General features: G+C 43.3%; 1 non-coding gene across 1 annotated transcript; it reads left to right on the top strand.

The window, feature by feature from the left end:
* Positions 1-38,224: 38,224 nt before the first annotated feature.
* LOC130025630 (small nucleolar RNA SNORA70) lies at positions 38,225-38,359 on the top strand. The gene has a single exon (XR_008792761.1). It is a non-coding gene; the product is annotated as a small nucleolar RNA SNORA70 (small nucleolar RNA).
* The last annotated feature ends 105,820 nt before the right edge of the window (positions 38,360-144,179 follow it).

Genomic DNA, 144,179 nt, shown 5'->3' on the forward strand with positions numbered 1-144,179 from the left:
TAAAATATGCTTTTAATTCACTGCTTGTCCACTCCTGAAATTTCTTTCTGAGAGCTAGGACAAGAGTCTGAACACCTGGGTCAGGTGTAGGACTGACTTTCCTTTCCTGCAAAGAGCAAACTTGCTCCTTCCTCCAAACTGAGTCTGTGGCTCCCAGAGAAATCTCAGGTGGTGGGAATCAATTCCCAGCCCAAGACTAACAAACAGATGTCAGGTGCGGCTGACAATCATGTGGAGGTGCTCTGGCTTGTGCTGTGTGGGGGCTCATACGCAGACTTTACCAGTCCTAGCCTTCCCAGTCAGCCTTTGGGTGGCGGAGGTGGATCAGGAGAGAGTGACCATCTCTCTCCTCCCCACCTCACATAAGCCACGCATGGGGTCCCACTAACTTCAAGGTTGAGTTTTGTGAACCAACTGTAAATGAGGGCTTTTATGTGGTTTCCTTAGTTATCTGGGTTAGGGTTTGGAATATAGGCTCTGCCTCGATGTACCTAGGAAGCCTTTGGTCACAAACAACAGGACTTATGAATAACAGGGAGCCGGTAGGTCAAAAGGTGGGACTCTCCCTGTGTTTCCCACAAGAGTCAACACCAAACAGTGCCCAGTCTTCCCATCCAGCTTCCTCCTCCTCACCTTCAGCCTTCCTCCAAGAAGGGCAGGCATCACTGAATAGTGAACATGTTTTGTCCGTTTTCTTTCTCTTCTTCTTTAGTTTTTTTTGAGCCATGCTTGGCAACACTCGGGGCTTACTCCCATTCTGTGCTCAGGGGCCACTTCTGGCAGTGCTCTGGGGATCACATCTTGTTGCCAGTGATGAAACCTGGGTGAGGTAAGAGCCTTAACTCCTGTAGGGCTGGGGAGCCCTTACTTTAAGCCCCCTACATTATCTGGATAGTGATGGACCCAGCTCCTCTTGTTCCTTAAAAAGATGAAAGTCAAGCAAACAGAACTTGTAAACTAAGAGGGTCTTCAGTCTTCCACTTTGCATAGCTTTTCTTCACTCACTTGCTCTGTCTGGGAGCAGGTGGAACTGCCTAAGGTGACCAAGGAGGCTTCCTATTTAGCCCTCCCAGGAGAACACTGTATTACTTTTCTAGGTTTTGGAACTACCTGAAGTTGGTGGGTCTCCATGTGTGGCTTATTTGAGGTGGAGAGGAAAGAGATGGTCACTGTCTCCTGATTCACCTCTGCCACCCCGAGACTGGCTGGGAAGGCTAGGGCTGGTAAAGTCTGCTATGAACCCCTGTGTGGTATGGGCCAGAGCCCCCACCAGCTCTACTAGGTAGCCATCAAGCCACACCAGATGCCCACTTGACCTTCTCAGAATGAGAGTTAATCCCCACCACCATATTTCTCAAGGAACCATGGACTCAGGTTGGAGTGAGGAAGTGCTTTTTGCAGGAAAAGAAAGTCAGTCTTAGGCCTTACCCAGACCTTACAGGTCCTAGTCCTTTTTGCAGAAAAGAATTTAAGGAGTAGCCAACCAGTGAAGTAAAAGCAGATTTTATTTGGAGGTTTCTGGGTAAGAGAAGGAGGGAGAGGGAAAAGGAGGAGAGTAATGAACTCAAGAGAGAACGTGGGCTTCTCCAAAGACAGGGAGAGCCCCATTACACATCTAAAGAGAGGAGATGTGGGGAGCAGAAAAGCAAATGGACTATGTGTTAAACCGCGCCACCATGCCTGCCCGGAGGGGAAAGGGTGTTGTCCCGCTCACCCGCTTCTCTCTGCAAAGAAAGATGCGGCTGCACAGGAGCCTTGTGGACAGCAGGTTTGAGCCGGGGGCGGGGGGCGGCAGGGGCCTCATGGGAAGGGGGGCGTTCTGGGCCGTCCTTCATGCCCGACTGAGGTCACCAGCTGCCCCCCACGAGCGGCTCTCCGGCACGGCCACGACTCCAGAGCACAGAAACCAATCTCTTAACTATCTAACTTTTAATAGAAATACTTCCAGGATTAATAAGTAAAACAGCAGAAATCCAAAACCGCGCAGCCGCAATACCGTGCGACATCATTTTATTCTTAAACCAAGCTGTAGAAAGCAAATCATTTCACAACGCTGTTTCAGCATATCTGATTGGGAGGGGGGTCATAAACTCTAAACAATAATTGTGCATCTTCTATCGAAACAATGTATCTAGTCAAAGTACATAGAGTATTAACTAGAACTCATCTGCCACACAGGAATTGGGAGGGGTGGGAGGTGGGGTTCTATTGGGGTTTGTGGTAAAAAATAAGTATTGGTAAAGGGAAATGTGTTTGATACTTACATGACTGAGACCTAAACCCAAAAGCTCTGTAACTTTTCCCACAGTGATTCAATAAAGAAATAAATTATTAAAAAAAATAAATAAAGAGAGGAGATGTGGGTGACACATGTGCTCAGGCACTGCATGTGAACACAAGCAGCACATGTGTTTGGGCAGCATATACGCACTCTTCCTTTATTCAAAATGGCTTTTTAAAAAAAATTATTAGTGAGACATCATGAGGTACAGTTGTAGACTTACATAATTTGTGCTTGGGTTTCAATTATACAATGATCAAATACCCATCCACCCACTGGTGCCCATTTCCCACCACCACGGATCCCAGTATCCCTCCCACCCCACCCCCCATCACCCCATTCCCACCCTGCTTCTGCAGCAGGGCATTCCCCTTTGTTCTCTCTCTCCTTTTAGGTGTTGTGGTTTGCAAAAGAGGCATTGAGTGGGGATTTTCCGAAGCTGTTCCACATGGGGCTTCTACCTAAGTAAGAGTCAGTTACTAGGGTGGTTGCAAAGGGGGTAGAGTTGGGAGTGGTTGATGGTCTTCTTTGAAAATCCTCTCTTGGGGGTGTGATGCTGCCAGCAGGTCAACCTGTAACTGTGAGGCGAGTGCATCAGCGCCTGATGGTGCCTTCAGACTTTTAGACACCCCAAAATTTCTGCTGTGCCTTTGGCCAGACCCCAACAATTTGGGGCCAAGTTTACCAAGAAAGCAAATGGCCAAAAGTTAGGTATGTGGGAGACACACCCACAAACCACCTTTGGCTCAGCTATATAATGGGAGGCAAGGCCTCTCTGGTACCTGATCAAACTGCTTGACGGCCATGATCCCAGAGACACAGAAGTAAGTCTTGGAGCCTAGTGGCTTTTGACAGAGATGTGTCTGGTCCCAGAGTGGGTTGCTGGTGCCGGGCCACCCCAGGGGGTACAGGGTGCTGCCCCTCTGCCTGCTCCCCCTTGGTGGCTCAGTGGCAGCCATCCTCCAGAGGCCATTGGACAGTCAGTTTTGGGACTGCAGTGACAAGACACATGGGGCCTCACGGGGTGGGGGTGGAGCCGGCCCTTTTCTCCCCGCCCCAACGAGATCCCGGGTCAATGCTCATGAACTGCCTCTCTGGTCCTGATCAAGCTTAATGATCGTGATCCCAGAGACTCAGGAAAAAATCTTGGAACCTAGCAGGTTTTGGCAGAAATCCCTTCAGATTTAATTCTTAAAATTTCAGAATTCCAAAACCGTGCGACCACTACTATGGCTGCATGACATCATATGTTATTCATAACCACCAATAGAAAACAAATTGTCTACAGTTGCTTTTTTGGCAGATCTGAGTGTTGGGGTAAAATTCCAAATAATAATGGTGGGTCTGGTGTTGAAATATTAAATGTAATCAAAGCAGAGAGAGTAATGTGGAAATAATTTGCCCCACAAGTGGGGGGAGGGTGTGGGATGGAGGTATACTGGGGTTTTTGGTGGTGGAAAATAGGCACTGGTGAAGGGATGGGTGTTTCATTATTGTATGACTGAGATTTAAACCCGAAAGCTTTGTAACTGCTCTCACGGCGATTCAATAAATAAATTTATAAAAAAGAAAAAAATAGTAAGGTGGAGTTCATGCCCGATTCAATCAGCCTAATCAATGGCTGAATAATTAGCAATACTCCTACATTAAAAAATAAAAAGAAAATCCTCTCTTGACCTTCATCCTGCTGGAGCTTCTCTTGGAGGGGTGAGGGGTGGGGGTCCAGCCTTCTCTAGTGAAGTCTTATTAGGCCTTCCTTAGTTCCTATGTCTGCAAGGAGCACTCTTTGCAGCCTTGGGCTATTGGTTTTATTACTTCCCAGGAATTCCATTGCCATGGTGGGGGCGGGGGGAGGGAGGAGGGCTTCCTGTCTACCTGCCTACCTGCCTACATCACTATATAATAACTACAACTAGGGTTTATTGAATGCTTATTATGGGATAGTGAGTTCTACATCTACACTGATGTACTTTACAGATCGCATTTGCATTTAAACTGCCTTTCAGCACATAGTATGTACTTTTTAGAAACGTCCTAAATAAGTAAGTGAATGGTTTGGAGGAAGGAGAAAAGGCATAAAGAAAGCTGGAAAAAGAGAAGGGAAGGAAAAGAAAAGAAGGATTAAAAATAAAAATAAATCCAAGATGATATAAGCAGTACTTCCAGTTCTTTTGGAAGAAGACTGGAAGAAAAATATTTCCATCAAAGACGGTCCCACTACTGTAAAAATTTAGAACAGAATAAGCTTATGGGAAGTCCTGGTGCATGGAAAGATTTTCCTAGAGCCCCGGAAGTCCCAGCCAGCAATGAAGTTACTCATCCAAGTCCTGGGAGACATTCTCAGAAGAGCACATTCATTGTAAACAGGGCCGGCTATTTAAGGATCACCCTGCTACCTTCTTTTTGGCTTTTGGCATTTGGGACACACACAGTGGTGCTCAGGCTTTACTCCTGGCTCTGCGCTCAGGCATCACTTCCAGTGAGGCTCGAGGGACCATATGGGATACTGGAGATTGAATCTGGGGCTGTGCGCGAGGCAAGTGCCCTACGCACCATAAATATACTCTGGTCCCAGAGCTTCCTTCTTTGGAAGCCTTTCCTTGGGCTTGGTTGTGTGAATGGCTTCCATTCACCTCTTTTAGGCTGGAACCCAGACAGAGAGCTCTGAGGAACAAACACTTAGAAGTTTTTCTTTTCTCAGATGCTGTTGAGTGGTAGCCACCAAATGTGTGTCTTTGTGTGCTCCGTGTTTCTCTGCTGCTGTCAGCCTCAGGGGGAGACGGTTTCTGCAGGCCTGCTGGAGGAGCTCGGGATAATGCAGGCAAGCCTGGTGAGTGTTTCTACCATGGGGAGGTCTTCTTTTAGAGGATTGACAGGAACCTTGTTTTCCAAACCTCAAGTCAGGGCGCTGCTTCCCACTGAGCCCTGAGCTCTGCCTTCTGAATGGAGACATGTGAACTCTCCAAGACACATGAATGACATCATCTGTCACTCACTGTATGAGTCACTTGCAGGAAAGGTGAAGTGGCAGGCTGTGGAGACCACCTAGGGAGGAAGGACAAGTGGCCTTTGCATACCCTGGGAGCCTTTCTGGAGAACAAGATCCATGTGCTGGGACGGGACTGGAACCCCACAGAAGATGCTCACACACTGCTCAGATGGCTGTGGTTATGAGCTCACCCTTGGGCCGCCAGCCGGTCTGCTGCTTGCTAACTGCTGGCCTCTCAAGCCTGGCCGGGGCCGTGAGTCAGCCACTGCATGTCACTCGATCCAACCCATCCTGGGAGCCTCCCCAAACCCAATGCTGCAGCTGCAGTGAGGTGGACAAGTCTTCCCAGCCTGGGCCTGCAGCACCCCTGACCTGGCCCTGGTGCCTGGAAGGGAAACAGCTCCCCCTGATTAGAATTCAGGGCATCTTTGAGAGCCTCGTGTCCCACCCACAGTCATCCTGCCCAGGCCTGAGGAGGCAAACAGAACTTGGGAAGGAAAAGGGCGGCACACACAATGTTTCTTTGAAGGGCTCTAGAGATTTCACTGAATTAAACTCCTTTGTCCTGCACATAATTCCAGGGAAATTAGTCATCCTTAATGGGGAGCATCTCACTCTATTTCCCTTTCTGCCTGGAAGTACATCCACCCACTGCTTCTCCCTCCAAACTGCTGGCTTTTCAGCTCCAGGTTTGTGGCTACTGAGTGTGTGCTGTTAACCCTTGCATAGCCACGCTGGATGAGGAGAGGGGGAGGGAAGGAATGCTGCTTTATTCCATCAGACCTTCACCCTCACACATTCCATCAGACCTTCACCCTCACACAATAAGATAGGAATTATTATCCATTTTCCTTTTTTGATTTTTTGGCTATGTGGGTGAGGTTGTGGCCACACCCAGTGGTCCTCAGAACTTACACCTGACTCTATGTTCAGGGATCACTCCTGGTGCAGTTCAGGGTTAAGAAACAGCTAAATGATCCATTGCCCAACTCTGGTACATGTTTCCAAAGGAAATGCATCTCAGAGAGACAGTCCACACTCATGGGCTTTGCAGCCTTATTTACAATGGCCAAGTCGTAAGTGTCCATAGATGGACAAAGGGATTTAAAAAATATCTATATATTGGCTCTGCCCTCCTGGAGTCAAGGAGCATTTCTCCTCCATGGCATCATGTTTCAAAAAGTGGTTTATTTCATTTCTCTTGCAGACTGACAACTCTAAAACCCAGTATCTGTCACTTGAAACAACATGGGTGAACCTGGCGGGCATGATGTTAAATGAAATAAGGCAGCTACAAAAAGACAAATGCTGGGTGATCTCATTTTATCTTATTTTTATTTCATTTTGAAATGCACTTAGCATTGAATGACCCTCCCTTTGTGTAGCTGCAAGCTCCCAGGATACAGCCCCTCCCGCCCTTTTCATCTCCTCAGCAATTCTGCTAAAGAATCTGGCTTTTTCAGGATGACACTTGCTTTGGGAGTTGCCCTTCCCCAGAGCTCTGTAGGGGCCCTCGGCTCATCAGTGATGGAACTGCTCTAGCCTCATCTTTGTCAGCATTAACCCTATCTGCTCACTGACCAAGACCCCCTGTTGATCAAGATTGATAGTTAGGCAGGAGTTCTGATGTCTTTAAATGATATTGCCTCATACCCACTTCTCCAAAGTCACCAGGGTGCTACCTATCAAAGTTGATTTAGTGGTGATGCCTGTCACCTGCTTTCCCCAAATATCTTGGTGCTTTGTCGCTTGCCAATATGGCTATGGCCATGGCTCATACAACCCTTAATTCTTCAGGTTTTCCTTGATCTAAGTGGCATGTTGGCTGGAAAGGCAAAAGAACAAGGCCTCTGGGAAGTGTCTATGATCTTACGACTTAAAATTTTCCAGCTTAAACTGGACTATATTAGAGGGCATCTATCTATATCCCAAAGCCTACATACAGATAAGGATAGTGTATTCTCAGTTTACCTTTCTCCCCAAAGTTTAAGCAGGCAAGTGGATAGGGGAGGACCAATGACAATGGAATTTCTGAGAAGTAATAAACCCAATAACGCTGAAGCTGTGAGAATTAAGGCCTAGACCTGATACGATCTTCCCGGTGGCAGTGACAGGCCCTGAGGAGGCTGGACCCCATAGAGACACAAACTTTAGCAGAGATAGAGACTGAAATTAAGGACCTGAAGATTTATGACACCTGAACAATCCCCACCTCTGCCAGAGAAACTTCAGACCAAGGCAACTCTGCCTTGGCAACCACCCTACAACCAACTCTTACCTAGCTAGAAAGCTCCACGTGGGACACCTCGGAAAAAATTCTATAAAAGCCACCTTGAACAATGGAAAGGTGAGCATATGCTGCCCGAGCCCATGCGCTGCTTGTGCCCACATGGCCGAGCACATGTGTCGTATGCACTTTTCCTCTTGAGATGTATACTGAAGCTCTCTCCACCTTTGGAGAAATCCACTTTCTCCCTTCAGCAAGTTACTCTCTCACCTTCTCTCCATCCTTTTCCTTTCTAAAAACCTTCAAATAAAATCTGTTTTTACTTCACTGCTCATCTACTCCTGAAATTCCTTTCTGTGAGGAAGATAAGAGCCTATAAACCCTGGGTAAGGCCTAGGACTGACTCTCCTTTCGTGCAAAGAGCAAATCCTTGCTTCATCCTGAATCCTAGTCTTCTCAGCTGGCAGAGGTGGACTGGGGATAAAGTGACTGTCTCTCTCTCTTCTTCACCTCACATATGCCACCCATGCAGGCCCGCCAACTTCACACCTACTTGGGTTACTTTCATGGGTAAGGTGGAATGTGCCTGGCCAGAGCAATAGTACAGCAGGTAGGGCATTTGCCTTGTACATGGCAGACTCATATTTAATCCCTGGCATCCCATATGGTCTACCAAATAAGGCCAGGAATGATTCCTGAGTGTGAAGCTGGGAATAACCCCTGAGCTCCACCAGGTGTGACCCAAAAAGTAAAAAAAATAGGAATTTGCCTCAGAGGACTTATCAATAAGGAGATTTTACTGTTCATTTTGGCAGCCACTGGTCTGCAGTCTCCATCCTAGAAGTCATGCTTCTCTGTCCTCTTTTTCTATAAAACCCCCTTCTTATGACATTTAGATTAGATGATTGGAAGACATGAGTCTGCCATCTTCCAACCTGATAACTTGCTTCCAGTGAAGCTTTATCTCCATCCATAACCAGGTCTCTCATTTGATAGGCCCCTGAGCAGCCATGGAACTGCACCTTCACAGAAGTTCTGCCACCAATACATTGATAAGTTTCCACAAAAGTGAATTTTCTTGAGCTGATGGGTTCTTGAGAATTGTATGAAAGATTTGTATACAAAACTAGAAGGTTAAGAAGTTAAGAGTTGGGGTCAAAGAGATAGCACAGTGGAGAGGGCATTTGCCTTGCATGCAGCTAACCTGGGTTCCATCGCTGGCATCCCATATGGTCCCCTGAGCACCGCCAGGAGTCATTTCTGAGTGAAGAGCCATGAGTAACCCCTGAGCATCGCCAGGTGTGACCCCAAAAGCCAAAAAAAAATCATAAAAAAAGGAAGTTAAGAGTTTGTTGTACAGTTAAAAGATGTGTCTGGCTTTGGAAAGCTCTGTATCCACTGGTGGTTAAGTTTCTTCATTGGTAAAATGGCAGGTGGGGGTGGGGGGGTGTTGGCGGGGCTGGAAATACATGCTTACTCTCTCTCCTTACAGTTAATAGAGGTCTAAAACAAACAAACAAACAAACAAACAAACACTATCCTTCCATTGTTCATCGATTTGCTCGAGCGGGTCCAGTAATATCTCCATTGTGAGACTTGTTACTGTGTTTAGCATATTGAATACTCTCGGTAGCTTGCCAGGCTCTCTGAGAGGGGCGGAGGAATCGAACCTGGCTCAGCCAGGCTATCTGTGCACAGGGCAAACACCCTACCACTGTGCTATCCCTCCAGCCCTAAGTGAGGTAAATGGAGAGTTTGACCTTTGATAAAGCTGTTATAGAAATGTAACAAATGTCCAGGCTGTCTTCATCAGGGCAACTTGGAGGGGGGTGAGTTGAGGTTTGAACCGAGCCCAGTAGCCAAAAACCTCCAGAACCCAACTGCCACCCTGCTCACAGCTGTTCTCCACAGGCTCAGACAAGCTTCATCCATGAGGGAATCTGCAGAAAAGCGCAGGTATGCAGGACTCATGACTGAAATCTCCAATCTTGCTCGGAGTGGGAATGGGCCTCCCACCCCCATCTCCCAAATTTACAAGTATCTTGGCAGTTACACCCACAAGCTGCCCCCTGGCACCATATAATCTCATCAACGGCCATGATTCAGAGACTCAGAAATAAAGCTCCTGGAAGAGAGGGACGTAAACCTCACCCATAAGTGAATCTGATGGATAATCATATTCTAAATTTTAGAATACTAGAGCATGTGGCCTCATTCACGGCTGTGGGATCTCTCATGTTCTACACTACTGATATACCAAGCTTTAGGGGGCACGATTTGGGATTTGGGGTGGAAACATGGTGGTGGGAAGGTGCGATGGTGGTGGGATTGGTGTTTGAATATTAAATGTAATGAATTATTGTGAAAATGAAATAAAATTTAGGAAAAAAAAGTAATCGGTCTGGGTCCCTTACCAGTGTCCTGGCCTTTCCTTACAATGTTACAAATCACCTCTCTCTCTCTCTCTCTCTCTCTCTCATGTATGATGGCTTTGTCCCCACGTTGTTCTCTATCCAGGCTACACTGTACATTTCCATAATCCCTTCTCTGGGTCTCCTTCGAACTGTGCCCTGCCATTCTATGTCTTCCCAGCTTTCCTCAGTCTACCTCATGGCCACATGGGTGAGACTCATGTGCTTAGGACTTTGCCACTGTCTGAGCATAAGAGCACTGCCTGATTCTGCCTTCTGTCTCTGCCTCCTTTGCTAGCATCATCTCCAGATGTTTCTTGCTGGGCAGCAGATGTGAGCTTGTATAGAATGTGCACTGGAGCATTTTCAGCCTGTCAGCTGCTCCCTTCTGCCCTAGCAACTCTGAACTCTTGCTGAGAAGGCCAATTTCCTTCAGCAGTCCACTTAAGTGTCACCTCAGAGGTGACATGCTTCTCCATGACCTGCTGATGGGTAAGACCATGCTCTTGTTTCCCTGAGGGAGTCTTTCTTCCCCAATAGCTCAGCAGCTTTCCACAGTAGCAGGATCCGCCAAACTGGTGCATTTGAATTGGAACTGTGGATCAAGTAACTCCATGCTATTAACAGCAAAAGCACCGAAGTTTCCAAATGAGCTCCTTTTGTTATAAATTGGACTGGATTCAAGGTTATTCTTATAATAACATCATTTTCATTCACTCGCATGTTTTCCTGGGAAGGCGAGAAAGGGGCGGGAGTTGCAGCTAGCTTGCTGACAATTGTTCCAAATGTTAAAGAATAAGGGTTAAAATGGGACCGATTGGCCTAGTGATACACCAGCGAGCTGCGGGTCATCTGTGATTCAGGCAACAAAGCGTGTCTGCAGGGAGACTTCAGTACGTAGATGTGTATAGGTGTGAGGGGCATGGGCATGCATGGAGATTGGGGTACTCTGTATATCCAAGTTGAAAAAGAAAACTGTGTGTGTGGGGGGGGGGGGTGGGCAACAGTTATTCATACCATACATAAAGATGAGCAGTGTATAAAATACTTGGTGTAATGCTAAGAAAAAGAAGGCAGAACTTAAACTAGGTGTATGTTATATAAAAGCCAGTGCAATTCAGGAAGGCAAGCTAAGAAACAAAGAACTAAAAGTTTCTTTTTCGTGCACAGGTGCTCTGGAATAGTTTAGGCAGCATATTTACTCTGTGGACAATAGTACGTGGTCTGCAATCCCGTTGGGCATCAGCCTGTCTATTTGGTTTGAGGCTCTTAGAACTTTAGGGGAACAGATCCTCACTTAACTGCAGCTGGTAGACCTGGTATCCACTCACTTGAAAAAGGCAGTTGATACAATACCCACCGTATTGGTCATTATGGGTTTAATCAGCTAAGCACAAGTCATCTCGACTGTTGTGCTTATTAAAGCTCTATTTTTTCCATGCTATTCTAGAGCTCCTTGCCCTTGACCTAGCCTCTGACTTCTGAAGTGCTGATGACTGAGCCTTTTGGAATGGCTTATTCCACAACCACCAAAATACCCAAGAACTTCCCCTTTCGTCTTCCCACTCCCTACTCAGAAAGCAGACTGACTTGCCCTGAGATTACACACCCCACGGCCTGTTTATTCTCCACACCCACATTCTTAGCATTGGAAGGAGTTGCTTTTCAAAATGTTGTTTCCCCAACATTGGTTCTGTGACCCTTGAGGATGAAGCTGCTCAGGGGTACAGTTCTTCCTTCTCCCCCAGCTGCTACCATCTTCCCCTCACCCTTAGACCTTGCCTAGCAGAGCTGAGTGCCTACTTGACTGTGTGCCTTCATACTCCCACCTCTGCTTTTCACCTGGCTAGCTTCAGAAGCTGTGGATGTGACTCATTCGGTGTCATGGTGTCTCCACGTCTCTTCCTTCTCAGTTAAGTCCCTCCAGAGAGTTGTCTGTTTTACTGTCTTAAGATATCGCCAATGATAGTGTCTTTTCTCTCTTTGCTCTTGATCTTCAACTCATTGCTCTAGTTCAAATCAGCACTGTCATTTGCAGAGCCTGTTTGGATTCTTTCATATTTAATCTAAGTCCTCTGACTAGAATATTCTCCCAAACCCTAGCTTCTACTTACGCTTCACTTTTCAGTTCAAGCATCACATTCCTAAAAAAAATTACCTTTTCTAATCTCCTCTCTAAAGAGGTCAAAGTTCCCTTTCATAAGGTTTCAAAACACATGCATATACTTTTTCATAGCCCTAATTGCAACAAATAAATGTTCTTATTTTGATGCTGACTTTCTGTCCTAATAATACTACCTAATAATAATACCATAGGAGCAGTAATCATGTTAGATTTGTGTCAACCTTAAATCTCCTGTGCCTAATGAAGCATCCTGCTTACTTTATTTCTTTATTTTTCATAACTAATAACCACTTGCATATGTGCATTTACCTCCCTCACTAGATCGAAGTTTCATGAATACAGAGGAATTATTGTTAATATTTCCAGCATCAAAAACAGTGCCTGCCATAGGGTAATCATTCTGTATGTTTTTTTATAAATAGTAAATGTTTAATGCATATTTGATGGAGAATAAATGTACATTTTTCATAATAACAAGACAACAATCCTCCTAGCAACAGTATGTCATGCAATTAGCCTATCTTAGTTTTTACATAATGGTATGTCTGTATATGCCATAAATAAATCTGTTATATAAAGTGACAATAATATCAAATTTATGAAATCTAGCAATTATTACAGTCTGTTTATTGTTTAGAAACTTAGTTGCACATTTGTCTACCATTAAAAGAATTTACTATTCAATTTCCCCCACAAAAGAATTCAAATAATGATAAACAACTATCTGTGATTACAGTTCAGTCTTTAAGGTAGTTCCTGGGTTATTGCTTGTTTTTCTCGTCAGGCTGTGTTCTTTTTTTAGGTACTGGCTCGGTGGAGTTCAAGGGGACTTACTAACATTCATCGCTCTTGTGGAAATGAAAATGATTATTTCCCCCAACAAAGTAGGTGGGTTTTCAATGACAACCCATCAGTTTCAACGAAACTGATCTTGAAATAATAGATTGGAGGTGAAGAAAGAAGTCTGGAAGGCAAGTATGTAGAAATTAAATCCTAGGGAAGAATATTGATCGTTGTTGTTGTGTCTTTCTTGCCTTGTATCACTAATGGGAAAAGAGGCTCAGGACGTGGCTCTAATCTGTTTTGCCCAAACCTCCTCTCTGGCTTCCTCCAGGAATAGTAAAGAAATGTAGATCACTTGCGCCCCCTGCTGCCCAGATTGTTTTGCCACAGTCAATGCACTGAGATTTGTTTGTTTTAAACAAGTTCCACTCAGATCTCTCTCTCTCTCTCTATCCGTGACCTTTTTCTCCCTTTTCTCTTTACAACACATCTTCTAAATTATGAATGAACACAACTAAGTCACGGTTTGGGGCTGAGGGGGAGGGTGACTTCGAGAAAAACAGAGCTCATTGTTACCACCTATTTTTCTTATTTCTAGCATTATCCCTGCTGCTGTTTGCATTCAAAAATGCCAGCAGGCCCAAGTTGTCTTTGCGTAACAAAGATGAATTCTATGTAATTCTTATCCCCAAGGATATCATCGTTCAGTAGGTGTGGTTGTTTTCTCTCTAATAATACTAGGGTTCCATACCACAAAGGGGGCAAGAGTCTTATCTGATTTTGGTCAACCCTGAATCTCTAGCACCTAATAAAGCATATACATACCCACTTAAATTATATTTATTTTTTTGTAGCTTTATTCTTTTTTATGGTATTAATAACTGTTTGCATATTATTAAAATTCTAGTTTTAAAGAGATAATACTGGAAGAGGCTGTCCACCCGAACTCAGAGGACTTCAAAATTTTGAAATTTTATTCCTCTTTTCTTTTGTTGTTGTTTGTTACAGTGGCTGGGGGTCAGACAAGGTGGGTGTTCTGCCACTTGAGCCTCATTCCCAGGCCCCTGAGATGTCCTTTCAGTCAATAAACATGAGTAGTTGAGAATAGATGAGAGAGAGACAGAGACAGAGAGAGACAGAGACAGAGACAGAGATAGACAGACAGAGACAGACAGAGAGTATAACTTCCTTTCATTTTGCTAAACATAATTCTGAAATCTCTCCTGGCAGTGAATAAAAACCTTTCCAGTTTTTTTGAACTTATCAGCCCGCTGTTTCACTGTCTTAACAAGCAGAGTCATTCCCTCTTTAGTGGACAGTTCATATGGTCTCCAGCTTTCTGTTTTGTCTCTTGTCTTTCTAAACCTCAGACAGATGCTTCCTAGAAGAGAGTTACTCGATCAAAGAGAGGCTGCTCTTAATGAGCTTTTCTTAAGGACCTTCCAAATAATAAGGTGTCCAATCCTTACTATTTACATGTATCCTTAAATGAAGTCATCTGCTGCTAATGCCTTTGCATTTTCCTCTGTTTGATTTAATCCATGTACATGTTTTTCTCTCTAAAATAATCATCTTGACAGTCATCCTCTGTGCATGGAATAATGTGCTTTTCACAGAGACACTGCGACAACAACCCATAAGACTGCTAGCCTCTCCCCCGGTTTTACAGATGCCAACAAACTAAATTCAGGGGAGCTGGGGCTTAGCCACTGCGCTTCAGGGAGTCCGAACCAGAACTAGAACTCAAGCCTTCAAAATTCTCAGCTCTTTTCCCTCTGTTGCTAGGCAACGTTTCCCCCTTTCAATTCTAATGCCAATGCTACTTGTTGCCATGGTACTGCTGGGACAAGGAACAGTAAGTTGTAATTAAGCAGCAAGAGAGACTCTTTGCTCCCAGCAGTAAAGGGTCTTTATGCCCTTCTGTGTGGGTGGGCGTAGAGGGACAGCTGGCTGGTGCTGGCTGGCTGTCATCTGAGTTTCATGTGGGCTGGATGCTTGCCTTCACCTCTGTCCACTTAAAATCACACACGCCCGGAATTCATGGGCAGGAGTGGTGTGGGTTGGTGGGGGTGCGGGGTGGTGGAAGGGGTGGCGGTCTATCTTCACACAGTCTGGGGACAAATCGGCATCTGATTCAGGGTCTGTCTCTCCACTTAGTCTGGGAGAAACAGAGTCTTCTCTTTAACAGGAATGGTCCTGGAAGCAAATAGACCTGACTTCAAATCTCACCATTTCTCTGCAAGTCGGCTGCATTTTCTGATTCTTGGTTTTCTCATTTGAATGGAGACATTCATGTCTACCTCTCTAGGGTTCTTAAATGCAGGTCCCAGGAGGCCATGGACACCCATCCTTGAGAGAACTATTTGATATTCACAGCATTTAAGTGCTTGGTGTATGCAGTCTGTGCAAGTATTGTTATTTTTATTATTCACCCACTCAGCCCTCTTTGAAAGCTTTGCAGTCATCAAAAGGGTTTTAAAAACATCTCTAGTATTCCATCACTCTGTTCCGAGCAGAAGGGTTACGAAAGCTCGGCATGTTTTTGTTTTTAGACAAGAACACTTATAAACAGATTTTCAAAAGATTTGATGTGGTTGAGGTTCTGCACCTCAGAAATGCATTATTTGCCCGGGGAATGACTCATCTGTAGTAGGAGGAAAAGTGAAACTGTTTTTCAAAGCTGACACAATGGAACCAGCACAATTCAGATGACTGCAATTGCCTTTTCAGCTGAATCTCAGGAAACGATTTTTTTTTTCTCCTCCCTAACCCATTCACTTGACTTTTTGAACGCCTGTTATAAGTCAGACCTGGTGCAAGAGGGCAAAGAGATGACGAGAACACTGGGCCCTGGAACTAGGGGTAGCAGAGAAGGCCTGCGTTTATGATCATTACAGCAAGATAGTATGGCTGCTCTAGCGGGGCGAGTAGATAGGATTATGGGGACTTGGAGCAAGAGAGACCTCAACTCAGCTGGGGTGGAGACAGATGGGGAGGGTCTGGCCACTTCCCACAGATGGGGTGGCAGTGAGGCTCTCAGTAGAGAGGATGGGGAAGTAGGAGGGAGTACAGTGTATCAGAAGGGGAGGAGGGTGCAGGCTGCATGCAGGGAGGCCTGGATAGTGAGATCAGAGATGCAGGGTCTGTCCAGAAAGCCTCAGCGCCAGGTCTGGTTCTGCCCTGCCCAGACCCCTGCTTGCTTCCATCCCAGCAGTGCTAACAGCTTTCATTCTAACACCCTTCCCTCCTAACAGCTTTCAGACCCCAGCATGCTCTTTGCCTAGTCTCTGCTCCCACCTAACTGTATAGTCTCTGATTTCCTATAGTCCATGAGGGAATCCTCTTGCTTCTTTTCTTCCCCTGAGACAACTCATCTTTTGCCTCCCCGCCAAAGATGATCCCCTTTCCCCAGGACTCTCATCAATTCTTGCATCCATCATTCTGCATTGTCTGGTTTGGGCACAAGCCTCAGGAGACAGAGAACAGAATTCTGGGTATGCCAGGACCAGAATGTGAATCTCTCCATCCTCCCTGACCAGCAGCAAGAGGTCTTGTCCGCCTGGTGAACAGTGCCGATTCCCTTTGCAAAGCCTGTGTTCTGAGGCTCAGCCCTGCTCTGATGACTCTGAGAGAGGAAGGCCTCTTGGTTCCCAGCCTCCTGCTGTTTCTGACCCATCTTTGATGTGACAGGTAGAGGCCACCTCACACGTGGGTTCATTTTTTTTCTTTTTGCTTTTTGGGTCACACCCAGCGTTGATCAGGGGTCACTCCTGGCTCTGCGCTCAGTAATCACTCCTGGCGGTGCTCAGGGGAACATATGGGATGCTGGGCATCGAACCTGGGTTGCCACGTGCAAGGCAAACACCCTACCCGCTGTGCTATCACTCTAGCCCCCACACGTGGTTTCTGTGGAGTGTCCGTGTGCCTGTGGATGGGGAAGCTGCTTTTTGTTCTTCCACAGCTGGTCAGTGGGAGAAACCCAAAATGCCTTTCATTGACTGAATCCGTGAATCGGTCAGCTTTGTCCCTGGAGCTCTCCAAGCTGGCTTCCAGCCCTTGCTTGAAACCGAGGTAGCTGCTGCCTGGGTACAGCACCAGGAAGGACTGTGGATACCCTGCAGTCGTTGCAGTCAGCAGTCCCAGACAGTCCAGAAGCACAGGTGCTTTTGTGTGGCTGCTGGTCCCGCTGGCTCTCTGGGTGTCTCCCTGAATGAGCCCACTTCAGTAGGGCCCAGCTGGTCACTGTCTGACTCAAAAGGAACACGAGAAATGTGACTTGAGATGTCAATGTGGGATGGAAAATGCAGAACATTCCACCTCCCTCCCAAGGGTGGGTTCCCCCCTTCAGGACAAGGAGGTTCGTATGTGCGTGTGTGTGTGCGAGCGTGCATGTGAGTGTGCATGTGTGTGAGTGTGTATGAGTGTGGCAGGGGGAGGAGCATAGGGTTCCAGCAACACTTCCTCTGGATGGTACATGAGTGGGCAACAGAAGACTCAGAGGCCTCAAGATTACATTGACCAGGGACTGGAGTGATAGCACATAGGGTAGGGCATTTGTCTTGCACGTGGCCGACCTGAGTTCGATTCCCAGCATCCCATATGGTCCCTCAAACACCGCCAGGAGTAATTCCTTAGTGGAGAGCCAGAAGTAACCCCTGTGCATCGCCCAGACTCTAAGCCTCCAGGAAGTTCAGTAAACTAGGCCTTCCTCTCAAATTCTATTATGTCTTCATGAACTTACGTTGACAAGAAGTTGATTATAACCATTCTGTACTTAATACTGGCTAGAAGGATGTCACTTTTGTGGGAGTGGGAGGGCTTGGGTCCTATCCTGCACCACTCAGGAGTGACCCATGGCGGCACTCAGGGGACCACATGTGGTGTTGGGGATTCAAACCAGGGTCATGGCTGACATAGGCACCTGCAAAGCACCTGGCTTACCGTTTGTATTGCCTTTCCAGCCCAGCCCCCTGGAAGGCACATTTTGGGGGGGGTTTTGGGGGGCACACCAAGAACTGTTCAGGGCTTATTACTCGACAAGAGAGCCCAGGGATCACTCCTGAAGGGGCTTGAGGACCATATGGGGTGCCAGGGATTGAACCCAGGTCAGTGTTCAAGGCAAATGCCCTACCTGCTGTACTATCGCTCTGGCCTTGGAAGCCACATTTTTATCTATTTCCTGGGGTTTCTAGTCTCTTATATGATTTTATTAAGTTAGGAACTTCGTAACACAGAGAATTGTATTTCAGTGCCAGTAACCTACTATTAAGTTTTTCATGAGTTTATAATTGGACAGAGTTGTGAATATCCAGCTACCATTACATTAGAGTTTGAATGTCCTCCAGGAGGAAAATGTAGGTGAGGGGGTGGAGATGGTGTAGAAGGGAGAGAATCCAGTATTCTGTGGAACAAGCTAGAAGATCAGTAAAATTACTTGGTGGCTCTTTTTTCTATTCCTTGCTATAGAATTGCACATACACACACAGAACAATAGTGCTTATATTTTGTGTGTGTGTGTGTGTGTGTGTGTGTGTGTGTGTGTGTGTAGTTTGGGAACACACTTGATAGTTCTCAGGGCTTACTCCTGGCTGTGTGCTCAAGGACCACTCCTGGCTGTGCTCAGGGTACCATATGTGGTGCTGGAGATTGAACCTGGGACCCTCCTGGTCTAGAGCAAGTAACAAGTACCACACACCTTGCCTGCATGCAAGGCAAATAATTTCTTGCTTCTGAGATTTAGCAGTAAGTCTGAGAGTCAACCATGGTGTTCTCTCTCCATGTTTTTTTTTTGCAGTGAGTGGTGGTGGTGGGGACTCCCAAACTGCGGCTTGGGCACTGCTCCTAGCAATTCTCACTCAGCTCAGCCCATAGATCAGGGGAGAGCTCAAGCATGCAGGGTTATCCAGGGCAGTGCTGGGGATCCCCTGGGTCACTCCTATGCTGCTCAGGGGTCTCCAGGTTTGTACCCCATGCTCTTGGGGGACAAGGTAGTGGCAGTGATTGAACAGAGATTGGCTGTGTACAAGGCACGTGCATCAGCTATTGTTCTATCTCTCTGGTCCTCTTCTTTAAATTTTTCACTAAACATCAAATTCCTTGGAAGAAATTCCTTCCTGATGAAAATATCTGAAAAGATATTCCTGATATGTAGAAGATCTTTGACTTGAAAATTTTTATTGGCTGAACTGAGAACTTAGAAATTTGTCCTTTTCTGGTCTCACTGAATGTTCATGAAGAGGTCAGGAAGAGTAAATTTTATTTCTACCCTAATGTCTCAAAATGTTCTTTGTTCCAGGAAATAAAAACAAAAAGAACAGATCTCACTGCCAAATTCAAATTTCCCCATACTTTCTATCAACTTGAAACATCTGAATTCCTAAATTCCGGTTTGAATGATGTAAGTACCTGGGAATACCCCAGGAATTATTTTGATTTGGTAATTACCTTGTCTAACCAAAGTTAACGTAATTTCAAGTAAAAGTTTAATTTTATGCATAAAGAGATTTATAAATGTTTAGCAGTTACCTATGGAATGTAAAATCATACCTGTATTAAAGAATCAAGTTGTTTTGATTTTTTGTTGTCTGCCTGTCTTAACCAATGGGCATCTTACATAATGTTAATTGCTGTGAAAATACCATTTTGTAAACTTGTGTTGAGTGCATTGATAAAATTTCCATTTTGTTAATATAGACAATATAGACACTCTAATTGTTACATTTATTTATCTCTTAACAATGTATTCAGGCAGAGTCTAGTTATTTTGTTGGTATGCCTAATGGCTCAGTGAACATTCCTTTGTTTCAGTGAATTAATCTCTCCAGGATGAATTCTCATGAGTAGGAAGCCTAGAAGGTAACCCTCTGGAATTCACACCTCTGGAATGAATTGCTTTATTTCTTTTTCTTTTCTTTTCTTTTTATTTATTTATTGCTTTTTGGGTCAGGGTAACTCCTGGCTCATGCACTCAGGAATTACTCCTGGCGGTGCTCAGAGGACCATATGGGATGCTGGGAATTGAACTCGGGTTGGCCGCATGCAAGGCAAATGCCCTACCCACTGTGCTACGGATCCAGCCCCCTTTTCTTTTTATTTTTCGGATCATTTTGGGACCATATCCAGTGGTGCTTAGGACTTACTCTTGGTTGTCTGTTCAGGGATCACTCCTGGCAGAGCTTGGGGACCATGTAGGGTGCTGGGGATTGAACCTTGATCAGCTGCATGCAAGGCCAAGCAAGTATTATCTCGCCAGGCCCTGGAAGTGAATATCTATGGTGACTTCCCTTAACCCGCCCTCAGGTTTGGTCGATGTGTGATTGACCTGATGGAAAAGAAAGAAAAGGGCGGAATAATTGGAGGGAATTCTTCTGAAGACAAGCTGACTTAATCTTGAAAGACTTTGGGCCACTAGGTTACTGAGAAATGGTACTGAGGAATTAAGGCGAGACCAGATCAGGACTGAAAGGGGTAGTTATAGATATAGTATCTGAATGAATCAGAAAAAAATAACACGGCAGCAACTATTCCTCAATCTTTTTTGGGCGTGGGGGGGGGGCATGATCACCTGGTGGTGCTCAGGACTTACTCCTGGCTCAGGGATCGCCCCTGGCAGTGTTCAGGGGACTACATGGGGTGCCAGGGTCTTACTCATGTAGGATAAGCACCTTAACCCTGTACTATCTCTCCAACCTTCATCCTCCAACTTCCCTATAACTAATGATGGTAGCACTGTCCTCCCGTTGTTCATCGATTTGCCCAAGCGGGCCCAGTAACGCCTCCATTGTGAGACTTGTTGCTGTGTTTGGCATATGTCACAGGTAGCTTGCCAGGCTTGCCTGTGTGGGCAAGATACTCTCAGTAGCTTGCCGCGCTCTCTGAGAGGGATGGAGGAATCAAACCTGGGCTGACCTGGTCGGCCGTGTGCAAGGCAAACACCTTACCCACTGTGCTATCGCTCCAGCCTAATAAGCTATTTATTATAGAGGGACTCTGAGGGAATGCCAGTTTTCAGTCTATTTCATCTCGAGGCTTCACCCTGCAAGGATTGTTGATGTTGTCTCTTGCAGCAGGTGGGAAAGAGAAACCCCTCCTAGGAGAAATTTCAAGGGTTGTTCTATAACAGTTCCTATCACTTTTCATATTCAGCTGTGCAAAATCCAATCACAAGTTTCTGCTTAGCTGCAGGAGGCTGGGAAGTGTCGTGTAGGCATATGCCCAGGAAGGAAAGGGGCCCACGGATATTGGTGTGTACAAGAGTTTCTGCCAGAGTCCTTTTTAAAATACACCCATAAAATCTGAGAACAAGGATGTGCAGGCCACAGAGAGAAGTGGGCTCTGCTGTTCGCACTTGCTCTGCATGCAAAATAGAATGGGCAGGTCCAGCCTCAGGCAGTTTTATACAATAGTTGGAGTCCCACACAGTCCCTGGGAATTTACCCTGCATTAACACAAGAGAGCAAAAGGAATTCTTTTCTCCTCTTGATTTCAGGAGAGGAATCCTTTTTAACTCTGCATTTTAGGAGAGAGTGATTTTATCTGCTAGTCTCTACTTCTCTTCCCTTCCCCTCAAGAGTTTGGTATTTTCTTTCAGCTATTTGGGACAGGGTGGGTGTGGGGGCACAGAGGTTTGGGTGCTCTGAGATCACTCCCGCCAGTACTCAGGGTGCTGGTAATTGAACTAGCATTAGTCACGTGCAAGGCAAGTGCCTTAATCTCTCTTGGGCCCTGTCCTCAGTTTTAAGTTTCATCAACTAATCTTGGTTCCAATATTTAGTCCATTTTTCTAGTTTTCTAATCCCATATCTTCAAATTACTCCTGGCGGTGCTTGGGGAACCATACGGGATGCCAGGGACTGAACCCAGGTTTGCCGCATGCAAGGCAAACACCCTACCTGCTGTACTATCGCTCTGGTCCCTGGTATAACATTTTCAAAGCCCATTCCTGTCACAGCATATATTAGTACACCATTCCTTTTTATCAGAATCATTTGCTACTGTAAGTATACCAACATTTTATTTTTCCATTTATCAGTTGATGGACATTTGAGTTACTTCTTATTCTTGACTATAATGACTAATGCTGCTAAAAATATTGGTGAGCAACTGCTTCTGTGAACATATGTTTCCATTTCTCTTGACTATATCCTAGGAGTAGAATTACTGGGTCATATGGTTATACTGTGTTTAACATTTCCAGAAACTGCCAGACTGTTTTCCAAAGTGGCTTCACTATTTTACCGTACCACCAGTAGTGTGTGAAGATTCCAATTTTTCCACATCCTCACTAACACTTGTCATTGTCACCTTTTTAATTATAGTCATTATAGTGGGTGTGAAGTGGTATCTCACTGTGGTTTTTATTCACATTTCCTTGATGGGTAATGATGCTGAGCATCTTTTCATGAGTTTATTGGTCATTTTCTATGTCTAGTCAAGTCTTCTGCCCATCAAAAATTGGGTAATTTTTCTCTTTATTAATGAGTATGCTTATAAGTCATAAATTATAAGTTTATATATTCTATATATAAAACTCACCAGATATATAATTAGCAAATATCTTTTTCCATTCTGTGAGCATATTTTTGCTTTGTTGATGTTACCAATTGGAGTTTTAAAATATTGATGAAATACAGTTAAACTTTTAAAAAAATTGCTTGTACATTAGGTGTTAAAAACTACATTAGTCAAAGTTTATAAGAATTTACAGCAGCTTGCTCCTAAGAAGTATAGTTTTAGTTCTTAAGTGTAGGTTTTTGGTTGTTTTAAATATAATTGTATATGATTTGGGTGGAGTATATGTATACATTCTATTGGGTCCTCCAGTTGTTCATCGATTTGCTTGAGCAGGCCCAGGAACGTCTCCATTTTGAGACTTGTTGTTACTGTGTTTGTCATGTTGAATACGTCACAGGTAGCTTGCCAGGCTTCGCCATGTGGGCGAGATAATCTCGGTAGCTTGCCAGGCTCTCTGAGAGGGGCAGAGGAATTGAACCTGGCTCTTGCCAGGCTGGCTGCGTGCAAGGCAAACACCCTACCACTGTGCTATCGCTTCAGCCCATTCTATTGGGTATACGTGTAAAAGTAGAATGCTTGATACATGGAGGTTTTGTATGTTTGGCTATAATCTTGCAAAATTGTTTTTCAAGCACTGTCAAACACTGTCCTCCCGTTGTTCATTGATGTTGCTTGAGTGGGCCCAGAAATGCCTCCATTTTCAGACTTCTTGCTACTGTGTTTGGCATATTAAATATGTCACGGGTAGCTTGCCAGGCTTTGCCATAGGGGTGAGATACTCTCAGTAGCTTTCCAGGCTCTCTGAGAGGGGCGGAGGAATTGAACTCGGCTCTGGCCAGGCTGGCTGTGCGCAAGGCAAACAACGCCCTACCGCTGTGCTGTTTTTCAAAGTTGTACCAATTTGTCATGTCACACACTGTATGAGTTTCAGTTGCTCTATATCCTTGCCTACACTTCGTACTGTTAGTTTTAAAGCTTTTAGCCTTTGGGGCCAGACAGATAGAACGGATGTTTAAGTGCTTACCTTGAATCTGGCTGACTCCAGTTTGATCTGTGGCACCACATATTATTCTCCCAGCCCTGCCAGAAGTGATCCTTGAACACAGAGCTCGGAGGAGCAGGGCTCAAGCATTGCTGGGTGTGGCCCCAAACCAAACCCAAACAAAAAAGTCCTGAGCCTCTCTAAGGATGTTTACTGATACCATGCTATGGTCTTAAGATGCATTCATTTGATGATTAATAAAATTTAAAATATTTTTTTTATTGCTTACATCCCCTTTGCCACTTTTGTGCAGTGCTTGTTTAAGCATTGTTTGTTTTTACTTATTGTAGACATTCATTCTGTTTTTATTTATTTATTTGAGCGTGTATTTATTTATTTATTTATTTATTTGAGATTCACCATGCTGAGACCACTCTCCGCACACATGAAGGTACTGGCAGAGGAACAAAGCCACGTGGGTCCCGGGGCTGAGATCTCCAAGCCTACTTGGATCGGGGCTGAGCATCCTCCACCCAGATCCTCCAAATTCCAGTAGGCGGGGGTCACATCCACCAACTGGCCCCCTGGTGCCATGTAATCCCATCAACGGCCAAGACTCAGAGACTATAAAACCCAGCTCCCGGAAGCGTGTGGCTGCATTTGCGGCCGCGTGAGATCTTATCATCTCATTACTACTTTGGACAAACTGGCAGGCTACCGAATGTAGCTACACAGCAGAGTGTGGCAAACTCCCCGTGGCGTACCCAATATGCCAAATACCAGTAACAATGAAGGGTCTCATTCTTCTAACTCTGAAAGAGCCTTGAATATGGCACTTTTTAAAAAATCTCAGGGCTAGGACGAAGGAGACATTACTGGGGCCTGCTCAAGGCAATCAACGAATAACAGGATCGTTGTGATTGTTATTGATTGTTAGCTTTTGGACCACACCTGGTGATACTCAGGGCCTACTTTTGACTCTGTACCCAGGAATCACTCCTGGTGGGTTCACAGGGACCATATAAGGATGCTGGTTCATTGAACTGTTTAGTTGCATGCGAGGCAAGCACCCTACCTACTGTACTATCTCTGTGACTGGCCCCCAGGTGTTCTGTTTTAGTTACCTATTGCCATGTAACAAACTACCCCTAAACTAGTTGGTAGGTACCTGACCACCTCAGGATTCTCAGAATTTTTTCCCCTGAGGTATCCCAAGATAACATACAGACTATTTGGAGCTAAATTAAACTTGGAACCCCCTGGAGGTTGAAGGGAAGTTCTTGTCTTGTTTAGTCCTCCTTCCCCCAATATTTTGCTCTTTTACCAATTGAAGCAATCCCTATCTCCTTTTGTGATCAAGAAGAATATAGTTTTGGAGTTTGGGTATCACCCAGTATAAGTTTATCTGGAAACATGGCCTTTTCCTTTCCTTTTTTTTGGAGGGGGGGCTGGGCATATCCAGTGATGCTCAGGGGTTACTCCTGGTTCGATGCTCAGGAATTAGTTCTGATGGTGCTCAGGGTACCATATGGGATGCTGGGGATTGAACCTGGGTAAGACGCTTACATGATCAGCACCCTACCTGCTGTACTATCTCTCCAGCTCACAAACATGTCCTTTGTTTCTTTTTTTTTTCTTTTTCTTTTTGGTTCACACCAGGCAATTCACACTCCTGGCTGATGCACTCAGGAATTACTCTTGGTGGTGCTTAGGGGACCATATGGGCTGCTGGGAATTGAACCCGGGTAGGCGAGTGCAAGGAAAACGCCCTATCCACTGTGCTACGCTTCAGCTCACAAACACGTCCTTTCTATGTGAGAATCTCATCTCGGAATGCTGGATCCCCTTCCTTGTTCTGTGAAGCCTCCACTCCTCTCACCTCCATGCGTCAGACCCACTCTGACTTGGGATTTTTGTTTGTTTCCTTGCTTGCTTGTTTTTGAAGCCTGCTTGGTGGAACGTGGGGTTTACTCCTGGCTTTGTGCTCAGGGCTTACTGCTGGCAATGGTCAAGGGACCAAATTAAGTGCTAGGGATTGAGCCAGGTTGACCTCATGCATGGCACTTGTAATTACCCTCTGTACGATCTCTTAGGCCCTGACTTGGGATTTTGATTGCCTATCTCTTTGTCTGAGTTGGAATCTGCATAAACATTATAGCTTCTCCTATGCCCACTACTAAATAGATTTTTCCTTTGCTGTTTTGATATTCACATAGGCTGAGAAAAAACTCTTAGGGGTGGAGTTTTCTCTGTTGCCTGATAGTAAGTGATAACTTGTTATTGATTTATATCTGTGATAATGCAAAGACTTATTGCTTTTTTGGTTTGCTTTTTGGCCACAACCTACAGGGCTCAGGGATCACACCTGGCAGGCCTCAAGGGACCATATGGGATGCTGGAGATCAAGCCTGGGTCTTGATGCAAGGCAGATTCTCTAACCATGGCACTATCACTCCAACCCCTGATTTATCATTCTTTTTTTGGTATGGTTTTGTGAGCTGGTTGGTAGTTTCTCACCAGTTCTGCCTTAGCTATTCAGGTAAAGATATTTGTCTAGAAGGATGGTTGATTGTGAAGAAGCAGACTGTTTAAAAAGATTAATGACACTGTGCATGGGAATGCATACTGAGATGGAAGAAATTTCTGACCATTAAACAATATTCATACACATAAGCACACACATGCTTGGAGCTCCCTGGGGCCATTTATATCCTTCCTTCCTTCCTTCCTTCCTTCCTTCCTTCCTTCCTTCCTTCCTTCCCTCTTCCTTTCTTTCTTCCTTTCTCTCTTTCCTTCTTTCTTTTTATGGTCATATCCAGTGATGCTATCTTTCTTTTGAAGTGACTAATTTAACCATGCTCCAATGTTTATGGGTTAAATTTATGGATGAATAACTCATGGATAGGAAGGGCCAATTATAAGTAATACACAAATATTTAGCCTGGAGAGAGGATGTGCTCAAGGATCACACCTGGCAGGGCTCAAAAGAATGATAAATTAGGGGTTAGAGTGATAGTACTATGATGAGGGAGCTTGCCTTGCATGTAACCAACCCAGGTTGGATCCTTGGCATCCCACATGGTCCCTTGAACCCTGCCATGTCTGATCCCTAAGCACTACTGGTGCTCCTAAACCATGCTTTGTTCCCGAATCAACAGTAGGAAACCCCTGTCTGACTTGCTTTTTGTTCTCTCTAAATAGGGTAATTTTATTGACAAAAGTTACCAATTTTAAGGTAGTCCAACATATTCACCTTGTCATTTATGATTGGTGCCTTTTTGTATGTTATGTAAGGCTATAAAATAAATATTTATGTATAGCACAGCGGGTAGGGCGTTTACCTTGTATGTGGCATACCTGGTCGATCCAAGTTTGATTCCTCCGCCCCTCTCGGAGAGCTCGGCAAACTACGGAGAGTATCTTGCCCGCACGGCAAAGCCTGGCAAGCTACGCCTGGCAAGCTACCCGTGACGTATTCAATATGCCAAACACAGTAACAAGTGTCACAATGGAGACATTACTGGGCCCGCTGGAGCAAACTGATGAACAACAGTGACAGTGACAGTGACAGTATCCAAGTCATTAAAAAAATACCTGTTATCTTTTTTTTTTTAATTCAGAATGTTAGTTTTATTTTATTATCTTTTTAATTTTTTAAATCACCATGAGATGCAGTTACAAAGCTTTACTATTTGAGTTTCAGTCATACAATGATTGGTCACCCAACCTTCCACAAGTGTGCACATCTTCCACCACCAAGAACCCCAGTATCTGCCCCATCCCACCCCTCCCCCTGCCCCTATGGCAGTACTTATTATCTTCTTAAAGCTTCCTTACTCACTTTTCATATTTAGATTCAGAATCTAGTTTGTGTTTGTTGGGCTGGAGAGACAATATGCCTTGCAAGTGGCCAACCAGGGTTCAGTCCCTGGGATCCCTGAGCACTGCCATAATGACACCTGAACACAGAGCCAGGAGTTGCCCCAGAGCACTACTAGGTGTGACACCTCCCTCCGTCCCTCCTCCCCCTTCCCCCCCAATATTACCTAGTTTGGGTTTTTTAATATATGGTATGTGGTGGGGATACATATACATACTTTCTCAATTGTGATACAAGGAATGCAATTTCTTGAAAAAGCAGTCCTTTCACCTTTGCACTCTGCCACAATATTGTTGTATGTCCGACGTCCTGATGGATCCATCACATCCTCCAGAACGGCAATGGAGAAGATTATCCATGACTTCTACTCAAATCTCTTCGATAGCCATGTCCACTTGCCGACATACCAAATTCCACAGGATGGGTATGTCGTTCCCAACGTTCTCCCTTCCGAAATCCGACACGCCATTTCCTCAGTAAAGAAGCAAACAGCACCCGGCCCAGACAAGGTCAGACCTGAACACCTGAAGAACCTGCCGTCAGTACTCATCAATACACTGGCTCGGCTCTTCACTCGCTACCTGTCTGAATGCAAGGTTCCATCTCAATGGAAAACCAGCAGGACCGTACTACTGTTCAAGAAGGGAGACATCCATGACATTGGCAACTATCGCCCGATCTGCCTATTGTCTGTCATCTACAAGTTGTTCACTCGAGTCATCCTGAATAGGATTGGCAGAACACTAGATGAAGGACAACCATGTGAGCAAGCAGGGTTCCGCAAAGGATTCAGCACCATCGACCATATCCACACGATAACCAAACTCATTGAGGTTTCTCGGGAGTTCAAGATGCCACTCTGCTTAACGTTCATTGATTTAAAGAAGGCCTTTGATTCTGTTGAGACGGAAGCGGTCATTGAAGCCCTAGCCAATCAGGGCATTCAAGCCCAATACATCAGGATCCTCCGTGAGCTGTATTGCGGATTCACTACCAGGATCTCACCATTCTACAAAGAAGTGATCGTTGATGTCAAGAGAGGGGTGCGGCAGGGTGATACCATTTCACCAAAACTCTTCAGTGCCACCCTCGAGAACATCATGTGACGACTGGAATGGGAAGGAATGGGAGTGAAGATAGATGGTCGGCAACTACACCACCTCCGCTTTGCTGATGACATTGTTTTAATAACACCAAACATCAGCCAAGCGGCACAAATGCTGGCCGACTTTGACCGTGAGTGTGGAAAGGTAGGACTACAGCTGAATCTTACGAAGACAATGTTTATGAGAAACAGCCTTGTTCCTGACGCCCCATTCGCTCTCAATGGAATGACCATCTCCGAATGCAACAGCTATGTGTACCTAGGTCGAGAGGTCAACATGACAAATGACCTGGCACCCGAGCTGCGCAGGAGGAAGAGAGCGGCTTGGAACGCCTTCAAGAACGTCGAAGAAATAGCTAAGAGGACGAAGAACCTCCGGCTCCGGGCACATCTCTTTGATTCCACTGTTCTTCCTGCATTAACATATGCCTCAGAGACCTGGGCCCTACGCAAACAAGATGAGAACGCCATTCAGGTCTCCCAAAGAAGAATAGAAATAGAAAGAGCTATGCTTGGAATATCACGTTTCACTCAAATGAGAGAACGAATCCGGAGTTCTGACATCCGTCGACGATCAAGGATCAGGGACGCTGTCTCATTTGCCAAGGTGTCGAAAATCAGATGGGCTGGTCACGTAATGAGATTTAAAGACGACCGTTGGACTAGAGCTGTTACTGATTGGATTCCACGGGATGTCAAGAGACCGCGTGGCCGCCCACCTACCAGATGGTCAGACTTCTTTGTCAAGGTCATGAACGATCGGTTTGAGGCCCTCCATGTTCCCGGAGCGAAGAGATGCCATTGGGCTACACTAGCACGCGACAGGGACAAATGGAGACGTTACTGGCGCCCGCTCGAGCAAATCGACGACTAACGGGAAGTTAAGTGATTAAGTGATTAAGTGCGGGTCTATTTCTGGAGTCTCTGCTCTGTACTGGGGGTCTGTTTGTTTACCTTGTGCTGATATCACATTCAACACTGCAGCTTTACACAAAAGAGAAATCTAGGAGGATAGGTGCTGGAGTATTGTTTACCCTAAGTACACCTCACCTACCCTGGACCTCTGCATGGCCAGTTCATGAATGAAGTGTTGGAATTTCTTAGCTAACTAAGACTCACCCATCTAATCACATGAATAAAACAAAACGGAAAAGCAAAGAAAAACAAAATTGGGCACATTTTGGTTTTCTTCACAATCTGACTATGAGTCTAACTTCATTTAGACTCAAACTTAGGGAAAAGTGCTCCCATGGAATTCCCTCAGGTCTGTAAAGAATTAAAAGAAATAGGAACTTCTGACACTCAGTTCTCTGTCTAGACTGCAATGAACTCTGTGCTCTTCAGCAGGAGGTGCTGGGAATTCGTCCTCATGCTCAGATGCCCTGGAGGGGGATAAAGGCATTGGCCTGGGCTGCATGAGGAACGGGGTGTCGGGGTGTTGGGGTGTGGGATGTTGGGCATAGACCTCAGTCTTCAGTCAATTGATGAGAAACGCCTTTTGGAGGGATGCCAGTGATATTTAATAGCCATAGGTAGAAATTTGATAGCAAGCTCAGTATTTCCTCATAATATTTGTCCTTCTTTACAGATGGAGCGAATGAAAGCCTGAAATTCAATTTGTTCTGTAACAATAAGCTAGTAAAAGAATAGGGGAGAGCAATAGTGCCCTGCTCCCTGCCTGTCACATTTGCACTTTTCCCAGGGACTGAAGAGACTGGGGTTGAGCCTCCCCTCTCCTCAGGACACAGAGGGACAGTGACTTCATCCATGAAAATGCCCAGATTGGAGCGGCCTCAGGGAGCAGGTGAAGACTGAGCCTTTCCAGCCCTCCCTCATCTTGACTGGGTCTGATCTATTGAAGACAGAGGGCAGTAGATAGTGCCATACAGGCAAATTTAAGAGGGAGGGAGAAGCATGTCCCACTCAGGGACCTTGCTTGTTCTGTATCCTCAGGGTCCCAAGGGCTCACCCTCAGGATTTTTTTTTTCTTTTTGGGTCACACCTGGTGATTCTCAGAGGTTACTCCTGGCTTTGTACTCAGGAATTACTCCTGGTGGTGCTCCGGAGATGATGTGGGTTTCTGGGAATCGAACCCCAGTTGGCCGCGTGCAAGACAAACGCCCTACCTCCTGTGCTATCACTCCAGCCCCCACCCCCAGGATATTTGTGGAACCTTTAAAGTGGAACCCCAGATTCTGATAGGCTGAGACTTTGAAAAAGGAAAGCATGACAGGTGCGCCTGGATGGGCTCACACACCCCATTGCATAGGTGAGGAAACAGGTAAGAGCAGAAGAGATAGCATTAATTAATTCAGAGACACCAGGTAGGAGCAGGAGAGATAGCATAGAGTAGAAACTATATAGAGTTTTATGTTCATATAAGTATAAAATAAGGTAAGGTACTTGCACTGCCAAGAGAGATCCCTGAGCACAGAGCCAAAAGCAAGCCCTAAGCACTCTAACAGAATAAAAGAGATTCCAAAGCTATGGTCTGATATATAATGCCAGGGGTATGCTTGTCTTGGCTGTGACTGATCCGAGTTCAATCCCTAGAACCTCTAGGAGTGATCCCTGAGCACTGGGCCAGGGTAAGGCTCCCAAACAGACAAACAGACCAAAATTAAATAAAAATAAAAGAGCCCAGGAGTTGGAAAAGTGAGACATCCAGCATTTGGACCCATTCCTACATACAAAACCTAACTCTTTTTTTTGTATGTTTGTTTTTTTCTGAGTTGGGGCACACCAAGTGGTGCTTGGGGCTGCTTCTGACTGGTACTTTGGGGTCACTTTCTGTGGTGCTCAGGGGACCATGTGGTGCCAGGGGTTGAATCCCAGCCTCCTCAGCCCTTGAACTATCTCCCCAGTCCTAAACCCCAACTCACAAGTTCTTGCTAGGAAGACAGCTCATCACTCTGAATTCTCCCTGGAGCACTTCTGATTTGCTTTGAAGCCGTCATCTCCTGCTGGGTGCTTTTCCAGGATGACCTCTGTGGCCTGTGCTCCTTGGCCCTCTGGTTCCAGCTGGGCACAGTCAATGGGAGGTACAGAGAAGAGGTCAGAGGGCAAGACGAGAGGGAGGGTGGGTTGTTGATTCCCCCAAATCTCCCAGCAGACCGTGGCTTTGTTCTTCTGTCCTCCCTACAGCTGTACTCCTTGGACTCCAGGACTCCCTCTCTTCTCCCCCACTTCTCCTCAGGGGTCTCCAAGAGCCCCTTCTCTCTGTGCCCAGGGTTCTTTGTTTCAGCACACTTGTAGTTTCTCTGACCTCTTGAACAATTCTTTCTGATGCTCTCTCTCTCTCTCTCTCTCTCTCTCCCTCTCTCTCTCTCTCCCTCCCTCCCTCCCTCCCTCCCTCTCTCCACCCCCTCCTTCTCAAGTTCTATTTAGCAAACTCTTTTTTTAAACCTGTGGTGGAGAGTAAGAGTATGTTTTCAACTGGGACCCTGCAGGGTTTACCCCAGAGCCTCATTGATTTGACCCTGTCCTAGGGCTGTTTGAGCTCAGTTGTAATCAGAGGCAGAAGGGAAAGGGAGGAGTGGGCTTCGGGTACCAGCCAGAATTTACCCTATAGAAACAGCACTCGCCAACCCACAGTTCCTCAGCCCTACTACACTAGTGATGGCTCAGAAATGGGAGAATCTCTGAATCGCCGCAGTTCCTGTTTGAGTGTGTGTGTGTGTGTGTGTGTGTGTGTGTGTGTGTGTGTGTATGTGCATGTAGGGGTGGTGGTAGTAGGGGGAATGGAGATGACATAGGATCTCCTGATCCACCACATAAAGCCTATGTGGATTGCAGTTGGGGTACTCTGGGCGTTCTCCAGAAACTCTACATTTACTTCCATCACGTGGTGGAATTTTAAAGTATTATTATTTTAGGGAGGGGTGCTCAGGCCATACCTGAAAGTGCTCAGGGATCATCCTGGTGGTGCTTAGGCAGAAGGGGAACCATATGTGGTGCCGAAGGTTGAACCAGGGTAGGACACATGAAAGGCAAGCACATTAACCCTGGTAGTATCTCTCTGGCCCCTACATTTTTCATAAGTTTTGATTTTTATCTTGTTTTGTTTTGGGGACCACATACTGCAGAGCTTAAGAGCTACTTCTGGTTCATTCTTTGAGGGTTTGTCCCTGTGGTGCCTGGGGGACCTTGCGGTGCAGGGGATCAAACATGGGATTCCCTTAGGAAGGAAGTAAGCCCTCCAGCCTGAATTCAGGCAGAAAAGGGGTGGACACAGAATAATCTCCCTTGCAGTATGGAAATAACAAAGGCCACAGGCAATGCAACCTGAGAACTGGTATGCAGAACTGAACTTGGAGCAGGGTGTTTGACGGAGGGAACCGGAGACAGTGGTGGAGGGAGGCGGACATTCAGGTGGCAGCTGTGGGGTTGGAGAGTTGTGTGCATGCTATCACTGACAGCATTGCAAATCCCAGTGACTAAAATAAAATTAAAAACAGAGAAGAAAACAGGGAAAAGCACGTGCACTAGCCCTTTGAACTAGCTCTCTGGTCCCATATTTTAATTGTTTTTGCATTGATATTTTTAAAATGGTGATATGTTAGATAAATTAAATGAAAAACATCATCCCATAATAAACCCATTTTGTGCACAGCTAGAAGCTAACATTGGTCGGTGGTGAAAGGCTTGACATGACAACTGAAAATGACGAGGTGGCCCCATTAACTCAGTGGACACAGACCCACACATTTCCCTCAGCCCCACCCCAGAGGTAGGAACCTCGAGATTTCTCACAGGCAGGAGAAACCTGCCCTTCTCCTCTCCCTTCTCTCTCTTTCCTTCTCTCTCTCTTTCCTTCTCTCTCTCGTCCTCTCTTTCCTTCTCTCTCTCTTTCCTTCTCTCTCTCGTCCTCTCTTTCCTTCTCTCTCTCTTTCCTTCTCTCTCTCGTCCTCTCTCTCCCCCTCTCTCCCTCTTCCTCTCTCCCTCTCTCTCCCTCTTCCTCTCTCCCTCTCCCCCCTCTCTCCCCCTCTCTTTCCCTGTTTCTCTCTCCCCCTCTCCCCCCTCTCTCCTTCTTTCTCCCTCTGTCTCCCTCTGTCTCTCTCTCCCTTCCTCTCCCTCTTTTCCTCTCTCTCTCTCTCCTTTTCTCTCCCTCTCTCTATTTCTCTCTATCTCTCTCATTCTTCCACTGCTCTCCTTGGCAACCCAGAGGGTCCTAGAAGTGAATCACTGAGGACAAACATGGGCCCCCAGTGGCACAGGCGCACTCCACACCCACTGCACAGACAGGTGCTGAAGTGGCTTGTGGCCTCTGCTGTCACCAGGAAGGGCGGTGGTTTGCTGAGGCCAGGCTGCCTGAGGGTTCCAGTGTGGCACTAGGTAGTTCTTCCTGCATAAGTGTCCCCGGTACATTAATATTCACACTGAGAGGCTCCCTCATGGTCCCCAGAACAGACACCCGGTCTGGTGGGTAGTTCATAGGTAGTTTATCAGCTCTGTGGCCTGACCTTCCACTTGACCAAGGAAGTAGATACACGATGATAAAAGCAAACTTTTGCCCATGCCCTGGTCCTCCTGGGCCAGCCTGTCGGTGGATGTGATCAGTGTTGGGTGTGAAAGTGTGTCCCAATGGTTTTCTGAAATAAATAGGTATAGTCATCATCTGGATGTATATGATTAATAAATGATCATAGTATAAGCATGTTGGAGGCAATGTGACCTTGCAGAAACTTAGACAGACTCGCATCACAATCCAGAACTTTAACTTCCCAGCTGTGTGTCTTAGTGAAGTTCCTTAACTTCTCTGAGCACATCCTCTACTAGGAAGTAAGAATAAAAGCACTTTGCTCCATTGTATTATAGAAAATATTAAATGGTTTACACATGTAAAACCATACACTATCACCTGATATATTTAAAACTGTTCATTCGAAGAAGGTGAAACATCCGCAGTTTCACTTCAAAGCAAAATAAACCTGCTGTTACAGGCTGCATTTGCTATCGATGAACAGGAGAGGGCAGACTTTGCAAAGTTATTTATTAATATTGTCTGAAGTCATCTGGCAAGAGAACGCCAGAAATGACATTTTAAAAATGCTTTGGCTGAAAGACGCCTCTATCACTGCTTTTTTTTTTTTTTAAACAGAAACTGGGGCTTTCCTGTTTTGCAAGCACCCCAAAGGAGGATGTTGGGCAATGTTTACCCAACACCTGTCATCACCCTGTGTGCCTAGCTCTAAGTTAGGGAAGACCCTTTTGACAGTTTACTGATCCTCTTTGCCCATGAGATTTGGTGATAGGCAGGAATGAAAGGTGTCCGAGCCTCCTGACATCATTTCACAGGGCACCGGTTACCCAGTGAGGAGCGCGTGCGTCACTGGAAACAGTGCGGAATATAAGGAAGTCAGCCTGCAGTCAACAGGAGATTAGACTGCAGCTCAGCTAAGGTCTGGGCAGCAGGGGTGCAATTTACTCCGTGATGCAAGAAGCAATGGGCATTTCATAAATATTTGTGGAAATTAGAAGAGGCTCTGAAATGTCAACATTTGTTCCCATTTACATTACCACCCCTGGCTCTGGGAGAACCAGTCTCATCTCGTCGCCAAGTACAGGAAACCACAGCGTGGCTTGGGGTTTCCAATAACTCATATATAGGAACAAAGACCCGAAAATGTCTAAAACAAGCATTTATTTCTTTGGCGAATGAAAATGAATATTTTTTCCTCCGCGGGTTGGAACATTTTAAATTTATTTTCTGATGAACGTCCTGATCATTTGGGAGGGCTAATTTTCTATTTGAATCTTGATAACTTTTTTCTTAATAATTTTTGATAATTTTTTCTTAACTTCTGCAGGGGATTTATTATAAATCACTGATAGAGTCCCGGGGAAATGTGAGTGATCTAGTTCTCTTGGTCTATGATGTTTTTTTCCCCTAGTGTATCACATAATATAGTTTAGTGAACACTAAAAAATGTTTATTGAATTGTGCTCCATTTGGGGTGTGTGTATGTAGTGGGGGAGGGTTGAGGCTACTCCTCGCTCTAGGCTCAGGAGTGACCCCTGACAGTGCTCAGGGAACTATATGCTGTGCCAGGGATCGAGCTGGGTCAGTAGGATACAAGGTAAGTGTCTTAACCCCTGTACTCTCTCAGCCTCCTCTTTTTAGTTGCTAAGAATGAAAAATATTTTTTTTCAAAGAATGAAAAATATTTTATTTTCATATAAGGAAAGGGGGATAAGGCATAGGAGGTATAGGAGGTAAGATACTTGCCTTGCATGTGGCTGGTACTGGTTTGATCCCTGGTGCCACATATGGTCCCTGCACATCACCAGGAATGATGCTTGAGCACTGAGCCAGGTGTGGGCCCTGAGCACTGCAGGGTGTGGTCTAACTCCTCCCTTCTCCCAACTAAATCCCCGAGTGGGTACAGGGTCACTAGTGGTCTTTGGAGTTTGTGAACTGGTGAATCAGAGAGTTTATTCTCATCTCAATCAGGAAATTTGATTGACATTTGAATCAGAGAAATGTGAACTTGTGAATTAGAGAATTTGTGAAGAGCAGGGACTATACTAATTTTGTTTGATTGAAAATATCCATATAATTGAAGAGTCAGGAGCAAAGCAAATAATATGATGAAAACACAAAAGTGAGAAGGTAGCTCTAATTTCCAACTAGATCTGTATTTACACATTTCAATATTAGTACGTGTATAAAGTTGTATGCTTATTCTCAATAATAGTTGAATAGCAAGAAGAAAATTTCAGACCTAGAATCATTTTTTGGGGGGAACTGCTCAGTGCTCAAGGTGACTACTTCACACAAAATTTTGGTCACAGGCAGATGGTCCAATACTTAGGGGCCAAGGAGATTGAGCTGCCAACGTCCTCATGTGTTGGGAGTTCACAGGGCTAGTTGGCGGGGGGCGGGGGGTCCATGTGCTACCACGGTTAGATTATCCATTACCTGGGCCGTACCCAACAGTGTCAGGGCACCAGGGAGTGAATTCAGAGCCTCCTACATACCAAGCATACATGCTATCACTTGAGGACCCCTTAAAAGTTTTTAGTAGTTAGATGCTGTTCTAGCAAGTTATATTCTTATTGGCCTATGAAAACATGAGAGGCTGAAGGTATGAGGAGTAGTTTACCCAGAGGGATTTGCCCAGAGGGGACAAATATTGAGAAGTAGGTTGTAAACTAAGAAAGAAGATGAGGAGTTGGAATGGGAAGGGAAAGGAAGAGGGAGAGATTAAACTGGACTTTAATAAAGTATCAGTATCTAGAACAGAGCTGTCTGGCTGGGCAGTGCAGTGATGGTGCTCTACTTGGGGTAAGTAATTACGAAACCCAAGCGCGAGTTGTCACAAAGTTCTACAGACCTTTGGACATTGCTGATTGGACTTGTTCTGTTGAATAAAAAATGAAGGCAAGCTACTCACTGGTTTCTTGTGAGAAGACCAGATATTACATCCTGCAATAATCTGAAGTTCCTTTATTCATTGTAACATGAAAGTTAGAAAATGCTGAGAAACCGCAGGATTAGAAAAATGAGCTTTTAGCTATTTTACAAGATTAGTAACCATTTGGGTCATCATTTTAAACCAATGAATTGGATTACGAGACTTACTTACTTGGCTGATACTCTGATGATTTTAATTATTATAATACTTCCATGAAGAGGTAAGGCAGTGTTAACCCCTAGGCCCAATAATAGATAAGGTCTGAGTACAGAAAAAACAGAGTTTGAATCTTGAAGAATTGAGTTGCTGCAGATTTCTAGGGCACATTATCTGATATAAGAGCCATTATCAGTAAAGTGATGATATGTTACTGCACTTCTCTGGTTATCACTGAATACTTATTATATTTGACACTCTGTTTTAAAATTTTATTTCCATCAAGTAAAAACCCAAGCAAAGGCAATTCATAGATTTACCTTCTATTTCTTTAATCAAAAGATAATTTACATGTAACCTCAACTGTATGGTTTATTTTGTCATAACTGGAAACTGTTGAAAGATTGAAGTGGAATTTTGAAAATGTAGTGTAACTTGCTTAATTTTGTATTTAAAGTTCAAAACAAGTATCATTGCAATTGCTTTGTTAAATCTCCTCTTCAGGGCTAGATAGCTAAGAGGTTGAAGTGCTTGCCTTGAATGCAGTAGACCCTGATTCAATACCACATATTATACCCCCTAGAACCATCAGGGATGATCGCTAGGCATGGAGCCAGGAGTAATACCTGAGCACTATTGGGTGTGGCTCAACCCCCCAAATCTCCTTCTCCTTATAGTAAACAACAAACTTCTGGGAGACTAATTTAGTGTTACTAAAACAAAACAAAGAAATTATATATTATCCCTTTAATAATATATCACCAGCTAACTTGGATAAAGGGCTGGAGCGATAGCACAGCGGGTAGGGCGTTCGCCTTACAAGCGGCCAACATGGCCGACCCGAGTTCGATTCCTCCGCCCCTCTCGGAGAGCCCGGCAAGCTACCGAGAGTATTCGATATGCCAGACACAGTAACAACAAAGTCTCCATTGGAGACGTTACTGGGCCCGCTCGAGCAAACTTGGATAAAAAAGAGTTAAGAAATAGAAGCAAGCCCATTATTACATTAAAAATGTCAGTGTTTATATTATTGTATTGTTCAAAGTGTGAGTAAAAGTATTAAATATGAGTAATTGTACTAATAAAGTTTTGATGTTTACATTTTTACAGAAAAATATGTTCAAGTGTGTAGTGACTTTCCTGTTAGACATATGTTTGCATAATTTCAATCAATATGTGCAGTTCTTATAATTTTTTATTTCCTAAATTACAATTACAGATTATAGTTACTGAAATTTAATCTTGTTTGCTGCATCTTGTTGTAAAAGCTGGACATGTGTGCTTATTTATACATTTAAATTTGATTTTCCTGCGGTAACAGATTATAATGAATAAGCGATATAAAGTCTAGTTTTCTGCAGTCAATTCAGCCTATGTGCTTTTTCTGGTGGGAGTTGGATATATGGCAATAACTGCAAATAGTATTCTCCATGGGTATGTTTGCATCCTGTTGCTGGTTTGGGTGCTCCACAGGAACCTTGGAGATAGTCCTTTGTAATGGACGTTCAACTCTGCATTTATGCTGTTTCCTGTCTTAGGCTCCAGGCAGGCATGCAGTTCCCTGGAAAAGCCCCAGAGCCCAGAAACTAGGTCCCACATTGGCCAAGTTATCATGTCCATCTGCTCTATGCTGCACAAGGAACATTGCTGAGGCTCTGAGTTGAGCAGAGTTCTACTTCCCTGGCCACCAGAAGATGAACATCGCCAAAAAGTGGGACCATGTTTAATGTGGTTGAGTCTGAAATCGTGGTGCCTAAAATGTGGTCCATGCCAGATAGGGTCAAATATATTACTAGCTATGGGCCTCTGGGCAAATGGCAGACACTGTATTTCTCAGAGTCTTTGCACTGCCCTTCCTGAGTTCCTACCTCCCATTATCCCTCCCCAATAAATCCCGCTTCCTATAAGATCCTGGTCCTTCTCTACAATTGGGTTCAGAAACATCCACAAAACCACTCCTTTGGGTCTCTGTAGAGATTTTCACTGAGAACCTACAATAGCAGTCAACTCTGGGGAAGCAGAGTTGTGTTTATTTCTGTGTGTTCCCCTTGCTGAAAGGCCTTAATGTAGAAGCCACTCAGGTTTTATTAGGTCCCAGGTTCTAATGGTCTAGCCTTGGACTATAACTAGTATTATCTCTTCAAAGTGTTTCCAAGAAATGGAAAGTTAATTATTTTCCAAACTGAAAGACGTTTCACAAAATTTGTTGATAATAGGAGAGGCTAGAAACACAGTTCTGGGCTCTGGGTTCAAGTAGGGAGCTCTAGCGTCTAACTGTAGCTGGGGTCTCCTGCTGTTACCTCAAAAACCAGTAGATCTTGATCTCATTTCTTCTGCAGTTCACAGTCCCAATTCCCTCTTTAATATATCTGCCAAGTGTGTCAACATTTTTCAAAAAAGGTGTCATACTTTCTGTTCCCTTTGGGTCTCCACTGACCCGCCAGCTTCCCCTCCCTGCCACTCTGTTGCTACCCAGTGCTCACATCTTCTGCACACAGACACTTTCACTTGCTCTGTGGACTTTGACCTTCCTGATCACCCCCCTCTCTTTTCTTAGGATCCTCTCTTGGTTCTCCTCCCACAACTGACTCCTTGTCTTTAATCAATCCTTTCCTCCCTTCCTTTTTTCTCTCCTCACAAGGAAGGTATTTCTTAGCCTTTTCTTTCATCTCCCCTTGGGCTTCTTAATCAAACCCACCGGGGCCCATATTCATCTCTCAATTTTGCCTGCCACATAGCTGTGGCTGCATGTTTTCCAAAATTCTGATTTTTATTTAACATCTTAAATTTCGACGACTCTTTAAAAGTTGCTTATTACCCTTGAAGGGTTAGCTTACTTCATTTTTCAAGAAAGCATTCTCAAAACAGCCAGTTCTGAATGATTGTTGCTCCCTCAAGTAAAAGTTTTTCCCATGAAAAAAGCAGCTGGTTTAGTTCATTTGTTTAGCCCATGGACATCTGCTTTTCCTCAGCCCACAGCATCTTACATGACTTTTTGGAAGCTGAGAAATAACTTGCTTTCTCATTTAACCTTAACTCTTACTAGTCATTGGGTCTTTAATTACAATGAATCTTTTTCTGAATCTCAGATGTGAACACATGGCTTAGAAGAGGATTTTTATGCCAATTTTGGGTGAAGACAGGATTAAAAGTACATATATTTTTTTCTTTTTTAAAAATTTTTATTTGGTCCATGTTTGTGTGAGAATACTTAAAATTAGAACTACTTAAAAGCCCACAACATAAGCAACCAATGACACTGGTGAGTGCCAAGGGCCTGCTGGAAGGCAATGGGTACAATGGACCATGTGGGTGTCCTATTTGGGAAGAGACAAGTCCTTTCATGTCAGACCTAGTGTGGCTAATTTATGTTGACATTCCATAATGGGCTGCTTAGAACTGCTTCATCAATTCTGTCAATAGACATCAAGACACTAAGATACTTTCTCAATCAATAGTAGTAGCATTCAGACAGCCCTACCCCTCGCATATACAGGTGGTAAACATTTGTATTAGAAATGCAGGATACTTGTTAATATGCCTGATTTTGGAGGTGAATTTGATATGGTCATGAGATCACAGATACCACCTGCTGGGGAGACAATGCTTATAATTAATTCATGGTTGTTCGGCAGGTAAAAAAAAATGGGGCATTGTTGAGGGAAAGAACTGCTTATGGTCTTAAGCCTTACCCGTCTGGATGGGTTAAAACCCAAGCACTCCATGACATTTGGTCACTAATAAGAGAGAAAGCAGCAGATTACCAGATGCAAATGATAAATAGTACCATAACTTTCCTTTGTGGTTAATGCAAGAGAAATCTTAGTTCCAAACTTCCTTAAAAATATTCATGAACAAAAGGAACTTTTGTCTTTGAAACCCAGTTCTCTCACTGAAGAATTTTCCAGTTCTACCTAAGTGTGCTATGTATTTGTTCTCTCAAAGAGAACTCTTAAAATTTTCTACCCATTTACTTTTATAGCACAGCGGATAGGGTATTTGCTTTGCACATGTGACCTGGGTTTGATTCCTCCATCCCACTCGGAGAGCCAAGCAAACTACTGAGAGTATCCCACCACATGGCAGAGCCTGGCAAGCTCCCTGTGGTGTATTCAATATGCCAAAAACACTAACAAGTTTCACAATGGAGATGTTACTGGTGCCCAGTCGAGCAAATCTATGAATGACGGGAGGACAGTGCTACAGTGCTATATATATATATATATATATATATATATATAATATATTATATATGTGTGTGTGTGCTATGATGTGGGATATAGAATTACTATTATTATAATTTTTATCATATAGATAGAAATGTTGGGCTGGAGCAATAGCACAGCGGTAGGGCGTTTGCCTTGCGTGCAGCTGGCCAGCCTAGCCGGGTTCAATTACTCTGCCCCTCTCGGAGAGCCTGGCAAGCTACCAAGAGTATCTTGCCTGCACAGCAAAGCCTGGCAAGCTCCCCGTGACGTATTCAATATGCCAAACACAGTAACAACAAGTGTCACAATGGAGACATTACTGGGCCCACTTGAGCAACAATAGGAGGACTGTGACTGCGAGATAGAAATATCACCTATTTGTTGCAAATTTACCTATGTTACTTACTTGGGATAAAGGCATATTTATATGTCAACTGACTTTAGCAAGCTGTTATTGTGTGTCAGGAGTTTTGTAGATGCATTATCTGTATTAATTTGTCGTTGAAATCTTCCAAAATCCATAAAATAGGAACTCTTACTATCCCATAGATGATCATCATCATCATCATTATCTTCTTCTTCTTCTTCTTCTTCTTCCTCTTCTTCTTCCTCCTCCTCCTCCTCCTCCTCCTCCTCTTCTTCTTCTTCTTCTTCTTCTTCTTCTTCTTCTTCTTCTTCTTCTTCTTCTTCCTCTTCTTCTTCCTCCTCCTCCTCCTCCTCCTCCTCCTCCTCCTCTTCTTCTTCTTCTTCTTCTTCTTCTTCTTCTTCTTCTTCTTCTTCTTCTTCTTCTTCTTCTTCTCCTTCTCCTTCTCCTTCTTCTCTTCCTCCTCCTCCTTCTCCTCCTTCTCCTCCTCTTCCTTCTCCTTCTTCCTCTCCTTCTCCTTATTATTCCTCTTCCTCTTCTTCCTCCTATCCTCCTTCTCCTCCTCTTCTTCACCACAGATGTCAGTGCTTAGGGTTTACTGTTTACTCTTGGCTCTGTGCCATAGGATCATTCCTAGTTGAATTTGGGAGACCATATATAATGTTATGGGTTGAACCCAGGCAACCAGGAGTTTTGTAGATGCATTATCTGTATTAACTGTGTGCAGAACAAGTGCCTTACTATTATTTCCATTCTACAGAGAAAAAAAAACATGCATAGGATGATTAAAGATCTCATCCAATGGTACGTGGTACATAAATGGAGTTGAACTTTTCTGATTCCAAAACTGTGTTCTTCAACTTAAACAAAGATTTTTTTCCACTGTAGTTAAAAGAAGGAAAAATCATAGTAAGATTTTATTACCCATGACAAATTCGATATGCCAAAAACAGTAACAATAACAGGTTTCATTCCCCTGACCCTGAAAGAGCCTCCAATACAGCAGTATTGGGAAAGACGAGTAAGGAGAGGCTGCTAAAATCTCAGAGCTGGGACAAATGAAGACATTACTGGAGCCCGCTCAAGTAAATCGATGAACAACAGGATGACAGTGATACAGTGAAGATTTTATTATGTTTTCTACCAATCTTATTGTTAACGATGTGATTTTTGGACAAAGTTGTACAATCCTTTAGTTCTTAGTTTTCTTCTTCTCTACAAAAACTGAATTCATGTTTTCTTGTAATTTTGGAATAAGTTTACAATAGGTTAACTTTATGGTATTGATGTACATAATTGCTACAACCCATTATGACCCAAGCGCTCAATAATATCCACCATTGTCCTTGTGTTACTTCTTTTCCACCACTTCATTCCCCTTCTTCCTCCCACCCCCTCCCCCACTACTTGGTAATCTCAGATTTTAAATCCAAGGTTAAAGGTTCGTCATTGCTTGATATGGTCTATTTGCTTGTTTCACCTCTCACAAATGTGTGAGATTATCCAGTATTTTCCCTTCTTCTTCTGACTTATTTTACTTAACCTTAACCCTCCAGTTCCACTCATGTTGCAGTGAGATGAAAATGATTTCCTCTTTTCTTAGAAATGCATGGTATTTTGTTGCGTATATATACACCACAAATTCTTTATTCATTCATCTGTCATTGGACCTTTGAGTTGTTTCCATATTCTGGTTATGGTATACCAAGCGTTGTAATGATGTAAATGTGCACATATTTTTTCAAATTAATGCTTTGTTTTTTTTAATTTGGGGAGTAGATGCCAAGAAGTGGAATCACTAGTTTTATGAAAGTTCTATACTTACTGTTTCAAGGACTTTCTATGCTGTTTTCCACAGACGTTTAATCAGATGATAATCCCACCAGTAGTAACTGTCCTGCTTGCCTTGTGTGGTTGAGGAAGAAAAGACTGTGAGCTTTTTTTTTTTCTTTTTGGGTCACACCGGCAATGCACAGGGTTACTCCTGACTCTGCACTCAGGAATTACTCCTGGCAGTGCTCAGGGGACCATATGGGATGCTGGGAATCAAACCCGGGTCGGCTGCGTGCAAGGCAAATGCCCTATCCGCTGTGCTATTGCTCCAGCTCCAAGACTGTGAGGTCTTTACAGAAAGAACAGTAGGATTCATAAATGTAATCAGTCCAAGTGCAATACTTGAGAGAAAGTTTTTTTGAGTGTGAAGTGGATGTCCTGAGCAGTGCTCAAGGAATCTGGGGGATCACTACTTGTGGTACTCCATATGATTGTGCATGTTCTGTGTTCAAGCCCAATGGTGCTGAGAGCCATCAGAGGTACAGTCAGTGTTTATTTGGGGGTAGTGGGGGTGTATCATGCAGTATTGAGGATCAAACCTAGGGACCTTTCACTTACCAGACATGTATTTAAGTCCTCTGAATCTCCTTAGTCATCAGGAAATTTTTGCATTTCTTTTTAGGTCACACCCTTTGATGCCAGGGGGCCACACCTGAGTCTACTCAGGGACCAGGCCTGGGGGTGTGAAGGTGCTATGAACCATGATCATAGCTGCTGCATGGTAGGCAAGCACCTTAAATTTTATACTATGTCTCAGTCGCTGAAAGAAACATTTTAATTGTCACATGAATACATGGATGAGTAACTGAGTTAGTGATATGAAGAACTATAGACCATACAATTATATGGACTTTATTTTTAACTTGCCTATGAAATCCTAAATGAAACATTTCATTATATTTTTAGTAAAACATTTTATTATAAGACCATTGTAGACTCACAAGCTCATGTAGAAAATCATACAAAGATCCCTTGTAACCTTTGTCTGGTCACTCCCAATGGTAACTTAATCTTGCAATGTCAATGCCACAACTAGGATACATTGCTATCTCATGACATTGAACAAACTTTTAAGAATCCCTTCTCCACTTTCCTTCTGTCTTCATGTAACAATACTTCATACAGTAAATAATGTTTCTATTAAGATTCTTTGTTTCTGAAGGGTTATCACTTGCTTTGTTAAGCCTTATACAGTTTTGAGATTGCCTTATTTCTTCATTATAGCTTAATATAAATTCATTCAGATAGGATATATAAATAATTCCCTCCCTTTCAATTGCTGAGTAATACTCTGCAACACCATCTACTCACTGGAAGGAGTCTAGACATCACTTTTTAGTTATTACAAAGCAATCCTCCATAAACACTTTTGTGCAGGTTAATGTGTGTGTGTGTGTGTGTGTGTGTGTGTGTGTGTGTAAATGTAAGTTTCTCTCTGCGATCAAAGACCATGAAATTGCTAGGTCATATGGTAAATGGATGTTTTATTTTCGAAGTTTCCACTTCTATATTTCTGGAGTAGCTGTGCCATTTTTCATTTCTAATAATGTGTCAAAGTTCTTTGCATTCTTGTCATCATTTGATATTTCTCAGCATTTTTCCTATAAGATATATTATAAATGTTTAGTTATTATACATTAAATAGTGTGTTTCAAAATACTGGTTAAACTCCACAAGAAGAAAACGTCCAACCCCATCAGAAAATGGGGCAATGAAATGAACAGAAACTTTCTCAAAGAAGAAATCCGAATGGCAAAAAAGCACATGAGAAAATGCTCTACATCATTAATCATCAGGGAGATGCAGATCAAAACCACAATGAGATACCATCTCACACCTCAGAGACTGGCTCACATTCAAAAGAACAAAAGCAACCTATGCTGGCGCGGATGTGGTGAGAAAGGGACACTCCTTCACGGTTGGTGGGAATGTCTACTGGTTCAGCCTTTCTGGAAAACAGTATGGACAATTCTCAAAAAATTAGAAATTGAGCTCCCATTTGACCCAGCAATACCACTCCTGGGAATATATCCCAGAGAGGAAAAAATGTATAGTCGAAGTGACATCTGCACTTGTTTGTTCATTGCAGCACTCTTTACAATAGCCAGAAACTGGAAGAAACCTGAATGCCCAAGAACAGATGACTGGTTAAAGAAACTTTGGTACATCTACACAATGGAGTACTATGTAGCTGTTAGAAAGGATGAAGTCATGAAATTTACATACAAGAGGTACAACATGGAAAGTATCATGCTAAGGGAAATGAGTCAGAAAGAGAGGGATAGACATAGAAAGGTTGCATTCATCTGGGGGATATAAAGTAACAAAATATGAGATTAATACCCAAGAATAGCTAAGATCAGCACCAGGAGGATTACTCCATAGCTTAGTGGCCAGCTGGGCATTCTAGAGGAAAGGGCAGCTCAGATAGAGAAGGGAGCACCAAATAAAGGGTGTTTGGAGGATCCTCCCAGGAGGGGAGATGCATGTCGAAAGTAGACTATAGACTGAACATGTTTGCCACTCAATGCCTCTTTTGCAGACCACAACACCCAAAAGGAGAGAGAGAACACAGGGGATTGCCCTGCCACAGAGGCAAGGGGGGATGAGGGGATGGGGGTGGGGGGGATATTATCCATGGTGGTGGAAAATGAGCACTGGTGGAGGGATGGGTATCTGATCATTGTATAATCGAAACCCAAGCACAAAAATTCATGGTGTTTCATTAATAAAAAAAAATTTTAAAAAATAGTGTTTCTCCTTCAAATCAATAGAATGGAGCTTTGATTGCCCTACCCCCACCCCATATTAGGACTGTATATGGAGATATAGTTTTTTTAAAGTTTTTTTTTATTGAATCACTACGAATCATTTACAAAGCTTTTCATGATTAGGTTTCAGTTATACAGTGTTCCAACACCCATCCTCCACTAGTGTACATTTCCCAGCACCAGTGTCCCCAAGTTCCCTCCCATTACCCAGCCCCCCCCCCACTTTCTAACCCCCAGCCTGCCTCTGTGGCAGGCTCTCTCTCTCTCACTCTCATTCTGTCTCTTTCTGAAGCAGCTTTTAAGGAGAAAATGAAGATTAAGTGATTCCATAAAGGTGAGTTCTCATGGGATAGGAGCTGAGTCCTTGTAAAAAAGGAGATGAAAGAGATTGCAGACAGCTCATTCTTCCTGAACAGAGAAGAGACCAGGCAAGGACAGGAAAAAAGAAAAAAAAGGCTAGAGTTCGGAAGAGAGACCTCAGCAGAAACTCAGTATGGCATCTCTGTTATCTCAGACTTGTAACCTCCACATCGTGAGAAAATAAATTTATGTTGTCGAAGTTCCCCATTAGTGTGGTCTTTTGCTATGCAGCTATAAAAGACTATTACAATAGTGATGGCTCTTATGACTTTAATCAAAATTTCCCTCACAGACTAATAATCTTGAACCTCTTTTTTGGTGAGTGCATGTCATCTGTATATCTTCTTGAGTGAACTGTCTGTTCATATCTTTGGCTTCTTTTTACTGTTGTGTTTTGAGAGTTCTTTTTATATTATAGGTACTCCACTTTGTCAGAAATGTGGTTTGCAAATATTTTCCTCAGTTTGTGTCTTGTAATTTGGTTGTCTTCATAGAATCCTTCATAGAACAAAAGTTCTTGGTTTATTTATTTATTTATTTATTTAATTTTTACTTAGGAGTACTGCTATTTATTCAGCCACTGATTAGCTGATTGAATTGGGCATGAACTCCACCTTACATTTTTTTCATAATTTTATTTATTTATTTATTTATCTTCTTATATTTATTTATTGAATCACTGTGGGAAAAGTTACAAAGCTTCCAGGTTTAAGTCTTGGTCATACAATGATCAAACACCTTTCCCTTCACCAGTACTCATTTTTCACCACCAAGAACCCCAACATAACCCCCTCCCACCCCTCCCAATGCCTGTGAGGCAGATGATTTCCACTTAACTCTTCTCTACATTGATTACATTCATTATTTCGACAAAAGATGCACCATTATTGTTTAGAATTTCCCTCCCCCAACAATCAGAATTGCTGAAAAAGCATTGTGAAATACTTTGTTTTCTATAGCTGGTTATGAGAATCATATACTCTTGCATGGCTGCAATAGCGGCCTTGCAATTTTGGATTTCTGCAAAGAACCAGATAATTACGAGAATGGTTTCTGTGTGGCTGGTGTTATGGCTGTGCTGGAGAGCCGCTTATGGAGGGCAACTTGTGACCTCAGTAGGGCATGAAGGATGAGATGGTACCGCCCCCCCCTTCCCATGACACTGCAGTTGCCCCATCACCGCTGGCTCATACCTGGCTTTCCAATAAGCTCTGAGGTGGTGGCCACCTTACTGCCGGGCGGGAAAAAAGCGGAAGGGAGCAACACCCTTTCCCTCCTGGGGAGGCATAGCACCGTGGTTTAATGCATGGTCCATTCACTTTTCTGCCACAAGCTGCTGGGCTCTGGATTAAGTCCTTTTGCCTCTGGAGTCATGACCATGCCGGAGAGCCGCCTGTGGGGGGCAACTCGTGACCTCGGCAGGGCGTGAAGGACGAGCCGGTACCGTCTCCCTTCCCATGAGACTGCGGTTGCCCCGTCACCGCTGGCTCATACTTGGCTTTCCAATAAGCTCTGAGGTGGCGGCCCCCTTGTATGCGGTCCAGATCCATTTCTGCCAAAAGCCACTGTGTTTCGAGATTTGTTTCTGAGTCTTTGGGATCATGGCCATTAATTAGCTTGATCAGGAGCCAGAGAGACCATTTGTAGGCGGCGACTCAGGGTCTCACTGGGATGGTGAGGAAAGGGCCGGTTCCACTCCCATCTGGTGAGGCCTCGCGTGTCTCGTCATTGCAGGACCAAACCTGACTGTCCAGTGTCCTCTGGAGGATGGTGGTCACCGGTCCGCCAAGTGGAACAGACCAAGGCATGAAACCTATTCCCCCCTGGGTGGCCCAGCGCCAGTAACCTACTGCAGGAACAGGATGCATTTCTGCCAAAAGCCTTTGGATTCCAAGATTCGTTTCTGAATCTCTGGAATCATGGTTGTTAAGCAGTTTGATCAGGAACCAGAGAGGCCCTGCCTCCAATTATATAGCTGAGCTGGAGGTGGTTTGTGGGTGTGTCTCCCACATACCTAACTTTTGGTGGTTTACTTTCTTGGTAAACTTTGCCCCAAGATTTTGGGGTCTGGCCAAAGGCACAGTAGCAATTTTGGGGTGTCTAAAAGTCTGACGGTGCCATCAGGCTGCTGATGCACTCGCCTCACAGGTATAGATTGACCTGCTGGCGGCACCATACCCCCCTAAAATTCTTGGTTTAAAGTTGGTGTTATCTGCCTTTGTTTTTCATGGATCATGATTTTGGTTACCAGTCTAGGAACTCTGCCTGATCCTAGGTCCTAAAGATCTTGTCCAGTGTTTTCCTAAAAGTGTCAGAGTTTTGCATTTTGTTTTTAAATCTGTGGCTCATTTTAAGTTTGGAGTGAGATGTAAGACTTAGGTCCAAGTTCATTATGTTGTTGTTGCTTAGGGATGTCTATTTTTCCAGCATCATTTATTGAGGGTAATTTTCTTGTCTTTAATTGCTTTTGTGTCTTTGTAAAAGAAAAAAATCATGTGTTCTTGAGAAGTTATTTCTAGCTCTCCGTTCTGTTCTGTTGATCTCTGTGCCCATCCCTCTGCTAGTAAATTCTACCCAGTTTTAATTATCGTAGCCACAATGCCTTGAATGGAGTAGAGTGATTCTTCTCTCTTTGTTCTTCTACAAAATGGTTTTAGCTATTTTAATTTGTCATTTCTTACACATTTTATTTATTTTGGGGGACATTATATTTGGTGGTATTTGGGGACTATTGACAGTTCAGTCCTCAGGGGTTAATCCTGATGCTGCTTTGGGGACCACATGATGGTGGATACTAATTTCGGGGTTCTGACAGTTGATGTGCTCCACAGTGCATGTGCTCCAGTCCTTAAGATATATTCCTGTCCAGCTTACACATTTTTAAATACCCTTGTCTACAGAATATCTTATAGAAGTTTGGGAAGGAACCTCATATGAGACCTGCTTACCAGTTTGGGGAAAACTGACATTTACTATGTTCAGATTTTCTTTCATTTATTTAAGTTCATTTCTCCCTTAGGTATCAGTGATTCTATGATCATTACTCTGATTTCATCCTCCCCAGAGAAGGGTAATGTAGTGAAAAGCAACTTGTGCTGGATCTGAGTTCTCCCTTAATTCATTTAGCTTCATCTCATTGACCTATCGTGGAATAAGGGAGAGGTTGGAGAAATAATACACAAGATAAGACTTGCCTTGCATGCTGAAGACTTGGATTTGAATTTCTAACACCACAAGAGATCCTCTGAGTGCCACCAGGGGTCACTTTTGGGAACACAGTCAGGAATAGCCCATGGGCACCTCTAGGTGTGGCTCAAATCAGCCTCCTCAACCACCACCTCCAAATCAAAAAAAAAAAAATAGATATGAGGATTTAACCTTGGCAAAGATGATTGTAGAAATTAAATGACATGATGTGTATGATTAGTAAACCATTTGCAAGTACTTTCAACTGTTGGTAATTATTAATACTTTGGGACTATAAGGAGTCCAACTCATTTATTTGTGGGTTCTTCTCCCACAAAGATTTTAGCCTCTGTTCTAGGAAAAAGAGCACTTACAGTGTCACTTAAGACCCATTACTCAGTTTTACCTAAGAATAAAATGAAATTGTTATTTTGCACTAATATGTAATTATTAGTTGAAAAGATTAATTGTGCAGGCCTTTCTTCCACTAAATGGTACCTCTGTGACTCTCCAAAGTTTATGTGCTTCATACTCTGGTGTAGTCCAAGAGGAAACAATTGACCTTTCTCTTTTTGAGGTGTGTTATACAACTGTCTGCTAAGTGGGACTTAGTCATTGAAAATTAGCTGAGTTTGCAATGAAGCTAACAGGCTTTTTAGCAGTGTGTCTCATTCTTCTAAACAGGGATCTAAAAAGAATTTGGTTCAAATCAACTCAACTTGGTTCAAAACACTGAGTATTAACTATCTGCTGGAAATTATGCCATGTGCAAGGAACATGGAAATGGTAAAGACAGTCTGGGTCTTCCTGTAACTCACAGCTCCTGAAGGGAGACAAACTATTGTGGGAGGAGATAGCACGATGAACTACTGGAGAAGAAAATACAGGGTTTCTTCTTCAGCGGCACGTGTTCAGTTCAGGATAGAGAAGTCTATCTTTTTGTGGGTTTTGAAGGCACATTCTTAGTGGGGACCATATGTGGTGCTTTGATCAAACCTGGGTTAGTCATCAATCACGATCACGACCATCCTGTTGTTCGTCGATTGCCTCGAGCAGGTCCCAGTAACGTCTCCTTCGTCCTAGCCCTGAGATTTTTTTTTAAAGTGCTGTATTCAAGGTTCTTTCAGGGTTAGGAGAATGAGACCCATCATTGTTACTGGTATTTGGCATATTGGGTATACCACGGGGAGTTTACCAGACTCTGCCGTGTGGGCAGGTTACATTCGGTAGCCTGCCAGTTTGTCCAAAGTAGGAATGAGATGATAAGATGATAAGCTTCCGGGAGCTGAGTGTGATAATCTCTGGATCCTGGACATTGTTGGAGTTACACGGCAGTTGGTGGGTGTAACTGTCTAGCTACTGGCAGGTCCAGTCCCAAGCCGTGTAGGCTTGGAGATCTCAGCCCCGGGTCCCATACACCTGGGTTCCTCTGCCAGTTCTTTTATGCGTGAGGCTCATCCAAGTGTGTGGAGAGTGGTCCCAGCATGGCCTTGGCTGGGATCCGGAGGTCTTCAGCCGTTGGGCCCTGGTGGAGACAGTCAGGCACAGGGTAGAAGACTCTGCCTTGTTCTTTCCCGGGAGCTGAGTGTGATAATCGCTGGATCCTGGCCGTTGTTGGGGTTACACAGCAGTTGGTGGGTGTAACTGTCTAGCTACTGGCAGGTCCAGTTCCAAGCCGTGTAGGCTTGGAGATCTCAGCCCCGGGTCCCACACACCTGGGTTTCTCTGCCAGTTCTTTTATGCGTGAGGCTCATCCAAGTGTGTGGAGAGTGGTCCCAGCATGGCCTTGGCTGGGGCCCGGAGGTCTTCAGCTGTTGGGCCCTGGTGGAGACAGTCAGGCATATGACAGGGTTAGTCATATGCAAGGCAAATGCTCTACCCATTGTACTATTACTATACTATCACACTGGTCCAAATGCCTACACTTTTTTTAATGAATATTTTTGTTCCTTCAAATTGAGGGGCTTGTCTGATTTTAAAAACATTTACATTTTTAACAGTTTCATAAGTGGAACACAGTTTGTTCGCATGGTTGTCCTTCATCTAGTGTTCTGCCAATCCTATTCAGGATGACTCGCGTGAACAGCTTGTAAACAATGGACAACAGGTAGATTGGGTGATAGTTGCCAATGTCGTGGATGTCTCCCTTCTTGTACAGTAGAATGGTCCTGCTGGTTTTCCACTGGAACAGAATCTTGCATTCAGACAGGTAGCATGTGAAGAGCTGAGCCAGTGTGTTGATGAGTACTGACAGCAGATTCTTCAGGTGTTCTGGTCTGATCTTGTCTGGGCTGGGTGCTGTTTGCTTCTTTGCCGTTAAAGTGGTGTGTTGGATTTTGAAATGGAGAACATTGGGAACGACATACCCATCCTGTGGAATTTGGTATGTGGGCAGGTGGACGTGGCTATCAAAGAGGTTTGAGTAGAAGTCATGAATAATCTTCTCCATTGCCCTTCTGTGGAAGATGTGATAGATCCATCAGGACGTTGGAGGGCAGTCATCTTGGTCTTGTAGTTGGCGAAGGACAGATGGGCGTTGCGAATGCTTTTTCTGGCTTCTACTGCATCTGCCAGCACTGCTGCTCTTCTCCCTTTGAGGTCTCCCTTTATCGCTTCTCTACATTGCTCGGATGTTAGCTTGTGGTTGCCTGAGGCTCGTGCCAAGCCACGTTGGCGAATGAGCTCAAGAGTTTCCGAAGACAGTCATCTATTTGTGGCTTTCTCTCTCTTGGCATTTCTCGCACAATCATGGAGGTGCTGAACCAGTCGATTGTATTCCTCATTGATGTCATCAATGACGGCATCTTCCCACGTTGCCACAATAGTGCCAAAGAGCACTCAGTTGGTGATCAGTCTGGGAGTTCTCTTCTTAAACTTTGCAGCCCTTTATCCCTGCTCTATGAAGTAGAATTTTGCATGAAGGATATGGTGATCCAATCCCGTTTGGAATTTTGGGACAACAGCAACATCGATCAGGCAAAACCTTCGATTGAATATGATGTGGTCAATTTCACTGTGGAACGGTCTACCCAGAGATTCCCATGTCCAACATTTAAATTCAGCCTTCTGGAACTGTGAGTTACCATGGATGGTCTTGATCGACATGATGAACTCAGACAGTCTCTCACCCTGTTCATTCCATTCTAGTCCATGGGTACTGATGTGGAGTTCTTTGTCTAATATTCTTGTCCTATCTTGGCATTAAAATCACTGACAATGATCTTGTAGAAGATGTGGTCTTCTTTATAGAACTTCTCCAGCTCCATGTAGAACTTCTCAATGTCTCTTTCTTTCTTTCTTTCTTTCTTTCTTTCTTTCTTCTTTTTTTTTATGTGTGTGTTTTGGGTCACACCCGGCGAAGCTCAGGGGTTACTCCTGACTTTGCACTCAGGAATCACTCCTTGCAGTGCTCAGAGGACCATATGGGATGCTGCGAATCAAACCCAGGTCAGCCGTGTGCAAGGCAAATGCCCTACCTGCTGTGCTACCGCTCTAGCCCTCAATTTCTTTTTCATCATAGCTGGATGTTGGTGCACAGATTACGAAAATACAAATTGCCGGCAATCAGCCACATCTATTCAAGTGTAAGTGTCTGATTCAGGATGGTAGGCATTTGAATGAATCAGTGCTCACGGCCAAGTTCGCATTGACGAGGACACTAATACCACCAACGCCTCTATTGTAGGATGTTCTGAGGAACAGTTCTTTCCCAGTGTCAAAAGTGGCATGGTGTGATTGATGGTGTGATTGCTGCCTTCTCATCTTGGTCGTACTTGATCTTCTGTGCTTGCACCATCAGGTCCTCAATGGATGCTTCTGATGCCAGCATACATGCATTGAAAAGGATTCAGCATGATTGACCATATCCACATGGTAACCAAGCTCATTGAGGTTTCTCAGGAGTTCAAGATGCTGCTCTGTTTCACGTTCATTGATTTAAAGAAAGCCTTTGATTCTGTTGAGACTAAACGGTTATCGAAGCCCTAGCCAAACAGGGTGTTCAAACTCAATATATCAGGATCCTCCATGAGCTGTATTATGAATTCACTACCAGGATCTCACCATTCTACAATGAAGTGATCATCAATGTTAATTCTCAGTGCCATCCTCGAGAATGTCATGTGACGACTGGAATGGGTAGGTATGGGAGTGAATATAGACAGTCAGCAACTACACCACCCCACTTCACTGATGACATCATTCTAATAACACCAAACATTGGCCAAGTGGCACAAGGCTGACTTCATCTGTGAGTGTGTAAAGGTTGGACTGCAGCTGAATCTCACGAAGACAACTTTAATAAAAAAACGAGCTTGTTCCTGATGTTCCATTTGCTTTCAATGGAATGAACATCTCCGAATGAAACAATTATGTGTACCTAGGTTGAGAGCTCAACATGACGAACGACCTGGCACCTGAGCTGCACAGGAGGAAGAGAGCGGGGTGGAACGCCTTCAAGAGTGTTGAAGAAATTGCTAAGAGGACGAAAAACCTCCAGCTCTGGGCACATCTTTTCAACTCCACCATTCTCCCCACACTAACATACACCTCAGAGATCTGGGCCCTACAAAAACAGGATGAGAACGCTACTCAGGTCATCCAAAGTTGAATTGGAAGAGCTACGCTTGGAGTATCACGCTTCTCTCAAGTGAAAGAAGGAATCCAGAATTCTGACCTCCACTGACGATCGAGAATCAGGGATGCCATCTCATTCGCTGAGGCAGATGGGCTGGACAGGTAATGCGATTTGAAGATGACTACTGGACTAGAGCCGTTACCGACTGTATTCCACGGGATGCCAAAAGAACAAGTGGCCACCCATCTATGAGATGGTCAGACTTCTTCATCAAGACCCTGAATGAATGAGTTGAGGCTCTTCATGTTCCTGGAGAGAGCAGATGCCATTGGGCTACACTAGCACGCAACAGGGACAAATTAAGATGTTACTGGCACCTGCTTGAGCAAAACGATGAGTAACAGGATGTCAAGTGATCAAGTGATCATAAGTGGAGCATTTTGAATTTGCTAACAATTTCCTTCTTTGAGAAGTAGAAGAAAATAAGATATACTTATTCCAGATTTATTTCTTAAGAAAAACTATTGAAATGATTTGTTACATAAAAAAAGAAACCCAAGCAACCAAAAGATTATTGGTGTTAAATCTGGTAAACCATTTTGGGGGGAGGAGTACACCCAATATTATTTAGTGGTGCTCCTGACTCAGTGCTTAGGGGTAACTCCTGATGGTTCTGTGGGGACAAATCATGCTATGGATTGAGTCTGAGTCCCCAGCATGCAAAGCTTGCATTCCAATCTTCTAGATATTTTCTGGCATGAATCTAGCGCATCTTTTGGGTAATCTTTTGGCCAATTTACTAATTTTTCAGTTGTAGAAAAGTTATTGTCAATAATTGTCTTTAAAATATAAATGAATTACGTGAATAGAATTATACCTGTCTGAAAGTTAATTTCAATAATATTTCCTATGTACATGTGATTCTTTGAATTCCCATGGAATCACATAAAATCGCACTTGGACCACTCAATAAATGAGTTAAACAAAGCCTTTAAGGTGTATTCATTTGGGGGTGAGGGGGTTGTGGACCACACCTGCGCTCAGAAGTTTCTCCTGATGATCTTCAAGGGATTATATGTGTTGTTGGATGGCTGAACGCGGGTCAGCCAGTATGAGGCAAACACTTTCAAAAATTTTTAATTAAGACTTACCTTTAAAAAGAAAACCTTCTGTACTTCTTATCTAAGAAAGAGCTGGCTAGTGATTTGTCAGGAGTGGAAGGGAAGGAAGCAAGACATGTGAGAGCTCTGTGGAGTATGAACTCAATCAACTTAATCAATGGCTGAATAAATAGCAGTACTCCTACATTTTTTTTTAAAAAAAGAAGTGTTAGAGCTCAGTACTTGGGGATCACCGCAGTGGTTCTTGGGGCACTCTCTGGTGCTGGGGATTGAACCTGGGCATCCTACATGCAAAGCATGTGCTCCAGCCCTTTGAGCTATCTCCTTGCTCTGGCTCACTGTCTAATAAGGATTAGCTAATAATGGCTAATAGTAACTAATAGTTAGCTAATCCTCACTGCTAATAAGGATTCTTGGTATGGTGACAGGCCTTGAAACAGCTTGAATTGAGTTCCTTCAAAATTGCTAAGATGATAAAATTTTAGTCTTTAGTAGCTTGGAATGTGTCCTTACTTGGAGTATAGTTTTTATAGTGGAAATTCAGCTAAATGAGGTCATTAGAGTAGGCACTAATCCAGTATGATTGATGTCTTTATATAAAGGAGAAATTTGGAGACAGACAATCACAAAGAGAGAGCACAATATGAATGTGAAGACAGAGCCAGGGGTGCTACATTTACAGGAATTACAAGGTGCCAAAGACTGCCAGCTAACATCACAGACTACTGGAGAGGCCCAGAACAGATTGTCTCTCAATCTCAGAAGGACCCAACCCAACCTACTAAAAACTTGATCTTAGACTTTTAGTTTTCAATATAGAGACATCATAATTAGTTCTTTTAATGTCACCCTGTTTATGGTTACTCTGTTACAATAGCCTGACAAATCAGTACAAGCTATTTTAATATATAAAAAAATATATAACATATTATAGCACTGACCTCCCATTGTTCATCGATTTGCTCGAACAGGCACCAGTAACATCTCCATTGTGAGACTTATTGTTACTGTTCTGGGCATATTGAATACACCATGGGGAGTTTGCCAGGCTCTTCCATGTGGGTGGGATACTCTCAGCAGTTTGCTGGGCTCTCCGAGAGGGATGGAGGAATAGAGCCCAGGTCGGCTGTGTACAAGGCAAACGCCCTACCTGTTGTGCTATCGCTCCAGCCCAAGAACACAGACATTCTCAAGCATTCTGTATAAAAACAGGAGACAAAGGTGAAACCCAAGATATATACATATATATATATATACACACACACACACACATATATATATATATATATATAATATGTTTTTACATTGAATCATTTACAGTTAATTATATTTCAGGGACCATCCAGTTCAGTGTGACCCACTTCTTAGTCAAACCCCAGTGTTAGCTCACAGTGACATTGGTTGATTCAACAGTCTGGGTATCCCACAGACATGGGACGAAAGGGTCAGCAGGTAGTGGGTGGCAGCATGCACCAGAAGGAAAGCCCCAGACAGCAGGCACACATCACCTTCCTCTCTCCAGATCCAGGCAATAGGAAAACTAGCCCCATCTCTTAGCTATCAGGAACTTTAATGAAACAGGATATTCCCGGCTGGTTGTAAATTCAGTTCATTTATTTAATCAGAGTGAAATGGGTTAACGTTTACCCCTGGGACTTTCTTTCCTGACCAAATGCTCCCAGAGAAAGGAGTTGGGATTTTATTTTAGGAGTTGCCTAGAATAAAATGAGGACTGTGGATTGGAGGAGTCCTTGAGTGGAGTTCCTTGAGTTTGCTTTTGTTTCTTAAGGGCCACGCTGGCTGCTAAGCAGAGAATGGAGTGTGGAGTGTGGAGAATGGTGAGTGCGAGCAGAGTGTGGCAGTGGGCAAATCATACTGGAGGCTGGTGGTTGAGACTGAGTCAGTCAAGGTTCTGATTATATCTGGAGGCTACAGAGGAAGGACTAAGAAATGAGTGGACTTGGGATATTTGGAAGGAGAAGGGGTAAGTTTGGTCTGAAACCTTGATATATGTCAAGGAAGGAAGAGAATGATCAAAGACAGGATGCCCTATCTTCTCTTTAAAAAATGAATGGAGAGTGAATTAATTTTTATGCCGATCAGAGGAAAAAATGTTAGGAAATGTGCCATAGATTTTAGGAAAGCCAATTCCACGCAGTTCATAGACAACAAAGTCCCCCCACCCCTCCTTTCACAGCGTTGATTCTGAGAAGGTACTGTGTTAATTAGTGAGAAGGTACTGTGGAGGCATTCATGGGGTTCCAGTGTCCTAGATAATGACATGGGGCTGGAAAGAGAAGGGAGTGGGCATGCTGAGGAAAGAGGAGGACTCCTGCTGGGGAGCCTTTTCCCTGGTTTGAGTAGGAGGGAGTCACAAGTACGGGCAACTTCATAGAAAGCTTTCCTGATAGTGGGAACAATTGGGGTGAGGATAGTTACACTTGGTCAGGAATCTTCAGGCTTAGCAAGCTGAGAACTGGGGACTTATTCTGCTATAGAAAATCTAGGACTCAACTCTATCTTCTTGGTGTGTGTGTGTGTGTGTGTGTGTGTGTGTGTGTGTGTGTGTGTTGGGGCAATACCCAGTGATGCTCAGGGCTTACTCTTGGCTCTGCATTCAGTGATCACTCCTGGCGGTGCTCAGGGAACCATATGGGATCGAATCTGAGTTGGCCATGTGCCAGGGCTAGTGCCCTCCCCACTGTACTACCACTTCAGCCTACCCTGCCTCACCACCACTGCATTTCTTTAGCCCCCCGCACCACTCTACATTTGGATCTGCAAGTCTCATGTTCTACCCCCAGGATCTATACAAGGCCTCAAACAAGGAGATATTCCATAAGCTTTTTTGATTAAATGAAGACTGTATGATACAGAGGTAATTACTTTTATTTCTAATCAAGTTAAGAGTTGGTCAAAAAAGTGCATACCATACAAACAGTAAATAGTGATTTTAAAAACTCAAATTTAGGCCTCTCCTAATATTGTGAGATTTTATTTTAGGAAAATCTAGAAATACGTATTAGTTGTGTGATATACTTAAAAGTTTTTAATTCCAATTGTACTTATTGTACAGAAAGGAGCCTGATATTTGGATTAACCCATGAAAGGTATCAAATGATCTCCATAGACTCTGCATAAACCCCTGCTCTGCACAAACTTAGAGATGATTAGAACGAGCATGCAGAAAGTTAAGAATCTTTATGCTTGCGGCAATTTTAAAATTAAGAAAGCTATTAAATGCCATAGAGTGGGGAATTAAGTTTCAAAACTTATCTAAATGAATTTCAATCCTGTATCACACCAATAAGAGTATATATTTCATTTCATTTTTCATTTCATCATCCTGTTATTCGTTGATTACCTCGAGCAGGCCCCAGTAACGTTTCTTTCATCCTAAACCTGAGACTATATTCAAGGCTCTTTAGGAGAATGAGACCCATCATTGTTACTGGTATTTGGCATATTTGGTACGCCACGGGGAGTTTGCCAGACTCTGCCCTGTGGGCAGGCTAAATTCGATAGCCTGCAAGTTTGTCTAAAGTGGGAATGAGATGATAAGATGTCATAAAAGATGTCCTGATAAGATGTCGCGCGGCTGCATTTGCGGCCGCGCGGTTCCGGTAGCTGGATTTTATAGTCTCTGAGTCTTGGCCATTGATGGAATTACACAGCGCCAGGGGGCCAGGTGGTGGGTGTGACCCCCGCCTACTGGAATTTGGAGGATCTGGGTGGAGGATGCTCGACTCCAATCCAAGTAGGCTGGGAGATCTCGGCCCTGGAACCCGCGTGGATATGTCCCTCTGCCAGTACCTTCAGGTGTGCGGAGAGTGGTCTCAGCATGGTGGTGGCTGGTCCTGGAGGTCTTCGGCTTTCCTCCCCGCCCCGACCAGGGCTCCGGCAGCCAAAGACCTCCAGGACCAGCCACCACCATGCCAGGGGCCGAGATCTCCCAGCCTACTCGGATTGGAGTTGAGCATCCTCCACCCAGATCCTCCAAATTCCAGTAGGCGGGGGTCACACCCACCACCTGGCCCCCTGGCGCCTGGCTGTTCCTCGCCAGGGCCCGTTGGAGGGGAGCGGGTTGAGCTTTCCTCCCCGCCCTGACCAGGGCTCCGGCAGCCGAAGACCTCCAGGACCAGCCACCACCATGCTGAGACCACTCTCCGCACACCTGAAGGTACTGGCAGAGGGACATATCCACGCGGGTTCCAGGGCCGAGATCTCCCAGCCTACTTGGATTGGAGTCGAGCATCCTCCACCCAGATCCTCCAAATTCCAGTAGGCGGGGGTCACACCCACCACCTGGCCCCCTGGCGCTGTGTAATCCCATCAACGGCCAAGACTCAGAGACTATAAGAGTATATATAATAAAAATAAATAAATTTTTTGTGTGTTTCTTCTTTGGGTCATACTAGATGGTACTTACTCCTGACACTGTGTTCAGGGATCACTCTTGGTAGTTTTTGGAGGATCATATGACCATATGCTGGGGATTGTACTAAATTAACCATGTACAAAGTAAGTGCCCTACCCATCATACTTTCTCTCCAGCCCTCAAATCACTTTTTAATGCAACAAGTATATGAATTGAGCAAAAAGGAATTGGGTTTTATTTAGCAATTTATGCATTAAGGACTTTTGACCTTGACTAAATACAAATTCAACATAAGCTCAACGAACTAAACAGGCTGTATTGGAATCTCTTATTATAAAGTGCCAATGATAGAATGAATAGAATATAGAGTAATAGACTACTCTCATCAGTTCTGGGCAATTATTGAGGTTTGTTAATCCTATTTTCACCCTTTGGACTATTAGAGGAATATATGCTCACACCATAAAATTTCAAAAATATGAAAAATTATTCATAATTCCATGGTCTCAGGATAATTTAGGATTTATTTCTTTTTAGTTCCCCCATGTAGGTTTGCACTGCTGAGATTGTATCATCTATGTAATTTCATATTTTACCATGTGTTTCTTTATATGGCATTATATCAAACAATTTATTATAAGTTATTTGGTACTTTGACTCTGGAATCAGATCAGTCAAAATTTGAATTGTGGTTCTACCACTTAACTAATTCCACCCACAATCAATCCCAACCTTAGATTCTATATCAGAAATGTGGGCCTAATAATAGCACCCTTTCAGAGAGCTCACCATTCATTATTACTCTCATCATTACCACCATCATTGGCTCTTTTTATTTGAAATTAGAATTATTTTTTTTCCCAAACTGATTTCTAGTTGAGTGGCAAGAGGCAAATTTAGTTCAAAACAACTCCATGCTTTTGGAAAACAATATGGGCATTCCTTCAAAAACTAGAAATTGAGCTTCCATATAACCCCACAATACCACTTCTGGGAATATATCCCAAGGTAGCAAAAAAGCACAGTAGAAATGACATTTGCACTTGTATGTTCGTTGTAGCACTGTTCACAACAGCCAGAAGAATCTGGAAACAACCCAAGTGCTCAAGAACATATGACTGATTAAAGAAACTTTGGTATGTCTACATAATGGAATACTATGCAGCTGTTAGAAAAGATGAAGTCATGAAATTTGCTTATAAGTGGATGGTCATGGACAGTATCAGGCTAAGTGAAATGGGTCAGACAGACATAGAATGACTGCACTCATTTGTGTAATATAAAATAAAATTGACATGCAAGGACAGTAGACACAAGGGCCAGGAATATTGCTCCATAGTTGGAAGTCTGTCTCATGAGCTGAGGCAGCTGGAATAGAGAAGGGATCACTAAGTCAATGACGGTTGGAGGAATCATTCAGGATCAAAGATGTGTGCTGAAAGTAGATAAAGGACCAAATGTGATAGCTTCTCAGCATCTGTATTGCAAACCATATGCCCAAAAGTAGAGAGAGACTATGAGGGAAATTATCTGTCAGGGGGAGGGTTAGAAAGGGGGAGATTCTGAGGACATTGGTGGTGGAAAATGTGCACTGGTGGAAGGAATGGGTGTTCGAACATTGTATGACTGAAACTCAAACATGAAAGATTTGTTAACTCTCACGGTGATTCAATTAAAAAAATAAATGAAACAACCCCATCCCCCAAAAAGTTCTTTCTAAAATAAACCTTTTTGAGTGTTCATAAAAATTTCTTGTTTAGTATTCTCTATGACAGATTCTAACTTCACATATATTGATTTGGATATGATCTTCATCACTTTATAGTAGTGCATGTATTCAAAAGACTTCACTTCCTGAAAATCCTCAGAGAAGACATGGTGTTGGCAGAGAACAAGCTTCCAAGAACTAACCAGACATCGCTGCTCTTTTCACCAGAATTTGGTAAGGGTGCCACTGGCATTTGTTATACCTACATGGTCAGCATCTCAGGAAAAGATACCCCAGGTTGGTGTCCTAGAAGTATAAGAAGTAGAAACTGTCACCAATCTCCTTTTCCCTTAAAAGCTCCAAGAACTATGCAGACAGAAATATGTGAGGACATTTCTTTACATTTTTGGTGCTTGATTCTTCTTTGTTTTTTCTCCAATCTGCCAGCTCCCACTTTAAAAGCCTGTGGTCCTCCCAGTGGAAGTTTTTGGTCCAGCAAGGGAGGGGGTGGGGTATAGGGTGGAGCCTGCAGAATGGTAGCCCACAGTATGCCTTCTACCTGGATGCTCACTGCTGATCACCTCCAACATCTTGTACTTGCTCTATTGGTATAGAATACATTTTTCTTAACACTCAATAAAAACAAATGACTTCTAGGAAGCCAAACACTTTTCCTTCCTCCCTTTCCTTTCCTTCTGTTGATTTTGGTGCTATGACAAGGGTTGCACACACACTTGGTTGTGGTGCTTGTACATTTGGCTGTGGTGCTCATTGGGAGTCACAGATTAGGTTCAGGGCTCACACACTTGGCAGTGTTACATGCCAGGGGTTGCACTCCTTTAGCTGTGATGCTCACATTGGAGATCACAAACAACAGAGCTGCCAGGATCACAGTACACAGGACGGCTCCAGTAATCAAACTTATGACCTCAAGAATACCGTAATGGCTCTTTATCCACTGAAGTATCTTCTAGCCCCAAATCTAACACTTCGTCTGTTGTCAGAACAAAGTTCTCTCAATGATCTTTAAATCAACTGTTTCCAGTCTTATTTTGCCTTGTTTTTATTTGGGGATCACATCTGGTGATGCTCAGGGATTTCTCTTGGCTTTGCATTCAGGAATCACTCCTGGTAGTGTTTGGAAGACCATATGGGATGCCAGGTATAGAACCTGGGTCAGCCGCATGCAAGGCAATCACCATACTTGCTGCACTATTGATCCATCCAGATCTTTTCTCAATCTTAACCTTCTTTTAGTAAATGGAAGCTTTAATTTTAAAATTGGGTAAATATTTGCTGATATTTTCATATCATTGTGGAAACAAGGTTAGAAGTCTAGAGTGCACTCCTGCTTCAGAGAGTGGCCGAATGAAAGTTCAGGCAGCTTGTTCCTGCAGAAGCCTGTCAACACTCAAATTTTCAACTGTGACCAGACTTCCTTATTGCCTCTTCGATCTGGCAAGACTCCAGATACCCATAGCCAGTGTTTTGCTACCCTAGTTTGTGGTAAACCAGAGTGAACCTCAATACCTTCTATCATTCTGTGGCACATTGGTTCAGAGCACGGGTGTTGGGGTACATATTTTCTGCTCCCTGACTCTCCACGTTCACCTTTAAAAAGCCTTTCATGGGGCTGGAAAGTTAGTACAGGATTTACGGTACATTGGGGTGCATGCATGGCATACATCTGACTCAGGTTGGATCCCCAGCACCTCATGGTTCCCCAAACATCACTGGGTGTAGCACTTCACTTTTCCAGGGTGACCAGGTAATCCCTGGCACCATAGAGCCCAAGCTACATTGTGTTCTTGGGCCCTTGTGTTGAACCACTGGTGCGGTTAGTTCACAGGGAGGGGCCCCTGGGCCTCATGAACTTGTTTGAGAAACCACAAAAAGTTGCATCTCAGAGCCACGCTGTCTTCTCTGGGGGCGGGTGAGGTTCTCCCCCTTTCTTTCCTTCCTTTTAAAAAATCGAGGTATCATAGTTTACATAGAAACTTCTTCCATTTCTATCAGATTTTTTTCAGCAGACATAAAAATCCAGCTTCCACCAGGGCCCAGAAAAATAAACACCTGAAAGGACAGCCCCATGCTGCTGGGTAGAAGCTGTGTTAGTCACAGGGAGGTTATGAAAGCTAGCTTGTCTGCTCTGGAAGAAGAAAGCTGGAAGACCCGCTGCACCCATTCCCTGGGATTAATAGTTGTGAGCTCTTGCCACTTTCTTGAACCCCTTCTGGGAAAGGGTGCACTGTTTATCTTTGGAGCCAGCGGCATGGAGTGGTGGTGAATGCTAAGGGCATGCTCCCTGCCCTTTTTTGCATCACTCTGGTTCAAGGTGAAGCCTCAGGTCAAGAAGCGTCAGATTCCTGCCTGCAGAGCCAGAGAGGGCTGCTGGACAAGAAGCAATGGCTCCTTTCATGTGGTGAGAGCAGGCTTCTACCCAGCAGAGGTAAATTTTCAACCCTTTGAGGCTTGGTTCATTAGTCTTTACAGGGGAGCCAAATGGCAGTGCCAAGGGGGAAGGCCTTACCCTCTGGTTTATGGATACTCTTGTCAGTCAAGGCCAAAGAGACTTTAGCTTTGGGGGCTTTGGGGAAAGGCTTTTTTCACTTCTGGTGTTCCCATTCTGAGTAAGCTCCAGGTTGACAAGGGATGGCTTCTTTTCTAGTTGGAGATAAAAAAAACTCACCTCACTCTCAGGCAATAGACATGAGGATGGGGATGGAGATGAGAGTGAAAAGAGGAGAAAATTACCGAGGAATGTATTCTATCAGAAACAGCATATTCATCCAGGGACACTTTCATGGAATTTCCTCTTTACACTCATAAAAATGTGAGTAACTGAACAAAGAAGGAAGAAAGGAAAATCAAGGAAAACGGTACTTTTGGCAATTCTCTTCGGGAAGTTAGCACACACTAGAAATCTATCTACACTGTTCTGAGACAATGGGCTGAAGATAAGCCAAGCAATTAGGGAGGTGTGTGTGTGTGTGTGTGTGTGTGTGTGTGTGTGTGTGTGTGTGTAAAATGAATGTGTTCCAAAGAGCCGATAAGCTTTGTTTTGCCATTTAGGTAAAGAGGAAATGCGCCAAACTAATTAAAAATGCGTCATCTGTTCCTGAATGCAATTTCAGAACCAGACAAGAATGAATTCAAATGCCTCTTAGGGAATTTGGCAGTTTCATGACTGGCTAATTCACATAATCTACTTGAGGATCAGGTAAGAATTCCTCACCTGTAAAATCAGAAGCACAAGTCTGATTTCCAGTTGGTGCTGAAGATTAGATGAGATAGTATATATATAAAAGTGCCCGAGTTCAGTGAGAGACCGATGGAGGTGAGGCTGAAGAAGGAGCAGGGACTGAGCCTGTTCCCTTTAAGTCATAGATAGGATTTTGTCTTTATCATGACAGCAATGAACAATCAAAGGAAGTTTGAAACTTTCTTTCTTGACCAATGGTGGCAGCAAGGAGAGGCATGGTCAGGAATAGAAGGGCAAGAGCAGAGTCGGGAAACCAGATGGCAGTGACTACAGTCTAATGACTTCAGCCATTTTCTGAGATTCTGCCCTTTATCTTCTGGGGTCTGACTCTCCTGCCTTGTGTTTTTGGCTCTAATTATATGGAATTGCTTTTGACTCACAGAGTTCTAGTAGGATTCAATATTGTTATGAAGTTCATTATCTGGATCAAAGACAGCTTTAGTTTTACATTACTAAATCAACATTTCTTAGCTCTCTGTCATGTGCTAAGAACTCTATTGGCGGACTAGAATTTAATACAGAGATGGCCAAGACAATAATGTTTAGAAGTATTAGCTCTGGATGGCAGATAGGTGCTGAAAGTGAGGTAAAGGGCCGACATGATGGTATCTGTATTGCAAATTATAATATCCAAATGGGGGGAGGGACGGAGGGGGAGAGAGAGAGAGTGAGAGAGAGGGGGAATGCTCGGGGTGGGGGTGTGGAGGAAACTGGGAACATTGGTGGTGAGAAATGTACACTGGTTAAGGGATGGGTGTTGGAACATTGTATGACTAAAACTGGATCATGAAAACTTTGTAACTGTGTATCCCACGGTAATTCAATTCAAACAAACAAACAAATAAACAAAAACCAGAGATGGACAATAAGCTTCAAATTATGGTAGAATCTGGTTAAAAGAATTTTAGGGCCTCCCAAAGACACTCAAGGCTAAATGGTGCCTCTGCTGTGGGTGAGCACAGCTGTCTGGCTCCACGGCTCCCAGCTCTTTTGTTACACCCTGGGTTGGTTCTGCCTCCACTTAAACTATATTATCTTCAGCAATTCCCTTTACTGTGGACATAGAAATGGATATTTGTAGTTGTCCCCTTTCCAGAAACTTATTGGAGAAGAAGCATTCTCTTACCATTGGGACTGTTCTCCTTGCAATATTAGCTGCCAGGAACCTTCACATGGAGAGCTCACACAGCCATGTATTCAGAAGTAGTGGAGTTGAGTAATAAAGATTTATACAGGAGGGATAGAAGGAGGCCCTGGGATCTAGTCATGTGATAAACTCTCATCTCAACAACACATGTGAATGTGGACCACAAATGTGGCAAGTTAGTGCAGCCTCAAACTGGACCCAGGGAGTGACCAAAATAGAGTCAAAAGGTAGTCAGAGCAAGGGGGCTGAATTAACAGCTGATAGCTGAAAGAGGCTTCTGGTTATATGGATGTTTCTCAGCTGGCTTTTAGAAAAAGTTGGAGAAGGGGGTCCCCCGAATTTTCTCTCACACAAGATGAATATTTGTATTGTTTCTGGGGATCTGAAAGAGGTAGTTGGATTTGCAGTTCTGGTTTGAAGTAGCTAACAGTGGATGTGTTTTCCCTTGCTCACTTTTTCTCATCCACTGGGCTGTGTAAGATAACATTAGTTTGTCCTTTCTCTCTTGCCGTAGGGAGCTTAGGCTTATTAGGTTACACCCATCACAGTGCTCCTGAGGCACTCCCATTCCTCTGTGTTTATCTTTAACCTCTCCTCTGTGCTCTGATTCCCCTATCTGTTAATCACCTATATCCTCAAATCAGACCCTGTGTCTTGTAAGGGCAGATCCTTCTAAGGACTCTGGACTTTGTATTTGTAAATGAAATATTGCTTTTCTCTTTCCCTGATGTTCTTTGCATAGTTTACTTTAGAGCAATGTCCTCTAGGCAGGATCTCCATGCTCCTGTGCAATGCTTAGAAGACCAAAACCAAAAAATGTTTTTGAAATATCAGAAATAAAACCCTATCCACCATATGTGTATGAATATATGTGTGTATATGTGCATATATGTGTGTATGCATGAAACCATATATATATGTGTGTGTGTATATATATATATATATATATATATATATGTACTATGTGAGAGGGATTCTGTAGATTTGCCATTTTCTTGTGGTAGAGTTTCCTGTGGTTTCCAGAACATTTGTTATTTTTCATAATCAAAAAAGAGTCACAAAATAACACCCAAAAATATGATACGAGAGTGCTTGCCAATGGATTGAAGTTGCTTTTGGACTTTTCAAAGGTGAGGCTGCTCTTCCTGAGATGAGTTCAGGTGAGTTGTATGGAGGCTTCTAAAGTAGTGCTGATCTGAACATATGAACACACAATAGGAACAGCCTCAGAACTGCTATTGAAAACCTAAGCAGGTAATTAAGGCAATAATTGGGTGAGTGGTTTCTGTGAAGTGGAGGGAATTTCAAAATTTCAACCGCATTAACCTATAGTCTCTTCTGTAGAAAGACAGAATGAAGGAGAGAAAATACTGGGGTGGTATGGGAAGGGTGAACAGCAGGAGGAGGAAAAAAAGACTAGAAAGAGGAGTTGAAGGTAGCAAAACCTGAGGGAGGAAAACATGCTACCAGTGTCAAGAAGAGAGGGCAGCAAAAATTTGGCATGAATGATAGGTAGTGGGCCACAGGTAGAAGATGCCTGAATAATTGTGGGAGACTGAGAATTCTTTAAAAGTATTAGAAAACTAAGAAAATGATGGCCTGAGGAACCAGTCAGGATGGGAGATGTGTGCTGAAAGTAGATAATGAACCAAACATGATAAACTCTCAGTATCTGCATTGCAAACCATAATGCCCAAAAGTAGAGAGAAAGTATGGGGAATATTGTCTGTCATGGAGGCTGGGGGAGGGTGGGAAAGTGGGGTATACCGGGGATATTGGTGGTAGGGAATGTGCACTGGTGGAGAGATGGGTGTTTGATCATTGTGTGATTGCAACCCAAACATGGAAGCTTGTAACTATCTCACAGTGATTCAATAAAATTTTTTAAAAAAATGTATTAGAGAAGCCTGATATCTAGAAATATCATTCTTTTTTAAAACTCCCTGATTAGGATTAGCAGATAATAATACCAAGTCATGATAACACTCAAATATGGTCAAAATTGAAATATTTCCCTTATTTTCCAGGTATGTAATGGGGGGAAAAGTTTGATGGAGGAAAAAAATTAGGTGTATGTCTTCTTCATAATTAGCATACCTCCCACCGCAGAGTGGACTGTAAGAGTGAGACACATGAAGGCAAAAACTTCCTGCCCACCTCTTTCCTTCATTCATTTACTTATTCATCCAGTTAAAAATCAGCTGGAATGCACTAGGCTTCGGAGACATAGAGATGAGTCAGTCCTGTTTCCAGTGAGCTCGTGCTGAACAGGGAAGGGAACTACGCAAATATACCAAAATGTGCATGTAGTCTTGGTGGAAGGAGAGTGAAAAGACGACACCCTCCGTGGGGCCATATATTCAGGCAAAGAAGGTGATAAATTTCATGCTCATCTCCAAGCCAATGATTTTGGGGCCACATCCACCAGTGCCCAGGGCTTACTCTCAGCTCTGTGCAGAGGGCTCATTCGTGTTGTCAGCAACCCTGTGTAGTACAGGGGATGGAAGCCGGGTTGGCCGCGAGCAGGCCTAGTTCCTTACTCACTGTCCTATATACTCACTGTCTGATCTCAATCTTACTTTCCTGAAGGTAAAATAACTTTCCTTAAAAGTAAAAGTAAAAATAATGTGAAAGATAGGAGTGTTTTCTATTTTTCGAACACTTAGACTTTTAAAATTTGCTTTTACAAAAAAAATTATTGTTCAAGTGAAATATTCAATTTCGTTTGGTAGTAGAAAAGGTAAATAATCAACAAAAAGGTGAATAATCAACAAAAATGTAAGCTAAAACAATGTATGATACTAAATTAGGGTATGTGAAATGGAATGGAAGTCAAAATTAAGAAGAGAACTACAGGGCTGGAGTGATAGTACAATGGATAAGATGTTTGCCTTGCATGCGGCTGATTCTGTTCAATTCTTGGTACCACTTATGGTCCCTTGAGCACACCACCAAGAGTAAGCCCTCAACACCACTGGGTGTGGTTCCCAAACACTCCTCTTTGCCCCCCCCAACTCACAAGGTTAATTAAGACATCCAGAAAGATTTATGTAGATGGTGGGAGGTTGGAGGGAATTAAGATTTATGATATTTGTATCCCATTGGATAGATTAAAAATAAGCATGTGCCAGCTTCTTTTAAAATATTAATATTTACAGTCATAAACTTCATTGTCGCGTTACTTAAGAAATAGAGAAATCCTTAAAAATACCAACTTGAAAGCGTGCAAATAGGTATTGAGCTGTCCAAAATTTGTTTAGGATGTCAGACAGTAAAAATAAAAAGTGAAAGAGACCTATCTAGGGGAAGCTCTCCAGAGTTTCTCATGACTCTACCTGTTTCCTCCCATCCCGGATGCCCAACTCCCCCTTCTCCACCACCAGGGGAGCTGAGTCTGGGTGGAAACCCGGAATACCAAAGACCCCTGGAAGCATTGACCTGGGGCTGAGGACCAGTGTGAAGAGACAGACCAGACTACAAAAGGAAGAGCGCCGGGGAGCCCGTGGTTGTCTGGAGCGTTCATGCCAACGGTCCCCTCTGTCAGGCTAATCCAGACTTGACAAAAAATGAAAAGTGTGGGCACGTCCTGCTGGGACGCGTCACCCACATCACTCCACCATTCACACACGACTGACTTTAAAACCATTTACAACCTTCACGTACAAGCGGGGACATGCTGGTTTGTGTATTAATTGCTATTTGGAGAAGTGGAGGGTTTATGAACAGAGGCAAAGGATGGAGAAAGTGAGAAATGGCCCTCCTCGCCTGGTTCTCCCCCTCTCCCCCTTTCCTCACTGGGCTGCCCAGCTGATCTGCACACTTCGGGACGCATCTGGTTCTTGGCAACCAGCAGATTTGAAAACGCGGGAGGTTTCACTCACCTCCCAGCGCTCTGGAGTGGTCTCCCAGCGACTTCTGGCCTCCCATTGTCCAACTGACCATGGTGCTTTAGAAAGCCCAGGGAGAGCCTGCCCTCTTCAAGTCTTTGTGAGGGAGCCAAAGCCTGCAGGCTGCTCCCCCAGATGGCGGCGCCTTGGCAACGCCCTGGTTTGAACACGATTTTAATAGCGACTAATTCCCTCAGCTGTGGCACTGCTGCAAGTGGCTCATCGTTTTACAGGCAAGTTTCGACAGTCATGAAACCAGATGAGAATATTTTCCCAAACAATAGCATTGTGGCAGAAAAAAAAAAAACAGCCAAGGCCTGTCAAGGGGTACAACTGTGAGGCAGGTTGTGAGTGGAAGGTGTGGTGAAGGATCTGTTTTGGGGTGGTGACTACGAACGTCAACCTTAAGTAGCTTCTGAAAGGCAAGGGGACCATTGGCACGGATTTGTTGATTATGTTTAGTTTGTCAGCAATGTCGAAGGAGGGATGGGATGGGGGGTGGGTGAGTCTGTGTTCCGCAACCAGGGCGTCCAGTGAAGAGGGTGTAGTTGGTTAGAAGATTTCTTACGCAATCTCAGCCTGCTCTTGGAGAGAGGGAAAGGAAAACCCCAGAAGTGCCCTGAACCTCGCAGGCCTGAAGCAGAAAAACCAACTTTATTTCTGCTGTGCAAGAAAAAGCCACTTCCTGTCTTTCCAACACCCCTACTCCCTGATGTGTATGTGGAAAACCCCTCTCCTGCCTTAAGCACTCTGGGGTCCATGTGTCCAGCGTTTTCTTCCTTGATGGGGATGGGTGAAGAGAGGATGTGGTACTCTTTACACCTGACACTGGAATATTCCATCTTTGAGTCATTCACTTCAGGCTAATCGTATGGTATAACTCAAACAACTCCTATTTGTCTTATAAACTAATTCACCAACTCCCTAAAACCCATTTGGACTCCATTGGAGCGTGGACCCAGGCTGCCTCTGGTAGGATGAAAGCAAAGATGACATGCGCAGGACTCACAAAAGCTCAGCCTCTTTCACATGCATTTCCAGACACTGATGAGGATCTGCGGAAATCTGCCTTGTGTCAGGTTCTTTAAGACTGTCTGGCTGTGAATCTGGAAAAAACCTGAGTGCCCGAGAACAGATGACTGGTTGAAGAAACTTTGGTACATCTACACAATGGAGCACTATGTAGCTGTTAGAAAAGATGAAGTCATGAAATTTACATACAAGTGGTACTACATGGAAAGTATCATGCTAAGTGAAATGAGTCAGAAAGAGAGGGACAGACATAGAAAGATTGCATTCATCTGGGGAACATAAAGTAACAAAATAGGAGACTAACACCCAAGAGTGGCCAAGATTAGTACTAGGAATTTTGCTCCATGGCTTGGAGGCCAAACACACATGCTAGGGGAAAAGGGAGCTCAGATAAAGAAGGGAGCACCAAATGAAGGGTGTTGGGAGGATCCTCCCAGGATGGGAGAAGCATGCTGAAAGTAGACTATAGACCGAACATGATTGCCACTCAATGTCTCTTTTGCAAACCACAGCACCCAAAAGGAGAGAGAGAACAAAAGGAAATGCCCTGCCAAAGAGGCAGGGTGGGATCAGGGAGCATGGGGGGGCAGGATACTGGGATCCATGGTGGTGGAAAATGGGCACTGGTGGAAGGATGGGTACTTGATCATTGTATAATTGAAATTCAAACACAAAAAAATGTAAGTCTACAACTGTGCCTCATGGTGTTTCACTACTAAAAATTAAAAAAACAAACACTGTCTGTCTGAAGCAAATAGTCTTAGCTTTGGCAAGCAAATAGTCTTTCCATGTCCAGATGAAGAAGATGAAGCTTGCAGGGAAGACTGAATTTTCTTCAAGAGTGGTTTAAAAACCAAAATCATTTCTTGGTTGGGGGAGGGTGGCACTCTATTTCAGCTGCTCTTTCACGTTTTCCTTAAATTTCAATGATCAGTCTGGCACCAGGTCAATGCACTTTTGGAAGAGAATTTTGTGTATAAAAATAAGAAGTCTTTTTTTTTTTTAAATTTGACTTCCAAATTCCAAACTTTGGTGGGAATGAACCTTAAATATTATCTATCCCAGCAGTGCTCAAACTTAATTATCAGAATCACTTGGAAGGTAAGTGCCTTCATTATCTATTGTGTAACAAATAATCCCCAAACTTAAAACAACAAACATTTATTATCTACATAGTTGCTGAAGGTCAGAAATCTAGGAGTGGCTTCAAAGGATGGTTCAGCTCAGGGTCTTAAGTGACACTTAAGACCATCATGATCTCTATTAGGACTACAGTCACCTGAAGGTGGACTGGGACAGAGAGATATGCTTCAAAAGGGATAACTTGTGAGTCTGTGGGTGAGGTCCCTTTTTCTCCATAAAAATTTCTGAATGTCCTTGAGACCTGGTGGTTGGCCTTCCCCAAGCCAACAATCCCAGAAAAATCAAGAAACTAACCAAGATGGAAGCAGCAATCCATTTCAGAATAGAATGTGGAAAGACAGGTACTACTACTTCTGATGTGTTTTGCTCAGCAGACAGAAAAATTCTTATCCAAGGTGAGATATAAAGGTTCAGGGGTATGAATTCCAGGGAGTGGAAACTACTGGGACTATCTTGGAGTTGGGATATCACAGCTGGTTGGAATATGGATTTCTGGAGTCCTTTCCTGGAGTTTCTGGTTTAATGGTTTGTAGAGGAGTCCAAGAGTTTTGTAATAAGTACCCAGCTGATAATGATGCTATTCATTTAATATATACACTTGGAAAATCACCAATCTGTGCCTTATTCTAATTTTATAGATGATAAAATTGAGTTTCACAAAGGTAGAAAAATACAGAGAGCAGAGAGCATACTAATAATTAATTATTGAATACTTATTATATGTAAGGAACTAGGCAGGAGTTATTGTAAGGATCAAAAGAAGTGATAGCTGCAAAGGTCTTTGCAAATTGCTATGAACCTTACATATAGAATATTCTATTGTTATTATTGCATTTGTTCATTCAGCAATTTCTTTCCTTTATACCCTGACTGCAGATCACAAATGGAGGATTTTCTCATAGGAGGCCTCACTGATTGCTGGGCAGACACCTCAATGTCACTGGGTCATCTTCCAGGACACCAATGTCTGCATATTTCCATGTTTTTGGTCTTTAACTCCTATTTTATTCTATTTTTACTTGGTTTGAGAACCACAGCCAGCGATATTCAGGGGCTACTCTTGACTCTGTGCTCAGGGGTTATTCTGTGCTCAGGGTGCCAGAGATGGAGCAGGGTGGGCTGTGTGCAAGTCAAGCGCCTTAACCCATGTACTATCTCTCTGGCCCTTATCTCCTATTCTTAAGAATAAGACCTTGGACTTTATCAAAATCCTCGAGTTATCACTTGAGATAATTATTTGATCACATATATAGCAGGTATTTCCCCTGGCATAATCAACTGTAGGGAAAGTCTTTTAAGAAAGAAAGTGGAATAACTTAAAGGGTTGGAACATGCAAAAGACCCAGATTTGATCCCCTGTACTACACGGTCTCCTGAACAACACCAGGAGTGACCCCTGAGCAAAACCTGGTATGGCTCCCAATCCAAAAAAAAAAAAACATTTGACAAACTAAGTTAAAGCTTAACAAATGTTACCTTAAGTTCTCTACATAGGTTTAATAAAAACCATATCACAAAGATAGAATGGGGAAACTATTTGTTATAGAACTCATAATTACAGGTTTTTAAAGCACAAATCTTATCATGAAATGGTAGTTCGTGGTTTTTCATTGATAAAAGTATTCTATTGGGTAAATACACCATAATTTGTTATTCATTCCATGCTGATGGACTTCATTGTTTGTCATTATTGGCTACTTTGATATGCCCATCTTATTTTTTAAGATATTTTAATTTTTATTTGAATTTGATTAACAATACTGCTAATGGTAGGGCTTCGTGCATATAAAGTTCCAACACCACACCACCACCAGAGTGTTTCCTGCCACCAATGTCCCAGGATCCCTCCTTCCATCCTCTTCCCAGATGTCTCCAGTTATTTTGTTTTAACCATTTGTTACTCTCTTACTATTTTTCTTTAAATCCCCCAGGTTATGGAAATCATTCTGTTTTTGGCTGAGTCAGTCAGCTTGATACTCTCTGATTGAATTCACATACTGGCAAGTTGCTTGATTTCCTTTTTTTTCTTGTATTAGGATATTATTCCATTGTGGATCCATTGTCAGTTGGAATGTAGACTGGTTTAACCTCTTTGGAAAACAATATGTGCACTTCTCAATAAAACTGAGACACCCAAAAAGAAAAAATAAAATAAATAAAAATAAATAAATAAATGAGACTTGAGCTTCCATAAGACTCAGCAATTCCATTTCTCAGCATCTACCCCAGTGGTCCAAAAACACTATTTCAGAAAGACACTTACACATCTACATTTATTGCAGTGCTATTTACCGTAGCTTAGGTTGGGAAACAATTTAAGTATCTAAGAATAGGTGATTTAGTAAAGAAACTGTGGTAGATTACTGGTTTTAAACTCTTGTTAACTGCTTGTCTTAGATCTATGATTTACTTTAAGTAATTTTTAATGCAGATACCTAAAGTACAAAAGAATTATATCTACTATGTGTGGTTTCACAGACAGAAATCAGTACTTTGTATATTTCCTAGAATGTAACAGGTGCCATCAAATGTCTAAAGACTAATGGATAATTGGCCAACTCCTTAGAACCAATTAGAAAGATCTTAGAAAACAATTAGAAAGATCAATGAAACCAAGAGCTGGTTCTTTGATAAAATAAATAAGATTGATAAACCACTAGAAGGCTCACAAAGAAAGAGAGAGAACCCTAATAAACCGAATCAGCAATTATTGTAAATTCCCTTTTTCTTGACAAAAAGAAAATGTGCCCCTCCCTTGGGAACTTAGAATGGTGGGTGCCCTGGGGGCTCTGCTCAGATCTTCTGGACTCCCTTTGCCACTCCTTGCATTTGACTCCCATTTGAACAAACTCTGAGGAATAATTTATCTTCCAGGGCTTTCTTTCATGATGCTTGAGGAGTAGGTGGCGACTTGTATTGTCCTAGGTTTGCCTCTTCCTCTCCTTTCTCCTATTGTTCTCTAATTTGTTTCTTTCAGGAGTACTTCCTTAAAATGCCACTTAGACATGGGTCCTCCTCTGGGGGTGTACTTCTAAACAACCTGAGAATATATTTGATAAAGAATGATGGATATGCTCATTTTTAAAAGCTCATTTGGTCCAAAGAGTTTGGAAACAGACCAATTTAGCCATCTCACTGTAACTATCTCTCTTTCAAAATCCTACAAGCAGCACAGTACTGACTATCTAGTCAGGGTCACTGTTTTAACCTGGGGGAGCTGACCCTCGAGACAATTCTGGGAACTACTGGTGAGCTTGCTTATGGAGAAAAAAAAAGAAGCTGAAGCAAGATGGGCAAAGAAAATGGCACTATAGAAATTCACCTCCAAGTGGAGGTCACCAACTGTCTATACTATAAGACTCAAATCAGGGAACAAATGCAGACTCCAGGATTGATTTTGAAGGGAAATAACTCAGAGGACACTGGAAATAGAATCACATTTCACCGAGTCTAGATCATGATGGTAGCTGGGGATCAGTTGTTTCATCCAAAGCAAGTTTATCCAGGCTAGTTAGACATAAAAGTCAGAACTAGGGGAATGTAGGAACTTGATGGACTAGAAGCACCTGACTCAACAAAAGTACCCCTGCTTGACTTGCTAATAAAGGGACATGCAAACTTTTCACATGAGTGGAGCAGAGATTTCTAGCTGACTCCTTTCTCTGATTAGGTTTGGGTAAAGGGAGGAGAACAGGCAGAACAATATCTATAAGAATGAATAGGTGCCTGGCCTTATGTTTGGTCCTTTTCATATTTCATTTTTAATCTTCACAGAAGCTCTATGAAGACAGAATTATTAACCTCATTTTTCACATTAGAAAATGAGGCTCAAAGAACTTAAATTAAGTGCCCTTCAGTCACTGGTTAGGGCAGAATTCACACACATCAAACAATAACTAATTGAACAATGCCCTCTATGCTTAGTGCCAGGGGAGTGGTGTAAATGATAATTGCCACAGGGGTGTAAACAGAACAGGTAGAGGTGCCAAACCAGCTTTGTGCTAAATTAAAAAAAATCAATCACCTCATGTATTGCCCCTTAATGCGTGCTTATTGAGAAACCGAGTCCTGCTTCTCTTGAAGCATGCTCCTGATGGTCTTGTATACAGAAACCTTAATTATTCACATAAACTCCTCAGTTGACTTGGGGCAGGGGAGGAAAAAGCATAATGTTTTAGGGTTTTTTAAATCTATTTTACATTACTTAATTTTCTCAATACTGGTGAGGGAGAAATTACTCATAATTTTTTTTTGAGGGAGGATAGTTAGGGCTACACTTGGCAATGCTCAGGGTTTACTCCTACTTCTGTGTTCAGGAATCACTCCTGGACCATGCAATGCCAGGTATCACACGTGCAAAGCAAGTGTCTTAAATCCTAGACTGCAAATATACATTTTTTTATTTAAAGAAGGGACTGGCAAGTCAGAGAACTTGAACTTCCTCAACTCTTACAACCTGCATCACTGTATCACTGTCATTCCGTTGTTTCTTGAGTTCCTCGAGCAGGCACCAGTAACGTCTCTATTCATCCTAGTCCTGAGATTTTAGTAAGTGCCACATTGGCGGCTCTTTCAGGGTCAGGGGAATGAGACCCATCATTGTTACTGGGCTTTGGCATATTGAATACACCACGGGGAGCTTGCCATACTCTGCTGTGCGAGCAGGATATTCTTGGTAGCCTGCCGGGTTCTCCAAGAGCAAGAACTAGACAATAAGAGGTCTTGCAGCCGGGAATGCGGCCCCAAGCTTCCAGTAGCTTGGTTTTATAGTCTCTGGGTCTTGGCCGTTGATGGGATTACATGGCAGCCAGGGGCAGTTGGTGGGTGTAATGCCTAGCTACTGGAAGATGGGGGATCTGGGTGGAGGAGGACCAGTCCTGATCCAAGCAGCCTTAGAGATCTCAGCCCCGGCTCCTGCACACCTGGGTTCCTCTGCCAGTTCCTTCATGCGCGAGGCTCATCCGAACATGTGGAGAGTGGTCTTAAGCATGGCTGTGGATGTTTCCAGAGATCTTCAGCTGCCGGGGCTCTGCTCGGGGCGGGGAGGGAAACTCAACCTATATATAATCCAATTATCTCTGATCCTCAGTCAATGGTGGGTTTTTTTTTTTTTATCCACGCTCTAACCAACTGAGCTAACCGGCCCGAGAGTATTCGATATGCCAGACACAGTAACAACAAAGTCTCCAATGGAGACGTTACTGGGCCCGCTCGAGCAAATCGACGATCAACGGGAGGGCCTTTACCTTTACCTTTACCTTTTTTTTATCAACCTGTGCCTCCCTCTCTGGGACATTCTTGAAATTACTGTGAAATTTATCTCTATGCAGTGTCATTGGTTGGTCAGTCTCCATAACTGCTTGTTTGCTGATTTTAAGGGATCTATTTCTTGTTCTGGACTCGAGAACAACTAACCCTTGCTGTGAGTTTCCTACTCAGACCATAGAACAGTGGCTCCTTGGTCATGTGGGTCTTTGATCAAACAAGAAATGTAAACACCAAGGAATCTGCTTCTATGCTGGTGGAAACACAAGAAAGAGTCACCAGACAACATAGTTAACTTAATTGTACCCTTTAAATATAACACACTAAAAGAGGGAAGCAACTAAAGGAAGAATGGAAACGTCTGGGGATAAGATATAGGAATAAAAGGAGAGCTCAGATCAGGCAACCTTTTCACTGCCCCCCACCCTCATGTCATTTTGTTTTTCTTTTTTTGGTCACATCTGGCGATACACAAGCGTTATTCCTGGCTCTACACTCAGGAATTACTCCTGGCGGTGGTCAGGGTACCATATGAAGTGCTGGGAATCAAACCCAGGTCGGCCGCATGCAAGGCAAATCAATGCCGCTATACTATTGCTCCAGCACCCCACCCCACCCCCACCTCCATGTCAAGACAGACAGAGGTTCTCACCCAGACATGTGACTGGAGAAATAAGACACCCAAGGGGACAATGTGCTGTTGATCTATGGTCTTAGAGCGATCCAGTGACAAATTAAAAAAGTCAGTCCCAGGAAAGGGCCAAGGGGTATCGGGCTCCTGCTGCAGACCTCAAGACCCGGAACACGTACACTGGACAAGACCAAGATGTTCTAATCTGGACCAGGCTTCAAGAGACAGGATGACTGACAATGTTCACCTAGAAAGAGAGTAACTTGGACCTTGTACAGGTACCTACCCGCTACTTAAACTACACAATTGCCTAGATTCATAAGCTTCTGGGGGTTTGTATGTATATCTTTCATACGATATTCAAGAGCCCAGAAACTCAGAAATAAATTCACTTTTGTGGTAACACTGATTTGAGGATATTCTGGTAGACGGTTTCTACTTGGAAAATACAGGCTTTGCTAATTCCCCTTTTGTAGATATGCATTACTTTCCTTATCCAGTCCCCTTTTCTTCTTTATTTGATAAGTATTGACCACCCCCTTTAGTCCTCTTTTTGTTCACTAAAGACAGTTTTAGGGAGACACTGATATATTCTAATCTCAGCCTTAACAGTTATTCCAGGGACTGGGCATATGGCAAATCACTGAAAAATATGCCAAATCATTCCCTAACTTTATGTTTTGTTTCTGCTTTTGCACCGCACCTGGAGATGCTCAGAGATTTCACCTGGTTCTGTACTTAAAAATTACTCCTGTCAGTGGTCAGGGGACCATATGGGATCCCAGGGATCGAAACATTGTCAGATACATGCAAAGCAAGCACCTTACCACTATACTCGCTCTGGCCCACGTTCCCAGATTTTTTAAAACCTGTATCTGAGTGGAAGTTTTTCTCAGCTAATAATGTATAAAAGATAAGTTTGCAAATTTTGAGAACACAGGTCAATTCTTTTTAAAAAAATCTGTAACAGGGGATGATTTTGCCACATAGAAAGATGTAGAAGTCAGAGAGCAAGAAAGAATATTTCAGTGATGGAGCTTTGAAGTAATCTATGTCCCAGTTCTCAAATTCTAGATCCCAGACTGCCTGCTGGTTCAATGAGCCCCCAAATATCCCCTGGTTTCCCAGCTAGTCTGAGTGGTATTTCTGTCACTTAGAATCAAATCTGATATAATATACTTCATTCATACACACACACACACACACACACACACACACACACACACACGGGTTACTCTCAGTGTAAGCCAAAGCATTTCATGGCTCTGAAATAATGGATTTTGAGTTACCCTAGGCCTATGGGATTTCTGTAAAAGTGTAAACTTGAAAGTGGCACCACTTAAGGCTAGTATGTTCTGTGGTTTTCTCAGAATAGCCCTGGTCTGCTGTCCAAAAGTGATTATCAAGAATGTCCCTGTCAGTTACTTAAAGGCCCAACATGGATGGTAAATCACAGCATTTTCTTATTTAAGGTTCATCTTGGTCATCTTCTTTTTGAGACCTTTTCTGAGTCTCCCATTCTTGAACCATTTTCCTTTTAACTAAATGATGCTTTAAGTTGCTCCTTACACACTGCACAAACTATGGCTGCATTGAATATTTATGTCTTAACATAACTATTAAATAGACTTACTTAAAAGAAATCAATTTTGTCTCTCTGTACTAATCATCACCTATTATTTCTAGTCCTTCAAGCTGAGAAGGAAACTCACATTTATGAAACCTATAATTATTACTGTGGAAACGTTGAAAATATGCTTTCATTTCATTATCTAAGGTAAGTCTGTGCTCTTTGCAGGTTAAAAAACTCATATTTTAAAAAATGAGGCATATGTCCCCCAAAGTCTGCACCCCACGTCACTGAAATTGGACTTTGCATGCGTTAGTTCACTCTTCCTGAGTACCATTTTGTACTACAGAGGCTGAAAGCCAAACACCAGCCTCCTGCGCAGTTTTATAGTTAGGGTTCTGGGTGAGATTTAGTAACAGAGAGTTCAATACCTACTCGTTGCTGTTGTCAACTGACTGGGAAGATCATGGTTACTATCCATTCCTATGAGCTGGAATCAAATGGACTCAGCACACACATGACCCTACTGCTTTATTATTGCAACCAGGAGAAAATCATCTGGAATTTTCCTTACACTAATATAGTTATTAGGAAGCTGTTTTTCCTTTTTTTCAAGTAAGGGCCAAAGATAGAAGTATTTCAGTTATTTCTTTGGGATGACTCTGACGTAATTTTTCTTAGTGTAATCAGTTTGCTTCCACATTCTTACAACTGAACATTTTCATTTCCTTTAGGGGGAGGCAAGTTGGAATCATAGAGAAAAATTAATCATTTGGTGTGGTTTTATTGATTAAAGGAATTATAAATGGCTATTTGAAAAACTCAAGGAAGGCTCATTCTTGGGTGAATATCAGATAAACTTATGTCTATAATTCATTTTGACAGAGCAACTGGCTATTCTTCAAAAGTCCAAGCACAGTAAATAAAGAAAAAGTAGAATAATCACAGCAATTATGAAAATATTTGGGAGCAGGCAGCTATTTGAGCAAGAAGGACTCTTTTTTTAAAATTTTTATTAGTGAAACACCATGAGGTACAGTTGTAAAGTAAAGTAAAGTAAAGGCCCTCCCGTTGATCATCGATTTGCTCGAGCGGGCCCAGTAACGTCTCCATTGGAGACTTTGTTGTTACTGTGTCTGGCATATCAAATACTCTCGGTAGCTTGCCGGGCTCTCCCAGAGGGGCGGAGGAATCGAACTCGGGTCAGCCATGTTGGCTGCGTGCAAGGCAAATACCTTACCCGCTGTGCTATCGCTCCAGCCGGGTGTGGTCGCGCGCGCCTGTAGTCCCAGCTACTCAGGAGGCTGAGGCCAGAGGATCGCTTGAGTCCAGGAGTTCTGGGCTGTAGTGCGCTATGCCGATCGGGTGTCCGCACTAAGTTCGGCATCAATATGGTGACTCTCCGGGAGCGGAGGACCACCAGGTTGCCTAAGGAGGTACAGTTCTAGACTTACAAATTTTTGTGCTTGGTTTCAATTATACAATAATCAAATACCCATCCCTCCACTAGTGCCCATTTTCCACCACCAATGATCCCAGTATCCCTCCCACCCCCCACCCCCCCCCCATCCCACCCTGCCTCTGTGGCAGAGCATTCCCTTTTGTTCTCTCTCTCAAGGAGGACTCTCTTACTAATATCTAGGCAGCCTAGTTGGTCAATCTGCAGAAAGAGACATATATGCAGACTTTCCACTCCCCTGGTTCATAAGTTTCTTTGAATTTCCTTAGGAAGGCATGATGGTTAATTTTATGGGTAATGACTAAGCCATGAGGTACCCAGATGTTTGGCTAAAGATTAATTGGGTTATTTCTGTGAAAGTACTTTGTGATGATAGTAATGTTTATTTGTTTAGGGGTCCACACCCACCGGTGCTAGGGCTTACTCTTAGCTCTGCGCTCAGAGATCTCTCCTGGTGGTGGAGAATCTTATGTGCTACCAGGGATTCAACTGTATCATTCAGTGCCTTAATCCCTGTACTATCTCTCAGGACCATTTTTGTTTGTTTTGGGGTCTCCCAAGTGGTTTCAGGAGTCCTGGGACCTCTTTGGTGATTCACTTGGCTGATGACTCAATGCAAGGTCCAAGGATGCTGTGGCCCTGAGATTCAGGGGCTCACCTAGGTACTCGAGGGCCTATAAAACTGCACCAGGTGTTGCTCAGGGGATCATTTGGTGCCAGAGATTAAACTAGTGTTGTCCGCATGCTAGCCATGTATCTTAACTCCTGTTTTATCTCTCCAACCCTGAAAGGAACAAACTGAGTGAAGCAGATTGTTCCCTTATATGTGGATGGGCCTTAATCAGTTAAATGTTTCAATAGCACACGGAGGTTGACCCACTCTGAGAATAAAGAAAATTCCCTTTTTCCTAACAGCAAAGCTTTATACTGAGACATTTGTTTTTTCCCTGGCTTTAAACCAAAGTGAAAGTTGGCCTTTCCTGGATCTTGAGCCTGCCTGCCTTTGAACTAGAACTTACATGATCAGTTCGCTGGATCTCCAACTTGTTGACTCTCCCTGAAAATGTTAGAGCTTATCTGTCTCTGCAACTGCATGAGTCAATTCTTTGTAATCAATCCATCTCTTAGTGGTACTGTTTCTCTAGAAAATCCTTACACAGAAAGGATAAAGTATCGTCATATATCCAAGAAGTGAGCCAAGGTTTATTTTTTAACTCCATGTGCAGTCACAGCAGCAGGAGACTAATCTTCCTATCTCTCAAGCACACATTTGTAAGAGGGAAGGGTGGGAAGGACCCCAAGGCACAGAAAAAACACCCATAAGGGAGATATGTGGACAACATCATGGACATATATATATAAAATACATCCAAGGTTTATCCAGCAGAATATTAGTGATAGCAGGGATTAAAGAGAACTCTTACATTTTCTAGGAAAACCGGGTAAGAGTTGGCCACAGCTTCCTGATAACAGCACAGCTTGGCAGCTTTCTCTACATTTCTAACAAGGTAGTATTTGCAATGGGAGCAATGACTTCCCTGGGAACAGTAAAGTTTAGGTTTTGCAAGTCCCAATAAACAGCTTTGTGGTAGGAAACTTGCCACAAGGGGTGGGGATGCAGTTAGTGCAGAGGAGGGACCACTATGACAACGATAGTTGGCAATGATCACTTTGGACAAAAACCGGGTGTGAAAGGAAATAAAGTGATTGGCATGAAAACCCTTCAGCAACAGTATGACGAACCACAGTGCCTAAAAGGAAACAAGGAGTGGGGGAAGTGTCTGTCATAGAGACATTCTGGGAGGTGGGGTGGGGGAGAAAACTGGGGACTTTGGTGGCAGGAAATGTATACTGATAAAGGGATGGGTGTTGGAACATTGTGTGTGTGAAATTTAATCATGAACAACTTTGTAACTGTGTATCTCACAATGATTCAATTTTTAATTTAAAAAGAAAGAAATATTTTATTTTTAAAAATAGCTAAGAAGACAAGGTACACTTTCCCAGCCTGCCTGTTTCTTGTTCCTCTGGCAAGATTGCAATCTATTCAGTGGGGAAACATGACCCACCGTATCCTCTCTGCTCAGATGTCTCAGTCTTGGATCCGTATGTCCATTGTTCATCATAGGGACTGTGAGGGTCAGCAGTCTGGGAACAAGCATCACTAGGAGCGGTGAGGCAAGAGAACTGATCATTGTGATCCTGGGGAGGCACCAGGAACATGGTTGGGGTGGATTTGGAGGAAGCAGAACTGGAAAATGGCTCAAGTGCCTTGATCCAACACTATTTTAGGTGGTGACGTTCATGTAAAAGGAGAGAAGGTCTTGCCCAAGTCACACAAGTTCAAGGAATAGTACCATAGGACCCAGGATCTTCTCTACTTTATGATCATGCTTCTTATTTCTTCATTTACTAACTTATTTGGCTTCTGGGGCCACACTCAGCAGTGCTCATTGCTTACTCTGTGCTCATTAGATCATATGCAGTGTCAGGGACTGAACCAAGTCAGTCGTGTGCAAGGCAAGCACCTTAACCCATGTACTATTTCTCTGCCTCTCATGTTGCTTCTAAAAGAAAGTGAATGCTGGCCTTCTGTTGAGCAGTCCAGGAGTTCTGCCACTGAACTCCAACCTGTAATACTAAAGGTCAGGATCAAGGTCATAGCACTGAGGGAATGTGGGGACAGACTGAGGGCCTTGAATAGAAGCTCTGTAGATGTTCTTCATTTCTACTCTCTCCTCCACCCACACATCAGAGCCTGGTAGTGAGGGGCTGCCTTCCCAGAAGAGTGGGAAGGAAAGGTACCAGGTGACCCAACAGATCTGTGCTGGTGCCTTCCCACGAGCATTTTCTATATAACTCAGTTGTCCATTAGCAAAGCACATGCTTTTCTGTTTTACTGATATTTGGACATTCTACAGGCTAGACATGAAATGTTCCTATTTGAGGCAGGGACAGAAAGATCAGATGTATGTTCCCGAGGTAGAATGATCCTGGGCTGCAGCTGCCAAGCCCTAGATGTTCTGGAATCAAAAGCCACACAAAGTGCAGATTTCTATTAAAATTAAAAGGAAAATTGGAGAAAAACCAAAATCCCTTCAGGCTAATTTGTCTTCCCTTTGAAAAGGTTTCCAACAGAAAGCTGGAAGTTGGAAATGTGCCTCCTGTCCCTCGCCAAACACCTCTCCTGTCTTTCAGATCAAGAGGCTAAGAGTGTGTTAGCTTCTTCCTCTACGGTGGGATCTGTCCTTTATCCCCGGGCAGTTGATTGGGGCAGAGGTGACAGAATTAAGGGCATACTTCTGAGTGGAAACTCAGAAGTGGGCATACTGTGTGTCTGTAGATTCATCTAGAAAGGGACTCCCATTACTGACAACTGCCCACTGGAGTTGGGCACACAATGTTCTCAATAATGGACTTTTCTTTTTCATGAAAAGCAAGGTAGTCAGTCAGGTGTGAAATTTTTAATGAAGTAACAGGTTTATTAAAAAGAATACAGATGTGCACCATTATCAATTTTGTTTGTTTGGGGACCATACCTAGCTGTGCTCAGGATTTTCTCCTGGCTTGATGTTCAGGGATCACTCCTGGCAGTGCTTAGGGGACCATAGGCAATGTTGGAAATTGAATCAGGGTCAGCCACATGCAAGTGCCTTACCTCCTGTCTTTGACTCCAGCCCCACCATTGTACTTTCCTAAAATTTATTTTTGTTGTAGTTCAATAACATGGTTACAACAGTGCTAATATTTGTAGTTTTGATGCACAAAGTTACCATGCCTTCACTACCATCAAAGTGTCTAACCTCCACCTCCACCACTGTCTTTTAAAATTCTTTTAATGCTGGTTATTTACATATGATATATATATACACATATGTATGTGTATATATATATTATACAGCACCAATATTGTCTTATACACATTGTGCTGCTACAATAGGCTCACGAGCTAAGTGCCAGAATTCCTCTGCTACTCCAAGGTGCCTTCCTCCCCAATGACCCCAGCATCCTCAGATTTCCATTCTTTTGATCTCAGGTTGTTTGCACTGAAGACTGTCTAATTCTTTGCTTTGTTTCTTTAAACTTTAAACACATAAGAGTGAGATCATCTTGTGTTGGTCCTTTCTTTATGACTCACCTTACTTAAGATGACTTCTTTCAATTCCATTCCAAGTCGCAAAATACTGTAAGATTTCATCTTTTATCATAGCTGAGAGTGTATACCTTTATTCATATATATCAATGTATATATCATAATCAGCTATGTAGTGCATATGTATTATGTAGCATAAAAATAGGGAATATATGCAACAATCAGCTATAAGAATTTCACTTTTTCTCAGTGCTATGTATCTATATTGCAATTTCTTTATTCACTCAAATGTTGGCCACTTGGATTCTTTTCAGATACTGGCTATTGTAAATAATGCTGCAATGAACATAGGTAGTGTACATAGATTTTCAGATTGGTGTTTTCATCTTGGGGTAGATGCCCAAGAACAGAATTTCAAAGATATATGGAAGCACTAATCTTAATTTTTTTGAGAATACTTTAAATCATTTCCCCAAAAGTCTGAACCAAGCAACAGTCCCACCAGTGGTGAGTGAAAGTTCATTTTTCAAAACATCCTCACCAGCACTTATTTTTTTGAAAATTTTAATATAGATCATTCTTGCTAGTGTGAGGTGATACCTTATTGTTGTTTTGATTTTTATTTTTCTGAGAGTGAAGATAAATGCTTTTTTTATATGCTGAATGGTCATCTTCATGTCTTCTTTCAAGAATTGCCTGTTCCTCTCCTCCCCCTATTATTAAAAAAAAAGTTTACTTGTTTTTGTATTGCTGAGCTTTAAGAATATTTTAAATATATTGACTATTAGTCTTGGATGATTTGTGAATATTTTCTCCTAATGATGTGTATATTTTTATTTTAGGATTAATTTCCTTCTGCTTCTAAAAAGCAGCAGCTTTTAAGTTTGATGTAGTTCCATTTTCCATTTCTGCTCTTGTTTTCTTTGCCAATGTATTCAGATCATTGAAGACTCTGTGGGGTCTACAGGTTCCCCCTGCCATAGTTTTGAGTAAGCTGAACACACTGGTTCCCTCCCACATGCTAAATATGTTTATATCATTAACATGTCTGGCTTTTACCAGAGTGTGTGTATGTATATGTGTACATACACAAATACGTGTGCGCATGTGTGCTCTGTAGTGGAAAAGTACACAGTTAGATTCCAATCTGTGTTCTGAATTGCTTCAGTATACTCTAACCACCTGGTCCTAAAATGAAGTTTGCAGGTTGCACAAAGAATGGATGAATAAAAGTGAGTATTTTAATATTACAAGTGTTTCAAGTCTTTATGTAGAGGTTTGGTGATGTTTTTGTGAGCAGAGATCTGCCATAGGAGCTTACTTCTTGTTTAATATCAACTAGAACGTGGTAAAATTAGGTTCAATATGCTTCATTTCACTTAAAGTGGCAGTTTACAAGGACCTATAGATGACATTGAGAATTTGGCATACTGATAACCATGAACTGCAATTCCCTGACTACTCACTCATTGACCCTGCCACTGGACTGGGAGCTTTTTTAAGGCAGGAACTGTAACATTTATCCAGGGCTAAGTCTGGGGGCCAACTTGGGATCTACTGAGGGTCTTAATAGAGGCATGTGCATTTATAAATGCACCATAGACTTCAGCTATAGAAACAATTTCAATGGAACATTGAACACAGCAAAATATCTGAGTGCCTCTTGAGAAGCACAGATCCTGAGAGGAACTGGAATGCATTCCCTCCTAAATATGGGAAGTGAGAGTATCAGTGAGAGCATGAGGGGATGTCAATCACTGGATCTAGGATCCAAATAGCTACTACTTCCTCCTGTCACTCGTGAGTCTTTTTTTTTAATGTAGGAGTACTGCTATTTATTAAGCCACTGATTAGCTGATTGAATTGGGCATGAACTCTACCTTACTTTTTTTTTCATAATTTTATTTATTTTTTTTGCTTCTTATATTTATTTATTGAATCACCGTGGGAAAAGTTACAAAGCGTTCAGGTTTAATTCTCCATCATACAATGATCAAACACCTTTCCCTTCACCAATACTCATTTTTCACCACCAAGAACCCCAATAATCCCCCCTCCTGCCCCTCCCAATGCCTGTGAAGCAGATGATTTCTATTTAACTATTGTCTACATTGATTACATTCATTATTTCAACAAAAGATGCACCATTATTATTTAGAATTTCCCCTCAACAATCAGAATTGCTGAAAAGGCATTGTGAAATACTTTGTTTTCTATAGCTGGTTATGAGAATCATATAATGTCGTGGCCACGGATTTTGGATTTCTGCAAAGAGCCAGTAATTACGAGATTGGTTTCTGTGTGTCTGGTGTTATAGCTGTGCTGGAGAGCCACTCGTGGGGGGGAAACTTGTGACCTTGGTAGGGAGTGAAGGACAAGCCGGTACGACCCCCCTTCCCATGAGACTGCAGTTGCTCCATCACCACTGGCTCATTCCTGGCTTTCCTATAAGCTCTGAGGCAGCGGCCACCTTGCTGCTGGGGGCGGGGGGAAGTGGGAGGGAGCAACACCCTTTCCCTCCCGGGGAGGCATGGTGCCTGAGTTTAACGCATGGTCCATTCACTTTTCTGCCGCAAGCTGCCGGGCTCTGGATTAAGTCCTTTTGCCTCTGGAGCCTTGGCCGTGCCGGAGAGCCGCTTGTGGGGGGCAAATCGTGACCTTGGTAGGGCGTGAGGGATGAGCCGGTACCACCCCCTTTCCCATGAGACTGCATTTGCCCTGTCACTGCCAGCTCATACCTGGCTTTCCAATAAGCTCTGAGGCGGCGGCCCCCTTGTATGCGGTCCAGATGCATTTCTGCCAAAAGCCGCTGGGTTTCGAGATTTGTTTCTGAGTCTCTGGGATCATGGCTATAATCAGCTTGATCAGGAGTCAGAGAGGCCATTTGTAGGCGGCGACTTGGGTCTCGTTGGGATGGGGAGGAAAGGGCCGGTTCCACCCCATCTGGTGAGGCCCTGTGTGTCTCATCACTGCAGGCCCAAACATGACTGTCCATTGGCCTCTGGAGGATGGCGGTTACCAGGCCACCAGGGGGAACAGGCCAAGGCACGAAACCTATTCCTACCTGGAGTGGCCAGCGCCAGTAACTTACTGCAGGAGCAGGATGCATTTCTGCCAAAAACTTTTGGGTTCCGAGATTCGTTTCTGAGTCTCTGGGATCATGGCCATTAAGCAGTTCGCTCAGGAACCAGAGAGGCCATGCATCCAATTATATAGCTGAGCCTGAGGTGGTTTGTAGGTGTGTCTCCCACATACCTAACTTTTGGCTGTTTACTTTCTTGCTAAACTTTGCCCCAAGTTTTTGGGGTCTGGCCAAAGCCACAGCAGCAATTTTGGGGTATCTGAAAGTCTGGCGGTGCCATCAGGCTGCTGATGCACTCGCCTCACAGGAACAGATTGACCTGCTGGCGGCACCATACCTCCATCACTCATGAGTCTTTACCAACTTCAAATTTGCCTTTGGTTAGCAATCTTCTCCAACTGACCTTTCTCTTAACAATGAGCACAAATATTTACATTGGTCTACTTAACTTTTCATTTCTCTGCAACTTTTACATCCAGACTCTCAAAATCCACCATGGGGTCGACATTCTTCTTTTAGTTTCCTTCTCTTTTTCACATACTAAACTGTCCCAGACTGCACCCCGAGCCCTGCATACCCCACCTTGCTTATTGACATCCCCAGGTGCTGATGGTCTCCAAATAGTCCCTATCCACTTTCAGAATGGCAGATTTAGGAGTAAGCCTTGAGCACTACTGGATGGGGCACATACACACACACACACACACACACACACACACACACACACGAAGGAAAGGAACCATGTGAATCAATGCTTCTTCATCTTCACTAACTTGGCAAATGCCCCCTTTCCCCAAACCCTGCCAGGTAAGTGCAGCACCAGGTAAGCGTCTAAATCAAATCAGGTTGTTGGCTGGGTTGGCAAACAGAGTGCAGGGGGAGATGGTAATGATTGACAGCCAGGGGCGTGGGATTCCTTCCACACCTGCTTGCAGATCTCAGACTCAGGGAGCTATATGGGGAGTTTGGAAGTGAAAAGACTCCCAGCAAGATGATCCCAGGGACGTCTGGGCACACAAGCCCCGGTTCACGTTTTCTCCTTCTGTATCCCTACCTCTCCATGCAATTCAGATCTTTATCACTCACACCCTCCAGTTGTGAAAGCCTCCAATCAAATCTTGCCATCCTCCTTCCTCCCTCTTCAACAAACAAGTATTGAGTGTCCTCTTGCACCAGGGAAACAGCAGTGAACAAAACAGAAAAAAAACCCTCTGTCTGGATGAAGTTTGCATTCAAGGAGAACACAGACACAGGAGTAACAGATGGCCATACAGGGATGCACCAGGGAGAGAGGGGGAAAGGGAATACCTGTGATAATGGGAGCAGGGAGAGACAGAGGTCAGCAAAGCCTTCCATTTGAGATTCCTATTAAGCTCCTCCTCTGGAACTGGGTATTTGAGGGGTGTGGCTCAACAGTAGAGCATATGACTTGCTTGTGTGAGACCTTGGATTCAAACCCTAGCGAAAGAAAGAAAGAGAGAAAGAGAACGAGAGAAAAAAGAAAGGAAGAAAAGAAAGAAAGAAAGAAAGAGAAAAAAGAAAGAAGAAAGAAAAAAACAGAAAGAGAGAGAAAAAAGAAAGGACAGAAAGAAAGAAAAAAGAAAGAAGAAAGGAAGGGAGGAAAGAAAAATAAACAAAGAAAGATAGAAAGAAAGAAAGAAAGAACGGAGGGAAGGAAGAAAATTTTAAAAATAAAAACACACACAAAACCCCCAAACAGATGGGTTTAGGGAGATAGCACAAAAGACTGGAGAACATGCATGGCATGCTGAATTCCCAGGTTCTATCCCCTGAGTACACCACTGGGAACAATGCTTAGCACTGATCCGTGAGTAGCTCCAAGCACCATTGATTGTAGCCACAAAACAAAACTGAAAACAGAAGCTGAGAATATAGTGCAGGGATTCCGGTGTTACCTGTTACCTTGCATGTGGCTAGTCCTTGTTTGATTCCCAGCATCGACGTTGGTCCCCTGTGCAGTGCCAGGTGACCTGTGAGCACAGTCAGAGTAAGCCCTGAGCACTGCTGGATGTGGTCCAACTCTTTCTTCACCAGTGGCCAAAGGTAACAGAACTTGAGAACTGGTCTGCAGAACTGAGACCAGTTCATGGTGGGGGCAGGAGGGTGAAGTGACAATAGTGGAGTTTAGTGGACACATGGGTGGAAGGTATGACATTGGAACATTGTATGCATAAAACCCTATTATGAACAGTACTGTAAATCACGAAGCCTCAAATTTTCAAAATTTAAAGTGAAAATAAGAAAGAGGAATATTCTCAGCTGACAAGGACAGGGATTGAAGGGATATGAATTGTGAGATATGGTATCAAGAGTACGAGAAAGTAAAAATAGATCCCTTATCTAGAGTTGCCATGAATGATCCTGTTAGACTTGAATAAAGATAGAATGTGACCAAAAATCATCAGCATGACGAGTCCAGCAGGGAGAAGCACTGGAATGAGCACAGACTAGATGTTGTGTTGACCAGTGACTTACCATTCACTGAGGCAGACATTCAGTCATACTCACACAATAGCCATGGAAGGCCCATCTTGGGTCAGGCACTATGTATGACTGTCAAATCACAACAGGTGAGAAGACTCCACCTGGGCCATGCTGCTGAAGGAATCAAAAGTTAACCAAGCGCTTGTTAGATAAAAATATCCATTTGATACAGGTATCCAAAGGCATCCAAAAGCAAGGATAGCTTGCTTGATGAAGTAGTGAATAAGCTGTGAGCTAAAGGATGGACAGATGTAAACTGAGGCCTGACAGGGGCCGGAACTGGAGGCCTCCTCCCTGAGGGAAAGTTGGGAACCATGACATGGACAACTCTTGCTCCTGAGAGAAGCGTGGCACAGCAGAGTTGGTGACGGGTACAGAGGGTGAAGGAAAGCAGGACAACATGAGGTTGAAGGCAAAAGGGATGTCAGATCCCTAGGCTCAGGACTGGGTTTGTGACCACAGATAGGGCAGCTGGTCTTTGTGGCAAGTGCAGGGATGATGGAGAGGACTTGTAGCAACAGGAATGGAGCTGAGTGGGCCTCTGCCAGCCCACCCCAGGTGGACATGGAAGTCTCATTCTAACTGCAGGGAAGAAGGATTTTCAAGTGCAGAGATCACTCAGAATAATCACTTGTGAGAGTCCAGTCAAGTGATGAATGACCGGGAGCTCCCTGGAAGGAGGTTCTGGGCTTTTGACAGCCTCTCTGGAATGCAGCATGAATTCCCGTGAAAGAGACATGAGACTTAAAGCTAAGTGGATGCCAAGAGCTGTGTCCCAGTTACAGACCTCACAGAGAGTACTCCAAAGATGTGTGGTTTTCTTCCCCCAACCAAGGCAAGAGACCCGCACTCTACTGAGGCTCCTGCTCTCGTAGGCTGGAATTTCTGAGATGATGTTTAGTTTTTTCATAGGTGGAACCTTATATTTGTGTAGGGAGGTGAGGACAGGAAGCATGTCAAGGGATATTATAGAGAAGTTCCTTTCCAAAAGTATTGTATGTTTACTCATGGGAAGGGGGGCATTCCGGCCCGTCCTTCACACCCTACCGAGGTCACCAGTTGCCCCCCATGAGCGGCTCTCTGACACAGCCACGGCCCCAGAAGCACAAGGACTTAATGCAGAAAACCAGCAGCTTGGAGCAGAAAAGCGAACGGACTATGCGTTAATACACGCCATCATGCCTGCCCGGAGGGGAAAGGGTGTTGCCCCATTCACCCTCTTCTCTCTGGAAAGAAAGATGGCGACCGCATGGGAGCCTTGTGGAGAGCAGGTATGAGCCGGGGGTCGGGGGTGACAAAAACCTCATGGGAAGGGGGGCGTTCTGGCCTGTCCTTCATGCCCTACTTAGGTCACCAGTTGCCCCCCACGAGCGGCTCTCTGGCACGGCCACGACTCCAGAGCACAGAAACCAATCTCTTAATTATCTGACTTTTAGTAGAAATACTTCCAGGGTTAATAAGTAAAATAGCAGAAATCCAAAACCGACATCATTTAATTCTTGAACCCAGCTGTAGAAAGCAAATCATTTCACAACGCTTTTTCAGCATGTCTGATGGGGGGGGGGTAAACTCTAAATAATAATGGTGCATCTTTTATCAAAACAATGAATCTAGTCAAAGTAGATAGAGTGTTAACTAGAACTCATCTGCCTCACAGGAATTGGGAGGGGTGGGAGGTGGGGTTCTATTGGGGTTCATGGTAGAAAATAAGTATTGGTAAAGGGAAATGTGTTTGATATTTACATGACTGAGACCTAAACCTGAAAGCTCTGTAACTTTTCCCACAGTGATTCAATAAATAAATAAATTATAAAAAAATATTGTATGTTTAGATGTGGAAGAAAAGACAAACTATATAAATAATAAAAATTGGGTGTCTGCGCCACTGGCCAAGCACATGAAAACAGAGATAGACAAATGGGACTATCTTAAACTACGAAGCTTCTGTGCCTCAAAAGAAACAGTGACCAAGATACAAAGACAATCTACAGAATGGGAAAAGATATTCTCCAAATACATATCCGACAAGGGGTTGATATCAAGGATATACAAAGTACTGGTTGAACTCCACAAGAAGAAATCATCCAATCCCATCAAAAAGTGGGGCAACGAAATGAACAGAGTCTTTCTCAAAGAAGAAATCCGAATGGCTAAAAGGCATATGAGAAAATGCTCTACATCATTAATTATCAGGGAGATGCAGATCAAAACAACAATGAGATATCATTTCACAGAGACTGGCCCACATTCAAAAGAACAAAAGCAACCTGTGTTGGCGCAGATGTGGCGAGAAAGGGACCCTCCTTTACTGCTGGTGGAAATGCCGACTGGTTCAACCCTTTTGGAAAACAATATGGACGACTCTCAAAAAATTAGAAATTGAGCTCCTATTTGACCCAGCAATCCCACTCCTGGGAATATACCCCGGAGAGGCTAAAAAGTATAGTCAAAGTGACATCTGCACTTGTTTGTTCATTGCAGCACTGTTTACAATAGCTAGTATATGGAAAAAACCTGAGAGCCTGGGAACAGATGACTGGTTAAAGAAACTTTGGTACATCTACACAATGGAGTACTATGTAGCAGTTAGAAGAAATGAAGTCATGAAATTTACATACAAGTGGTACTACATGGAAAATATTATGCTAAGCGAAATGAGTCAGAAAGAGAGGGACAGACATAGAAAGATTGCATTCATCTGGGTAACATAAATAACAAAATAAGAGACTAACACCCAAGAACGGCTGTGATAGATACCAGGTTGTTCACTCCATAGCTTAGAGACCAGCTGCACACCCTAAGGGTAAGGGCAGCTCGGATAGAGAAGGGAGCACCAAATAAAGGGTGCTGGGAAGATCTGCCCAGGATGGGAGATGCCTGCTGAAAGTAGTCTACGGACCGAACATGATTGCCACCCAATGTCTCTTCTGAAAACCACAGCACCCAAAACCAGAGATAGAACAAAAGGGAGTGCCCTGCCACAGAGGGAGGGTGGGATGGGAGATGGGGGGGTGGGAGGGATACTGGTAATGGTGGGGGTGGAGAATGGGCACTGGTGGTGGGATGGGTACTCGATCATTGTATAACTGAAACCCAAGCACAACAACTTGTAAACCTACAACTGTACCTCATGGTGTTTCACTAATAAAAAAAAACCACACACACACACACACACACACACACACAGTAAAAAAAAAAAGGGTGTCTGTTGCTCTCCTTCTCTCTGACTCTGTCTCTGTCTATCGCTATCTCTCTGTCTCTGTCTCTCTCTGTCTCTCTGTCTCTGTCTCTCTGTCTCTCTCTCTCTCTCTCTCTCTCTCACACACACACACACACACACAGCATTGAGCTGTTCCTTGAGTTAAAAATGCCTCCTGTCACTGCTCACCACAGGGAGGGCTAGAGGCCCTGATTAAGCAGGTAGACTCCTGGGAATGTTTTTCTCTCGGAGGCCTCCTTGAAAAACTCTCCCCTGGCCCCAAATAAAATTGAGTAATGAAAGTTGCATTGCACCGTGATCAGGTAACCCAGATAAAGGCCTCTTGTGTTCATCCTGGCGTGTGCAATATCAGGTGACATGTTCTTCCAATGAAAATAAAGAGTGGCCACCCTCCAGCTCAGCAGAGAGGGAGAGAAAAGCTCCCTACACTCCACGTGGTCAACTGGAACAAAGGCTTCACCGCTGGTTAGTTTACAGAGTGCATAGCCAAGAGACCCACACACTTGCATTCATCAGAGGGTGTTATTATAAACCCAGTCAGAAAGACTTCTGGCTAAAGGAAAAGGTAATTTCATTTCTTTTCCCAGTCAAACAAATAACCAACAAAGAAAGACTCTGCATGAAGCAGGGAAAGCAAGTCATTCATTTCTGAAAACAAATTTGGGCAGGACGTTTTGCCAAATGCTGAGTAGCACACATGATTCTGAAAGCCTGTAACCCAGAAGCTCACGCTTCCTTTCAGCACCCAGATAATGAATGCAGGAGCCCCAGCAGCCAGACTGTTGACACAAAGCTCACCTCTAAGTGTTCCTGGGTTATTTCAGAGTTCTCTCATGAGGGGCCTCCATCTAGGCTCTGAATAGTAGATATTTATCTGGAGACAGGGCCCCTCCTCCTTCTCACAAGGGAGTTGAGAGGGACATTTTGATCCAGCTCACTCCAAAGTATATAGGCTGTTTCAGCCTATCAGGAGAACACCAGCAGCAATACCAAGGACAGTTTCACAGAGTGGCCAGGAAGAGGGATTTGAGCCCTCATCACCTTTTGGAGCGATAGCACAGCGGTAGGGCATTTGCCTTGCACGCAGCCAGCCTGGCCGAGCCGGGTTCGATTCCTCTGCCCCTCTTGGAGTTCCTGGCAAGCTACCAAGAGTATCTTGCCGCAAAGGCTGGCAAGCTATCCATGACATATTCGATATGCCAAACACAGTAACAATAAGTCTCACCATAAAGCCGTTTCTGGTCCTGCTCGAGCAATGACTAACAGGAGGACCGTGACCATGACCATTAAATAAAATGACAAGTTTAGAATAAGGGTAAAGTGTCAAAAGGAAAAAGAGTTGAGGAAAAGGAGGAGGAGGAGCAGCAGCAGCAGCAGCAGAAAAAGAAGAGGAAGGAGAAGTAAAACAAGAAGGAGGAGGAAGAGGAGGAGGAGGAGGAAGAGGAGAAGGAGGAGAAGGAGAAGAAGAAGAAGAAGAAGAAGAAGAAGAAGAAGAAGAAGAAGAAGAAGAAGAAGAAGAAGAAGAAGAAGAAGAAGAAGAAGAAGAGGAAAGATTCAGAGGAGGAGGAGGAATGGGGAGGAGGAAGAGGAAGAAGAATAAGGAGGAGGAAGAGGAAGAAGAAGAGGAGGAGGAGGAGGAGGAGGAGGAAGCTTCACCTTCAAGAACTGCACCTCTCCTGGGGAGACAATTTGCTCCATCTGTGTGATTGCCTGATGCCTGGAACTGTCATCTCCTTGATATTAAGCCCAATTCAGGAAAAGATAGAGGCTGTTTTTTTACCACATTCACTGATGATTATATTTACTTTTAGCAAATAAACAACATAAATGATTGTGAGGCCAAAAGAAAACTTTTTTACATTTTTTTTACTTATTTATTTTTATTTTAATGTAGGAGTATTGCTAATTATTCAGCCATTGATTAGGCTGATTGAATTGGGCATGAACTCCACCTTACTTTTTTTTCTTTTTCATAAATTTATTTATTGAATCACCATGAGAGAAGTTACAACGCTTTCGGGTTTAAGTCTTGGTCACACAATGATGAAACACCTATCCCTTCATTAGGGCCCATTTTCCACCACCAAAAACCCCAGTGTACCCCCCATCTCACACCCTCCCCCTCCCTGTGGGGCAGATGACTTCCACATTACTCTCTCTCTACTTTGATCACAGGCTGGAGCACAGCGGGTAGGGCGTTTGCTCAAGCATCAATGAACAATGGGAGGACAGTGACAGTGACAGTGACTTTGATCACATTCAATATTTTGAAACCAGACCCACCATTATTATTTGGGATTTTGCCCCAAAACTCAGATCTGCCGAAAAGGCAACCATAGACAATTTGTTTTCTTTGCTGATTATGAATAGCATATGATATGGCACAGCCATAGCAGTGGCCGGGCAAATTTTGAATTCCAAAATTTTAACAATTAAATCTGGAGGAATTTCTGCCAAAACCTACTGGGTTCCGAGATTTGTTCCTGAGTCTCTGGGGTCATGGCTGTTAAGCAGCTTGATCAGGAGCCAGAGAAGCTGTTCGTGGGCAGCAATGCATGGTATCGTTGGGGCGGGGAGGAAAGGGCCGGCTCCACCCCCATCCAGTGAGGCCCCACATGTCTTATCACTATGGGCCCAAACCTGACTGTCCAATGGCCTCCGGAGGATGGCGGCCTCTGAGCCACCCAGAGGGAGCAGGTGGAGGGACAGCATTCTTTCCCTCTGAGGTGGTGTGGTGCCGGTAACCTATTGCAGGGACCAGACACATTTCTGCCAAAAGTCACTGGGTTCTGAGATTTGTTTCTGAGTCTCTGGGATCATGGCCGTTAAGCAGTTTGATTGGGAACCAGAGAGGCCTTACCTCCAATTATATAGCTGAGCCGGAGGCGATTTGTGGGTGTGTCTCCCACATACCTAACTTTTGGTCGTTTACTTTCTTAGTAAACTTGGCCCCAAGGTGTTGGGGTCTGGCCAAAGGCACAGCAGCAATTTTGGGGTATCTAGAAGTCTGAAGGCACCATCAGGGTGCTGATGCACTTGCCTCAAAGGTACAGATTGACCTGCTGGCGGCACCATACCCCACAAAGAAAATTCTTAACAATTTTTTTTTAAAGCTAGACATTTTCTAGACAAAATTTTTGATCAGGAGCTAATCATATTTTAAAATTAATTCTTAACACATGAGAAAGTATTTAAGAATTATTAAGGGTGCAGCTAGTATTGAGCTCAGTGGAGAAATAAACAAAGGAACTTTCATTGTTAAAAATCAATATAAAGGGATAAACACAAAACTAAAAACCAATGACCAGCAAAAGAAAATTTTCTCTGCCTGCAGAGGAAAATTTATGGCCTATAATATTCTTCCACTGGAAAATCAAGAATAAGGGAATTAAGGCCTTGTCTCAAAAAATTAGAAAAATAACAATTAGCCAAAGGAAACTAGGAACAGAGATTTATAAAATAAAAATAAATTACCTCGATTAAATTTAATTAACTGATTAATTTGGATGTAGTGACATATAACAAACATCATCATAAAAGCTTCAATAAACCTAAAGTCTTGTTTTTTAAATGGCTCTTAAAAATATCTGGATAGGGGCTGGAGTGATAGCACAGTGGGTAAGGCGTTTGCCTTGCACGCAGCCAACATGGCCCACACAGGTTCGATTCCCAGCATCCCATATGGTCCCCCGAGCACCACCAGGAGCAATTCCTGAGTGCATGAGCCAGGAGTAACCCCTGAGCATTGCCGGGTGTGACCCAAAAAGCAATATATATATATATATATATATATATATATATATATATATATCTGGATAAATGAAAATGAGAGAAAACAAAACTGAAAGATTCAAACCTGAAGCAACAAGTACAAGAACTTCCTGGTATAGTACATCTTACTAACACTGAGCTAAGAGGAAGAAAGAAATTTGAATAGACCATTTCTTTGAATGGTAATAAAATTACAAAATTAAGAGAGATCTGGGAACCATACAGATCTACCAGTTAGTAACTAAGCAAATCATTTCTCACTCCCCTTCCCATTTATCTCTTTATAACCCAGTCACAAAGAATAGTAGTAACCTAGTCACAATATTTGAGTTCTGTTTATTGAAGTTCTATTTTGAAAATCAACCTAGACATGAAGCAAACTTAATTACAATGACACTTAATCACTTAACTTAACTTCCCGTTAGTCGTCGATTTGCTCGAGCGGGTGCCAGTAACGTCTCCATTTGTCCCTGTCGCGTGCTAGTGTAGCCCAATGGCATCTTTTCGCTCCGGGAACATGGAGGGCCTCAAACCGATCGTTCATGATCTTGACAAAGAAGTCTGACCATCTGGTAGGTGGGCGGCCACGCGGTCTCTTGACATCCCATGGAATCCAATCAGTAACAGCTCTAGTCCAACGGTCGTCTTTAAATCTCATTACGTGACCAGCCCATCTGATTTTCGACACCTTGGCATATGAGACAGCGTCCCTGATCCTTGATCGTCGACGGATGTCAGAACTCCGGATTCGTTCTCTCATTTGAGTGAAACGTGTTATTCCAAGCATAGCTCTTTCTATTCTTCTTTGGGAGACCTGAATGGTGTTCTCATCTTGTTTGCGTAGGGCCCAGGTCTCTGAGGCATATGTTAATGCAGGAAGAACAGTGGAATCAAAGAGATGTGCCCGGAGCTGGAAGTTCTTCGTCCTCTTAGCTATTTCTTCGACGTTCTTGAAGGCGTTCCAAGCCGCTCTCTTCCTCCTGCGCAGCTCGGGTGCCAGGTCATTTCTCATGTTGACCTCTCGACCTAGGTATACATAGCTGTTGCATTCGGAGATGGTCGTTCCATTGAGAGCGAATGGGGCGTCAGGAACAAGGCTGTTTCTCATAAACATTGTCTTTGTAAGATTCAGCTGTAGTCCTACCTTTCCACACTCACGGTCAAAGTCGGCCAGCATTTGTGCCGCTTGGCTGATGTTTGGTGTTATTAAAACAATGTCATCAGCAAAGCGGAGGTGGTGACCATCTATCTTCACTCCCATTCCTTCCCATTCCAGTCGTCGCATGATGTTCTCAAGGGTGGCACTGAAGAGTTTCGGTGAAATGGTATCACCCTGCCGCACCCCTCTCTTGACATCAACGATCACTTCTTTGTAGAATGGTGAGATCCTGGTAGTGAATCCGCAATACAGCTCACGGAGGATCCTGATGTATTGGGCTTGAATGCCCTGATTGGCTAGGGCTTCAATGACCGCTTCCGTCTCAACAGAATCAAAGGCCTTCTTTAAATCAATGAACGTTAAGCAGAGCGGCATCTTGAACTCCCGAGAAACCTCAATGAGCTTGGTTACCATGTGGATATGGTCGATGGTGCTGAATCCTTTGCGGAACCCTGCTTGCTCGCATGGTTGTCCTTCATCTAGTGTTCTGCCAATCCTATTCAGGATGACTCGAGTGAACAGCTTGTAGATGACAGACAATAGGCAGATCGGGCGATAGTTGCCAATGTCATGGATGTCTCCCTTCTTGAACAGTAGTACGGTCCTGCTGGTTTTCCATTGGGACGGAACCTTGCATTCAGACAGGTAGCGAGTGAAGAGCCGAGCCAGTGTATTGATGAGTACTGACGGCAGGTTCTTCAGGTGTTCAGGTCTGACCTTGTCTGGGCCGGGTGCTGTTTGCTTCTTTACCGACGAAATGGCGTGTCGGATTTCGGAAGGGAGAACGTTAGGAACGACATACCCATCCTGTGGAATTTGGTATGTCGGCAAGTGGACATGGCTATCGAAGAGATTTGAGTAGAAGTCATGGATAATCTTCTCCATTGCCGTTCTGGAGGATGTGATGGATCCATCAGGACGTCGGAGGGCAGTCATCTTGGTCTTATAGTTGGCGAAGGACAGGCGGGCGTTACGAATACTTTTCCCGGCTTCTGCCGCATCTATCAGTACTTCTGCTCTTCTCTCTTTGAGGTCTTCCTTGATCGCATCTCTGCACTGCTTTGCAAGCTCGGACGTTAGCTTGCGGTTGCCTGAGGCATGCGCCAAACCACGCTGGCGAATTAGCTCAAGAGTTTTCGAAGATAGGCGACTTTTTGTGGCTATCTCTCTCTTGGCGTTCCTCGCACATTCATGGAGGTGCTGAACCAGTCGATCGTATTCCTCGTCAATGTTGTCAACAATGGCATCTTCCCATGTTGCCGCAATAGTACCAAAGAGTTCCCAGTTGGTGGTCATTCTGGGAGTTCTCTTTTTGAACTTTGCAGCCCTTTCTCCCCGCTCTGTGAAGTAGAATTTTGCACGAAGGAGACGGTGGTCCGATCCCGTTCGAAATTTTGGGACAACAGCGACATCGGTCAGGCAAAACCGTCGATTGAATATGATGTGGTCTATTTCGTTGTGGAATCGTCCACCGGGAGACTCCCATGTCCATCCTTTAGATTCTGCCTTCTGGAACTGTGAGTTACCATGAATGGTCTTGGTCGACATGATGAACTCAGACAGTCTCTCACCCTGTTCGTTCCATTCTAGGCCATGGGTCCCGATGTGAAGTTCTTCAGCTGATCTTCTCGGTCCTATCTTGGCATTAAAATCACCCACAATGATCTTGTAGAAGGTGTGGTCTTCTTTATAGAACTTCTCTAGCTCCATGTAGAACTTCTCGATTTCTCTTTCATCATAATGAGATGTTGGTGCGTAGACAACGAAGATAGAAACTGCAGGCAGTGAGCCACATCTATTCATCTATTTTGTGTTGCCACAATGACACTATAGTTGATAAATATTGTAAATATCTTGACATGCTGAAATACGGTTGTCAAAGAAATAGGAATGTGATAAGGAGAAAAGGTGGATGGTACTTTTAATGAAGAATGCATATATATATATATATTTTTTTTTTAATGGGCTGGAGCGATAGCACAGTGGTAGGGCATTTGCCTTGCGTGCGCCAGCCCGGCTGAGCCGAGTTCGGTTCCTCCGCCCCTCTCGGAGAGTCCGGCAAGCTACCAAGAGTATCTTGCCTGCATGGCAAAGCCTGGCAAGCTACCCATGACATATTCTATATGCCAAACACGGTAACAGCAAGCCTCAAAAAAAAAATGGAGACGTTACTGGACCCACTCGATGAATTGATGAACAATGGGAATACAGTGGTTTTTTGTTTTTAATACTGCCAGAAGATCTGTTATGCATTTAGTGTGTGTGTATAAACACATCTATCTATCTATCTATCTATCTATCTGAAGAGAGGATCTTGGATGTGCTCCTTGCTAGTTGTGTTACTGCTTCAAAGCATGGGGGAGGAGGTGATCAATTTTTTGTATCTCCTGGAAGGTTCATGTATTTCAGAATGATATGGATCAATTTACAACTAGCTAGTCATGTTCTAGAGAACATGTGATCTGTGAGAAATCAGCTTCATCTGTAGGGTATTTAAGAACACAATTGTAAGCCCAATAATCTCCGACCTGCTAAATCAGAAATAGGTTTGAACCCAAGACTCCTTCTTTTAATAAACACTGAAGTTGATTTTACTTTTGCACACTACAATTTGAAGACAACTGATAAAAAAAAGGTAGGAACTGAGTTAGCTGTTAGGTATTTTGCATTTCCTTTCTGCGGCTCTTCCAAGGCAAGTGTGTTATAGATGCTTGCCGTGGCTGGCTTCTCAATCAGGTCATGAAGCTGGTTGTTGGGTTTTTCCTTTCTGGTGATGAGGACACACCAGACCAGAAAGAATACACAAACGGAAGAAACAAAAGCAAAAACAAGAGAAACTATTTGCAATAAAAATACTAGTAAACCAAATACATCAACATATAAAAAGGACAATATACCTTGAGCATGTGATACAGGATCAATATAAGACAGGACAAAGCTCACATGATCATCTCGACAGGTGGAGAAAAAGCATGTAACAAATTCAGTACCTTTCCATATAAAACTTTTTTATTTGTTCTGCTGTTTTCGGTTTCTGGTTCACACTTGGAGGTGCTCAGGACTTATTCCTGGCTCTGTGCTCAGGGCTCACTCCTGGTGGGCTTAGGGGACCATAGGAGGTATCAGGGAACAAACCCTAGTAAGCCTCAGGCAAAGCAAGGGCCTTACCTGCTGTACTATCATTTCAGCACCCATCATAAAAACTCAACTCTTAAACTAAAAATAGGAACTTCTCATCTTGTTTCATGAATGATTTATGACTAATATCACACTTAATAGCATAAGACTGAATGCTTTTTTAAAAATTTCACAGGCTTTCTATGAAGATTGAATGAGTGATAAAGTATATAATCTTCCTACAACAAGTAGGCACATACTGAAACACGGCCTTTTCTTAGCAGAGATTGAGATTACTTTAGATTCTGACATTTAAAATGTGCAAAGCACCATGTGGTCAGTTAGACATTGACTGATATTATCTGTTACTATTAATATCATTTTAATGGAATAATATCATCTTAGGTTGAGGGAGACTGCATATCAAGTCTCTGAATGTCAAAGGAAGCCTGGCAAGACATGGTGGTAATTCTGACCGCTGGTATTCAATTTGGGATTTTGATACTAAAGTGATGCTGGTCATGGACCAAATTTTTCTGCAAGGAAATATGTGATGTCAGTATATGGAATGGCAATAATAAGAACCCTATCAACGGGAGAAATAGTTTTCCTCAGTCGGAATTTAGCCACCCTCTTTCCCACCAACTGTAAGGCCTAACTGCCTCCTAACCCAACCTAGGTCTCAAGTTTTACATTTTATTTCCCCAGCACAGCTGGCAGCAGCTGCCTGCCTCCATACTTCCTGACACTCCTCCCCAACAGTCCTCCTTTCCACATGACTTCTCTCAGCTGAAATGCACTAAGAGTCACCATCTGCTAGATAGGCCTATTCAATGTGCTTTTTAACAGATCAGAGGCCAGGTTTTGTTTTTTTAATTGCATGCCAACTTGTCACCTAGAGCTTAGTGAAGGGTATGAGCATACCCATAAATTATCCAGCATTCAAAGGCAATTTTGATATTCCTATCTGAAGCCTCTTTATGCTCAAATGAGCATGTGGTATTTTGCCAGGGTAAGTATTCTGAGAGCTATTAATTATTTGAAACCAGGGGCTAGGGTGACTGCAAATAGCAATTGATAGATCCCAGGTGTGATACAGCAAGGCACATGAATTTATGGTTGCTGGTGGAAAGCTCACTCAGAAGCAATTTTAGAAAGTCAGAGCAATTCACATCATTGTTTCACAATTGAGAAGTTGTTGACTATCACAGGGGTTAAGTTCAGAGAGAATTCTGGGGTTCATAGTTCCCTTCTACAAAGGTAGCACTGCTCTCCTGGGGAACTGGAACTGTTGGTATGGAAATTGCAGTGAGTCTCAGTAATTGAAAGGGAAGGACATTAAATTTGTAGCTGGGGGAGGAGTCAGTGGGAAGGTATTGGAAAAGGTGACTTTGAATTTTAGATCTGCCTTCTCTATACTTTGTGGTTGGATCTGTTGATGGTCCCAATGACAAGGTCAGGTTGATCCCAAATTCTGAAACAAACGCAACAATGCAACAGGCAAAAGCTGGAACTTTTAGTCCTTCTCTGTATGTATATGTGTGCATGTGTGTATATGTGTGTGTATGTGTTTATGTGTCTGTCTCCCTGTGTGTGTGTGTGGCACCAGGAATCAAAACCAGGATCTCATACACACAAGGCAGGTATTTTCTCTCTCTCTCTCTGTCTGTCTCTGTCTCTCTCTCTGTCTCTCTCTGTCTCTCTGTCTGTCTGTCTGTCTCTCTCTCTCTCTCTTTCTCTCTCTCCTTTTCACTCTTGTGCTCACACATACACACACACGGTGACAAGCACAATTCAAAGCATTTTTAAGGGATAAGAGCATATAGAAGTCATGGTCCTTCCCTTGAAGTAACTGATTGTCTCAGGCTAGAAACAGGCACAAAAATAACCCTAATCTTCAATTTTTTCTTCCAGTTCCTACCCTGCTCCACAGTCTCTCTGACTCTGGCTTACTCAAGAAATTTTGCCCTTTTCTTGCCCCATCCAACCCTATGCTACCAGGAAATGATTGTGCTTTGCACTTGATTTCTAAGTTACAGGACTGCGGTCAAACCAAATAGAGGCCTACCCTATTCTAGTAGAACCTCATTCTAATTATTTCATCTGTAACAAACCTATTTTCAAACAGGTTTACATCCTGAAGGGGGATGAGTACTGCAATATAGTTCCTTGGTGGAGGGGATGCATTTGAGCCTTTATAGGGGGTAACATCATTTATCAAACAGGTTTGGAGACAGGGAGATAAAGCCGTGAATGGGGAGCATGTTGTGTTTGTGTGGTCCTGTGGAAAACCTGTGAGAAATCATTTCTGACAGTGGTTTTTAATTACTGTTCTGTTGCCTGTCTGCAAAGGTTTGTAACCACTTACCTAGAAAACTGTGTGCTATATTGGGTTGATGAGGCGAACGAAGGGAGGGATGCAGAGGACAGGGAATATAGATTGGAACGTGTTCATCATATAAGGCCTTGAACATTTGGGGCAGGTCAAACTGCAGTGAGTTAAGGGGGAATGGGGGGAACGACTGATTCAGCCTTGCAGCCCCAGCACCGAACTCAGCTCCTGCTGTTGTTTTACATGTCAAATATTTGAATAAGTGCCTGATGAATGAAAACAAACCTTCAACTCTCCATTAGTTCCAGAGAAGACAGCTTTGTACAGGTAAGAACAGCTGGCCCTTCTCTGGCTGTTACATGAAGGGTATGTACTTTGTAGAAATCACAAAATAAAAAAAAAAGTTTTAGGCTCTATCTTATATTTCCCTAGAGCCTAAGTTAGGACATTTGTCAAAAAGTATCCCTCACCCTCCCACCCCCACCAGCATCCTGCAGGGATGACGATGGGAACCAACAAGCAGGGTCCCCAACATGCAGGCCGGGCTCCTGCTGTGTCTGGTAAGGCCAGAAACAAGCACCAGCCCACTCTTCTTGCTGTGGGCTGCGGCAACATTTCCCTTTCCCTAGAAAATGCTCCCTTCTGCCCTCAGCTTTTCCATCAACTAGACTGCACTGAAGTTTCCAAATAAAACCTATTCTGTGCCTTCTCATTTCCCTCCAAATCCCTAGCAGAGAAAGGCGGTAATTTGATCTTGAGGGGATGAGGCTGAGAGATCTCCCACCTGGCTCAGCCGTGGGGGAGCTGCGGGGGGGCTCTGGACTCCGGTGCTCTTCTTCGAGCTGGAGCTGAATCCAGCTTTCTTTGTGCCTGTTGCCTGGTGACATCCCGAGGCCCCTCTCTGGGAAACATGCTCTGGCTTGCTATTGGTCCCCCGTGGCATTTGTTAACAATAGCCGCATCCCTGGCTCTAAACTCTGAAAGAGACCTTGGGCACTTGGGTTTCAGGCTCCAGTGCTTGTCCAAATGCATTTCCTTAACTCTTCATGCTCCTGGCAGGAAGTTGCAGCTAAGCCACAAACACTACACCTTCAGAGGGCAGAGGTTGGGGGGTTCTGCTCAGGCTGCATCAGGGGCCAGGTATGGGGAGCAGGGCAGGGCGGATGCAAGGGGAGAAGGTCCTTTTCTGCTCTGCTGCTATGTCAGAATAGAGCTTTCTTCCCTGCTCATCTCTTCGTGAGTTTTTCTGGTAAGAGAGCTCCAACCAAGCATAATCAGTCATCTGAGCAGAGCTAGGAAAGGCAGGCAGTGCCAACCAGAGAAGGGTATGCTGTGTCCAGGTTGTATTTGAAGGAACGGGGAAGACCCAGACCTATCTCTACAATGTGTGAGAATCTTCCATAACATTCGCATCTTCTTGAGATGGAGTTGGGGCTTCCCAGAAGAAGGGCAGAAGAAGACTGAGGTGAAGATGGGGGAGGCAAAACAGAAAAGCAGACCGAGAAAGATTCAGAATGCCTAGAAAGAGGACCCTATTGGATGGAGGAATGATCCCATGAACCATTTATGGAGGGCAAGTTTCCATCTGGATCAGTCCTGGCTCCTTAGGCAGCTCCCCAGACTCTCTCTCTTTCTCCCCCTCTCCCCACCTTCAGCCTCAAGCCCCCTTTAGAAAATAGCTTAGGGGAAAAAAAAAGAAAATAGCTTAGGAGGCTGGGGCGATAGTACAGCCAGCAGGATATTTGCCTTGCACATGGCCGACCTAGGTTCAATTCCCAGCATCCCATATGGTCCCCTGAGCACCGCCAGGAGTAATTCCTGAGTGCAAAGCCAAGAGTAACCCCTGTGCATTGCCGGGTGTGACGCAAAGAGAAAAAAAAAGAAAATAGTTTAGTTGGAGATCAAGCTGTGATGACAAGCTGAGTCAGAACAGCTACAATGAGAACAAAAGATCCTGAGAGAATAATTCAGGTAAGTTCTTCTAAGAACCCAGCCTGGTCTGAACCTGGTACCTTGGACTAACAGGCACAGAATCAGCCTCCTGGCCAAACCACACTACCTTTCTCCAATCCTTCAGGCTTTCTTCTACTCTTACAAAATTCACTCAGACAGGGAAAGTTGAGGTTCTGATAAAGACCAAGACAGCTTGCATGTTAAGCATGGGGGAAGGCTGGAAACAGAGGTAGGAAAGAGTCTTTTCTCCTTTGCAGCCAACTGTCTATGCCCAACCTATATTGCAAAGGAGGCCCCAAGAGATTCTCCAGAAAAGAAAATCCGGAAGGGGGGCATTCCCGGCTCGTGCTTCACGCCCTACCGAGGTCACCAGTTGCCCCCCACGAGTGGCTCTCCGGCATGGCCATGGCTCCAGAAGCACAAGGACTTACTGCAGAGCCCAGCAGCTTGCAGCAGAAAAGTGAACAGACTACGTGTTAATCCACACCACCATGTCTGCCCCGAGGGCAAAGGGTGTTGGTCCCTTCCACCTTCTTCCCTCTGGAAAGAAAGATGGCAGCCGCTTGGGAGCTTTGTGGAAAGCCAGGTATGAGCTGGTGGTGATGGGCGACTAAAACCTCATGGGAAGGGGGGCGTTCCCAGCTCGTCCTTCACGCCCTACCGAGATCACCAGTTGCCCCCCACAAGCAGCTCTCTGGCACGGCCATGGTTCCATAGCACAGAAATCAATCTCTTAATTATCTGACTCTCAGCAGAAATACTTCCAGGGTTAATAAGTAAAATAGCAGAAATTCAAAACGACATCATTTAATTCTTGAACCCAGCTGTAGAAAGTAAATCATTTCACAATGCCTTTTCAGCATGTCTGATTTGGGGGTGTAAACTCTAAATATTAATGGTGCATCTATTATCGAAACAATGAATCTAATCAAAGTAGATAGAGTGTTAACTAGAGTTCATCTACCTCACAGGCATTGGGAGGGTTGGGGGGGTGGGAGTTTATTGGGGTTCTTCATGGTGAAAAATAAGTATTGGTAAAGGGAAGTGTGTTTGATATTTGCATGACCAAAACCTAAACCTGAAAGCTTTGTAACTTTTCCCACAGTGATTCAATAAATAAATTTAAAAAAAAAATAAAAAGAAAATCCTGGAGTCTTCCAGATGCATCCTCAAGATTGACTGGCCTCTATAGATTTCTCATAGTATTCCAGAGAGTAAGCTTTGGAGTTGAGGCATAAGTCCCAGGATCTAATGTCATGGAGACATATGTGCCAGATCCCAGCATCCCCTGGGTATTAGGATTCTTCTGGACACTCCCAGACTCAGATATTCTGGTTGTCTCTGTGAAAAGGACATTGATTGGATGAAGTGAAAAGCTGCTCCTCCCTGACAGGCCTAGGATCATATTTGTGCAGCTTGTATCACTATCTTAGATCATCTTTCTGCCAGTAAGAGTCATTCCCCAATTTCTAGAGTGATTCTCTATTTAAATTAAATTATTTTAAAATTTAGAACACTGGGAACATTGGTGGTGGAGAAAGGGCACTGATGGAGGTGTGGGTACTTGAACATTGTTTGTTTAAAACATAATCGCAAAAATTTGTAAGTCTGTAACTGTATCTCATGGTGATTTGCTAAAATTTAAAAAATTAAATAAATTAATAAACACAATCACGATCACGATCATCCTGTTGTTCGTCGATTGCCTCGAGCAGGCACCAGTAATGTCTCCTTCTTCCCAGCCTGAGATTTTAAAAGAGCCATATACAACACTCTTTCAGGGTTAGGAGAATGAGACCCATCATTGCTACTGGTATTTGGCATATTGAGTATGACATGGGAAGTTTGCCAGACTCTGCCATGCGGGCAGAATACTTTTGGTAGCCTGCCGGGTTCTCCAAAGGAAAAACAAGATAATAAGATGTCATGTGGCCATGAATGCAGCCGCGTGCTTCTGGGAGCTGGGTTTTATAGTCTCTGCGTCTTGGCCATTGATGGGACCAACCTGGCACCAGCGGCAGCTGGTGGGTGTGACGCCTACCAACTGGAAGATGGGGGATCTGGGTGGAGAAGGCCCATCCCAATCTGAGCAGGCTTGGAGATCTCATCCCAGGACCCACATGCCTGGGTTCCTCTGCCAGTTCCTTCATGCATGAGGCTTGTCCGGATGTGTGGAGAGTGGTCTCAGCATGGCTATGGCTGGTTCTGGAAGTCTTTGGCTGCTGGGGCTCTGCTGGGGGTGGGGAGGGAAACTCAAACCGCCCTCCTCCAAGGGGCCCCCATAAGGACAGCCAGGCACGGGGGCAGGAGACTGCGAATAAAAATCTAAATTTTAAAATAGTTTTGTTTATTAACCAATTTGTCTGGTTAATAAACAAAACTATTTTAAAATTTAATTTTTTATTGGTTCTTTTCTATTGTATTATGCTTGCAATAGTGTTAATGTTTATAATTTTGGGTAGTTTTGTTTTGTTCTGTGCTCCTCCTTATCCTACTTCTGGCTTTGTGCTTAGCAGTGATACTGGCAGTCCTCAGGAGACCATATGTGGCACTGGGAATGGAACTCAGGTCAATTGCATACAAGGCAAGTGTTTCAACCCTTGTAATATTCCTCTAGCCCTTATGTTTTTAATTTTAGTGTATACAGTTTTCACACCCACTCTTTCCTTCCTGATGAGATCTGAGATCTAAAGGAAAGTACCCTTTCTATTTCTATTCAAATCATGGTGTAAAGTACCTGTCAGGAGTGCAGAGGCACTTGGCTGCCGTCTACTCCCATATATCTGGACTAAGAATCTGTAGAAAATATTTTCTCAGTGGGGCACAACATGGTGCTTGTTTCAATTTACTTTCTTCCTCAGAAAGAAGTCATAGACTCAAACTCAGATAGACTCACTTTTAAATATTTTATGCTGTTTTGTCTTTGTTTGTAGGCATTTTCAAGAACAGAAGAAGGGCTGAATCATAAATAGGGTACGATCGTTCCTAATGTTGAATGTGGGAAAATGGTGAAATGCAGACACCAGCAACCTTGCATTCAATGCTGAGGTATTTGAAAACAAAATCTTTAAGAGAATGTTCACAAGAGCTGCTGTAACCAAACACCACAGTCTCAAGGTGTCACAGGAATGGAGTCTTCTCAAGTTGGAGTCTGGAAATCTGAGGTGCCGGGATCAGCAGTGTGGGATCCTTTTGAAGGCTTGGAGGGGCATCTGTTCCTGGCCTGTCTCCCAGCTTTGGCATCTCTTGAGAATTGTCTCCCTCTCTGCCTTCATCTTCACACGATGGTCTCCTGTCTCACTGTGTATGTTCATATTTCTCTTTCTCTAAGGATCCCTGTCAGATTGTATTGGCTCACTCCCTTCTCTTGGATAAGCTCATCTTTACTAATTACATCTGTCCTTCCAAGTCAGGTCACATCCTAAGGTCCCACAGTTAGGGCTTTAACATCTGAATTTGTGGGGGGAAGAAAATCATAAGGAAGAGCTTTGAGCATTTGGTAGAATAATCAGTCTTCTTTAGAAACCCATGTGAAAGGTTCACTAAGGATCTACCTCATCAGATTTTCTGCTGTCACTGGGCTGATGACAAGCTACCAGTACTTCCTGGAGGTGGGAACTGGAGCCAAGGAAAACAGACAATCACCTCCCAAGCTGAAGTCTAATTTTTCCTTTGTTCCAGGGACTCGAAATTTCAGAAGTGAAACAGGTTAGAAAGGAAATTCACTTCCAAGTGCCTTTTACACTTGCCTGTGGACAAGGGGCTGCCATGGGTAACGACAAGGATGGCCATTATCCTGTGTCCAAGGAGGCTGTTCACAGAGTCCCTTCAAACTGAGAAATTTAAAACTTGGAAAACAGTGGCTATCACTTCCTTTGTCATCAGATTTCCTTTTCACTTCCAGGCCTCATTTGCACCTCTTCCCACAGTGTCTGTCTGAAGGGCAGTAAATCTCTGTTTTCCGCCAGGAATAACAGTACAGAGGAGTGTGGGTGGCAGGTCCCAAACACCCAAGCTTGGGCCCCCATTTCCCGCCATTGTTCCCAAACACCCCTTTGGGCTGTTCTGGGGAGAGTTTTTCCAGATAAAAATGGCCTGGTTGGCTGCCAGTGATTCAGCCAGGTTCACAGCCCCAAACTTGCTTTATCTCTCCTGCTTATCACTTATTGGCAGCTGCCAGGAGACAGACAATAGAGGTGAAGAGGCATTTGGGCTGCTCCAGGTCCTAGAAGCTGGAAAGGTATTAGAGGCCGAGGTCTCTCCAGGTCCCTTTGGCTTCCCTGTTTGAGTGCTTCCCCCATTAAATCAGGATGGGTTCAGGAAGGTCCCTTGGCAAGAGGGTGATCAGTGGGCCCATAGACATGGAAGTGGAGCGCTGGGCATGTTGGTCGTTCTGCCTTTCCTATCTGCCATTTCAGGAAGCCCAGGAAGTCTGTGAGCATTCAAGTGGCCAAGGAAGAAGGGGCTCCACAGGATCATCCAGAAAGTGCATTTTGGGAGTTTTCACTTTGCTTCACCCCTGAAAATGTCCTTTAACTTTAAAAAGAACCCTGGGGGAACTAGAGAGGTAGTACAGAGTTAAGACACTTGCCTTGACCTCACTTGACTTCATTTAGATCCAGGTATCATATATGGTACCTCAGCACTGCCGGGAATGAACCCTGATCATAGAGCCAGGATAAGCCCTGAGCCCTAGGAGGTGTGGCCCCCAAACTAAACAAAGCAACAACAAAACTAACCTTTGTTCTTTCTCCAAATCCTGTTGATGTTCCTGGTTTTGAAGAAGTTCAGGAGCCTCGGCACAATGGTGGCGAGAGGTGTGGTATATGTATCATTTAAATCACAGAGCCAACAGCACTGTTAGCATGGGACCAAAACTATAATAATGAAACTTTAAAATGTGCCTGTTAGGAAAGTCAGTTGGTGGGTGGAAGGAAACCTGGTGATGTTGGTGGAGGGAAGATGACACAGGTGTTGGAACACTGTATGCCTGAAACTCTGTTGTGAACAACTTTGTATATCACAGTACCCTAATTTTTTAAAAAATATAAAAATATATACATATATGTATATATGCATGTATATGTGTATATATACATGTACATACATATGTTTACACACATATATTTATATTTATATATATATAAAGCATAATGGCTGAGAGCACAGGATTTAGGCCAGACAGACCTGAGTTCAATTACAGGTTTCACGCCTACAAGCTGTGTGACCTAGGGCAAGTTACTCAATTCCTCTGGGCTTGGCTTTCTTATCTAGAAGAGAAATCTTAGTACTTCCCTGATAGGAGGAATGTGAGCACTACATGATGCAGCTCAGGGAAAGCAGTTGACAGGGTAGGGAGGGTAAGATTAACCTTGGACAACCCACTGATGAGAAGAGCCACATGTGTATTTTCAACAAGCCCACAATCATGTATGGAGCTGAAGGAATTTTTCAGGGACCTCAATGGCAAGTTGACAGAGTCCATCCCTGGATTTGATTCAAACATGAGCCTGTGGAAGAACTGATTGAATTCTGTACTCCTTTTTTCCCCTATAAAAGATTCAAAGGCCTTCATTTCCGAACGTGGAACTAGATCAAACAATTTACGTCACAGAAGAGGCAATAGTTTGTTTCCACTGCAAAGAGGAATTGGCTGAGACCTACTTATCCAGGTGTCCAGGATCAGTGTGGGGCAGGACGTGGCCAGGGCTCAAAGGTGTTAGGCCCTATGACCCCCAAAGTCCTCACTGAGAGATGATTGGGGGAAACTAATCTTCATGAAATATCTTCAGTATCTGCACTTACGAGACGGGGATGCATCTCAGCCACCCACAGGCACCTCTTAGAGATTTCAGAATAGATTCCACACCAGCTCGGCACATACCCTTTTTACTCCTCCCTGCCTTCCCAGCTCCTGTTCTCCAGACATCCTGGTTACTCATCACGTCTCAGACAGCTCCTGGGGCTCCTTGACCAGGTTGTTCATCCATCTGGAAATCCCCTCCTTCTACTTGTATACACTCTTTCTACCTCAGTCTTCTGCATCCCACCTGCTTCGTGGTGCTTCCCTTTGATGTTTCATCTTCCTTGGAAACTTTTCAGTACTACGTGTACAGGTCATCTGTCCTACTTTAAATTCTTTCAGCACCTGGTATGTCTCTTTCCTATTAGCCTTTACCTCATTCATTCCCAGTAAGTTTTCTCCTGTGTTCTACCACATCAAGTTTTATGCTTGGCTGCAGAAATGTGGTGGTGAAAATTTGCTATGCATGTGCACCCATGTGTTGGGATGGGAGAAACAGAAGATACACATAAATATGTAGACCTTCATAAACTGAGAGAGGTGTGCCAAAGGGATGGTGAAATCAAGAATTGTGGTGTGTGACTTGAAGGAGATCTAGTTTCTGAGGGGAAGACAGGAAAGGCTCTTCTAAGGAATAGATTACTCTGCAGTGGAGTAATATTTTGAGAGATAATGGACACTCTCTTGTCATTGAGAATTTCCTGTATGGCAGACAGTAGAATTGAAATGAGGATAAAAATAAGAGTAAGACAGCACTAAGGGTTCCCACAATTGCAAAAGATACCCACTTCAGTGACAACTGTATCAAAGATCACAACCTAAGTTTTTGGTTTGTGCCTGTAAATAGGCACTCACTATTTCACACAATACTGAACCATAGCTAGTGAAACAGGTATTACCTTTATTGGGAGATTGGAGAGATCCAAGTGGTGTTCAGGAGGCCTGGGAACCCCATTGATGATTTTTGACCAGTCAGGCCAGTGGTTCAAAGTAATAACCCAAGGATGCCTAGACCACCTGCAGTGTCAGGGACCCTCCAGGGCTGTATCTGGTGATGCTCAGGGAACTATGCGGCACCAGGGATGCCTCCTAAAACTGCACTAGCTGCTGATCCTGACAAAGGTAATATGATTCTCATTTTCTAGATGGAGAAGAGACTGGACCATTGAAGTGATTTGCCCAAGAGGAAACAAATGGCCTGTGGCAGAACAGAGTTGTGAGTTTGGTGTATCTGGATCCATCTCTGTGCTCTGTATAACATCATGTATCTCGAGGCAAACCTTTCTGCATGCTTCTCCCCTGCCTTGTTCCCACTGCAGAACCCTGGGCTTCCCATTGCAGGTACCATTCTCCTCAAGTGGCAGGCAAGCAGAAGCTCCGCCTCATCCAAAGAGCTGATGCACTATATGTTTCCCTGGCCCCTAGCCTCAATGATTCTTGCAATTTAGGAAAAGGGGGCTTTCGCCTGTGGCTCCATCTCCAAGGAGAAACCAAGGGCTACTACATAGCCCCCAATATGGCATTCTTTAGATGTCCACTATGGTGTCCTGACATTGCACTGATTTTGTTATCATTTTTTTCAATAGATTGTGAGGCTTTTTAGAGCAGTAGTTATTTCTCACTGTGACTGTTTCTTAACTTTATTCCCCTCATTCCTGGTAGGTATCATTCCCCCACCCCACCCCCCCGCTATCCCTTGTCTTTCCTCATTAATTCTCTGTCCCAAATATCTCCCAGAAATGAATCAATGAATCATTATTCACACTGCAGCTGGAATGATGGGGAACCATACATTGTGGGTCAATCCCTTACTTAAAGTTCCCAATTATGCCCAAGATTCTTGAGAATGGATTCTACTTCCAGAATTCCAGGTACTTCCTTCTAGCTTACACACCCCATGTGTTAGTAACATTCTTTGCTTCAGTAAAAGGAGATCATTTCCACTGTCTTTCCCAAGGCCTAGCTGTTCTTTAGCCTCAAAAAGAAGTCCTAATCTTCAGCTGACTAATTTCTTCACCCCTAGACTGAATTTCCAGGGGGTGTGGGAAGGAAGCCAGCATATCTTATTTGTATCCATGCTTCCATCACCTGTTCAGAGGTGCAGGAGAGAACATCGGCAGCTGGCCTTTGGTTTCAGCTGCAACACAGTCCTTCCTAGTTCTCCTGGCATCTAGAACCAGGTTCAGCTAGAACTATGGCACCAACTTTCACTTCCTTCCTGTTCTCACTTGTCCAGAAAATAAAAATCATTCAATAGTTACTTGTCAAACAAATGATTGAGTGAATGATTAATTAGAAAATGCTAGGATGGATTAAGTGCCAAATGAGTAGCACAGACAATGAGGGCAAGAAACAGGAGGAAACGGTTCCATCCAATTGAGATAGCCCCAGAAAGCTTCACAGATAACAAGACATTTGTGCTGGGCCTTGCAGGATGAGATAAGACAAGTGAATATGCTGGCCCCATGCCCACCTGTAGCCAGTGCTGAATAAAAAATTCACTGAATCTGATTTGACTTTGTGGGAAGAAGCAGAAGAATATTCCATGGGGACAGGTGGAGGCAAAGATTTTAAGAGGAAAAGGCAAATACAGGGAACTGTAAGTAGAATGCAGGCACTATAGGCAGAAAATGGGTCAGAGACTGAGGTGGGGGCAAAGAGTGGACACTCAGATACCTCACGGTTTTATTCCAAGTGATCAACCTACACGAGCCACAGTTCTGCTTGCTCCTGTTTTTCCCATCAAGGTGATATCAGCCTGAACTTGATGAAGGGAACTTTGGAACAATGCAAGCCAAACACAAACACTCTGGGTCGTGAGAGAGGGGCACTGTTGGGTGAAGGGCAGGGTTAGGTCATTATCTGGTGTCTCTGTTCTGTGAACAATAGGCCCAAATAACTGACTGTTATTTTTTTTCTGACTCTCTAGCTTTGCCTGAATGAGAGCAGTTGAGTCGTTCTGGGGAACAGGGGGTGTAAAAGAGTGACTATAAGCAGGAAGTGTAGTAGGGAGGAGAATGGGAAATCCTAGAATCATGCCAGGAGAGGAAACAGTCAGGGCTGGTCAGATTGAGAAAAATAGAGTCCCTGGCTCCACTTGGCTCCTGGCCTGCTCCTGGGAGCAGCCTACCTGCAAGGCACTTGGCAGCCCAGGCTAATAAGATGTGGGCCTTTGTTATGGCAGCCACCACAGGTAGCTTGCAGCCAACACCAACATTGTGCTGTGTTTGTGGAAGGCAAGGAGGGAACCATAGTTGGGCAATACACAGAAGAGCCCTGTCCTCTCAGCAACTCACCTGCATAGAGTGTGACTCAGAGAACACAGTGTGTTGCAACAGAAGAAAAAGATAGTGGGAAAGGAGATACAAGTCAGGGGCTAGCTCATATCCCAGCTGTTGCCTGGCTTTGTGGCCTTCAAGAGTACTGGGATATAGTCTTCTCTCCCAGACATGGTCTTGCCTCTCTTCCATTGCTCTAATGAGGACATGGGTTAAGCCTTTCTTCTAGATCACAGGTTCTTTTTTCTTTCTTTCATATTTTTTTCTAAAAAATATGCTTTTTAAAATTATCCAGCTGGACCTGGTCTAGATGAACCCAATTTTGTTAGCCACACTCAAGGCATCCTGTTTAGGATGCTGCCAAATACTTACATTCTTCTCTCCATCAGGTCTGATCAGGGGGCTTGCCTCAGCCACATCAATATCACAGAGCTTCTTCACAGACTGGTCTGCTGTGTGTTGGTCTTGATGCCCACAATGAATATAAGTGTGTTGCTGTCTTTTCTCTTCTTCACTGCTGACTCCGTGGTAAGAAGAACTTGATGGCACTATAGACAAGCTGGTTTATCCTAGGGGCATTTTTCCTAAAATATTTGAGTTGCTTTCTAAGCCACAAAGTCCTGAGGAGCCAGAAAGTAAGTGGGTTGTAGTTGTTGTTGTCGTTGTTGTTGTTGTTGTTGTTGTTGTTGTTGTTGTTCTTCTTCTTCTTCTTCTTCTTCTTCTTCTTCTTCTTCTTCTTCTTCTTCTTCTTCTTCTTTCGTCTCCTCCTCCTTCCTCTTCTCCCTCCCTCCCTCCTTCTTCTTCTCCCTCCCTCCCTCCCTCCCTCTCTTCCTTCTTTCCTTCCTTCCTTCCTTCCTACCTTCCTTCCTGTTTTATTACAATGCTGAAGGATTACAAAACTGCAAGACTGATAAATTCAAGATCTTTAGGATGGATTGGCAGATTGAGGAGTCAGGCACCATAGCTCCAGTCTGAACCTGGTTCCAATTGCCAGGAGAACTAAGAAGAACTCTGTTGTAGATGAAATCAGAAGGTTGGCTTCAGATATTCTCTCTTGCTTGGAAGAGAAGGCTGGTCTTTTTTTTTCTTCAGGCCTTCTGTAGATGGGATGGGGTCTAACCAGATTAGGGACACCAAATCTACTTATTCAAGGCCCACCTACTTAAATACTAATCTCATCTTTAAAAATTCTAAGAACACCAGAATAATATTTGCCCATCGAGCTAGACACCCCTGTAAAATGAACCATTACATCTGGCTAACCTGCCTTAGACTTCTATGTTGGATCATAAACTTCCTTAGCTAAGCCACAAAATCATGTTCCCCAGATCTTCCCTGTAATTTTTTTCATTTTGGGGGGAGGGGAGTAGGGGGTGGTGATTTTTGGACCATTCAGGGGTTACTTCTGGTTCTGCAATCAGGAATCACTCCTGGTGAGACTTAGAAAACCATCTATCTCTCAGTTCCATTGATTGAGAGACTACATTTACTTCACTCGAAATTCATTTACCACCTCCTCTTGCAAGCACTTTTACCTTCTAATACAAACTTCAGATAGTTCTTTCACCATCTTTGTTTACCTCAATTTTCTTCTTCTTAAAAAAGAAAGATAATATTGAGGAAAGTTCCTTCAATTTCCATTTTGCTCCGAGTTTTCATCATAAACAGGTGCTGGGTCTTGTCAAATGCTTTCCACGCATCTATTAATATGATCATATGGTTTTTATCTTTTCTTTTATTGATATGATGGATTATATTGATTGACTTGTGAATGTTAAACCATCCTTGCATCCCTGGGATGAATCCCACTTAGTCGTGGTGTATGATCTTTTTGATGAATTGTTGGATTCTATTTGTGAATAGTTTGAGGATCTTCACATTCATTTTCATCAGGGATATTGGCCTGTAATTTTCTTTTTTTGTGGTGTCTGTTTGCTTTTGGTATTAGGGTGATATGTGCCTCAAGAAACTGTTTGGGAGAGTTTCTGTTACTTCAATTTCCTGGAAAAGCTTGGAAAGTACTGGCAATAGGTCCTTTTTAAATGTTTAGAAGAATTTGCTAGTGAATCTATCTAGACCTGGGATTTTGTTTTTGGGGAAGACTTCTGATTACTGTTTCAGTTTCCTTGATGGTGATAGGTCTATTCAGGTCAATATAGTCAAAGACATCTACCACAAGCCTATGGCAAGCATTATCCTCAGTGGGGGAAAACTAAGAGCCTTGCCTCTAAGATCAGGGACAAGACAAGGATTCCCAGTCTCACCACTCTATTTAATATAGTACTGGAAATACTTGCCATAGCAGTTAGGCATGAAAAAGACATTAAGGGCATCCAAATAGGAATGGAAAAAATCAAGCTCTCTCTATTTGCAGATGACATGATACTATATTTAGAGAACCCTAAAGCCTCTACCAAGAAGCTTCTAGAAACAATAGACCAGTATAGTAAAGTCACAGGCTATAAAATCAATACCCAAAAGTCCATGGCTTTCCTATATGCAAATAATGAGAGAAGAAAGTGATATGAAAAAAGCAATCCCGTTCACAATCATGCCTCAGAAAATCAAATACCTCAGATTAACTAAGGAGGTAAAGGACCTGTACAAAGAAAACTACAAAACACTACTTCAAGAAATAGAAGAGGACGTGAGGAAATACATCCCCTGCTTATGGATTGGGAGAATTAATATTGTAAAAATGGCAATACTCCCCAATGCATTGTACAGATTCAGTGTGATCCCTATAAGCGTACCCATGACATTCTTCAACGAAATTTATCAAACACTCCAGAAATTCATATGGAGCAACAAGCCCCCATGAATAGCTAAAGCAATACATGGGGGGGAAAAGATGGGAGACACCACCCTCCCCAACCTCAGACTCTACTACAAGGCAGTAATAATTAAAACAACATGATATTCGAACAAAGACAGATTCACAGACCAGTGGAATAGGGTTGAACATCCTTACACACACCCTCAAATATATAATCTAATCTTTGATAAGGGATCAAGAAATGTGAAGTGGAGCAAGGAAATCCTCGTTAACAAATGATGCTGGCAAAACTGGACAGCTACATGCAAAAAAATGTCTCAGACCTCTAACTAACACCATACACAAAAGTCTGATCAAAATGGATTAAAAACCTAAATATCAGACCAGAATCTATAAGGTACATTGAAGAAAAGATTGGCAAAATTCTCCACAACATTGAAGCTAAAGGTATCTTCAAGGACAAAATGCCACAAAACAAGCTAATGGAAAGAGAGATAAATAAATGGGACTATCATAAACTAAGAAGTTTCTATACCTCAAAAGAAACAGTGACCAGAATACAAAGATAGTCTACAGAATGGTAAAGGATATTCACCCAATACCCTTCTGATAAGGGGTTAATATCAAGGATATACAAGACACTGGTTTAACTCTACAAGAGGAAATCATCCAATCCCATCAGAAAATAAGGCGATAAAATGAACAGAAACTTTCTCAAGAAGAAATTCGAATGGCCAAAAGGCACAAGAAAGTGCTCTTCACCACTAATCATCAGGGAGATGCAGATTAAAACAACAATGAGATATCATCTCACATCACAGAGACTGGCCCACATCCAAGAAACCGAAAGCAACTGCATGTTGATGTGGATGTGGAGAGAAAGAAACTCTCCTTCACTGCTGGTGGGAATACCAACTGGTCCAGCCTTTTGGAAAGCAATATGAACGTTTCTCAAAAAACTAGAAATTGAGCTTCCATTTGACCCAACAATACCACTTCTGGGAATATATCCTGAGGATGCAAAAAAGCACAGTAGAAATAACATTTGCGCTTGTATGTTTATTGCAGCGCTATTTACAATAGCCAGAATCTGGAAAAAAACCCAAGTGCCAGAGAACAGATGACTGGTTAAAGAAACTTTGGTAAATCTACATATGGAATACTATGCAGCTGTTAGAAAAGATGAAATCATGATATTTGCATATAAATGGATGGACATGGAGAGTATCATGCTAAGTGAAATGAGTCAGAAAGAGAAGGACAGACATAGAATGACTGCACTCATTTGTGGAATATAAGTAACATAATATGAGACTAACACCTAAGGACAGTAGAAATAAGGGTCAGGAGGATCGCTCCATGGCCTGAAAGCTGGTCTCATGTGCTGGGGGAAAAGGCAGCTGGAATAGAGAAGGAATCACTATGTAAATGATGGTTAGAGGGCTTGTTCAGGATGAAAGTAGACTATGGACCAAAGATGATGGCCTCTTAGTACCTGCATTGCGAACCATAGCACCCAAAAGGAGAGAGTAAGAGGGAGTGTGCCTGCCAAAGAGGCACGGGGTGAGAAGGGGTAGAGTGGTGGGAGGGATACTGGGAATATTGGTGGTGGAGAATGGGCACTGGTGGAGGGATGGGTACGTGAACATTGTATGACTGAAATGTAATCATGAAAGTTTGTAAGTCCGTGACTATATCTCACAGTGATTCATTAAAAAAGAGAAGAATGAAAGACACATAAGTTCTAATAAAAAATGAAAGATAATGATTGCTAAGGAGTAAAGATGATGATTGCTAAGGATAATTATTGCTAAGGAGAAAAGATTATGAGTACTAATACACATTCTTTGCTCCATTGTCATGAAAGTTGATTACTTTTGACTTACCCCTTTTTTCCTCTTGAAAAATATATGAATAATAACAGTCATTATGATGGGGAGGGGGGAATTAACAGTTATTTTAAAGAAAATTTGAAAACAGACATGACTTTACTCTTGTAGACTTTACTCTTATCTCCTAATTTTGTACTTGGTGGTCTGTATGCCCAGTGGCTATAGAATTTACTGCCCAGTGGTATAAATGCACAATACCAGCTCTATTTGCAAACATTAAAGGATGTTGAAAGTTAATCATGACCCTATGGGATACTTGCCTTATACACAGATTTTTCAGAGAATCTAAACACTACCAGTATTTGCGTAGATTTAGTTTTAACTAATAATTTTTTTCTTTCTGTCTCATGGATGAAAACTTGGCAGGAAATGGTAGCAAAATGTCTTCTCTAGGGACGGCTGAGTTGACTAGTGTTCTCTCTGATTCTGCTTTCCATGGTGGTCCATGGAGACACTCTTCCCTCTTTAGAGCACTCAGAAATGGTCCAGAATCAAACCTTACAGAGCAGGGTTTCTGGTAGAATGACTAGCAGCTTAGCAACTGTATCTCAGGAGCCTTTAAACCAATCTTCATCGTAAAGAAATGTAAATAAGAAGCCCACAAGAGGCAAGAATCTGATCTAGGGGATGTCACCTAGCAATGAAAGTCACAGAGATGTAAGTGGCCAAGTTGAGACTGAGAGGTACCTATGGTCATGTTGGATGTCACCTTTGGGCAGTGGAACTACTATGGGAAATAATAGTAGTCACCTCCTCAGAAGAGGAGAAGGGAGGGGAGTCATGTAATTCAAGCCAAGGCTAACCTGTATGTTCTTTTTAATTATGTTTTGGTGTTAGGAAAAGTGGTCGGCGGAGAAGAAGAACTGCAGGAGTCCAATATCTGTGTTATTTCCATTACTTGCTGCTAATTTTCTCACTGGCTGTGCTCCAGCTGAGAATCCATCCTATAAGGGAAGATAAAAAGGGTGGGCTGAGGTGGAGAATAAAAGGGTCTTAAAATCTTCATTACATGGAGCAGTCACTCAAAGGCCATGTCTGAAACCCCTGAACTTGTGAAAACCAGCAGAGAGCTTGAGCAGCCAGTCTGTGGGCACTAAAAAGACGCTGCTTCCAAGTCAGCATGCAGTTCTTAATGTCAGTTCCTAATGCTGCAACATTACCTGGTAATACCTCTCTCCTAGGCTCCAGAATCCATGCTAAACTCATTTTATAAGAGAGGGAGAAAGAGAGAGAGAGAAAGAGAGAGACAGAGAGTGACAGAGACAGGGAGACTACACAAAATCTCCTCAAACACACAGCTTGAAACAATAGCAACCTACTCTTTCTCCTGGCTCTGCAATTTGAACTGTGTTTGACGAAGGTGTTTGCTCTCCAAGGCATTTGCTGAGATACTAGTGAGGCTGGTTGCTCCGGTTGCTTTGGTTATGCTGGAAGGATCTAGAAGCCTTGCTCACAGGCCTGGCACTTAGTAACTCTCTTTACCACCTCTGCCTGGCCATTTCATAGGTTCACTATAGAATGGGGCTGAAGATAGTGAGGAAGGGCATTTCCAAGAGAAAAAATAAAAACGGAAGCTGACAGGCCTCTCAAAGGCTCAAACAAAGCTGATATCATGTTCTCTTGGTCAAAGTGGAGTCAAGGTCAGCTCACACTGAAAGGACATAGATTCCACTTCATGATGGGAGGAGAGACATGCTTTCTATTTTTATAGGCTATGCTAGTTATAGGACCTGTTTCCCCACATACAAAGTATATGAGGAAAGGCCCAACCTTTACCTCATATAACTTCTATGCAGACCTAAATTCAATTATGCCCTGGGAGCCAGAGGAGAAACTTTGATTAGTAGTCATCATTGTCATCATCATAGTAGTAATAGTAGAGTGCATATTGTTTAGATTTAGAAATCTTCTCAGAAACAAACTTATTAGAGAAATCAAACATCTGGTTTTGTCACAGGAAGCTGCCCCCTCTTCATTATATAGAGCCCCTTCCTCTCTTGTTGTTCAAGTCCCTCAGAGCAGGATATAAATCCCTGGTCTGTCTTCTCTACATGATGATGATGGTGGTGATGGTGGTGGTGGTGATGGTGGTGGTGGTGGTGGTGGTGGTGATGGTGGTGGTGGTGGTGGTGGTGATGTTTTGGTGGGGGTCAAACTCATCTGTCCTCAGAGCTTATTCCTGTTTCTGTTCAGGGATCACTTCTGCTGGAGGATCATGGGCCAATGTGGGGTAATGGGGATTGGATCCTTGTTGGCTTCATGTAAGACAAACACCCTACCTGCTGTCTAATCTCCTTTACTTTGATTTTTCTTTATTTTCCTTTCCAGGAACCCACACTGTGGGGCGGTAAAGATCATCTGGCATTTGCACAGCACCTGGGATTTAGCCTAGACCCTCAGAGTTACCCTTAGCACCCCAGCACATATGAATACACCAAGGTTTGAACTCATGACCTTGCCAAGCAAGTGCATGAAGCCACTGAGCCATCTACTGGCCCACATCCCCTTTATTTTGGGATTGACAACCATAACTCCCCATAGATATGTTATTAAATTTGGTATTTTTCTCCAATGACTGTCTGATGTTTGTTCATCTAGACCCAGAAGAACTAAGAGGAGCAGGAGAATGTTCCCAGCACAGTATTACCCAAAATAAATATGTGAGCCATGTGTGCAATTAAAATTTTTCTTCCTACTCTGCATGTATTTTTTAATTATAGTTCTTAATTTTATGCCGATATTAGGTTATTTTAATGGGTAAATTAATGTAACATATTTTATTCAACCCAATATTTCTAACATTTACTCTCTTCACACATTATCTAAAATGATTTATGAACATTGATTAATAAGACAATTTATACTCTTTTTTTTTGGGTGGGGTGGTGGAGGCATACCTGAAAGTGTTCAGGGCTTGCTTTTTTTTTCTGTTTTTTTTTTTTGGGCCACACCCAGTGTTGCAGTGGGGTTACTCCTGGCTCTGCACTCAGGAATTACTCGTGGCAGTGCTCAGGGGACCATATGGGATGCTGGGAATCGAACCCAAGTCGGCTGCGTGCAAGGCAAACACCCTACCAGCTGTGCTATCGCTCCAGCTCCTCAGGGCTTACTCTTGGCTCTGTACATAAGGATCACTCTAAGCAGTGTTCAGGGAACCATGTGGGATGCCAGGAACCAATCCCAGGTTTGCTGCATGCAAGGCAAGATGAATCCAACCCCAAGACATTTTATATTATTTTTAAATTCTTTTACTAAATCTCAAAATCTGCTGCTCTTACAAGGTGCTTCAACTTAAACTAGCCACATTTTAAGTGCTTCATAGTCACATGTAACTAATCCACTCTATTAAACCATGCAGAGCTTGACAATACATATATTTTCTTTATGTCTAAGTAAAGTAAGATGATAAAATAGATCAGATAATCACTAAAATGTATTGTTTAATGCTATCATGAGTTTAAATTAGAAAAACGACATCATGCTTTCAGCAAGTATGTTAAAATATCTTATAAAAAGACTCACAAGACTCATTAAATGTTTGTTTAAGTCTATTTAGATATTCATAGTAAAGCACATAGGGTGGTTTAGAATAAGTTTATTTTTCATCATTTTTGTGGTTGTGAAAAAGTCAAGGTCAAGATGCTGGGAGATATAGACTTGGGTGAAAGTCTGCTGTCTGAATTCATAGATTGCTGTCTTTGTCTTGTCTTGGTGCCATATCTGGCAGTGCTCAGGGATGACTCTTGAATCTGTACTCAGGGATCACTCTGAGGACCATACAAAATGTCAGGGATTGAATCAGGGTCAGTCACGTGTAAAGCAGTCATCTTAATTTCTATACTATCTCTCTGGACGAGTGATTGTTTTTATTCTTAATCTGGGTTCTCACATGGCAGGAAGAGAAGAGAGCTCACTCTTTTTTTAAAAAAAAAATAATTTCATTCACAAGGATTCCACCTTATGCCTGATACCTTCTCAGTGTCCACCTCCAAATACCATCAAATTGGGGTTTGTATTTTAGCATGTGAATTTTGGGAAACAAACATTCAGTCTTTGGCAATGTTGGTCTTCTTTTGTTGTTTAGTATATTTTATAGCAGGAAGGAGACCCTTTCAAGTGTTCTAAAGTAAAACCATATGTATCTTGAGCATTATTTTCTGTTTTTACCTGCTGCTCTTAACCATTTTTCTCATTTGTTCAAATTTTCTCAAAATTTATTTTACTTTCTGCACTTCTTCCCACTGCTTTTTAAAAAAATTTTTTTTTATAATTTTATTTATTGAATCACCATGAGAGCAGTTACAAAGCTTTCGGGTCTAAGTCTCGGTCATACAATGAAACACCCATACCTTCACCAGTGCCCATTCTCCACCCCTAACAACCCCAGTATGCCCCCATCCCATACCCTCCCCCTACCTGTGGGGCAGATGATTTCCACATTACTCTCTCTCTCTCTACTTTGATCACATTCAATATTTTGACACCAGACCCACCATTATTATTTGAGATTTTACCCCAACACTCAGATCTGCTGAAAAGGCAACAGTAGACAATTTGTTTTCTATTGCTGTTTATGAATAACATATGATTTTTTGATGCATGTGGCCACACGATTTTGAAATTCCAAAATTTTAACACCTAAATCTGGAGGGACTTCTACCAAAACCTGCTGGGTTCCAGGGTTTGCTCCTGAGTCTCTGGGATCATGGCTGTTAAGCAGCTTGATCAGGAGCCAGAAAGGCCGTTCGTGAGCGATGACTTGGGGTCTCGTTGGGGTGGGAGGACAGGACCGGCTCCACGCCCATCCTGTGAGGCCCAAAATGTCTCGTCACTGTGGGCCCAAACCTAACTGTCCAATGGCCTCTGGAGGATGGCACTCACCAAGCCCCCAAAAGGAAGCAGGCGGAGGGACAGCACTCTTTTCCGCCTGGAGTGGCCCAGCGACAGTAACCTACTGCAAGGTCCAGACACATTTCTGCCAAAAGCCACTGGATTTTGAGATTTGTTTCTGAGTCTCTGGGATCATGGCCGTTAAGCAGCTTGATCAGGAGCCAGAGAGGCCGTTCATGGGCGATGACTTGGGGTCTCTTTGGGGTGGGGAGGACAGGACCGGCTCCACCCCCATCCCATGAGGCCCTGCATGTCTCGTCACTGCGGGCCCAAATCTGACTGTCCGATGGCCTCTGAAGTATGACAGCCATCGAGCTGCCAGGGGGAAGCAGGTGGAGGGACAACACTCTTTCCCTCCTGGGGTGGTCAGGGGACAGTAACCTACTGTGGGGTCTGGAAGCATTTCTGCCAAAAGCCACTGGGTTTTGAGATTTGTTTCTGAGTCTCTGGGATCATGGCCATTAAGCAATTTGATCAGGATCCAGAGAGGCTGTCCATGGACGATGACTTGGGATCTCGTTGGGACAGGGAGGACAGGACCAGCTCCACCCCCAACCCAAGAGGCCCAACAAGTTTTGTCACTGCAGGCCCAAGCCTGACTGTCCAATGGCCTCTGGAGGATGACGGCCACCGAGCCGCCAAGGGGGAGCAGGCGGAGTGACAACAACCTTTCCTCCCTGGGGTGGCCTGGCCACAGTAACGTACTATGGGGTCCAGATGCATTTCTGCCAAAAGCCACTGGGTTTCAAGATTTCGTTCTGAGTCTCTGGGATCATGGTCATTAAGCAGCTTGATCAGGAGCCAGAGAGGCTGTTCGTGGGTGCTGACTTGGGGTCTCGTTGGGGTGGGGAGAACAGGCCCGGCTCCCCCCCCCCCCATCCTGTGAGGCCTTGTGTCTCATCACTGGGGGCCCAAACCTGACTGTCCAGCGACTTCTGAAGGATGGCAGCCACCAGGCCGCCAGGGGGAACAGGCCAAAGCACAAAACCTATTCCCACCTGGGTTGGTCCAGCACCGGTAACCTACTGCAGGGACCGGACGCATTTCTGCCAAAAGCCGCTGGGTTTCGAGATTTGTTTGAGTCTCTGGGATCATGGCCATTAAGAAGTTCAATTAGGAACCAGAGAGGCCATGCCTCCAATTATATAGCTGATAGCTGAGTTGAAGGTGGTTTGTCGGTGTGTTTCCCACATGCCTAACTTTTGGCCGTTTACTTTCTTGGTAAACTTTGCCCCAAGTTTTTGGGGTCTGGCCAAAGGTACAGCAGCAATTTTGGGGTATCTGGAAGTCTGAAGGCGCCATCAGGCTGCTGATGCACTCACTTCACAGGTACTGATTGACCAACTGGCGGCACCATACCCCTTTCCCACTGCATTTTTTAAAAAAATTCTTTTCTTTCTTCATTGCACTAATCAGTTCTTCTATGCTTTCTTCCTCCCACTGACCAGCATCCTTGTCTACTCTTGGTTCATCAGCTATCCCAGTCTGTGACATGACCTTTTGGTCAACTATGACTGACTGATAACTGGTTTGGGTTCTCCATGTTTCACAATAAATTCCCAGGAAATGTAATCTGATTGGCTTGGCTCATCTTTTCATGCCAGTTCATGTCCTATCTCACCTGAGAATTTCCTGCACTGGGTTCAGGTATGCTTCTTTGCTCTAATCAAGGTGTTCCAGACACTTAGTACAAGCTGTGGGTTGGGATGTTATTATCTTTTGGTACTCAATGTGGACACCCGGAAATTTGGGGCTGTGCCACCCGGAAATCTGGGGTTGAGGGTGGGGCAGTTTTCCTTAGAGGGGGTGTGCAGACAGGTATGATTGGTATCCCACACATTGTTCTTCTCTGTCTCTAGGATTTCTTAGTTGAGCTCATCAGTCTGACCCTGACAGAAGAAGGTGTCTCTACCTTTTTTGGGGGGGTGGGTGGGTGAGGGGCAACAGGAGTTCCTCATGAATCTGCACTCAGGAGTCACACCAGGCAGTTATCAGGGGATCATATGGGATACTAGGGCCTGAACCCAGGTCGGCCACATGCAAAGCAAACACCCTACCCACTGACATTTTATCTATAATGTCTGGGAGAGCATCACCTCACTGCGATATTGGTAAACGGCAACTATGGCAATCCTGTTGAGAAGTGTGGTTAGGGCAAACAGGTGCTCAGCCAGTGGGTGGAGCATGCTCATAATCATTCCTCTCTAGTTCCTGAGGAACTCAGTCTTGGCCCAGACACTTGGTCCAGACAGTGAAATGCTTACTTCACCAGCATCTTCATAAATCCATGTTTTTCCAAGTGGAATTTCTCTGATATTTTCTTATTAGATTCAGCTACGCTCATCAAACTGCAGAGTCCTAATCCTAACTACAGACCTATAGATGAATAGTCCAGGGTCTGTGGTTCAGGAATCAGCATGTTCACAAACCCATAGATACATCCAAGTTTGTCTGAGCAACACCCTCTGACCCTCACCTACTTCAGACTGTACTGCTACATTTTCATGAAATCCTTGATGGATTTTATGGAAAATACTGTAGAATACTTGATTTGCAGAGCCCAGAACTTTTCTAGGACTTTCTAAGTAGTCTAAGTTCCATCCACCTCGCCTCAGAGGCAGCTGTTAATAAGTATGAAGGTCCTGGCTACCATTTCTTCTGACCTGAACCCATAGATTCAATCAAGGAGTAACTGCAGCTTGCCCCTGGTTTGACATTTCCCATGGGATGGCAAAGGGATTTACCTAGCAGCTCTTGTGCAATAATTCAGCACAAATTTCAAAGCTCCACCCTGGATAAAGGCCTTCCTGGCACACTGCCTGAGTCACAGCTCCATGGGATAAACCCAAAGAAGCCCCAGGCTGGTAGAAAGCAGAGCATGTGGGGTTGTCTCTCTGCAGAATCACAATGGAGCCAGTGTTTGCTTGAGAGCCAGACAATGACTCTGATTCAGGGGACAGGATGCCAAGACAGAAGGGTGCTCTGGGTAAAGGGGAGGACCTGGGCCCCTTTCTTGGCTCAGTGTGCTTGAAAATCATTCCACTTTTGTTATATATATATATGTATAAATATAATATTCATATATTTAGAAGCAAGAATGCCTATTCATTTCTTCCATAGTAATCAATTTTTTTTCATATTTTACCCAAGGATTTAGACACTAGTCTGCCCCAAACCCTCTTTGCTATGTATTAGCAAGAGCTGTGCATTTTCCAGATTCTGGAGCAGATTAAATAATCTCCTTAACAATGGGTCAGAATTGATTTTTTCCCTCCCTTAGCAGTTAACACTAAGCTCCTTTGCAAAGCATCATTGCACTCTACTCAGAATTAGCTTTGATCACACTACACATTTTAATTTCTCTTTTTGGAAAGAAACTAGCAATTGGTTTGCAGATATTAAATGGACTCTGCATTTTATTGAGAGCCATTCCCTAAAGCATGCATTTTTAACAGTGCTCCAGACGTTTTCAAAATAGGTCATATGTATGAATATGATCACTTTTGGGTCCCTGCTTATTCACTGAACAGAAAATCTGCTCTCCTCTCTCTGTCTAACCTGCAACTGGGTAAATTATATTTATGTCTTTGGTGTGAACCTGAATAGATCTTACACTAAAAAGATGATCAAAGAGAGAAAAACGGGGCAGAGCATAGTACAATGAGCTGGGTGCTTGCACACAGTTGACCCAAATTTGATCCCCAGCACATATATGATTCTCTAGTATCCTGCTCGAGGCAATCGACGAACAACAGGATGGTCATGATCGTGAGTATCCTCAGGAGTGATCCCTGAGTGTAAACCCAGGAATAAACCCTGAGCACTGCCAGGAATGCTCTGCCACCCCCCACCCTAATCCCCAAAGAGAGAATCTAACATAGACTTAACAGCTTTAACAAAAGAAAAAAAAGAGCCCCCTGTTGTGAAGTAAAGGTAGCTTTCTTTCCCTCTGATATAGAGTTTTTATATAAAATTGAAATCGTTTTAGAAATTATTTGTCCTGTTACTATGGAGCGATAGCACAGCAGGTAGGGCATTTACCTTGCACGAGGTCAACATGGCCGACCTGAGTTCAATTCCTCCGCCCCTCTCAGAGAGCCTGTCAAGCTACTGAGAGTATCTCGCCCGCATGACAAAGCCTGGCAAGCTACCCGTGACATATTCAACATGCCAAACACAGTAACAAGTCTCACAATGGAGACGTTACTGGGCCCGCTCGAGCAAATTGATGAACAGGAGGACAGTGACAGTGACTATTATGGAAATTCCTTTTAAATAAGAGCCAGGCTGATTGGTAATACAATTGATTGGCCAAATTAGAGAGAGCATAGACTGGAAAACAGAAAAAAGTAAAGTTTGATAAATGAGAGAGAGAGAAAGAGAGAGAGAGAGAGAGAAAATCAGCGAGTATCGAAAACATTCTAGAGTCTTCTTAGTACTACTGAGGAAGGATCTGAAGCAATAACAAATTAAAATATTTTTAAACCATCTTTATTGAGGCTCTACGATTTACAGTATTGTTAATCATACTTTTCATGCATATCTCCTTTCCAATACCAAACCTATCACCAGAGAGACCACTTCCCTCCAACAGTGTCCCTAGGGTACCTGCTCCTCAACCCCTCCCCCCATCTCATGTCAGCTCAGTTCTGTGGAAAAAATTTCAGTTTCAAGTATTGTTATCTTGGTCTGGAGAGATAGTATGTCAGGTAAGGTCTTGTATGAGCTGAACCCGGGTTCAATCCCTGGCATCCTATTTGGTCCCCTGAGCATCACAGGGTGTGATCCCAAAACTATACTAACAAACTATTCTTATCTTTATAAGCAAAAACAATCTAATTAAATATATATTTAGTGTGTTTTATCCAGGCTGGAGCAATAGCACAGCAGTAGGGCGTTTGCCTTACACACAGCCAACATGGCTGACCCGAGTTTGGTTCCTCCATCCCTCTTAGAGAGCCCAGCAAGCTACCGAGAGTATCTCGCCCGCACAGCAGAGCCTGGCAAGCTACCCGTAATGTATTTGATATGCCAAACACAGTAACAATAAAGTCTCCAATGGAGACGTTACTGGGCCAGCTTGAGCAAATCGATAAACAATGGGAGGACAGTGACAGTGACAGTGTTTTATCCAAAATAATGACTAGATACCAAAACATTGACAAATTTTTAAATGTTCACCAATGTACAGATTGATAACTATAGTTAACTCTGTGTTACATATTTAAAAATTATCAAGAGTAGCTCTTTAAGGGATAGGGGGTGGGAAATAAGGATGGTGCCGGGCTGGGACTAGGAGTCACTCCCTGTGATGTTCAGAGTATATGTGGTTGAGCTGGCCCAGTAATGTCTCCATCATGAGACTTGTTGTTTGGCATATTGAATACAGTACTGGGGATCAAATGAAGGTTGAGTGTATGCAAGGTGAGCACAAGAGAATAGATCTTAAAAGTTCTCATCATGGGGCTGGAGCGATAGCACAGCGGGTAGGGCATTTGCCTTGCATGCGGCCAACCCGGGTTAGATTCCTAGCATCCCATATGGTCCCCTGAGCACCGCCAGGGGTAATTCCTGAGTGCAGAGCCAGGAGTAACCCCTGTACATCAATGGGTGTGACCCAAAGAAAGCAAAAATCAAAAATAAATAAATAAATTTGTTAAAACAAAGTTCTCATCATAAGCAAAACCACTTCTGCAACTATGATGACAGATAGTAACTAAACCTATCTATATATAAATAACAAATTGCTATGCTGTTACATAATAATTATCTGACACTAGCATAATGTTATATGTCCATTGTCCCTCAATAAAAAGTCTCAGGTTAGAGAGTTATTTAATCTCTAAAAGGAGTCTTAACAACAACAAAAATGGGCCTCACTTAGATCTTCACCTCACAATAATAATAGCCCATTGTAGACAAAGACGTATGTAGAGAAGAAGTTATTAAATATAAATTTAAGAAAATTGTTATTTATGTGACACATTTCCCCCTCCCCAAAAAAAGTAAATAAAAAAATAAGGTATAAAACTAGAAGACAGAAGTAACATTAGACTTACTGTTGACATAATTGTTGTGTCAACAATGCCAATACTTTCTTTTTGTTTTGGGGCTACACCTGCAACTCTCAGGACTTCTCCTGACTGTCCTCAAATATCAGTCCCAGTCAGGAGACCATAGGAAATGCCATGGATCAAACCTAGGTCAGCTACATGGAGGCAAGTATCCTATCCACAGTACTATCGCTCTGGCCTCAATGTCAATCCTAATAACCCATTTAATAATAGGCAAAGGATTGGGATGGGGCTAAAACAACATGACTCTTATGAAACATGGCTTAAATATGATATTAAAAGGCTGAAAATAAAAATAGGGATATGTCAGGTAAATGCAAACAAAAAGAAAACAAGAATTGGTTTAAGGTAATAAAAATTAATTACAATAACCAAAATTTTAAAAATACTGGGGCTGGAGCAATAGCACAGCTAGTAGGGCATTTGCCTTGCACATGGCCAACCCAGGCTCGATTCCCAGCATCCCATATGGTCACCTGAGCACCGCCAGGAGTAATTCCTGAGTGCACGAGCCAGGAGTAACTCCTGTGCATTGCCGTGCGTGACCCAAATAGAAAAAGAGATAGATGGAAAGAGATGGAAAGGCCCTCCCGTTGATCATCGATTTGCTCGAGCTGGCCCAGTAACGTCTCCATTGGAGACTTTGTTGTTACTGTGTCTGACATATCGAATACCTCACGGGGAGCTTGCCAGGCTCTGCCGTGCGGGCAAGATACTCTCAGTAGCTTGCCGGGCTCTCCGAGAGGGGTGGAGGAATCGAACTCGGGTCGGCCATGTTGGCTGCATGCAAGGCAAACGCCCTACCGCTACATGCATATACACTTCATGAAGTCATTCTCATTGAACTAAATAGAGGTAGAGGTAAATATTGCTATTTTTTATAAAAAAAATAGTCTTATCTGTTAATCATCTGCCTACCTATTGACCCATCTAAATACATTGTATTGACTCTAAGTTGCAACTGTTTTCTAAAGTACCATTGTTTTATACATATCTAAGAAAAAATTATGAGTTAGATTGTGATATATCAGAAATTGCAAGATGCATCTATCCTGAATTTAGAGATTAAATATTTGAATATAAAATACAAGTCATATGTTTATTTTGAAAATATATTTATAAGAACTGACTATATAATTCTTTAGCTCTATATCTTCTGTGATTTTTCTTTCTTCTTCGAATAATAAGTTACAGATTTTTCCATTGCAGGTCATAATTAAGTACCTTATTTTAATTGCCACTTAGATTCCATAATTTGAATGTATCATCATTTATTAATGCTTCTCTCTAAGTTTTGACATTAATATTTAGGCTATCTCCTTTTTTGGTAATGTCAAGCAGTGCTAGGACTACCTTTATCCATTCCTAAAAGCATTCATGAGCACATTTTGTAGAATAAAAAAAAGCACAGACATGTTCTTTCAAGTATAAGGACCTTTCAAGTTTTGGTAGATGCTAGCAGATTGTCTTTCAACAAGGCCGTGTTCATTTTTATCCTACCAGTAGCTGCTTTCTCATCAAAATGGGTATTGCTTTTCTTGTTTAAAATTTTGACCATTGGGTAACTTGTTTTCATGTTCATTTTTTGAGGGGGAATATAGTGCTCAGGGGTTACTCCTGCTCTGTGCTCGGGAATGACTCCTACAGGTCCACAGGGGAGCATATGTAGTTCAAGGAATTCAAACCATATTTGGCTATGCAAGGCTGTACTTCTCTCTGGCCCCAATCATGTTGGAGATTTTTCTTTTCCAATAAATTTTTAGATCTCTTTAAGATTATTGATAGTAGTTCATTGATCTATTATGCACCTCTCATGCATCTACTATCTTTCATACGTTATGATGAAGTTGGTATGAAGAATAAATATAGGTTTCCTTGCTCTTCAAATGTAGAGCAATTTCGTGAAAGCCTTCATAAGCCAAAATGGAATCAAGCAAAAACATAAAACAATTTTTGGTGACAATTTGAGTTTTGATAGACCTGAAAAACAGCCTATCAAATCATGACAAATAACCCCAAGTACCTAAATGAACAATAGCAAAAGAAGGAATTCTGTGAAAAACATACAGCGTGTGTAAAGTAAAAATTATGGTTGTACAGTGTGCTTCACTTACTAGAAAGTTACTGGACAGCTGAAAGGTTATGATGATGGTGGGTTCAGCTGAGTCTTCAGAGATTGGGTATAAGAGACAGAAAGAGAACCATCTATTAGCATTTCATTGTCATCTAAGTGCAACCAGCAGACAGGTCACTGATGCCTACATCTTCCATGTCTGCTTGACCTTCCCTATGTTCTTGTACCATACAATCCTTTGTAGGCAATCAAAAGTCTGCCAATCCACATCAACCTACACGCCCTTTCAAAACCTACATGCTCCTGCCCAGAGTTCCATTCCACCACCACAGCTCTTCTTTCCCAGCCCAGCAGGGCTAGGTGTGGCTTGTGGGCTCTTAACACCACCACCCCCAGCATTGAAATTAGGTCAAGTATCTCTAGGAGTGACCTCTGGGCCCCCTAGCACTACTTGGGAGCACTCCCACCAAAGTGCAAGAGATATTTATATGCAATCATTCATGTGAGTCTTTCTTCATAAACTTTAGTACTTATGTCCTGAAGGGAAAATATTCCTTAATTCCAAATTAGTCTCCTAAATGTTCTCACAACAGGGCAACGTGTTATTATTCCACTTGAGTTGTCTAGAAAAAAGGAGGCTTTAGGCATAACATGATGCGTGCATAGTGAGATCATCATAAATGTGACCTCTTTGATGCTAGCATGATTTTAGGCTGCCAGTAATATAGCTACAGCAGGTAAAGATTTTATATGCAGTGTCCACAGAAAATCCAAACAAAAGGAACTGTATTTTCCTGTTTCTCCTCCATAGAGCCATCAATGCCTTTTCCAAAAGCTTCACAGATTTTACATGCAGTGTCCACAGAAAGCCCAAAGGAACAAAAGGAGCTGTATTTTCCTGTTTCTTTTCCTTAGAGCTCTCAATGCCTTTTTCAAAAGCTTCAACATACTTCCTTTTATGTCTTGGCCCAGATATTGCCCAGGATAATGTGATTACCTTGATTGCTTTAGCAATACATTGTTAGTATTTTCATATCTAACTCTTGCTTGAAATTAATTTGTGTGTGTAGTGCTTACATAAGACTCCTAAGTTTATTTGCTTAACAAAACCAAATTATCTTAATATCTTATATTGGCTGTCATTGTTTTTTTTGAATAGCATCTTGAATGTACACACACAGACAAGTATCTATATATACACACACCTGTGTGTGTTTGGGGGGGGGGTTCCCTACCCTGAATGCTGAATCACTTTCTGCACCAAAGTCATCAACTCTGTTATGTTGGACTATGTGAGAGATAGTCCCCTCCAAAATTGACATTAGTGTGCTCAAGATATTTTTATTTTTTCCACATAATTTCTTGTGATATGACTTGCCAAGATAAAAAGTAAGTATAATTTTGAATAGGCCCTCCCGTTGATCGTCGATTTGCTCGAGCGGGCCCAGTAACATCTCCATTGGAGACTTTGTTGTTACTGTGTCTGGCATATCAAATACTCTCGGTAGCTTGCCGGGCTCTCCGAGAGGGGCGGAGGAATCGAACTCAGGTCGGTCATGTTGGCCGGCTTGTAAGGCGAACGCCCTACCCGCTGTGCTATCGCTCTCACGAATGCCATTTAAAAATTTCTAATTTGGGGAATCACTATTTTCTCAATATTGAGCCTCCAAATCCAGAGTCATCTGGGTCACTAAAAATTATCTATTATTTTTTAATTTGTTTGCCATGATTTATAAAACTGTTGATAACAGATATTTCAGGTCTATTTCAGGTATTCAGTGTTCCAACTCCAAACCAACCACTAGTATTGGTGTCTCTCTACCAGTGACCCAATTTTCCCTCCCAGTTCTCACCCTAATTCCTTAGCAAAGTCTTTTTTAAAAATTGCTTATTATATTTTGGGTCACATGCTTATACTAGTGTTAACTCTTGTGGTTATGATAAACATAGTTACCTTACCTCCACACCACTGAAATATCCAAAACTACTTGGGTCAATTTTTATACCTCAGAAATATTTTTTTCATTATCTTCTTTTTGCGTCATGCAACTTAGGTTTGTAATCTGCTTGAGCTTCCATTATAGGCTTCCATAGAACGAGTGACTTAAACCAGTAGTTTCAACTACCAACCCTGGCAATAGGAGTAAAAAAGTGATAACCACTACCTTAAACAACAGAAATTGATTTTTTGCTGTTCTGGACTCTGAAAATTCTAGAGGAAGGTGCTAGTGAAGCTTTCTTTCTCTTGCTTGTAGATAGTTGCCCTTTTACTTTATTTTTATGGCAGAGAGGTAGAGAGAGACACACTTACTTTTGTATATTTGGGGGCTGCCTGAGATCAAACCAAGAGCCACAAAGAGGCAAATCATGTGCTCTACTACTAAGAAGTCCTGTTGGATTAGGGCTCCATTCTTAGGACTTCATCTACTTCATCTAGTCTTCAATTACCTCCTAATAATTCTATTTCCCAATATTCCAGATCCATTTCACATTGTGGGCTAAATTTTTTATCTGTTATCTTGGAGTGAGATAAACACAATTCAGATCAGAGATTAGGTCCTTTACTGGCATTTCAAAGAGTCCGAAACAGAGAAAGAACTGTTTGACAGAGCAGACTCAATAGACATCTTGGAAGAAGAATGAAAGTGGATGGCTGCTCATTTTGCAGCCTGTTGAGTCAATCTTATTCAATAAAGATTGGGTTATACATGAATTGTACAAATGACTACACATTCCTACAGAAAGCCCCTATTTTCCCACAGTCTTGCCATATTTATTTTCTAATATCTTTTACCACACAAGTATGTTAAAAACTTGTTTAGAGTTTCATGCCCTGATTGCTCAATGAGAGTGAACATCTCTCATCTCCTGTGTTAATAATGCTGCCTTCACTTCTTTCCTGTCTGGGGAATGTTTAGAAAACATCTTTCTTCATTTTTCCTTATTTATATGTAAACATCCCTTCATATCTGAGATACAGATACTTTGCAATTTATATAGGTGCAAATATTTCTCCTGTGTGTGTGTTTGTGTCTGGGATTGTTCAAAGAGGTACTCAGGAGAATGGGGGTGACTTTCAGCTGACCAGGCCAGCAGTCCAATGGGAGGGCTTAAATATGCAGTGCAGCTCGAACCCTGCAGTTCTGGGCATTACCAGGTCACCCTGCTGGTGCTTAAGGAGCCTCCATGACCCTGCAATGAGGAAAAGATGCCCCTTTCCTGTCCACATTCCAAACAGACTAACTTCAAGCAGGCTAACAGCAGAGAGCAGGACCTGCTGAGGGCGGCTGAGTCTGGGAGACACAACATAACCACAGACTGCATTAGGGATGTCCTTGAGATGGTCAGAGTTTTACTTTGCAACCTTAGTAACCTGGGAACGTGTGTCAAATGTTCTCATGTCCTTGAGGTGGTCCAGATCCTGTTTTGCAAAATAACGTGCTTCAAAATTTCTGCTTCTGTATGCTCCTGCTAGCTACCTGCAAGTGATCCAAACCCATTAGATATTCTATAAAACAGAATTTTTGCCTTTGTTCTGGACCTAGTACCGGAACATGAGCTCACTGCCCACTGGGTCTGCTAGCATAAGATATCAGTGTTTTCCTACTTCTCAAGGCATGTTGCTTGTTTTTTCCTCTGGCTTTTGGTGAGAATTTTCATAACATCTGGTGATGCTCAAGGGACCATGTAGTGGCAAGGATTGAACCAGGGGCAGCTGCATGCAAGGCATGTGCCTTAACCCTGTACTATCTCTCTGGCCCTCTTTTTCTTATTTTAGAATTGACCTGGCAAAATTTCATTGTACTAAAATCATATTTATTATTCTTCAATTCTTGTCAGGAAATTCTTCTGTGCTCCAAGGTCACCAAACTACTATTGTGTATTTTTTATTAGGTTTAAATTTTTTTCTATTGGATCTTTAATTCTTCCAGAAATTACTTTGGGGATTTTGGCGGGGAGGGGGAGTTTAGGCCATACCCTAAACTGAGTGGTGCTCAGGGACTGCTCTTCTGTGCTTGGGGTTGCTTCCAGTAGTGCTCAAGGGATATGCTGTGGATTATCTCCTGCTAAGCAAGTGTCCTAAACTATTTCCCTCTGGAACTCAGAAATTACTTTGGATAGAGGATAAAGTAAGAATTCATTTCATTTCTTCTGGAGATGTCCAGTTACTCCAACACCATTTAGTGAATGAATGTTCTGCCTTTCCTTTATTTCTTTGTGACATCTCTTGCTCTGGTGGGGTCTGATGATTATTTTTGTGTGTGTGAAGTTAATAGATTTTATTTGGAGGATTTTTAGGTATGGAGGGAGAGAGAGTGAGAGAGCAACGTACTCAAGAGAGAACATGGGCTTCTGATGACTATTTTTGAGAATAAAGTTATACAAGAATACTTTTCAGAGTTCAGAGAGATAGTACAGTGTGTAAGGTGCTTGCCTTACACAAAGTCAACCAAGTACAACCCCTGGCAGTTCATATGATCATCTGAGTCCTCCAGGGATGACCCTTGAGCACAGAACCAGGAGTAAATCTTGAGCATAGCAGAGTATGTCTCTAAAACAGAAAAACAAAAGAGTACTTGTCAGTCACAACCATTCATGCCTATTTTTGTTACTGTAACAAAATGGAGGTGATACAATATATCACATGATTGCAAAATAAAAACAAATTTACTATCAGCCCTTAACAGGAAAAGTTTGTAGGTTTCTAATCTAAGGGAGAAGAAGGAAAGGATGTATGTCGAGAGGTAAACAGTAAAAAAAAAGAATCCAACATTACTTAGGCATCATTAAACCTTGAGTAACTCTTACACTGAGGAGGTCAAGTTCTCTTAATATGAATAGCTCACATTTATATTCACAGGAGCCATTCATAAGAAGAAAAGGATGAACGGAAAAAAGCAAACAGATAAACAAATGAACAAGTGGCCAACTGAGTGGCAAAGCGAATGTCTGGAACATTTTCTATTCACTGTCTAGTTCTTGTTGCGTTCCACCCCTGATGTCTGTGGGACAATAGTTTAGTTATCAAGACCTATTTTTTTCTCATCATTTTCACTTGTTGGGGAACAGGAAGAGTCACCTCAGGTTTCCTAATTTACTTTTGGCTCCTTTAGAAGGAGTAAGAAAGCAGTAAGGTGAGAAGACTGAGTGGAGTAATCTCTGCTCTCTGAACACATCCTGCAGTGAAAAGGAAACTTAACACTTCCTTGCTAGTGACACCAAGAGAAAATGGTTCTCCTTGTATCTGAAGGAGTGGTGGGAGCTGTGATAGAGACCACAAGGCCCTGAGGAATGTACCCTTCAGTCTTAGGTGCACATCCCAGAGACTACTGTATCTATCTTAGCTTATATTCCCTTAGGGCCATCTCACTGGATGAGCAGGTGACCGTGAAAGGTCAAGTCTAGCCACATGGTGCATAAATAGTGCAGACCTCTTCCTTGACACTAAACAAGACAAAATAATCCATTTTGAGACAACTATGACACAAAATTCTCTTGACAATCTCTGGTTAGCTTGACTTAGTGATAAAAAGAGAATGGGACAATCCACTTCTATGTTCCCATGACTCCATTGATCCTTTTTCTGCCATGTCTCCGGGTCAGCTCTTCACAACTTGCATTCCAGATGTCTATGTTAGTGTTTTAATGCCAAGAACAGTCATTGACTTGCAGATTAACAGGAATCCACCTTTGTCTTTGGCTGTCAGAGGGGAATCCATTTTTAAATGCAAATCTGATGAAGGATGTTGATGTGCATCCTCCAGTGCACAAATTGTGATGAGTCTGTCATGGCAGTCTGAAGTACTTGCTTTCAGATAAATTCTAAGCTGTGTTTGGAGTCACTGATTTGAGAAGTTTATATGGCATGGAAGGAAGTAGTGGTATCACAAACATCAGGGGTTTTGTATTTAACCATGATTGTCTGTATCAGAGATTCAATTTCTTATTCAGGAATTCCTTTTGTCTGCATATTCTGTATGTTAAATATTATTTGTCTACCATGAAATATTTGTCTTTTATGGTTCTTTCCCTTAAATTTTTAAAGTAAATTTTAAAATGATCTGTTTTGAGTATTCTGTATTCCTTCTATAATTCAGTTCTACGAATGGTGTTCCTCTATTTATTATTTTTTAATGTGATCACCACATTTCAGAGTGCTTTTAATTCAAGTTTATGCTTTTCCTTTCTCAAATGATCTTTTCATGTTCTTTTAGCAAATTTTGAAATAGAAAGTTACAAAAAGTTGATTTTTTTATAGAGACATCATCAATTCACTATTCTTTCATTGTCTTTGAGGATGAGAGCAAAGTGGGTACTCTCTTTTTATTTTATGATAACTCTGTTTTAAATTTGACCTCAGCCATTTTTGTTTGTTCATTTTAATGTGAAATTGGCTTTCCTAGACTTTTAGAATGGATCCTGGTTAGCTATTGTTAGCTTTATTTTTGTTGAATTCAAAAAGTCCCTTCCTATGTTGTTTTCATGTAGTCAAAGGAAAGCAATTACAAAACTGTATTAAAAATTGACTGCACTTAGGGCAAATCACTACTTCCTCTACAAAACAAAGGATGCAATGAAAGCATTATCTCCAGGGTAGAATACTGTGTTGGGAGTTCAGGGTTGGTCACTGCCACTGGGCAATTAATTGGTGTTTGAGCAGCAGCCAGTCAGCCATGCTAAGAGCAAGTAACCTCCATCTCTGCAACCATACTGACTAATTTGGAAGACAAGGGACTGGACTGGCAGGAGAAGAGGCTGGATCCTAGATCCTAGGGGCTATTTAATTGTTTACCCATTTATGATCACTTCCCATGTCTTAGAATTTTCTTTGATTAAAATGTTATTGAGGGGCCAGAGAGATAGGACAGGTATTAAGGCATTTGCTATGCATGCTATGCCAACCCCAGTATAATCTCTGGAACTATATTTGGTCCCCTGAGCACTGCCAGGAGTGATCCCTGAACAAAGACTGGAAAAAAATTTCTGAGCATCACTGGGTGTGACTCCTCAAATAATACTAGTAATAATGATTTTTTTAAAAAGTGCTGTCTGTTAGAATGTCAACCCTGAGCCTGTTATGACAATTTTGCTTTACTAATTTAGAGCTGATATCTGGGTTGTGCTATCCTGGAGGTCATTAAGAACACAGATGCCAGGCCCAAACTTCATGTGGAAATCTTAACATTCTGCCTATCGCAATCAAGTTTATTTTTCTGTCTACTTCATTGTCTATTATACAAACATTAATGTATACAATGCATAAAGCAATATTTAGATCAAGTTGACCAATTTGGAAAATGTAGGCTGGTGGTGCTTTGACCCCATGTACACTCTGCCCGTGCTGTACACCACAGTGAAGCAGCAGAGAGAATGGGGCCCTCATGGGGCTCCCTGGGCATCCTTCGAGACAAAGTGGCTCATGAGGCAAGAGAGAACTCAGAGAAGCAGATCTGTGTCTGCCCAGCTGCATTCACCAGAGTTGTAGTAAAGCAGAATTTCTCCCCTGAGCATACCCCAGATGTAGACAGGAGGTGGGGACTAGGCACAAGATTGGGGGCAGGGGGACAGTCCTGTGTCATATTCTGTCACCTTTTGTATCCCTTGATCACAGGGGTACACTTTTGTGTCTATCTTCATGTTCTAGGAGTTAGACACACAAGAGCTTTGATCAGACTCTCTTCTGCTTGCCAGCTCTGTATCCTCAAACAATCTATTCATTGGCTCTTGACCTTTGTTTTCTCCAACTTAAAAGGGAGCCAATTAGATTTACTTGGTAGGTTGAAGGTGTGACTTAAATGATATAACATTTGAGAAAGTTCTCCACCAGAACTCAAGTGTAGACTCCACCTTTTAAACACAGGTGGGTTTCAAATTTGAAATCCTCTCTCCACCCTCACCCCTACCTTTGACCTAAGCCTTTGAGTGAGGTCAGGATGACTCCTGGGGCTCCCGTCATAAAGTAGATCTGATCCCCAAAAAGAGCATGTCCTTTGAGCTTTTCATATGACTAATGTCTGCTCCGACCCCAAGCCCTTGGTTCTTGTAATGTGATGAACCGAAAGCTCGTGTTACTAGAGATCATTCCTAGGGTGGGCAAAGCTCAGAATGGCAGGAACATGTGAGAAAGTCACAATCAAGAGTGGACATCCTGGGATGTGGGTCTTAGCAAACCCAGGAGACCCCCTGGAATTGCCCAAACAATAGTCTCCACATCCTTCCTGAGAAGGGGCAGGTAGATGACCCAGGAACCAGAAACACATTCCATCACCCCAACTGTCCAATCAATCTACTTCAACCATCCTCCCATTCTTGCCCTCATTTTGCCTCTGTACTATCACTCCCTCTCTCTGTGCTGTCCTAGCAGATTTCTACACTGCCCAACGGTCAGCTGCTCTCCTTAGAGACCTTACAACTCTTATAAATAATTGACATTTAAAGTGACCCACTTTTCCAGAAGCACCTCGGTCAAAGTGTTACTGGAGAAGAAGAAAGAACCCCTCAGCCTGGGCTGGGAGATAAGGGGAGTTCTCTCCAAGGGACTCCCAGAAGCTCTTGAAGGACAGATGAGCTAGGAGAGCTGCAGAACATGCGAGGGCTTTGAGAGAGCCCATGTACAGGATACACATATCCTGCCTCTCCTTCCAGGAGATAATCTCAAACTGGGGGATGGCTTTAGAACCAGGAAGGTAAGGGAGATGGTCAGGAGGGGGAGGGTTGAAGAGACAGCACGGAGATTAAGGCACTTTCCTTGCATGTGGCCAAATCTGACACACACATATGGTCCTCTGATCACCAACAGGAGTGATCCCTGAGCACCGAGCCAAGAATAGCCCCTGAGCTCCACCAGATGTGGCCCCCAAACAAACAAACAAACAAATGGAAACATGAGAAGAGAAAACATTTAGGACTTTCTCCTGTGGGACCGGAGAGATAATACAGAGGGCAGGGAACTTGCTTGGTGCTCTGAGCCTGCCAGGAGTGATATTTGAATGCAGATACAGGAGTAAGCCTGGAGCACCACCAGGTGTGGCCCCCAAACAAAACAAACACATGGGGGGGGGGGAAGGAATTTTCTCCTCAATCTTTTTTCATACTGTGAAGAAAAAAATCTGAGATATGTAGGTCAGTAATGTGAGGTATTAGTCTAGGTAGAAGTGAGAGTGTGTGAGAATGTGTGTGAGTGTAAAGTAGTAAGTGCATGAGTGAGTGTGCGAGTGAGTTGAGAGCAGGGGGAGAAAAGGAAAGACGAAGAAAGGAACTGGTTAGTGAGTCAAGTGAGGCAAGTGTTCAGGCCATTGAAGGCACCAAAGCAAGGTGTGGGTCCAAGTATTGTCCAATGCCAAGTATTAGCCATGTCCTGTCTAATCAGAATTCATGCCAAAAATGTGAAGAATTTGTAAGGTCCTCAGTTTTCCCCAGCACAGAGGTGTTTCTGCTAAGATTAGGGCTTGCTGAGCTACAGAGTCAACAAGTTTAAGATTCCTCATAGTTGCAGAACCTTAGGCTTCATTCTAAGCACTTAGGATCCGATCAGTATCACCAGACATCTCTGTGGTTGGAAACAGACTCTCAGAATGGGGTAGGAAAACCCTGCAATGCTCAACCTAATGCAGTCCACTCCAAGCAGGGAGTGGGAAGCCCAACAAAAATCCTTCGCAGCTAACCCTAAGACTGTCTGGAATCAGGAACAGGTCTCACATAGAGCAATTGTCCCAACACCTTGCTTACCTGCATGTGTTCTGACCTGAATAGCGTAGTCTATAATTAACTATGTTGATTATATTGGCATTAGCAAATCAGCTAATCAAGTCATAGAGTGATCAGTTGTAAAACAAAACAAAACAAAAGCCTATGCTTGCAAATTCCTGAGCTCCTTATTGTAGCTTTCACTCCCACAGTTGCCTGGCCTGAACTGCCCCTTATTCAATGTAGAGAAGAGTCTAGCATGGATAAACAGGAGAGGAGGAGCAGAAGGAAGAGGGGAGGGGTGTAAAAGAGGTTGGGAGGAAAAGGCATGACCAGACTGGCTGTTACATAAATTGTGAGCTGAGATGAGAAACCAGGAGACCCCAATCAATAATTAAAAAGGAAAAGAAAAGAAATGAAGGAACAAAGAAATAAAGAAAAAAGAAAGAGAAATAAAAAGAAAGAGAAAGGAAGGAAGGAAGGAAGGAAGGAAGGAAGGAAGGAAGGAAGAGAAAGAAAACAGAAGCTATCAGATCTTTCTATGAGATATTTGAAGGGTCTTATAATTTTCTCTTATGCTATTCTTGCTGAATATGAAGCATTTAGGTCCTTGACCACAGGCAGAGGATAGATAGAAGGAAGAACAGACTGGGCAAAGTATACAGAGAGACCCACCAAGAAAGGGGCAAACCTTCTTAGGAAGGTTGAAAACCAATGGTCTACCACAATGTTTATAACTGTTGGTCCACAGATGAACAGGTGCTGGTTCATGGTGTAAAAAGGTTGAAGAACGCTTGTGTGTAGCCCACAGGGGAGCTTGAAGGACCATGTTCTGTATAATGGGGGAAGCCATCTTCAGTTCCAGCTCCTTAAAAGCTTAACTCTTATCAAAATAAGGATGTTTTTCTAAGGAAAAACTAAGGATCCTCTTTCCATTGCCATATGTGTTCCACAACAAAGTCCACAGAGAGAACAGGGACCTAAAGTGTGCAAGAGGTACTTGGACTGGGACTGGAGAGACAGTACAATGAGAAGGGTGTTTGCCTTGCATAAAGCCAACCTGGGTTCAATCCCTGGCACCACATGTGGTCTCCTGATCATGTGAACACTCCCAGTGAAGTGAGTTAAGAGCCATGAGGAGCCCGGCAAGCTACCAAGAGTATCTCACCCACACGGCAAAGCCTGGCAAGTTACCTGTGACGTATTCTATATGCCAAAAACAGTAACAACAAGTCTCACAATGGAGACATTACTGGGCCCGCTAGAGCAAAACGGTGAACAACGGGAGGACAGTGACAGTGATAGTGAGGAGCACACAAGAGAGGGAAATTCCTTCCTCTTCCCTCACATCCTCAGAATATCCCAGACTGGGCCCCTCATTGCCCTCTGGCAGGCGCACATAGTAATCTTAATCCAGACAAGATGTGGGCTACAAGTCTCCCTTGTCCATTGCCTTATATTGGAGGGACAGTTGGATTCCATCCTGTGTCTCACTCTTTACCTCTTGACTCATGCATACCACCTTTCTTCCCACTGGGCTAGTATATTGTAGCAGTCCACAAGACTGAGTTTCATATGCTTCCATCCAAATTTTGAGATCAATGACACGGTTGCATTCTCCAGCCTTCATCCTAAACCCCAGGCTCTGTGGTGTTCAATCTTTCCCTTATCTGGGCTGGATCCTGAGTTTCTGCCTCCACTGG

The sequence above is a fragment of the Sorex fumeus genome, unplaced genomic scaffold (assembly GCF_029834395.1).
Source record: "Sorex fumeus unplaced genomic scaffold, SorFum_2.1 ptg000030l, whole genome shotgun sequence".
NCBI lineage: Eukaryota > Metazoa > Chordata > Mammalia > Eulipotyphla > Soricidae > Sorex > Sorex fumeus.